At 34.0% G+C, this 144179-nt stretch overlaps 8 protein-coding genes, 1 long non-coding RNA gene and 2 pseudogenes across 12 annotated transcripts; 3 read left to right on the forward strand and 8 right to left on the reverse strand.

Moving 5' to 3' along the window:
- The first annotated feature begins 14499 nt into the window (after nucleotides 1-14499).
- Nucleotides 14500-18757, forward strand: LOC107416156 ((-)-germacrene D synthase-like). 2 transcript variants are annotated; one of them, XM_048472137.2, is made up of 7 exons: nucleotides 14500-14637; nucleotides 15207-15489; nucleotides 15840-16212; nucleotides 16446-16664; nucleotides 16867-17005; nucleotides 17248-17499; nucleotides 17989-18757. In XM_048472137.2, exons 1-7 carry the CDS (start codon nucleotides 14527-14529, stop codon nucleotides 18295-18297), a joined length of 1686 nt encoding a protein of 561 aa, XP_048328094.2. In that variant the 5' UTR covers nucleotides 14500-14526; the 3' UTR covers nucleotides 18298-18757. The 2 variants fall into 2 exon arrangements, with proteins under 2 accessions (XP_048328094.2, XP_060672223.1); XM_060816240.1 differs by lacking the exon at nucleotides 17248-17499.
- A 4466-nt stretch (nucleotides 18758-23223) lies between these two features.
- On the reverse strand, nucleotides 23224-60010 carry LOC107416149 (protein PIN-LIKES 2-like; annotated as a pseudogene).
- Nucleotides 60011-67013: 7003 nt separating this feature from the next.
- LOC107416155 (uncharacterized) lies at nucleotides 67014-67704 on the reverse strand. The gene has a single exon (XM_016024613.4). It carries the CDS (start codon nucleotides 67591-67593, stop codon nucleotides 67147-67149), a length of 447 nt encoding a protein of 148 aa, XP_015880099.3. The 5' UTR covers nucleotides 67594-67704; the 3' UTR covers nucleotides 67014-67146.
- A 2260-nt stretch (nucleotides 67705-69964) lies between these two features.
- LOC107416162 (uncharacterized) lies at nucleotides 69965-72261 on the reverse strand. The gene is made up of 2 exons (XM_016024618.4): nucleotides 71984-72261; nucleotides 69965-70430 (listed from the first exon to the last, which is right to left on the reverse strand). The coding sequence occupies exons 1-2, from the start codon at nucleotides 72258-72260 to the stop codon at nucleotides 70276-70278; spliced, it is 432 nt and encodes a 143-aa protein (XP_015880104.2). The 5' UTR covers nucleotide 72261; the 3' UTR covers nucleotides 69965-70275.
- Nucleotides 72262-73273: 1012 nt separating this feature from the next.
- Nucleotides 73274-76300, forward strand: LOC107416266 (E3 ubiquitin-protein ligase SINA-like 10). Of its 3 annotated transcripts, none has more exons than XM_048471830.2 (3): nucleotides 73274-73862; nucleotides 75326-75430; nucleotides 75508-76300. In XM_048471830.2, exons 1-3 carry the CDS (start codon nucleotides 73371-73373, stop codon nucleotides 76177-76179), a joined length of 1269 nt encoding a protein of 422 aa, XP_048327787.2. In that variant the 5' UTR covers nucleotides 73274-73370; the 3' UTR covers nucleotides 76180-76300. The 3 variants fall into 3 exon arrangements, with proteins under 3 accessions (XP_048327787.2, XP_048327790.2, XP_048327788.2); XM_048471833.2 differs by having other exon boundaries at nucleotides 73275-73862; nucleotides 75326-75411; nucleotides 75508-75757; XM_048471831.2 differs by lacking the exon at nucleotides 75326-75430 and having other exon boundaries at nucleotides 73279-73862.
- A 1726-nt stretch (nucleotides 76301-78026) lies between these two features.
- LOC107416151 (phospholipase A1-IIgamma) lies at nucleotides 78027-79928 on the reverse strand. Its single transcript, XM_048472574.2, has 2 exons — nucleotides 79359-79928; nucleotides 78027-78853 (listed from the first exon to the last, which is right to left on the reverse strand). Exons 1-2 carry the CDS (start codon nucleotides 79917-79919, stop codon nucleotides 78221-78223), a joined length of 1194 nt encoding a protein of 397 aa, XP_048328531.2. The 5' UTR covers nucleotides 79920-79928; the 3' UTR covers nucleotides 78027-78220.
- A 30395-nt stretch (nucleotides 79929-110323) lies between these two features.
- On the reverse strand, nucleotides 110324-111684 carry LOC107416160 (protein PIN-LIKES 2-like; annotated as a pseudogene).
- Nucleotides 111685-115677: 3993 nt separating this feature from the next.
- On the reverse strand, nucleotides 115678-116133 carry LOC107416152 (uncharacterized). The gene has a single exon (XM_016024611.3). The coding sequence runs from the start codon at nucleotides 116131-116133 to the stop codon at nucleotides 115678-115680; it is 456 nt and encodes a 151-aa protein (XP_015880097.2).
- A 13732-nt stretch (nucleotides 116134-129865) lies between these two features.
- On the reverse strand, nucleotides 129866-130634 carry LOC107416161 (uncharacterized). The gene has a single exon (XM_016024617.4). The coding sequence runs from the start codon at nucleotides 130511-130513 to the stop codon at nucleotides 130067-130069; it is 447 nt and encodes a 148-aa protein (XP_015880103.3). The 5' UTR covers nucleotides 130514-130634; the 3' UTR covers nucleotides 129866-130066.
- Nucleotides 130635-132019: 1385 nt separating this feature from the next.
- Nucleotides 132020-134844, reverse strand: LOC125420594 (uncharacterized). Its single transcript, XR_009638730.1, has 2 exons — nucleotides 134590-134844; nucleotides 132020-133068 (listed from the first exon to the last, which is right to left on the reverse strand). It is a non-coding gene; the product is annotated as an uncharacterized LOC125420594 (long non-coding RNA).
- Nucleotides 134845-136330: 1486 nt separating this feature from the next.
- On the forward strand, nucleotides 136331-137160 carry LOC107405131 (uncharacterized). Its single transcript, XM_060816698.1, has 2 exons — nucleotides 136331-136411; nucleotides 136804-137160. Exons 1-2 carry the CDS (start codon nucleotides 136331-136333, stop codon nucleotides 137158-137160), a joined length of 438 nt encoding a protein of 145 aa, XP_060672681.1.
- The last annotated feature ends 7019 nt before the right edge of the window (nucleotides 137161-144179 follow it).

Raw genomic sequence — 144179 nt, forward strand, 5'->3', positions numbered from 1 at the left:
ACTTGTTGAACTTAGCAAAACAATGTCAGGCAATATTACAAACAAAATATCCACAAAAGTAAGATTCAAAAAACCCAATAAACCTAACATGCAGTTAAAATGAAAAAAAAAAAAAAAACAACCCACCACATGTCTTCGCCAGTCACAAAGAAAAAAAAGACTCACCTAAACGATGGAGACTAAAAAAGAAGAAACCCAGCTAACCACGAGGGCAACACAGAGAAACCTAGTTTCTCGACGGCAACCTAGGCAAATGAAACCCGAAATATCCCATTCTTTAAGTCTCTATTAGATTGCTTCCAAGTCTAATATATATTAGGTAGTGTACTTGATGTAGTTTTAGAAAAGAAAAGGGATTCAAAGGCGCGCATAAAAATTTTAAAAAGCACCAAAAATTTTCAGAAACTGGCAAAAAAGCGACCCTTTTGAAGATTTTTTTTTCTTAAATTAAGAGAACATGTGATGCATTTACATGTTAAAGCGTCACTTGTTCCATCAATGTCATTATTTTTTTTTTGTTTTTTAATTAGTTTTTTATTCTTTATCTGAAAATAAATACTGAAAATATTTCTTATATATGTGAAATGAAATTACCAAAGCAGTAGTTTAATTATTTTGTTATCCAAGTACAGTTTATTTACTTTAAAATCTTGTAAATTTCTAATTTTTTTTTTTTAAGAAAGGGAATAAGCGACGCATTTACAATAGAAAGCATCGCCTGTTCTAAGTTTTATTATTTGTTCCTTAATTTGATAGAACATGAGACGCATAAAAAGCAAAAAGAGTCGCCATATACTTTTTATTTTTTCCTTTTTTAATAGTTATTAATTTGCTTTTGAAGTACAATTTATTTGCTTTTAAAAGTTACAAGTATTAAAATGTTTTTTTTTTTAATTAAGAGAACAAGCAACACATTTACAATTTAAAGCGTCGCCTTTTCTCTCAATTTCATTTTTTTTCTTTGATTAATTTTTTTATTTTTCATATACAAATAAACGCTGAAAATATTTCTTAAAAATGCGAAGCAAAATATTGAAAATTCCTGTTTATTTTTCTATTTTTCAAGTACACCTTTATTCTTTATAAAATTTACGTGTCTTTTAAATTTTTTATCTTTTTTAATTGAGAGAACAGGCGACGTATTTTCTTCATAAAAGGTTTCCTGTTCTTGAAATGTGGGATAAAACGACCTATTATGGTCGAAAAACGTTGCTTGTTCCATTTTTTATATTTTCTTTATAATCTTTAATTAGTTTTTTAATTGTTCATCTACAAATATATTCATGTAGCAATCCAATGAACATCAAATTCATTGATCTAAAAACAGAAAATAGTTTTGTCAATAATCTTCTCAATTATTCACATATATATGTATTCATGAAACATAAAATTTCTCAAGATCTAATTTGAGGGTATACCGAATGTAGAATTCTAATTCAACAAGGACTTATTGATCAATTTTTCTACAAAGTATGTTAAATGAGCTAAACTTTCAGGTGTTTGTGTTTCAATAATAGTTTATTTGCTTTTTAAAAATTTGCAAGCCTATTAAATAAATTTGTTTTTTTTTTATTTAATTTGAAGGACCAGGCGACGCATTTTGCAGGAAAAAGAGTCGCCATATCCTTTTTTTTTTTTCTTTAGTTAGTTAGTAATTTTTTTTTGTGTTTTCAAGTACAATTTATTTGCTTTCAAAATTTGCAAGTCTCATAAATACTTTTTAAAAAAAAATTAAGGGAACAAGCGACACCTTTACAATATAAAGCATTGCCGGTTCCTGTAATATCAACTATTTTTGTTCTTTAATTAGCTTTTAATTATTCATTTACAAATAAATACTAAAAATATTTCTTAAAAATGTGAAGTAAAATTACTAAGTTGGTCGTTTAATTTTTATGTTTTTCAAGTATAGCTTACATGTTTTTAAAATTTACAAGTCTTCTAATTTTATTTTTTTAAATTGAGGGTACATGTGATGTATTTCTAGCGAAAGGCGTTGCCTGTTCATAAATTTTTGGGCACAAGTGATGCATTTTGATAAAAAATATATATATATATATATATATATATCGTCTGTTCTGTGTTTTATATTTTCCTTTTTTCTTTAATTAGTTTTTTGAACTTTCATCTATAAATATATTCATGTAGCAATCCAATGAACATAAATTCTATTGATCTAAAAACAAAAAACAGTTTTGTCAATGCTCTTCTCAATTATTCACATATATGTGTATAGACGAGACACAAAATATCTGAAGACCTAATTTGAGATAGGATGCCGAATATAGAATTCTAATTCAATAAGGACTTATTGACCAATTTATCTACATAAGTATGTTAAATGAGTTTAAATTTCATGTGTTTGTGTTCAATGATAGCTTACTTGTTTTTAAAATTTGAATGTATATTAAATTGCTTTTTAAAAAAAAAAAAAAAATTGAAGGAACAAGTGTTAGGACCTTTCTAAAATTCCTCACCGGAACCCTAGACAAGTTTTGATCCCAGGGAAACCCTACTGAACCCTCCAATGGAAAATTCGGCAGAACCTCCCCTAAGGGTTGGACTTACCACAAACTTCCTGCACTGAAAACACACTTCTATATACACCACCTTATTTCTCCCACCTTACTACAATTTATTTCTACAAGTTTTCAGGACTCCAAATAAATAATAGTGAATCAATGCATAATTAATTAAGTAATACATCCAATGTAGTATACAGAGCATTGTTAAAATTCTAAGTATGATAGTTATTACAAACATAATAGAAAGAAGTATTACATAATAAGGAATGAAGAAAATGGGACTTCTTGGTCCTTCAGAAACGGTCAAACTGTCGAGCTCATCTTGATCGAACAATGTCTACCACCTGAGTCTAAGGGAACGAAATTTAAAAAAATATGAGATGCTAATCATCTCAGTGAGCGATCCGGTCTACTAACTAATAATAACTAAGTAATTTAGTAATAATAAGTAAATAAATAAATAAATAAATAATAATTAAATAAATAAATACATAAATGATTTAGTAATAATAATTGAAATTAATTTTTCTCTCAAAACCCTCATAGTCACTCAGTTGGAAATGCTCCATTTTTAAAACATTTTCACAAAATCCGATATTTGATGCCCCAAGATTCAGAAAATAATTAGTCATATAATTTACAAATAAAACACAACAATTTAAGAATCCAAAGTTAGAATGGAAATAATAATAGAACTGAAAATAACTTTTATAACAATTACTAAAAGATTAGCAACATATCATAAACAAATAAAGCAAAATTATCAATGAAACTCATATTAAGACAATTCAAGAAATAATTAATTAATTAGGATAAATCAATTAATTGAATAATTAAGTAAAGGAATAATTAAATTAAAATAAAATACCCATTTAAAATAAATGGTAAGAATAAAATAAAATGAAAGAAACCATAATATATTAGAATTGATCTCAAAATACCAAAACAATTTGAATAATAAATTCGTTAAAACATTTTCATAAAAATTGTGTAAACTTTTAAATTTAAATAAATAAATAATAAAACACCGTTAAATACAATTTATTAAAAATAAGATTTTAAAATATTTCATATTTGAATATCATATCGTGAAAATCATTTGATGCACCCATTATATACCAGTAACGCCAACGGTATCCAGCGTCCCGAGCACCGCCAGACAGGAGGTTAAAGAGAGAAATCGGCATATAGTTGTGTGGCGTCCCACCATGCCGCTGCAAACAGGCGTCTTGGCCATGGCGAGGGGTGGCTACAGCCGATATCAACTTGCCGATCCTCTGTCCGATGGCAATCACAGGACAACCTATAAATCATCTGTGCGCTACTCACACTCACCTGCGTTCTAATCATATCCATGTGCGCACTAATTATATCCACATATACAGAATACCAGTACGTGTGTGGTGCATCTAAAAACTCGTAAATCATAAAATCAATATTTGTATAAAATACCACCGGGTTTATTTTATCCATTTAAACCCATAAATTTTTCACGTTCCTTTTTTAAAATCATTATCATAAATCTATCGCATAAATTCCATCAATTTCACCATAAGTAAATCAATCCCAAAATATTCAATGCGTAAATATTTTCTTCAACATAATTTTAAAACAATAATTTAACCCTCAAGGTCCAAGATAAAGGGAAATTCCAATAAACCACATAAAAATTCAAATTTTCATAAATTCGTAGAAATATATTTTTATTAATTAAAATAAACTCACAAATAAATTCCACAATAATCAAATAATATTAAATTCACAATTCCTTTAAATATCAAATTTTCATAAAATCTAGATTTCCATAATTTGTAAAAAATCATACATTTCAAATTATTCAAATATTGGCATCAAAATTTAATTCACAATTTATTAAATAGTCAACATAGAATAAAAACATTCAAATATTAAAATATCCCAAAATATAATTAATTTATCATCTGAAAATAATTTTGAAGATGAGTCACTCACCTTGGGCACGTGTATCAATCAAGATCCTCCATAGGATCCATCTTTCGACCCACACGTGCACCGAATCGAAGCTTGTGAAGTGAGGATTATGGATCTGGTCTTACTATCCGGAGATCGGACTCATGGTGGTTGGAATCTCACCGAAAAGCTCTCGGGTTTGGGGCCTTCAATTTTCACAATTCATTAAGAATTGAGGAAAGTGGTCACTGGATTTGGGTTCAGGGGGTCGGAATTAATGGAAAAGGGTGGGCGATGTGACTGGGAACTTGCCGGAATTAGGTTTTCTAACAAACCACTATGGTCACCGGAAACTGTCACCCCCGGAGGCGCATCTGGTGGCCACTGGCCGTGATTTTTGGAGGAAAGGTAGATCGAAGAGCGGGTGAATGGATGGGACCGATCTTGAGGCAAACGGAGGCCGGTGGGGAAGAAATCGGGGTTGAAAGGAATCGACGTGGTCACTGGAAAATGCCTCGATCTGGGCGCGTTGGCGATCGGCTGGCCGGAAATAAGGAGACAGAGGTGGTGGGGTGGCATGTGTATGAAAAAGATGGCTGGAATGGAAGAAACAACAGTGGCCGGTGGTGTGGTCTCTTCTCTCTCTCTCTCTCTCCTCCCCTCTTTCTCTCTCTTCCCCCTGGCCCACATGTGTTTTGGCCAAAATAAAAGCCACCCGTGGGTGACACTGTTCACTCACGGGATTGGCTGAAAACACTACACGTGTAACACACTGTTCACTCAAGTCAAAATATATTAAAATATTACGATATTCAGAAAACTTTACAGGTTCATAACTTTCAAACCATATGTCCAAATCGGGCATTCCGCTAGTCTATGAACTCGTATCGACAAGTACTTCACAACCATGCATGATTCAAAGCTCAACTTTACATGAATAAAAAGTCAACTCTGGCATCCCTTTGACAGTTTGGACCTCAACTTGTCTTGCTTGTAACTTTCAAACGGTATCTCCGTTTTTTATGTGCTAACAATCTCATATCAATGTGTACTCTACAACGGTGCCTCAGACAACGCAAAATTCTATTTGAAACAAAAAGTCAAAATTTTGACCCACTCAATCAACAATCAACTTCGGTCAATGTGCAAAAATTCCGATATACTTCAGGATGGGGTGTTACAACAGGCGACGCAATTCCATCCAAAAGCATCGCCTATTCCATGTTTTATTTTTTATTTTTAATCTTTAATTAGTTTTTTGAATGCTTATCTACAAATTAAAAAAACCATATTTGCAAAATTAAAAAAAAAAATTTACTAAAAACAACTTTCAAAATAAAATAAAAAAAGTTAAAATTATATAAAAAAAAGTAAAAACTGATTGGGTGAAAAGGCGATGCATTTTTTGAAAAATGCATCACCTATTTGGTGACTCTTTTTTAAAAACATCGCTTGTTCCATGTTTCTTTTATTTTTTCTTTAATTATTTTTTTAATCTACTAATAAGCACTGAAAATATTTGTTGAAAAAGGTAAAAAAAAATGAAAAAATTAAAATTAAATAAAAAAAGGTAAAAATTGGTTAGGTGAAAAGGCGATGCATTTGTTGAAAAATGCTTCATCTATTCCTATATTTAGCGACTTTTTTTTAAAAGAATTGCCTGTTCCATGTTTTTTTTTCTTTAATTATTTTTTTATCTACAAATAAGTATTGAAAATATTTGTAGAAAAAGATAAATAAAAAAGATAAAAATTAAAATTAAATAAAAAAATGTAAAAATTTGTTGAGTGAAAAGGTGACGCAATTACTTCATTTAGCATTGCCTGTTCTATATTTATTAAGGGACTAGGCGACACAACATTTTCTTTCAGCGTCACCTGTTTTTTTTTTTTCTTTAAATAATTTTTTTTCAAATACATTTTATTTTCTGTTTAAACTTGCAAATCTATTAACTTGTATTTTCATTTTTTTTAAATTGTATTTGTAGATGAACAATCAAAGAACTAATAAAATAAAATTCATAAAGTACGAAACAAGCGACACATTTTGAGATTATTGCGTCGCCTATACACTAAATGGAAAAAAAAAAAAAACAATTCGAGAGACTTGAAAAGAAAATAAACTATACTTGAAAAAAAAAATTAACCAACCACTTTAGTAACTTTGCTCCACATTTTTAAGAAATATTTTTAGTATTTATTCGTAGATGAACAATCAAGGATCTAAATAAATAAATAAAAATAGATAACACGTCATATTTCTAATGCATCGCCTGTTCCTCAAGTTTATTGTAAAATAAAAATTTAAAAGAATTGCAAATTTTAACAACAAATAAGTTGCACTAGAGAAACAAGAAAATTAAATAACTAGCTTTGCCTAGATTGGACGTCCAATCCCCTGGACCTGTAGGCAACATAGTTATGAGGCTAGCTCTACATGGACCACATCGGATCATCGTCCCCATATGGTGTGGTATATACAACATAATATATTATAATATAACACACACACACACACACACACACACACATATATATATATATATATATATATATATATTTTTTTTTTTTATTTTGAAAATACTAAATTAATAAAATCAATTCATATCAAATATCATTATAACCACATAAAATGTTATATATAAGTAAATAAATGAGAATACTTTTGTTATGCATCATAACCTCAACAACAAAATTAACAGTAATTTTGCAACAATTGAAAACTACAATTTCCTTAATTTCGAAGATATAAATTAAATGCTATACATAACTTTGACACCATAATTTTAAAGAACAATTTTATTTAGGCATTACACACATTAATTACCATAACACAATATTTATATATATTTATCTACACATACATATGTATACACAAGCATATATATATGTATATATGCACATATAAATATCTTCAATGTATATATATATATATTCATTTATACTTGTTCATATACACATACACATTCTTTCAGCAATAAAATAAATGTATACACATGTTCATATACCTACAAAATATATGTGCATATAGTAATATATATATATATATATATATATATATATATATATATATTTATATAAATATCAAACTAGCACATACCATGGAATGCACCAACACTTATGCATCCGCATATGTATACATGAATGGAACACATATATATTTACAAAAATACGTATACATAAATATATATACACAAAACCCGATTAGCCTTAACTCAAAAGTTGGGGTTTTTCAACATCTTGAGGATTAATTTAATTTAATCATTCCTTTGGCCTCTAACAATCATTAGGAACTTAGCTGTAATGACAATTGACTAAAGACTTGTCAATTTTCTATCCAATTTCAATATAAACATAACTTAGCTTCATCAATGGCAACTTCCTAAATACTCAACTATAACTCACATTCTAACTACCAATTTGAAGCTTATGGTGAGAGCACCAAGAATATACCTTCAATTGCTTTAACCGACGCTGGAGGTGGCCAGAATCTCGCCGAGACCTTGTTGCCGAAATGGGTTTTGTCATATCTCCTAAACGAGTGAGTTTTGAGCCAATCCGAGCTTGGAAATGGACTTAGGGGTCTGAATTTGTGGGAAAGGACCTCCCATTCGACCTCATGCTCATCGGAAGACAGCGATCGAAAAATGCATCCCTCACCGATTTTCATGGCTTCTCGGCGAGTCTAGACCATTCTGTGGCATGATAAACATGGCTATGATTTCCTGGGAATTGGGTTTCAAGTTGGTATAAACATTTCTTGGTGGGTGTCCAAAATTGAGAGGAAATTTGTGATGGAAAATGGTTGCCGTGAATGAGCGGGGAAGGGAAGAGAGGGAGAGCTCCAGAGAATTCCAGAAAGAAGAAGAAGAAAAGGAAGAAGGAACGGGGGTCTCCCCCCTCTATTTTCCCACGTGGGGAAAAGGAAAGAAAAAGAAAAAGAAAAAGAAAAGGGAATAAATAAAATATAATAATATTAAAATAATAAAATAATGTAATATTTAATTATGGCTGATATGTGGCATTTTCTCATCATTACACACGGCACCAAATACTAAGTTACACGTGGCATATACTGTTCACACGTTAAAAAATAATATTAAAATAATACGATATTTGAAAAACTTTGCATGTCCATAACTTTAAAATCACATGTCCGAATCGGACGTACCACCAGTCTACGAACTTGTATTGATGAGTACTTCACAATCATGTATGAATCAAAGCTCAATTTCACAAAAATAAAAAAGTCAACTCAGGCCCCCCGGATAGTTCGGACATCAAGTTGTTTTGCTCATAACTTTCAAACTGTAGCTTCGTTTCGACGTGCTACTAGTCTACAGACTCATATGAATGCATACTTCATAATGGTGTCTTGGTCAACCTAGAATTCTTGCCAAGTTAAAAAAGTCAAAGTTTGATCCTTCTCGATCAACAGCAGTCAAACCTGGTCAACATGAGAAAATTCCAGCGTACTTCGAAACGGGGTGATACAAAGAAGGCCACCCTATTTGCACTAAACTAGTTTGCTTTAAAATACTCCTTCCCAATTTATTTTAAAAAAAAGGGCTGCCCTATTTGCACTAAACTAGGTGCAGAAAAACATTAAACCAACAATATATATATATATATATTTTTTTTTTCTGTTTTACTGGTCAAATTGACCTAATATATGATCAATTATATAAGTTTTGATTCCCTTTTAATTTTTAGTGTGAGGTTGGTAAAATTCATATTTAGAACCATAAGCTGAGATGAGATAATAATTTACCATTTGATGAACCCCTTAAAGGCTATAATGGTAAACTAACTGTTTCGGTAAATTTAATCACTGACAGTTATTTAAAATTTTTTAATTCATAATTGATAATCAAGGTGTCATGGAGGTTTTTAATGATACAGTTTTAGATAGGTGTCCCAATACTAATAATAGATAACTGTTACACTTGGTTATATGGCTAGGTGTCCCACTACCAATAATAGATAACTGTTGCACCTGGTTATATCTAGCCGTATCAGTATGTTAACCATTATGTATATCAGATAACCTTGCAGTACCGAAAGTCTAGTCCACATCATGTATTTATATCTTAACTATTCAAGTAATTAAAAACAGAAATAAAAAAGCACATCTTTCTCTTGTTCATACGTCTGTGCTTTCATGGTATCACAACAGTGATATACTCAAAATGAGTTTTTTGATCCACATGGTCAACTCTTCTTCTAATTCATCTACAGTAATGGATGCATCATCTTTTCCTTCTCTGTCAGAAGTTACTCTGCCCAACTATACATTTCCTTTTCAACTAGGTCAAAATAATTATATAATATGGAGATCACAAATTCTACTGGCAATTATTGGTTGTAACTTGGAAAGGTTCGTTGATGGTACCTTTCAGGCACCTTCTGTAATAGCCCAGCCTAGATCATCGGCATGCAGATATTGTTCTTTTTGGGCCTGGAGAATCCTCTTACAACCCAGCCCTCAAGGGTTTAAAACGAGTCTGTAAGGGAAAGGTATCCACACGCTTATAAGCCATGTTTCGTTCCCCTTTCCAACCAATGTGGAACTTGACAATCCTCCCCTCTTGGGGCTCAGTGTCCTTGCTGGCACACCGATCCGGGTACTAACTTTGATACCATCTGTAACAGCCCAGCCCAGACAACATGCATGCAGATATTGTCCTCTTTGGGCATGGGGAATCCTTTTACAACCCAGCCCTCAAGGGTTTAAAACGCGTCTACAAGGGAAAGGTATCCACACGCTTATAAGCCATGTTTCGTTCCCTTTTCCAACCAATGTGGGACTTGATACCTTCTCTCACTTCTGTCATCAACACAACCAGTGACGGTCAATTTGCAGGTATGATAGTTCCAAATCTGGCCTATCATCAATGGAGATGCCTTGATCAAGCTCTTGTCAACTGGATTCTTTCTTCCACCTCACCAACCATTCAAACACAGATCACCAAAGCTTCAAATCCAATCACTGCCTTTCAACTTTGGAGTGCTCTTGAACAATTATTTGGTAGCCAATCAAAGGATAAAATAATGCAGTTGAAGATACAGTTTCAGATCACAAAAAAAGAATCTCTGTTCATCAGCTTTTACTTTTCAACAATGAAAAAAATTGCTAATTCTTTAACAATAGCAGGTTTCTTTGTCTCAGATGAAGACTTCATAATACAGTTGCTTGCAGGTTTACCTTTGGAATATGATGCTGTCATAGCTAATATTCACGCTAGTCGCACCACCATGGCAGTGGAAGAAGTACAATCTCTCCTTTTGAGTCAAGAAGTGCAGATTCAACAAGCTACACCAAATGATATTATATCTGTAAATGTTGCAACTAAGCAGCCAAAACAGCCTGAACCTAGGTGTGGTTTCACTTCTAGTCGTGGCAACAACCAAAATTGTTTCTCGTCGTCAACAAATCAGTTACATGGCCGTGGGTCCTCCTTCAATAGGGGACGTGGTTGTAGCGGATCCAACAACAGGATTTACTGTCAAATTTGAAAAGTTCCTAGCCATAGTGTAGAGCATTGTTGGTACCGATTTGATGAAAACTATACAAGTCCACAAAATATCAATACCTTTTATGCTTCATCGGGTGTCACTACTAATTCTAAATGGTTACTTGATAGTGAAGCCACTAACTATGTCACTTCTTATCCCTTAATCAGTGCAAAACGAAGTGAATACTATGGTGATGATAAATTAATTGTTGGAAATGGTTAAGGTTTGCCTATATCTCATATTGGTTGCTCTTTTTTCTTATACAAGTTCAAGAACCATGAAGTTGAATAATATGTTACATGTTCCTCAGATTAAAAAAAAATATATTAAGTATTTTCAAGTTAACTGTTGATAAAAATGTTATTGTGCAATTTACTAATCAGTCTATTTTTATGAAGGACAAGGCTACAAAGAGGATTTTTCTCAGTTGGACTGCTTAAGGATGAGCTCTATCAAGTGCTGCTACCAAAAATGTTTTATGTTTCTCTTTGGACTTTTGTTTCTTGTTTGTCTAATGCTTCATATTCTTTATCATGTGTTAGTTCTAAATTTCCCCTACATATGCACTATTGCTTAGGACATCCTAGTTATGTTATTATGAATAAAGTAGCATCACAATGTAATATCTCCTTTTCAATTCCATCTTCTAGTGATTCTTCTTGCATTGCTTGCCAATTAGAGAAAAATAAACCTGCCAATTAGGCAAAATTAAACGCCTATTTACTTCACCATCTTCCACTGTTAGTCATGCACCATTAGAATTAATTTTTTCTAATGTGTGGGATCCAGCTCCAATTGACTCACTAGAAGGGTAGAACCAGTGAGGAAAATATCAACGATAATATCAGATTTCGATTATCATCGACATCGATAGAGGGGGAAAGAAATGTCTGTCTGAATTTTCGCAGAAATATCGGTGATGTCGATGAATATCGGCAAAAATCGGCAAAACCATAAAAAATATTGAAGGTATATCGGAATTTTTACAAGTTCGGCACCGATAGAGGGGCGACAGAAAAATATTTCTTGGTTTCCCCGATTTGTCAACGAGATACTTGAATAGTGGTCGATAGTTTCGATTTTATGGACATTTTGTCGAAATCTCAATCATTTTTTGAAGATGTCGTGATAAAATCTCATTGCTCTGCATATCCATGTAGGAAGCCGTGGAGGCAAGATAAAAAAGAAGGAGATGATCTTTGGTTTAAACCTAAAAACATTTTGTTGGGCTGTTGGAATTTGAGAATGGGTCAGACTACTGGGTTTTGATTCACTTAAAATAATAATTTTTGGATCCTTTTTAATTTAATGAAATAAATTTAAAAAAAGGATGAACAATGATAAACAAATGAATACTGAGTAATTTATTAATAAAAAAAAATGAATAATGAATAATAAAATTATGCACATAAATTAGCGAACCAAATAAATAATTAACCACTCAATAATATTTAATTAACCCCCATTATCTCAATTATATTGCAATACTTACTATTTATGTTTTAACATTTAGATACATTATAATTTAACAGAAAATATGATTTTATATCTATAGCTATTTTTTTTTTTAAAGTATCTATTAAATGTACTTGGTCATCTTTATCATCGATATTCCTATATATTATAAAGTTATCATTTTTTTGTTATTATATAAAGCTTATGTTCTAAATAATGTATTATTAATAGATTTAGTACTTTTAAAAAGGTTTCAATATTCCAAAATTTTAAACTATATAAATTAATTTGGTAACAAAAATATATAAATAAGTTTAAATATAATAAGTATATAAATAAGTATAAATATACCAATATCATTTTAAAAAATAATAAAATCAAATTAATAAATCAATATACCAATATCCCATGATATTAAGATAAGAAGTATTAACAATATTTTTGCATTGGTTGAAAATTTAACTCATAAAAGAATTAAAGTCTTTCAAGCAAACTGGAGTGGTGAATATCAATCCCTCAAAGCAATTTTACATAATTTTGGTATAATTTTTCAACATCTTTATCCTCAAAGTCATAATTAGAATAGAAAAGTGAAAAGAAAACACCATTATATTATTGAAACTACTCTAACTTTGCTTGCACAAAGCTTAATGCCTTTTACCCTATGTTGGAAAGCTTGCTCTATTGCTACTTTATTAATTTTAATTAATAAACTTCCCACTAAAATATTAAATTTTTAATCTCCTTTTCAAAAATTATTCAAAAAAATTTTAATTTTTTTTTAAAAGTTTTGGCTATGAGTGTTTTTCTTTTTTTAAACCTTATATAAATAAAATTTTAGTTTTCATTCTGAATAATATATTTTTATTGGATATAGTTTACCTCGTAAAAGATATAAATATTTAAGTTGAATCATGTGTAAAATTTATATCATTCCAAATGTAATTTTCAATCAAAATTGCTATCTTTATGCTGATTCAACCGGATCCCACATTTCAAAAAATATTAAATCTAATCACTTTAACTTTTAGAGGTGGCAATCCAGGTCATGATACGGCGATACGACTCAAAAACGATACGAAATAAATGTGTTTGGGTTTCTCATAAATGGATTCGGATCATAATCGGATCAATCCATTTAACACGATTATTAATCGTGTCATTTTCAAGTTGACCCGTTTAACTTGAAATTGATCCGCTATGACCCATTTACATTTAATTTTAAATTATAATTTTAGCCATAATATATTATTTAATAAGTAAAAAATATTATAAATTTAAAAACTTTATAAAAGTAATTTTTTTTATTAATTTTTTAAAGACAAATTTTTAAAAGTAATTTTTATTATTAATAAGTTAATTTGTAATAAATAGTTTAATTTTTAAATTAACAGATTAATATTCAGGTTAATAGATTATCAGGTCAATATGATCTGTTAAAGTAATCATGTTAAACAGATCCTATCAGGTTAATTTGTTTATAAACAGACCAGATTACTATTTTATATATTTAACACGATTAATAAATAAATCAAATTAAAATTAAATATTTTTTATACACGATTATTAAACAGAACACGAATCCAACAATAAACACAAATGGCCATCCCTACTAACCCTCGCTTCCTGTTCCATCAAATTTCTTCTCTGCACGCTAAGCCGTAATGGACCCAGTCCACATTTAGCTGTCTTTAGCAGCCTCTTCGAAGAGTACTCCTCCTCCCGTCTTGTCACATCACAACAACTACTCACTGTCTCACATATTACATGTCCCTCATTCTACAAGAAGTCCTCACGGGTCCCACATGCTACCCTCATTCTACAACAACTCCTCACAGGTCACATACTACGTGTCCCTCAATCTACAACAATTCCTCACCGCCGTGCTACCCTCATTCTACAACAACTCCACGGGTCCCACTTGGAATCATGCATGCACATGATATCGATCACACGCTAATTAAGCAGATAGGCAACTCAATTTCTACTTGGAGCCATGCATGCACTCAACTCCCTCTATAAAACCTTGAGCTAAATAAGCATTTTAATCACACGCAAATTAAGCAGATAGGCAACTCAATTTCCATATCGTTTAAAACAAAATGTCGATCCAAGCTTCAGCAGCTCCTGAAGCCTTTACCCAAAATAAAAACCGTCCCTCTGCAGAATTTCATCCCACCATTTGGGGTGATTATTTCCTCTCTCACTGTGTGGTATGCAACTGCTTTTTATTTATTATTTTTTTTTTTCTATTGTTAGTATACGTAGCTTATTGGATTCTATTAGTCGTTCAATTATATTCATAATTGTTATTTTTGGTCTTTAAATAAACTCTCTTTTTTTGACACTTTTGTTCCTAAATTTTATTGTTTTGTGCACCTTAATTCTTAAATTATTTTTAAAATTTAACTTTTAATAGTTTTGAAACATACTCTATATTTATTATGATAAAGAAATAACAAAATTACAAAATCAGATACTTCTACAAGACCCCATATATGTGTCGAAATTGTTAAAAAGTAGACCAAAAATTGTTAAAGGACCAGCAGTACATCAAAAATTAAAGTTTAAGACCAAAGTATCCAGAAAAAATTTCATGGGCTAAAAAAACATGTTTATATTATTTGATAGGTTGAAAAACTAATATAATCTAAATGTAAAAAAATTTTAAAAGAGATAAGTGCAACTCAACGTAAACCAATAAAATAATAATATATTATAAACAACTTAAACAGCTTGGTACCCATAATAATAATTAACCAATACGTACTTGCCCTTGCAGCAAAAGGAGCACATCGAAAAAATGCAGCAACATGTTGAAGAATTGAAGGAAGAAGTTAAAGGGTTGGTAATGAAATATTCTCAGAAAAAAACTTTGCAAAAGTTGGAGTTGATTGATGCAATCCAACGTTTAGGTGTGTCTTACCATTTTGAGAGGGAGATTAATGAAGTATTAGAAAAGATCTATAGCTCTTATGGCTTTCATGATGAAGAGGATGGTGATCTTTACGCTATTTCACTTTGGTTTCGTTTGCTTAGGCAACATGGTTATTATATTTCGTGCGGTAAGTTTCTGTCTCTATACACTTCAATTCATGTTTTTATTTTTTTATATGAGCTTAGATTTGTTATTGTTATCATCATCATTATTATTGTTTTTTTTTTTTTTGTGATAAGTAATTTTTTTTTTAATGGAGGATTAAAGCAATGATAAAAAGAAAAAAAAGGATAAAAAAAAAGATTTAGATAATAAAAAAAAACATAGACGAACTACCTATATATAATTAATTATATATTTTCACATAATCAAAACTACTGTTTTCTATTGAGCTTTTCAAAGTTTATATATAAATTGGTTTTGGTTGGTCTACCATCTTAAGATCAATTGGATTTTTGGTTGTTTATTTTGTAAAAGATGTATTTAACAAGTTCAAGGACGGAGATGGCAAGTTTAAGGCATCTTTAACTGTTGATATTCCTTCCATGCTAAGTCTGTATGAGGCAGCACACCTTCGCATGCATGGGGAAGAAATTCTTGATGAAGTCCTAGATTTCACCACCACTCATCTTCAGTCAAAGCTAGGTAATATGAACTCCGACCTCGCCGGAAAGGTCACCTTTGCTCTTAACCGGTCCATCCGTAAAAACATACCGAGGTTAGAGACAAGACATTACATCTCTTTCTATCTTAAAGAAAATTCCCACAGTGAAACTTTGTTGAAGTTGGCACAGTTGGATTTTAGTGTTTTACAAGCATTGCATCAAAAGGAAGTAGCCAACCTTTCAAGGTATGTCTAAAGCAACTTGAAAGTATCTCTAGTTTTTTGTTTATAAAATCCTTCAAATGTGATCATGACAATATTATAAAGAGATTGAGTTTTTAATGTTGCCACTTAATAAGTTGTGATGTTTCTTCCACACTTTAATTAGTATATTTAATTCAAAATAATTATTATATATTATAAATTTTTATGTTACTGAAAGTTATTATGGTTGTGTTATACATATGTGATTTATTTAGGTGGTGGAAAAACTTGGACTTTAAAAGGAAGTTGCCTTATGCAAGAGACAGACTGGTAGAATTATACTTTTGGATTTATGCAATGTTTTTGGAGCCTCAATATTCCCTTGCAAGAGTGTTAGTTACCAAAGTAGCAGTCATGGTATCCATCATAGATGATACCGTTGATGCTCATGGCACATATGAAGAAATCAAACTCTTTACGGAAGCAGTCATGAGGTAATATAATTATAATTAATTTATGCTTTTAGCTCATATATGAATTGGTTAGAATTTCGTTGATCTAGTGTTCTCTTCCCCCCCCCCCCCCCCCCCAACCTCTCTTTTAATCCATCATATTCAATTAATTTATTTATTATAGTAAAAATTGTGATCCTTAAATATGATAAGATGTTACTTTTTGTTAATTAATGATTCTCAGGTGGGATATTAGTGCCAAAGATGTTCTTCCAGATTACATGAAAATGATATATCAGGAAATTTTGGATATTTATAGTCAATTTGAGGAGCATATTGACAAGGAAGGAAGATCCTATGGTTTAGCTTATGCAAAACAAGCGGTGAGCCCAATTAATATTGAGTTTATCTTCTTTATTTTTTGTTTAAATTATTCAATAATCAAAATCTTCAAATGTAAAAGCGAGATTAAAGAAAAAAAAATATTCTTATAACTTCTTAGAGGGATAAAAATAAATCTTTGTTTATTTGAGCAGAATTTATTTGTTTATGATAATTTTCCTGATATGTTATGCTTATATACCACAAATGTTATTTTTTTTACTTTTTTTTTTTATGAGTTTAGATGAGAGAATTAGTCCAAGCCTATTTTGCTGAAGTTGATTGGTTTCATAATAAGAACACTCCAAGGCTGGAGGAATACATATCCAATGGGGAAGTAAGTGCTGCTTTTTATGCCTTAATAACGGCCTCGCTTCTATGCATGGGTGAGGGGAGTGCAACCGAAGAAACGTTCATTTGGGCCTCTAATAAACCAAAAATCATTAAAGCTGTTTCACTTATTGGCAGATTGCTGAATGACATTAAATCCCATAAGGTTGTTAAATATATATATATATTTATTTGATTGTTACTATCTAAATATATAATTAGACTAATATCATTTTACTCCCAAACTAAATTACTTTTTGTAGTTTACCTATCAACCAAACTGTGAAGATTTTCATACTGCCTTTTTATCTTTTTTTTTTTTTTTTTAAAGAAAAATCAGTTTTGTAAAATTATGCATTTCTTTATAATGAATTTGACAAAATTAGCCTTACACACTTACATAAATGAAAGTTTTTAAAACAAAATTACTAGCATGGTTCATCAAATTCATAAGACAACAAGAGTTTTTTTTTTTTTCATTTTTTTCTATGTGGTTTAGTTAATTAATTTCATTTCAAGTCATTTGAATTCCTTTATTATATTTTTACATTGCTCTTATATATATACAGATAGCAATGATATAATTATTTCATATTGTCTATGTCGTGTGCAACTATATATTTATTTGTGTTTTTTGTATCTTTTTAATTGGTAGTTCGAGCAGAAGAGAGAACATTGTGCATCGGCGGTTGAATGTTGCATGGAACAACATGGAGTTGAAGAAGAAGAGGCACATAAAATGTTGCACCAAGAAATTGAAAATGCTTGGAAAGATATAAACCAGGAGTTCATGAAGCCAACTGCTGTAGCAACCCCTGTTCTTGACTGCGTTCTAAATATTGCACGTGTGTCAGATGTTATTTATGAGGACGGTGATGGTTATACCAATTCTCATTTGATCAAAGACACCATTACTTTGCTGCTTGTCGATCCTATACCCATTCATGAGCATCTTCTTCCATAATATGTTATCCTAACTCTATAAATATATATATAATCATAATGATTTCCTATTAGAACATCAAAATGGATTTTCCATTAAATCTCTTATTATTAATTTTTGGATTGCTGTTAAAATTTAAAATTAGTGGATTATATGAGTTTGGCAAAATAATAAAACTCTAAAAAGCAAAATGAAATATATTTTTAAATCTCAAGTGTTGACCTTTAAAGCAATCCAAAAGTTGATAAGTAAGATTTTCATGGTTTTTCCATTACGTTGTACTGATAACGGAATTTCATTATATTATATTATATAATAATTATAAAATAAAGAAGGAGACTTAGTCCTTTGTATTTTCTCTTTCGATCTCCTGTTTGTTTGTTGAGTTTATTAAGAGTGTACTAATAAGTGAATTTAAATATTATATATATAGAATTATTATAAAATAAAGAGAAAGAATTAGTTCTCTAATTTTCTCTTATGATTTCCTGTTGGTTTCTTGACTATTTTATGGGTGCATTAATAAGTGAATTTGAATATTCATGTTTTTAAAGTGACTTATTTACTTTGTTATAATATATACTTTAATCATTGGTAAAATTTCATTTTTCATGTGATTTAATTAGTTCTTTCAAAAGGAATATTGTCAGGACCCGTCCAGAATTCCTTCCCCGGAACCCTAGACAAGCCCTGATCCCAGGAAAACCCTACCGGACCCTCCAACGGAAAATCCGACAGAGCCTCCCCTAAGGGATTTACTTACCACAAATTACCTGCACTGAAAACACACTTCTATACTCATCCCCTTATTCCTCCCGCAAACTACAAATTGTTCCACAAATTTCAGCACTTCTCAAAAACAACAACAGTCCAGTGCATAAATAAAACATAAGTATCCCAATAGTATACAGAGCTGTAAGAAATGCTAAACAACAGAAATACAACAAAGCTGAAAAGAATAATACACTGAAATGAAAGAGTACAAAGATACTTCTCAAAACACGACAGCAGTGGAAAACTTGGTTCGCTCCGGAAGAATGCCTACCACCACTTGCACCTAAGGGAACGGAATTTAAGAGTGTGAGATGCTAATCATCTCCGTGAGTGACCCTAACTACTGAACACCTTTAGTGATAATAAAATAATATTAATAGCAATTAAGGAATAGAACAAATACCAACAATTAATAAATAATAATAGTAACTGTTGGAAAATACTAATTTCCCTCAAAACTCTCACCAATCGCTCCGTTTGAAATGTTCCCTTTTTAAAACCTTTTCGCAAAACCCAATGTACATACCTCCCAAAACCAAGGGATTAAACCATTTAATAAACAATAATTAAATAAATACATACCCCAATATATAATTAAAATGTAATAAATTATAGTAAATAATTTTGAACACCTTTGGGGTTTAAAACATTATTTGCAATTTACACCGACGCACCACACCATATACCGGTGATGCCCTCCGATACCCAGCGTCCCGAGCACCCACTGGCGGGGGGGTTAAAGAGAGAAACCTGCAACGGTCACTTCGGCGTCCCGACAGTACCGCTGCTGAAACCATCACCCGGCCAAGGAGGGGGGCGGCTGTGCACAACAATAACCTTGCCTGCCCACGGTCCAATGGTAACTCACGGGTGAAGTAATAACCGCGCGCTACCACGTGTCCATACACCATACACCAGAACACCAATACTGTATGAGTGCGTCTAAAAATAAACATTATTAACCAACTGTACCGTTTTTTTTTTCTTTCCAAAATTACCGTGGGAAATATACCAAACGTTCACAAAATACCATCCCACATATTTTTATTTAACAACCCGGTACGAAATAGCAATAACAACAACCATAATTTTCTCGAAATACGAGATGCAACCATAAAAATACCGCGGGCATAATTTATAAATTTAAACCAATATTTTTGTAAAATATTTAACCCAATTATGCCCGAAAAATTAATACTGAAACCACGTACAAATACTACCGAAATACACTTTGCTCATGCATAACAAATAAATTAAATCAAAATAAAACCATAAATAAACCACACCACATGAGCATAATTTAAATATCAATTTAAATACCAATTAAACATAATTAATTGCCCAAAATAATTTTTTGAAGGTGGGTCACTCACCTTGAGCGCGTAAATCAACTAAGATCCTCCTCGGGATCAACTCCACCACTCGTACGCGCACCTACACAACCACAGTGTACCAACCAAAAATATTAATATTTTATTCGGGTAGTTCCCAAATGGGTACCTGGGGAGCGAACACCAAACGATATCTAAAGGTTACGAGTTATATACCGAATCGAAGCTCGTGTGATAAGGATCACGAATTCGGTCTTACTTTCCGGTGATTGGACCCGACGGGGTCGGAATTTTGCCGGAAATCTTTTCGGGTTTCGGCTCCGCAATTCTCCCAAACCGTCGCGAATTGGCGGAAACGGATGCCGGATTCAGGTTCAGGAGGTCGAACACAGTTGACTGGAGCCGGCCGGAAAACTGGGTACTCGCCGGAACAGTACTTTCCGGCGAGCCGCCGCGGTCACCGGCAACCGTCGCCGGAAAACGCTCCGATCCCGGTGCGTCGGTGGTCCGATGGCCGTGAAACTTGGTGGGTCGGCCGGACTTGAGGAGAGGATCAAGGGTGACTAGCGCGTGTGGCCGGAAAATGGCCCGGAAGTGGGTCGATCGGCGATGGCCGGCGGTGGAGGGAAAAACTGGCCGCCAATCTTCGGACGTCCGATCCGGGCGCGTCCAGCGGCCGATCGCCGTGAAACTTGGAGGTTTTGCCGGAAATGGGGAGGGGAAGCTTGCTGGCCGGTGCATGCACAGTAACTCGGCCGAAAAGTTTGAAAAATTCCGGCGGCCGGCGGACTCTCTCTCTTTTTCTCTCTCCTCTCTCTCTTTCTCTCTCTTCCCCTAGAATTTTATCCAATAAAAACCCCTGTGTGACACTGTTCATGCCACGTGGACCAATCAAAAGCTGACACGTGGTGTTTCACTGTTCACCGACTTAAAAACATTAAAATATTACGGTATCCGGCAAACTTCACACGTCCATAACTTTTTAACTGTATGTCCGTTTTGAGCGTGCCGCTAGTCTGTGAACTCGTATCGACGAGCACTTCACAACCACGCACGAGTCAAAGCTCATTTCCCCATAAATAAAAAGTCAATCCCGGCACCCCTTGGACAGTTTGGACCGCAACTTGTTTTGCCCATAACTTTCAAACCGTAGCTCCGTTTTCAACGTGCTACTAGTCTACGAACTCGTGGCATCATGCACTTCGCCACGGTACCCTGGTCAACTCGAAATTCCAACTAGAGCAAAAAGTCAACTTTTGACCCGCTCGGTCAACAGTCAACCTCGGTCAACGTGCACGGATTCCGGTGCGATTTGGGACGGGGTGTTACAAATATGCAGTATTTGTTTAACAACAAAATGGCATAATTAATTGCTTACATGCAATTATCCATATCCAAATTATTTTATTGATGACAGATAATTAGGTCTTTTAAATATAAATTATATCGTATATTATTAGTACTTCGATACTAGTTACAAAACCTCTTTATAGCTATACTATTTGGACAAAATTAATTTTATAACTATAAAAAGATTATAATTTACTGGAGTTACAGTGAAAAATATTTTGACTTCAATAAGAATAGTATCCATTTCGATGAGTTATATATCCTTGCAATTTTAGCAATATTATAATAACTTTAATGAATAAATCATTGTCTCAAGCGATTTTACATAAATATTTTATATTATCATGAATTTTTACTATAAGATACCATATATATTTTGCAATGAATAATTATCATTATGTAGAGATAAAATTCCTTAATATGAGACTTAAAAAAATTATAATTTATTATAATGTAGAGTTTATTCTTATTTATAACCAACTCAAATTAAGACTAAATTTTTTTATGACTAAATAGAGATTATTCCAATATATGATATTATTATAAAAAAAAAATTTACTGTGTTTAGCACTTAAATGTAATGCATACTAACTATTAATTAATTTTTTTATTTATTCATTAAAAAAAAAAAACTATACGATATATCAATGGTTGACAAAAAATTGATTGGCATGAATAAAGGAATTGTAAATTCCAAAAAACAAAAAGGTTAACTTTAAATCAGAAAGGAATATATATATTGTACAATTAAAGTATAAAAGCATCTTTCGTAGAGATGCGAATTATAAAAATAAACATACCGCATAAGCAATACGAAAAGTATTTTTAAAAAATTACTATTTCACTGTAATTTTTAAAATAAATATCAAAGTAATATGACCCAAATATTATCAAAATGAATATCTATTAGAGACCTGTTAGATATTTTAAAATTTTTTTAAAAGTAAAATTTTCCTTAAAATGTCAACTCCTTCAAAAGAAAATTTTAATAAAATATTTAATTAATTGATAGTTATAAATGACTTTTTTTATGCATTATCATTGAAAAATAATTTTATGTTTAATCATTCATTATACCACCTCTCAATTGGAGATGCTGTGTAACATTTGTGTCATGTGTTTTCCTTTATCTTTTGTTTTCTTTTCTTCCACTAGATGTAAATAATACTATTTCATTTATTAAGAGCACAATACGGCCATCACCACCTTATAAAGTCCATTTTCAGTATCTGGGTCTGAATTCTAACGAGCATAGTTGGATTGGATTTTAGGCTTGGGTAGGATCTAAACCATTTTTCCCCCTAAGAATGTAGACCATTTTCCCTATATATATATATATATATATATGAAAACTCTAAATGGTATTTGAAAACAGAGAGAGGAAACTAGAAAGATGGAGAGAAAGTGGAAGGGAAAAATAGAAGAATATAAGTATTCAGTAATCAAAGAAATTAAACAAGACAGAGAAGTTTGTCACTATCAAGCATATTCATTAAATATAAGCTGGCAACATTTTAAAGCAAAGAGTTATATACAATGAAAGAGAGAAAACAGCGAAAACATGCTGCTAGAAAAGCAGTGCTGAAGCTTCTATCACTACATAACCCCTCAGGTTTGCAATTGCTCCCAACAATAGAGAACTTGGTGTTGTGTATTGCAGCAAGAGAACATATTTATACAATTGGTCACCAGGTACCAACAAATTCAATCTGTCAGCCAAAAGTACCACTGCAATTCCAACCAAAGGAAGCACCAAAAGCCTTGCAACAATGATACCAATTGTTGTCATCCTTATTCCAAGATTAGATTCAGTTGGTCCCTCAGCAAGCATTCCTCCAAGAACAACCATAGCAGAAGGCACCATTGCATCTGCTAGAATCGCTAGACTATCCGTGATGAAAGAAAGCATAGCATCATCTCCAAAAACAAATGCTTTCAACCCAAGAAATACTCCGATGACAATGGCCAACAGAGAAACAATTATCAGAGGCTAAAGAATGTGACGGATTGGAGTGCTTTCTGCAACTATCCTTATCTTTCTCACAATCTTGGGCTCTGCCAAACATCTAATGGATTCAGTATTACAACCCGCATTTTTGTTGTTCAAGGATTCGAATTCCAGGTTATTCATATTCGGAACACCTGAGATGTTATTGAAAAGGCTGGCTATAATGTGAGATCCCACATCGGTTGGAAAGGAGAATGAAGCATGCCTTATAAGGCTGTGGATACATTTTCCTTGTAAGGCCTTTTAAAACAGTGCGAACAGGGCCCAAAGTGGACAATATCACGAGCAGGTGGATTTGGCTGTTACAGTTGATATCAGAGCCAGTACTTGGATAGGTGTGTCAGTAAGGACGCTGGGCCCCAAGGAGGGTGGATTGTGAGATCCCATATCTATTGGAAAGGGGAACGAAGCATGCCTATAAGGCTGTGGATACCTTTTCCTTGTGAGGCCTCTTAAAACCGTACGGGCGGGGCCCAAAAAGGACAATATCACATGCGGGTCGACTAGGCTGTTACAATAAGGGGTGTCTTGCAGTGTTCAGTTTCATTGTCTTCCATTCCATGCCATTCAGCTTCAACAAGGAGTTGTAACACCCCGTCCCAAATCGCACCGAAATCCGTGCACATTGACCGAGGTTGACTGTTGATCGTTGACCGAAGGGGTCAAAAGTTGACTTTTTGACTCGGTGGGAATTTCGAGTTGACCAGGGTACCATGGCGAAGTGCACGATGCCCCGAGTTCGTAGACTGGTAGCATGTCAAAAACGGAGCTACGGTTTGAAAGTTATGGACGAAACAAGTTGCAGTCGAAACTGTCCAGGGGGTGCCGGAGTTGACTTTTTGTTTATGGGGAATTGAGCTTTGACTCGTGCATGGTTGTGAAGTGCTCGTTGACACGAGTTCACAGACTAGCGGCACGCTCAAAACGGACATCCGGTTAAAAAGTTATGGACGTTTGAAGTTTACCGGATACGCCACGTGTCAGCTTCTGATTGGTCCACGTGGCATGAACAGTGTCACACAGGGGTTTTTATTTGTTAAAAGTCTCGTGGAAGAGAGAGAAAGAGAGAGAGGAGAGAGAAAGAGAGAGAGAGAGCCACCGCCGGCCATCGGAGTTTTCCACTGTTCCGGCCTATCTACAGTGCACGCACCGGCCAGCAAGCTTGCTCTCCTCATTTTCGGCAAAACCTCCAAATTTCACGGCGAACGGCCGCCGGACGCGCCCGGATCGGACCTCCGAAGTTCGGCGGCGAGTTTTACCCCTCCACCGCCGGCCACCGCGAATCGACACTGTTCCGGCCATTTTCCGGCCACACGCGCCTGACAGCCTTGATCCTCTCCCCAAGTCCGGCCGACCCACCAAAAATCACGGCCATCGGACCACCGACGCGCCGGGATCGGAGCGTTTTCTGGCGAGGGGCCGGAAATCTTCAAACGGCGATTTCTCCGCCGTCCGACCTCCGTTTTGCTCACCGCCGGTCCCGTTGGGTTGCTATCCTCAAGATCTACAAGTCTGCAAAATTTCACGACCAACGGCCACCGCACGCGCCGCCGCCGGCGACGGTTGCTGGTGACCGTGGCGGCTCGCCGGAAATTACTGTTCCGGCGAGGAGCCGGAAATTTCGGCCAGCTCCAGTCCGCAGTGTTCGACCTCCTGAACCCGAATCCGACTTCCGTTTTCGCCAATTCGCGACGGTTTGGGAGAATTGCGGAGCCGAAACTCGAAAAGCTTTCCGGTGAGATTCCGACCCCGTCGGGTCCGATCACCGGAAAGTAAGACCGAATCCGTGATCCTCATCACGCGAGCTTTGATTCGGTATATAACTCGTAACCCTTTAGTTATCGCTTGGTGTTCGCTCCCCGGGTATCCATTTGGGAATTACCCGAATAAAATATTAATATTTTTGGTTTGTGCACTGTGGTTGTTTAGGTGCACGCGCGAGTAGTGGAGTTGATCCCGAGGAGGATCTTAGTTGATTTGCACGCTTCAGGTGAGTGACCCATCTTCAAAAATTATTTTGGGCAATTAATTATATTTATTGGTATTTAAATTGATATTTAAATTATGCTCATGTGGTGTGGTTTATTTATGGTTATATTGTGGTTTAAATTATTATGCATGAGCAAAGTATATTTCGGTGGTATTTGTATGTGGTTTTCAGAATTAATTTTTCCGGGCATAATTGGGTTAAATATTTTACGAAAATATTTGGTTATATTTTATAAATTATGCCCACGGTATTTTTATGGTTGCATTTCGTATTTCGAGAAAATTTTGGTTTGTTGGTTATCAATGTTTCGTACCGGGTTATTAAATAAAAATATGTGGGATGGTGTTTTGTGAAAATTTGGTATACTTCCCACGGTGGTTTTTGGAAAAACGGTACGGTTGGTTGTTATTTTTTATTTTTAGACGCACTCATACAGTATTGGTGTTCTGGTGTATGGTGTATGGACACGTGGTAGTGCGCGGTTATTATCTGGTTTAGCGCACGGTTTTTACTTCACCCGTGAGTTGCCATTGGACCGTGGGCAGGCAAGTTGTTATTGGCCACAGCCGCCCCCCTCCTTGGCCGGGTGATGGTTTTTAGCAGTCGGTACTGTCGGGACGCCGAAGCGACCGCTGCAGGTTTCTCTCTTTAACCTCCCGCCAGTCGGTGCTCGGGACGCTGGGTATCGGAGGGCATCACCGGTATATGGTGTGGTGCGTCAGGTGTAATTGTCGGTGTGAATTGCAAATAATGGTTTAAACCCCAAAGGTGTTCAAAAATTATTTACCATAATTTATTACATTTTAATTATATTTGGGGTATTTATTTATTTAATTGTTGTTGTTAAATTATTTAATCCCTTGGTTTTTGGGAGGTATGTACATTGGGTTTTGCGAAAAGGTTTTAAAAAGGGAACATTTCAAACGGAGCGATTGGTGAGAGTTTTGAGGGGAAATTATTATTTTCCAACAGTAATTATTATTTATTTATTAATTGCTGGTATTTGTTCTATTCCTTAATTGCTATTACTATTATTTTTATTATCACAAAAAGGTGTTCAGTAGTTCGGGTTACTCACGGAGATGATTAGCATCTCACACTCTTAAATTCCGTTCCCTTAGGTGCAAGTGGTGGTAGACGTTCTTCCGGAGCGAACCAAGTTTTCCGCTGCTGTTGTGTTTCGAGAAGTTTCTTTGTACTCTTTCATTTCAGTGTATTATTTCTTTCAGCCTTGTTCTATTTCTGTTGTTTAGCACTTCTTAAAGCTCTGTATACTATTGGGATACTTCTGTTTTATTTATGCACTGGACTGTTGTTGCTTTTGAGAAGTGCTGAAATTTATGGAATCGGGTGTAGTTTGTGGGAGGAATAAGGGGATGAGTTTAGAAGTGTGTTTTCAGTGCAGGTAATTTGTGGTAAGTAAATCCCTTAGGGGAGGCTCTGTCGGATTTTCCGTTGGAGGGTCCGGTAGGGTTTCCCTGGGATTAGGGCTGTCTAGGGTTCCGGGGAAGGAATTCTGGACGGGTCCTGACAGAGTGGCCTGCTAAGTATGGGGTCCAGCCTATTATCTTTTAAAGCCCAAGCTCATTGAGGTTTCAACCCTAGAAACCCTAGAGAAAGCATTATAAATAGATGTTTAATTTCTCATTCTTGTATCACATAACACACAGTATAGGTAATACAAGTTTTGAAAGAGGCTGAGAGAAGTTTTTTTTATGTATAAGTTTCATAGTAAATAATACATCTTTTTCCTCTCAATTTTCATGCTTTTGTCTCTCTTTATTTTTTTGTATTAGTTTTGTATGTTTTTGGTGATCAAAGGATCACAACACTAAGATCATTGATAGGCAATTCCTCAATCTCAATCTAAGCCTCTTCTTGGTGATTTTGTAGTACTCCAATGGTGGCTCCATCATATGGTAAACAAGGGTGTAAACAAGGATAGCATAGGCCCATTGAGAGAAAGCAACATAAGCCACACCAGAGACATGGCATTTTGGACCAAATGGGTTGTCCTGGCTGTGGCACCAGATGTAACAATGGATAGAGGGAGATTACCTGTGTTCTTGAACGCCGTCATGATGACGGTGAACCGAAAATATTAAGGCAGCGGCAGGCAAATGATGGCCACTAGCAATCCCAATATGCAGCTAATGGCAGTGTTGAGGAGAACATTGACAGGGATGAACCACCAGAGGGTTAAATTCTGGAGAGTAATGGATGGACCGAGGTTCGTGAAAATGAGGCGGGGCAAAAACAGAGCAAAGACAAGTTTTCTTAAAAGCTTGAGAGTTGCTGTCAGGACCCGTCCAAAATTCCTCACCAGAACCCTGGACAAGCCCTGATCCCAGGGAAACCCTACCGGACCTTCCAATGGAAAATCCGGCAGAACCTCCCCTAAGGGTTGAACTTACCACATATTTTCTGCACTGAAAACACATTTCTATAAACGCCACCTTATTCCTCCCATCTTACTACAATTTATTTCCACAAATTTACAGCACTCCAAAATAATAATAGGGAATTAATGCAGTATTTAATAAAATGTGTTCAATACAGTATACAGAGCATTATACAAATAAATATGAAATTAATACAATATCAGATAAAGAAGCAATACAAGATGAAAATGAAAAAGGGAGGAAATGCTTCTTGGACTTTCGGCAATGAACTGAGACGTCAAGTTCGCCCCGGATGATTAACGTCTCCCAACCTGGACCTAGGGAAACGGAATTTAAAAATATGATATGCTAATCATCTCAGTGAGTAACCTAATCTACTATACAATAATAATAGCAATAATAATTATAGTACACTTGATTAATTAAGAATAAATAAATAATTAATTAATAATTAATTGGAAATAATATTTTCTCTCAAAACCCTCACCATTCACTCCGTTGGAAAAGTTTCCCTTTTAAAATATTTTTGCAAAACCTGTTATTTGTATTCCCTGAAAACCAAGGAATCAATTAGTCAACTAAATATCAAATAAAATATAATAAATCAAGCATCCAAAATTATAATGAAAATAAAATAGGAATATAAATAAAAATAATTTGGTAACAATTACTAAATGATTAATAAATGTCATAAACAAATAATACAAAAATATTAATGAAACTTCCATTAAGACAATTCAGGAAATAATAAAATAATTAGAATGAATCAATTAATTGAACAATTAAATAAATGAATAATTAAATCAAATTAAAACCTACATTTAAAATAATGGTAAGAACATAGTAAAATCGCTTTAAAATCAGCAAATCAATATAAATAGTAAAATAAATCATTTAATTAATAAAGAAATACTTAAATCAATTTAATCATCTATTTGAAGTAAATGATAAAACTATAAAAGAATTTATTTGAAAACACCAATCCATTTAAGTAGTAAAACAATCAAGGTAAAATGCATTTTAGAAACATTGATTAAATAAATTATAAAAATTCCATTAGATACATTTTATTTTAAATACTCTTTAAAAACATTATTATTTGGAAATAATATCAAAAGCTACTTGACGCACCACACTATATACCAGTGATGTCTCATGATACCTAGCGTCCCGAGCACCGTGTAACAGGAGGTTAAAGAGAGAAACTTGCATACGGTTACTTTAGCGTCCCAACAGCACCGCTGCTTGAACCGTCATCCTGGCCATGGAGGGGGCGGCTTATGGCCAATATCAAACTTACCTACCCTCGGTCCAATGGCAATTCACGGGAGACATTATAACTTGCGCGCTCATCCACATACACAGTACAGAACACCAGTACTATATGAGTGCGTCTAAAATAAATAACCAATTTTATTATTAAAATACATATTTTTTTCCAAAATTCAACATGGGAATTATACCATTTTTCAAACTCACATTCCCACATTTTTCTTTAATCCTCATCATAAATCCATCGGTACAATTATACAATTTTAAAATCCATCAACTTTCATTTCCATCAACTCAAATATACAATTTTCCAATGGCATAAATATTTTTGAAACATAATTCTTTAAAACAATATTTTTCTGCAATCCTCAAAATCCATTTAAATCAACATATCCTTAAAACCACATAAATTTATATATAATTTAATTCCACAAATCCTCAATACCATAAAATAATTTCCACAATGCATAAATTTATATAAATACATTTTTTATTAATTAAAATAAATTCACAAATAAATTCCATAATAAATCAAATAATATTACTTTTACAATTCCTTTAAATATCAAATTGTCATAAAATCTAGATTTCCATAATTTATCAAAAATCATACATTTCAATTTATTCAAATATGGGCATCAAAATTTAATTCACAATTTATCTAACAATTAACATAAAATAAAAACATTCAAATATTAAAATATCACAACGTAATTAATTTGACTCCCAAAATTAATTTCGAAGGTGGGTCACTCACCTTGAGCACGCAATTAACCCAAGATCCTCCATGGGATCAATTCCACGACGCACACGTGCTCCGGCCTCCATTGACCCCAATTCTGCCATTGATGGTCGGAATTTGCTCGGGAAGTACCGACCGAACTTCACCTCTTCATAACTCGTGAATCACTTTGAATTTAAACAATTGGAGACCATATTTGAACTCAAAGGACCCAAAATAGGGGGAAAAGGGTGGAAGATGAAACTGGGATGGCCGGAAATCGCGAGAATCACCGAAAAACTCAAACCACCATCGCCGACTTCACTGGCCCGATCTGGGCGCGTCCGGCGGCGTTTGGCAGGGAAATTTGGAGGGTAGTGTCACCGAGGAATGGGCTCCTTCCTGGCCAGCGGGTGTGGCCGTCCGGTGGCCGGAATTTAAGAAATGGCAAGGACCCGAAAGGAAGAAAAAAGGAAAGGAAAAGAAAGAAAAAGAAGGAAGAAGAAGAAGAAAGGCTCGGTGTCAGGACCCGTCCAAAATTCCTCACCGGAACCCTAGACAAGCCCTGATCCCAGAAAAACCCTACCGGACCCTCCAATGGAAAATCCGGCAAAACCTCCCCTAAGGGTTGGACTTACCACAAATTTCTTGCACTGAAAACACACTTCTATATTCATCTCCTTATTCCTCCCACAATACTACAAGTTGATTCCACAAATTTACAGCATTCCCAAAAGAATAACAGTAACTCCGGCCAACTACCACTTACACATGCCAACCAACTCGAAAGATCACTTGAAGGCGAGCTCAGCTGTAACACCCCGTCCCGAAGTACACCGGAAATTTTCCAACTTTGACTGAGGGTGATCGTTGACCGTTGACTTTGACCGTTGACCCAAGGGATCAAAAGTTGACTTTTTGACTCGGATGAAATTCTAGGTTGATTGAGGTACCGTTATGAAGTACACGTTGGCACGAGTTTGTAGACTAGTAGCACGTTGAAAACGGAGCTACGGTTTGAAAGATATGAGCAAAACAAGATTGGGGTCCAAACTATCCAAGGGTGCCGGAGTTGACTTTTTATTCATGCAAAGTTGAGCTTTAACTCATGCATGGTTGTGGAGTACTCGTCGATACGAGTTCATAGACTAGCGGCACGCTTAAATTGGATATCTGGTTAAAAAGTTATGGACCTGCAAAGTTTTAAAATACTGTATTATTTTAATATTATTTTTAAACGTGTAACGATGTGCCACATGTGACTTAATAAATGTGACCATGTGTCACCATGTTGAGATGCCACATGTCAACCATGCTTAATACCATATTATTTTATTATTGTTATTTTATATAATAATATTATTTTAATATTATTTAATTATTTTATTTTGTTTTATTTTCTTTTTCTTTCTTTTTCTTTTCTTTTTTTTTCTTTTTTTTCCTTTCCCCCACGTGGGAAAAAAGGCCACGGGCCCCTCTTTTCTTTCTTCTTCTTCTTCTTCCTTTTTCTCCTTCCCGCCGATATATCTCTCTCCCTGCTGCACATTTTCCGGCCACCACCTTGCTACACGCGCCGGCCAGAGAGGAGAGGGGGATGGAGGCGAGCTCGGTCGCAAACTTTCACGGCCACCAGTTGCCGGACGCGCCCAGATCGGGCCGGAGAAGCTGCCGGCCGAAAATTTTCTCTCTCCTCTTTTCTTGTGTTTTCCGGCCAACCCAGCTTGACCCATATCTCTATCCCACTATTTTCGACCCCTCTGAGTCCATTTCCGGGGTTATATTGCCCAAAATCTCCACCGTTTGAGAGATCTCTCAAGTTTAAACTCGGCCGAAGCTTTCCGGCCAAATTCCTGCCACCACCGGTTGAATTGAGCTCAATGGAGGTCGGTAATGTGATCCTCATCTCACAAGCTTTCCATAGACATATAATTTGTCAATTTTGGTTAACGTTTGTGTTAGACCCCCCTGGTACCGGGTATTATTTATCCGAATAAAATATTAATTTATTTGGGATGTGTAATGTTGTTGTTCTAGGAGCATGGGTGGGTCATGGAATTGATCCCATGGAGGATCTTAGGTTAACTGCGTGTTCCAGGTGAGTGACCCACCGTGAAAACTATTTTGGGTAATTAATTATATTTATGTGGTGTTAAATTGATATTTGGAATTATGCTCATGTGGTGGAATTTAAATGTAATTGTGTAAAAAATATTATTTTATATATATATATATATACCCATTGGTGCTAAACATAATTTTGGGTTATTAAGAAATCCCCGATTTATTTTTATTGTGATTTAATTGTATTTATTACACATGAGCAAGGTATTTTCGTAAATTAATTGTATCTGGATTTTTATATTATTTTGGGCATAATTTGATTTTAAATATTTCAAGGAAAATATTGGTTTAATTGGTGGTTTAAATTTTATAATTATGCCCGTGGAATATTAATTGTTGAACCTGGTATATGGTGTGGTACGTTAAGTATAAATTTTCGGATAGAAATTTCAAACCCCAAAGTGTTCAAAAATTATTTATTATATTTTATTACATTTTATTTATTTGGGGTATTTATCTATTATTTATTAAATTAATTGATCCCTTGGTTTTCGGGAAATGCGAATAATGGGTTTTGTGAAAATGTTTTAAAAGAGAAACTGTAACACCCCGTCCCAAATCGCACCGGAATCCGTGCACGTTGACCGAGGTTGATTGTTGACCGTTGACCGTTGACCGAAGGGGGGAATTTCGAGTTGACCAAGGTACCGTGGCGAAGTGCACGATGCCCCGAGTTCGTAGACTGGTAGCACGTCGAAAACGGAGCTACGGTTTGAAAGTTATGGACGAAACAAGTTGCGGTCCAAACTGTCCAAGGGGTGCCAGAGTTGACTTTTTGTTTATGGGGAAATGAGCTTTGACTCGTGCATGGTTGTGAAGTGCTCGTCGATACGAGTTCACAGACTAGCGGCACGCTCAAAACGGACATCCGGTTAAAAAGTTATGGATGTTTGAAGTTTACCGGATACCGTATTATTTTAATGTTTTTGGGTCGGTGAACAGTGAAACGCCACGTGTCAACTTCTGATTGGTCCACGTGGCATGAACAGTGTCACACAAGGGTTTTTATTTGTTAAAAGTCTCGGGGAAGGGAGAGAAAGAGAGAGAGGAGAGAGAAAGAGAGAGAGAGGACCGCCGGCCGCCGGACGTTTTCCACTGTTCCGGCCTATCGACAGTGCACGCGCTGGCCAGCAACGTTGCTCTCCTCATTTTCGGCAAAACCTCCAAATTTCACGGCGAACGGCCGCCAGACGCGCCCGGATCGGACCTCCGAAGATCGGCGGCGACTTTTTCCCCTCCGCCGCCGGCCACCGCGAATCGACCCTGTTCCGGCCGAGTTACTGTACACGCACCAGCTAGCCTTGCTCACCTCCGTTTTGAAAATCCGGCGAGGGGTTGGAAATCTTCAAACCGAGATTTCTCCGCCGTCTGACCTCCGTTTTGCTCACCGCCAGTCCCGTTGGGTTGCTCTCCTCAAGATCTACAAGTCTGCAAAATTTCACGACCAACGGCCACCGCACGCGCCGCCGCCGGCGACGGTTGCCAGTGACCGTAGCGGCTTGCCGGAAATTACTGTTCCGGCCAGTACCCGAAATTTCGGCCAGCTCCAGTCCGCAGTGTTCGACCTCCTAAACCCGAATCCGACTTCTGTTTCCGCCAATTCGCGACGGTTTGGGAGAATTGCGGAGCCGAAACTCGAAAAGCTTTCCGGCGAGATTCTGACCCCGTCGGGTCCGATCACCGGAAAGTAAGACCGAATCCGTGATCCTCATCACGCGAGCTTCGATTCGGTGCACGTGCGAGTAGTGGAGTTGATCCCGAGGAGGATCTTAGTTGATTTGCGCGCTCCAGATGAGTGACCCACCTTCAAAAATTATTTTGGGGCAATTAATTATATTTAATTGGTATTTAATTTAGTATTTAAATTATGCTCATGTGGTGTGGTTTAATTATGGTTTTAATGCGGTTTAATTTAATTTATTTGAGCAAGGTATGTTTCGGTATTAATTTTACGTGGTTTCAAATGTGATTTCTCGGGCATAAGTGGGTTAAATATTTTATGAAAATATTTGGTTAAATTTTATAAATTATGCCCGCGGTATTTTTATGGTTGCATCTCGTATTTCGAGGAAAATTGTGGTTTGTTGATTATCGCTGTTTCGTACCGGGTTGTTTAAATAAAAATATGTGGGATGGTGTTTTGTGAAAATTGGTATACTTCTCACGGTGGTTTTTGGAAAAACGGTACGGTTGGTTGTTATTGTTTATTTTTAGACGCACTCATACAGTATTGGTGTTCTGGTGTATGGTGTATGGACACGTGGTTTAGCACGCGGTTATTATATGGTTTAGCGTGCGGTTTTACTTCACCCGTGAGTTGCCATTGGACCGTGGGCAGACAAGTTGTTATTGGCCACAGCCGCCCCCCTCCTTAGCCGGGTGATGGTTTTTAGCAGTTGGTACTGTCGGGACGCCGAAGTGACCGCTGCAGGTTTCTCTCTTTAACCTCCCGCCAGTCGGTGCTCGGGACACTGGATATCGGAGGGCATCACCGGTATATGGTGTGGTGCGTCAGGTGTAATTGTCGGTGTAAATTGTAAATTTCAAATAATGGTTTAAACCCCAAAGGTGTTCAAAATTATTTACCATAATTTATTACATTTTAATTATATTTGGGGTATTTATTTATTTAATTGTTGTTGTTAAATTATTTAATCCCTTGGTTTTTGGGAGATATGCACATTGGGTTTTGTGAAAAGGTTTTAAAAAGGGAACATTTCAAACGGAGCGATTGGTGAGAGTTTTGAGGGAAATTATTATTTTCCAACAGTAATTATTATTTATTTATTAATTGCTGGTATTTGTTCTATTCCTTAATTGCTATTACTATTATTTTTATTATCACAAAAGGTGTTTAGTAGTTCGGATTACTCACGGAGATGATTAGCATCTCACACTCTTAAATTCCGTTCCCTTAGGTGCAAGTGGTGGTAGACGTTCTTCCGGAGCGAACCAAGTTTTCCGCTGCTGTTGTGTTTCGAGAAGTTTCTTTGTACTCTTTCATTTCAGTGTATTATTTCTTTCAGCCTTGTTGTATTTCTGTTGTTTAGCACTTCTTAAAGCTCTGTATACTATTGGGATGCTTTTGTTTTATTTATGCACTGGACTGTTGTTGCTTTTGAGAAGTGCTGAAATTTGTGGATTCAGTTGAAGTTTGTGGGAGGAATAAGGGGATGTGTTTAGAAGTGTGTTTTCAGTGCAGGTAGTTTGTGGTAAGTAAATCCCTTAGGGGAGGCTCTGTCGGATTTTCCGTTGGAGGGTCCGGTAAGGTTTCCCTGGGATCAGGGCTGTCTAGGATTTCGGGGAAGGAATTCTGGACGGGTCCTGACAGAAACATTTCCAACAGAGTGAATAGTGAGGGTTTTGAGAGAAAGTATTACTTTCAAATGTTTATTATTTATTATTTATCTAATTGTTGGTATTAATTAAATTTCTTTATTTGTTATATTATTAATATTAAAAATGTTCAGTAGATAGGGTCACTCACTGAGATGATTAGCATCTCATATTTTTAAATTTCGTTCCCCTAGATCCAGGTTAGGAGACATTGATTGTCTGGGGCGAGCCTGACATCTCAGTTCTTTGCCGCAAGTCCGAGAAGTATTTCTTCCCTTTTTCCTCTCCATCTTGTATTACTTCTTTATCTATCATCGTATTAATTTCACATTTATTTGTATAATGCTCTGTATACTGTATTGGACATTTATGTATTAATTATGCACTGGATTACTGTTATTCATTTGGAGTGCTATAAATTTGTGGAATCAATTTGTAGTAACGTGGGAGGAATAAGGGGATGTTTAAGGGGATGTTTATAGAAGTGTGTTTTCAGTACAGGAAATTTTGGTTAGTCCTACCCTTAGGGGAGGTGCTGCCGGATTTTCTGTTGGAAGGTTCGGTGGTATTTTCCTAGGATCAGGGCTTGTCTATGGTTCCGGGAAGGAATTTTGGACGGGTCCTGACATCAGCCGTGAAATTTCACGGTAAGAAATGGCCAAACGCGCCCAGATCGGGCCGGCGAAGTCCGCCGTGGCCGGCGAGGTGGGTCGCCAGATTTTCTCATTTCTTGGCCGTTTCAGGCCAACCCATACACCTTTTCCACTATGTTCGACCCCTCTCAACTCATTTTCGTGGTTATTTTGTCCAGATTTCTCACCGTTTGAAAGATCCGACAACGAGAAGTTCAGCCGATGCTTCAACAGTGTTTTCCGGCCACCGGAGGAAACTTTGGACCAAGGTGAGTATGCTGATGAGTTCCTTGTCTCTTGGGCTTTCTGTCAATATAAAGTTTGTGAATTTTGGAGGTCATTTGATAATTTTTTCATTTTTGGATCAATTAGTTAATTTTCGGATTGTCGGGGACTGTGTTTGGACAAAATTGGTCAAATTAGTTAAAATTGGAGTTGAATTAGTGAAATTGGATATTATTAGGACCCATTAGGTGGTTCGATTTCGAAATATTAGGCTTCGGGTGAGAATCCCCAATTTTGGGTACCGGGTCCTAAGGGCATGCGGTATAATTGGACTGTCCGGTGTCCAATTTATACAATTTTGTAGTATTGTAAATTATTTTGAGACATTTGGATTATACAAGTGTCTTTGGTTTAGTCGTTTGGAGCCTGAGGAATATTTTATTATATTACAGGCACTCGAGTTGAGCCTGGAGGCAATCCTGTAAAGGAGCAGACATGAGCATCTACAGTATTGTGAATGGTTATACCATTTTTAAATGTTTTGGATATATAGTATAATAGATATGTGGTTTAAATATTTTACATATATATCATTTGATTGAAATGTTGTTTTATGCATATATAAATATTTGCTTTCACATATATGTGTTATCATTTTATATGACTTTTGATAATATTTTAAGTAATTTCTAATTTTAATGGGTCCATAAATGGACTTGTGGTATTTAAATATTTTGGTAATTAAATTGAGGTTTTAAATCATTTTGGAACCTATTTGGTTTGAGAAACCAGATTGAAAATCATATAATTTTAAGCATGATAAAATATTTTATAATGTTATGTGCTTAAAATTGGTTTATGGTGAATATATTTCATTGTGGCATTTCTGGTTTTTGTATGAAATGATGTTTGAGAGTTTTGAAGTATTTAATTAAGCGGTGGAAGTTTAAATGTTAAATTATGATTTATGATACATTATCGTTTGGAAAAGTATATATATAATCTTACAAAATTGTTTCATGTATGCTATATTGGTTATTTTTAAATTGATGTACCATGTAATGCCAATACCTTAAATCAGTATTATATTATATTATATTACAACGCACTAGGTTTACCACGGTGCCGTGAGGTTGGTTTTATCCAACAGTTATCTATTATTACCATGGACTGTGAGGTCGGATTTATCCGACAGTTTATTATTATTACCACGGTGACATGAGGTTGGTATCATGCAACGGTTTGGACCGTGAGATTGGGTACGTCCCGATAGTTATTTATTATTTCCATGACACCATTCATATATTGAGGGTCGTGAGGTGGGTGTATCCCACGGTTTGCAGATTGGTACATCGTATGGTGCATTGTATATGTTTGTATATATTGTTGATTTACAAATATTGTGGTGATTTATGCATTTCCATATTTATTTGGTGGAACTATATTTATTATAGTTTATGCTCAAATGTTTATATCTTGATTTGAGACATTTCATAATATTACAATGATCGTTCATTCATATTTTTTGAGCATCGGTTTTTATTATATTAATTGGGGTACAAGTTTGGGTTTTGTGAAAGGATTTGTAAACGGAGAACTTTTCAAATGAGTGGAATGAGAGGTCTTGAGAGAAAGATTTTTCAGAAATAAATCATTATTTTTCTATTATGCTATGCCACTCACTGAGATTTCTTTATCTCACGTTTTATTGTTTTAAATTCGTTCTCCTAGGCCCAGGCAGCTAGTAGCAGTCTACCTTGCGCACAACTTATCGTTTTGTTCCTTCCATGACAGCAGCCGTATTTATCTTTTCTTGACCTATTGTTATCTTCTGGACTTATTTGTACTCATAGACTTTGTTGACACTCTTAGAATACTCTGATTTTAAATATGGTACTCAATAGAGATCATGGTACTCATGTGTGTAGTTATGGCCTGTAGTACAGTAGGTCGGTTGTGGACTTATTTATATATATATATATATATATATTGAGGTATTAATGTTAATGCTGGTGTTTGATTATCTACGTTTTAAGGTAAGGTTCTATTGGATATTTTCTAGGGATTGTCCAGGGGACCTCACTAGACGGTATCACCCGAGAGGTCCTAGGAGGGTTCCCGGGGCAGATCCTGTCAATATGCTGATAATATTTTTCAATATCTTGAGACATATTACACACACACACACACACACACGTATATATATATATATAGATATCTATATTGTTAAAAAAAAAGAAACCATGGTTCCCTCTGATTGGGTTCCTAGTTCAAATCTCCTCACTTTTTATATAAAAAACTGCTAATACTTCTTAATTGATGATAATAAGTTTTTACATTTAGGATAAACAAAACAATTAATTACAAGTACAAATATGTTTCACAATATTTGGAGATTTTTTCTGGTTATCTACCTAGATTTTTTAGCACTTAATTGTCATTAGTATATCATCGTATATGCATAGAGCTTTATATATATATATTGATCAACTACAATATTGCTTTAGTTCTTGCAAATGAGTTGCGGAAAAATTTGCTACTGCATAATATACGTATACTTTTTGTTTTTATGCCTATATATATATATATATTGAAAAAAAAATTCCGACAACATATATATAAATATATTTACGTATATATTTCTGATGCCATATACACTTAGTTATATGCTTTAATTTATATTAATTATTGTTGATTTTCATTGAAACAGGCTAATAGCAAGTAAACTACCATATAGAAAAAATGTTACAGAGAGTTGCAGCAACTGTAAATATAAGATCTATATCAAGCATGTATATTGTTACAAACGAAATGAAACTTTTTCCATCCTATTATTAATAATAAAAACGATATATATATATATATATATATATATTGAGCTTTTTATTATTTTATTTTATTTTTTGCTTTAAAACAATCTCTCTCCTTTTTATATGGATGGGCTTCATCTTTTCAGGTCCGGCACCCATCAAAACAGATACTCCTCAAGAGCAAAAAGTTGCATTATCCATATAAATTTTTGGCCTATAGCAGAATAATCTATCGAATGAAACAAAAATAAATAGAATATAAAGAAAAAAACACAGATATTAGAAAGGGAGTAAAAACTCAAATTGGGTACTAATTTGTTCTTAAAAAAATAGATTAATTGTCTTTTAGATGTACTTAATTTGTTTATAAAATTTTCGAGCTAGAATCACATATCAATCAAAACAAATGTTCTGTTTTAATGAACAATTTTCCCTATGTAATAGTCACTACTAGAATCGAGCTGATACACGACGCAAGTACTGCGTCGCACTAAATAAACAGCGACGCATTTGACTGAGTCGCCAAATGTCTTGTCGCGAAATATATAAGATAACAGGCGACGTATAATAACAGTCGCCTAATAATACATTTTAGCGACGCACATTATATTTTTAGCGACTCATACAGTGATGTACTTATAGCGACTAATAAAATAGCGACTCTTTATAATAAAGTCGCTAATAAATTTTTAGCGACAGTTGTGTGATTAGTCGCCAAATAATTATGTCGCTAAAAATTCTTCCTGAATAGCGACTCATTCATTTTTAGCGACACATTTTGTTTGTCGCCTATTTAGCGACGCTTTAGTTTTGGCGACACATTTTGTTTGTCGCCTATTTAGCGACTCTTTAGTTTTTGCGACACATTTTGTTTGTCGCCTATTTAGCGACACTTTATTTTTTGCGACATATTTTGTTTGTCGCCTATTTAGCGACACTTTAATTTTTGCGACGCATTATTTGAGTCTCTCTTTTAACGACGTTATATTTTTAGCGACTATTTTTTAGTGTCTCTAAAATAGCGTCTCATGAATTTTTAGCGACGCCGTTTTGCATCTATGTAGCGACGTATTAGGTTTAGCGACAAATTTTGTGGATCGGTTTTTTAACGACCCGTAACAATTAGCGAGGAGTTTTTAGTGTCGCCATATTAGCGACCGTTTATATTTTAGCGACATATTATAAGAGTCGCATATTTATTAATTTTTAGCGACTCTTTGACCTATTTAGCGACGTATACAACTATATATTTATGTCGCTAAAAATTATATGAGTCGCCAAATTGATCTTATTATATGTCGTTATATATTTTAGGCGACTTTTAGTTATATTCATAAACCGCCATTTCTTTTATTTTTTAGATTTATCTTCATAAAAATTTATTAAAATATAAAATTAATTATAATAGCAAAAAACCCAAACTAACTTCGTCCAAAATAATTAAAATATAAAATTTAAAATAAATACTTGTTCATAACAAAACAATAATCAATATAATTAAATATCATCTCATTGACATACATATGCATACTTATTGAGATGGAAGTTGATGTACTCTAGTTGACGATATTACGCCCTCATACTGCATATGGAAAAATAAAAAATTTTGTTAGCACTGACGCAAAATAAATTAATAAAAACTTAATCATAATTAATAAATTAAATTGTAATTTGGCAAACGAAAATTTAATGAATATTTACCTTCTTAAGGTTTGGCGTGGCACATATTCTCCTAATTAAAGTGGATAACACATAAGAAAAAAACACACAATGAATAAATAAATATTACTTAAAATATAATTATAAGTTAATAAATATACGTACCAATTTATTTAGAAGATATTGTTTATCCATATCCCCTCACAGTCATTACGAACATAGCCACTCTCACATTCATCCTCATTATCATTTTCATCAACACTTGGCAATTGTATGGCAAATGGATTGTGAGCCATTGTAGTATCGCCAAGAACATCTTCTTCAACCAATTCTTCTTCAACCAAAGTACAATGTCGTGGTGGAGTTAAAACAATAGACCATCTCGAGTCAAGTTGATCTTCAACATAAAATATTTGTTGAACTTGTGAAGCCATGATGAATGGGTCAGATTTATATCCAATTTTACTAAAGTTAACACATGTAAACCCCATCTCATCAACTTTCACACCACTGCTGTCAACCCAATCACACTTGAACACTGGAATTCGAAACATAGTGTAATCGACGTCCCAAATCTCTCTTATGATCCCATAGTATGTCATCTCGGCTAAAATTGGGTTATTATCCTTAGCACTAGCAAAATGCTCACTTTTGGCAATAACTTTGACACCACTATTCTGGGTGACCCTCTTATTATCCATATTTAGAGTGTTGAATCTAACCCCTCTAATGACATATCCTTCATGTTTCGTTACCACCCATTGCGGACCATGGGCTAACCATCGTAATGTTTCAGACACTGTGTGGTTAGGTTGACTTCGCTCTTGTGCAATCTAGTCAATAGAAAAATATGAAAATTTAAAGCTAAAACAATTATATTATATATTGAATATTTAACTTTCCCATACCTTATCACGTAACCAGTACGGAAATGTACGTTTGTGTTCGTCTTGAAACCATTTTGCTTTTTTTCCTCGATTTTTTTTGCTTGACTTCAAGACTTCAAAATGAATACTAAAACAAATAAAAGTTGTTGTAATTAATAAAAATATATCCAACATATGAACTTATCGATGCCTATTAATATATTCAAAATATCAACTAAATTATACATGTTGATATATATATATATATATATTAAAAATATATATCAACTATTTTATACATTAACATGTATATACGCACCTGACATACGGTTCCACTTCTGGTGTATTCAAAAGTATATATCTATGAACTTGCTCCCAAAGTTGTTGATCAATTGATTGATTTTTTCCACCTTTAAATGGGGCGCCAACATCATCCTTATCATTTAACTTTTGATATCTACCAATTGGGTTTCCAACTGCATCTAATCCTCTCTGAAATTCACTACAAAACTCAATCACTTCTTCACATATGTAACCCTCGGCAATACAACCTTCTGGTCGATTTTTGTTTCGAACATAACTTTTCAATACTTTCATGTACCTCTCAAACGGGTACATCCACCTGAAATGTACTGGTCCACACAATCTTACCTCTCGAACCAAATGTACAGTTAGATGAACCATTACATCAAAAAATGATGGTGGAAAGAATTTCTCTAAAAGGCACAAAGTTTCGACAAGATCATTTTGAATATTTTCCAATTCAGCAACAATGATAGACTTCTTGCAAATTGCATTGAAGAAAAAACAAAGTCTTGCAATTGCATGTCTCACATGTTTAGGAAGGATTGCACGAATTGCAAGAGGCAAGAGTTGTTGCATCAATGTATGACAATCATGAGATTTCAATCCTACCATCTTTAAGTCCTCCATTGAAACAAGATTCCTAAAGTTTGAAGAATAACCATCTGGAACCTTTAAGTCCGCTAAACACTTACAAAACAATTTCTTCTCATGCTTTGATAATGTATAGCAGGCCGGTGGTAGGAAAGTTCGATTACCTTGAGGCTTAGGGGCCAAGTCTTTCCGCAAACCCATTTCTTGTAAATCTAACCGAGCATTAACTCCGTCCTTCGTCTTACCAGGAATATTGAGCAATGTACCATATATGCTCTCACAAACATTTTTCTCAATATGCATGACATCTAAATTATGTCGCACATGGAGAAATTTCCAATATTCCAATTCAAAAAAAATGGACTTCCTCTTCCAACATTCTTCAGAATCAACAGTCCTTTTCCTCTTGTGTGAGTTATCAAATCTCATTGCATTAAGCTTATTTAATATTTCTTCTCCAGTCAACGGTTTTGGAGGCACTCCAAATTCTTGAAATCCATTGAAAGCCTTCTTTTGCCTTCTATATTGATGATTTGGAGGAAGAAATCTTCTATGCCCGGTAAAACTCATTTTTTTTCCATGCTTTAGCCTTGTAGCAAAAGTATTTTCACTGCAAATTGGACAAGCATAATATCCCTTCACCGCATGACCGGACAAGTTACCATAAGCTGGGAAATCATTTATTGTCCATAGCAACACTGCCTTCAACGTGAATTTCTCCTGACGGTAAGCATCGAAGACCGTAACACCCTCATTCCACAACCGCTGCAGGTCTTCAACTAACGGCTCCATGTATACATCAATTTGATTTCCTGGTTGCTTCGGTCCAGAAATTAGAAGACTTAACATCATAAATTTCCGCTTCATACACAACCAAGGAGGAAGATTATACACAACCGTCATCACAGGCCAACAACTATACCTACTACTCAACATATTATGTGGATTAACTCCATCGGCAGCGATCCCAAGTCTCAAATTCCTATCTTCGGATGCAAAGTTTGGCCATAAACGATCAACCAACTTCCAAGATGGAGAATCCGCAGGGTGTTGCATTTTCCCTGTCTTAACCTTTCTCCCATTGGCATGCCATGTCAAATTCTTAGCTGTTTCAACACTACGAAACATTCGTTTAAAACGCGGAATAATAGGAAAGTACCATAAAACTTTATTTGGAATATTGCTAGCAACTCCATTCTTATCAATTTTCCATCTAGCAGATCCACATTTAGGACATTCATTAAGGTCCACATATTCCTTCCTAAACAGAATACAACTTTTAGGACATGCATGAATCTTGATGTACTCCATTCCCAAAGCACTCAAAGTCTTCTTAACATTGTACATGGAGGTTGGCAACACATTGTCATTTGGCAACATCTGGGATAACAATTGCAACAGTACATCAAAGCTCTTATCAGAATATCCATATCTTACCTTTAAGTTGTATAATTTAACCAAAGCAGACAACTTGGTAAATTTGGTACAACCTAGGTACAAAGGTTTCTCCGCATCCTCCAATAAGGTAGCAAATTCATTAGGATCATTATCAAAAGTTTCTAATGCAGCACGGGTCATGTCTAAGCTATTGAAAGCCACGTCTTCCTTACTACTACTATCATTTTCATTATATTCTACATTAATATTCCCAAAATGAGAAGATGGTCTAATACCATCAGCACATGACTCACCATGCCAAATCCATCGCCGATAGTTGACATCAAACCCATTCCAATATATATGGCCTTTAATATCCCTAATAGTATGGATTTTCATATTCCCGCATTGCATGCAAGGACACCGTATGGCATTACAATCATTGGCATTCTCCATGCTAAATTTCAAAAATTCACTCAACCCCTTAGCAAAATCGCTTGAGGTTCTATCCTTCGTTATCCACGATTTATCCATTTCCCTACCAATCTAATTAAACAGAACAATATCAAACAATATCATAAAAAAAAATTGAGACAAAACAAGATTAAGAAAACCCATCGCAAACAAATTATCGACAAAAGCAAGATTAAGAAACCCATCGAAGCAAGATTAAGAAAACCCATTGCAAACAAATTATCGACAAAAGCAAGATTAAGAAAACCCATCTCAAACAAATTATCGACAAAAGCAAGATTAAGAAACCCATTGAAGCAAGATTAAAAAAACCCATCGCAAACAAATTATCCACAAAAGCGAGATTAAGAAAACTCATCGCAAACAAATTATTGACAAAAGCAAAATTAAGAAAACCCATCGAAAACAAATTATCCACAAAAACAAGATTAAGAAAACCCAACGAACCGAACCTTTGGGTATAATGAATAAATAAATAAAAAATAACCCAATCCACCACATGTCACCGCCAATCATAAAGCGAAAAGAAACTCACCGAAACCATGGAGACGAAGAAAGAATAATCCAAGCTAACCACGAGGGAGACGAAGAAAGAAGAATCCAAGCTAACCACGAGGTTGACGAAGAAAGAAGAATCCACGAAGAAAGAAATCCAACTTCCAGATAGCAATGCAAGCAAATGGAAAATTAAACACGAAATATCCCACTCTTCAAGTCTTTTTTAGATTGCTTCCAATTCTAACACCTATTATGAAGTGTACTAACCCATATTTTGTGAAAAGAAATGGTATTCAAAATCCCGAGTAAATTTTGAAAGCGCGCCAAAAATTTTAAGAAATTGGATAAACAGGCGACATATTCAGATAAACTGTGTCGCTAAAGGATAAACAGTTTCATAGACGCTCTTTTTTTAATTCGTTTAAAACAAATAAGTTTCTCCAAGTACTGTTTATTTACTTCTTAAACTTTTGGCAATAATTCTAAAATGGTAATTTTACATTTAAAAAGGCATATGATCTAGCGACTCATTGATCTAACTTTTAATTTTAGTAATAGGCGACACATAAGCAGTATTATGCGTCGCCTTATATCTCTTTTTTTTTTCATATATTTTTTTCAAACCTTCATTTTTAACAATTTGATTTTGTTGGAGCATCAAATAACCAGTGAAGATATTTAAACAAGATAAAAAGAGTTTTTTTTTCTAATTTTAGTAATAGGCGACGCATAATCATGCTTATGCGTCGCCTAATACCCTATTTTTTTTTTAACAATTGGATTTTAGTTGAGCATCAAATAACCAGTGAAGATATTTAAACAAGATCAAGAGAGTTTTTTTTTTTTTGTTTGAATTTTAGTAATAGGCGACGCATAACGATGCTTATGCGTCGCCTAATACCCTATATATATATATTTTTTAAACCTTCATTTTTAACAATTTGATTTTGTTGGAGCATCAAATAACCAGTGAAGATATTTAAACAAGATAAAGAGAGTTTTTTTTTTTTTTGAATTTTAGTAATAGGCGACGCATAATCATGCTTATGCGTCGCCTCATACCCTATTTTTTTTTTAAACCTTCATTTTTAACAATTGGATTTTAGTTGAGCATCAAATAACCAGTGAAGATATTTAAACAAGATCAAGAGAGTTTTTTTTTTTTGTTTGAATTTTAGTAATAGGCGACGCATAACCATGCTTATGCGTCGCCTAATACCCTATATATATTTTTTTTAAACCTTCATTTTTAACAATTTGATTTTGTTGGAGCATCAAATAACCAGTGAAGATATTTAAACAAGATAAAGAGAATTTTTTTTTTTTTTTGAATTTTAGTAATAGGCGACGTATAATCATGATTATGCATCGCCTAATACCCTATATATATATATATATATTTTTTTTTTTTAAACCTTCATTTTTAACAATTGGATTTTCTTCCAGCATCAAATAACCAGTGAAGATATTTAAACAAGATCAAGAGAGTTTTTTTTTTTTTTTGAATTTTAGTAATAGGCAACGCATAACCATGATTATGCGTCGCCTAATACCCTATATATATATTTTTTAAACCTTCATTTTTAACAATTGGATTTTAGCTGAGCATGAAATAACCAGTGAAGATATTGAAACAATATAAAGAGAGGTTTTTTTTTTTTTTTTTTTTTTTAATTTAGGGTTTAGGCGACGCATAATCAGTATTATGCGTCGCCTAATACCCCTTTTTTTTTTTTCTTCTTTCAAAAAATCCATGGTTTTTAACAATTTGATTTTCTTCCATCATTAAATAAGCAGTGAAAATATTTAAACAACATAAATGAGTTTTGTTTTTTTATTTTTTTAATCAATCTGATTTTATCCCTGCATCAAATAACCAGTTAAAAGATTTAAACTAGTTAGAGAAGGTGTTTTTCTTAAAATCTTCCTGTTTAATAATTTGATTTTCATCCAGCATCAAATGACCAGTGAAAATATTTAAAGATGATAAACAGAGTTTGTTTTTTTTTTTTTGAATTTTAGTAATAGGCGATGCATAACCATGATTATGCGTCGCCTAATACCATATATATATATATTTTTTAAACCTTCATTTTTAACAATTGGATTTTAGCTGAGCATGAAATAACCAGTGAAGATATTGAAACAATATAAAGAGACGTTTTTTTTTTTTTTTTTTTTTTTTTTTTTTTTTTTTTTTTTTAATTTAGGGTTTAGGCGACGCATAAGCAGCATTATGCGTCGCCTAAATACCTTTTTTTTTTTTTTTCTTCTTTCAAAAAAACCATGGTTTTTAACAATTTGATTTTCTTCCATCATCAAATAAGCAGTGAAAATATTTAAACAACATAAATGAGTTTTGTTTTTTTATTTTTTTAATCAATCTGATTTTATCCCTGCATCAAATAACCAGTTAAAAGATTTAAACTAGTTAGAGAAGGTGTTTTTTTTAAAATCTTCCTGTTTAACAATTTGATTTTCTTCCAGCATCAAATGACCAGTGAAAATATTTAAAGATGATAAACAGAGTTTGTTTTTTTTTTTTTGAATTTTAGTAATAGGCGACGCATAACCATGATTATGCGTCGCCTAATACCCTATATATATATATTTTTTAAACCTTCATTTTTAACAATTGGATTTTAGCTGAGCATGAAATAACCAGTGAAGATATTGAAACAATATAAAGAGAGGTTTTTTTTTTTTTTTTTTTTTTTTTTTTTAAATTTAGGTTTTAGGCGACGAATAATCAGTATTATGCGTCGCCTAATACCCTTTTTTTTTTTTTCTTCTTTCAAAAAAACCATGATTTTTAACAATTTGATTTTCTTCCATCATCAAATAAGCAGTGAAAATATTTAAACAACATAAATGAGTTTTGTTTTTTTATTTTTTTAATCAATCTGATGTTATCTCTGCATCAAATAACCAGTTAAAAGATTTAAACTAGTTAGAGAAGCTGGTTTTCTTAAAATCTTCCTGTTTAACAATTTGATTTTCTTCCAGCATCAAAACCAGTGAAAATATTTAAAGATGATAAACAGAGTTTGTTTTTTTTTTTTTTGAATTTTAGTAATAGGCGACGCATAACCATGATTATGCGTCGCCTAATACCCTATATATATATTTTTTAAACCTTCGTTTTTAAGAATTGGATTTTAGCTGAGCATGAAATAACCAGTGAAGATATTGAAACAATATAAAGAGAGGTTTTTTTTTTTTTTTTTTTTTTTTTTTTTTTTTTTTTTTAAATTTAGGGTTTAGGCGACGCATAATCAGTATTATGCGTCGCCTAATACCTTTTTTTTTTATTTTTCTTCTTTGAAAAAAACCATGGTTTTTAACAATTTGATTTTCTTCCATCATCAAATAAGCAGTGAAAATATTTAAACAACATAAATGAGTTTTGTTTTTTTATTTTTTTAATCAATCTGATGTTATCTGTGTATCAAATAACCAGTTAAAAGATTTAAACTAGTTAGAGAAGGTGTTTTTCTTAAAATCTTCCTGTTTAACAATTTGATTTTCTTCCAGCATCAAATGACCAGTGAAAATGTTTAAAGATGATAAACAGAGTTTGTTTTTTTTTTTTTGAATTTTAGTAATAGGCGACGCATAACCATGATTATGCGTCGCCTAATACCCTATATATATTTTTTTTAAACCTTCATTTTTAACAATTTGATTTTGTTGGAGCATTAAATAACCAGTGAAGATATTTAAACAAGATAAAGAGAGTTTTTTTTTTTTTTTGAATTTTAGTAATAGGCGACGCATAATCATGATTATGCGTCGCCTAATACCCTATCTATATATATTTTTTTTAAACCTTCGTTTTTAACAATTGGATTTTAGTTGAGCATGAAATAACCAGTGAAGATATTGAAACAATATAAAGAGTGTTTTTTTTTTTTTTTTTTTTTAAATTTAGGGTTTAGGCGACGCATAAGCAGTATTATGCGTCGCCTAATACCCCATTTTTTTTTTCTCTCAAAAAAATCATGGTTTTTAACAATTTGATTTTCTTCCATCATCAAATAAGCAGTGAAAATATTTATATTATTTTTAATTTGATTTTCAAAACTCTTAAAATTTATATTATTTTTAATTATTATAGGCGACGTATTTTATTCTTTATACGTCGCTTTGTCTGATTTATTTTTATTTATTTATTTTTTTTGTATTTCCATTTTTTCCTTTGTAAGTGTCTTTAAATATTTTTTTTGCCCCTAAAATATTTTTAATAACATTTTTTTTATTCCCCAATATTAATGAAATATTATAAATAAAATGGCACGTTAATCTATGGGCTTTCTGTTCAACCATTAACCATTAGTACGGGAACTAGAGAGTTGGAAGCAATCTAGAGGGTATGAGAAGATTTTGAAGGATCACTCTCATTATGCATTCTTGTTTCTTTCAAGGGTTTGAAGGATTTTGTGGGTTTCTTTCCTAAATACCCAAAGTTCCTTCTTCTTCCTTCTTGCCGGTGGTTGGGTTGCAAGAACTTCACCTTCTCTCCGTCGCCGTCGCCGTCGCCGTGGCACTGGGTGGCTGGGGTTTTTGCCGTCTCGTCGCCGGGATTTGGTTGCTGGGTTGCTGCCGTGCCGTCGCCGTCGCTGCTGTGGTGGCTTGAACTTCCTCTTGATTGCTGGATTTGTAAAGGTGTGCTGTTTTTGTGTGCTGTTTTTCATCCCTTTTGGGGTTCGGTGGTGTATGTGTGCTGTTTTTGTGTGCTGTTTTTCATCCCTTTTGGGGTTCGGTTGTGTATGTGTTTGCTGGAAAGAAAATTATGTTTGCTGGTGTTTTTGTTTTTTTTTTTTAAATATTTGTTCGTTACTGTAATTTTGGTGGGGTTTTATGTTGTCAAAATCATGGCTTGTTGTCGACAATGGGTTAGCTAAATTTTGTTTGGAAAAATAGCTATATTTATTAAGTGGGGTTCGATTGTATGTAAAGCAAAATTATATGCTATTATTTGTATTATGTGTTTATATGGTTAAATTTGCGTGGGAAATGTCAGAGGTGCTCTGTTTTGGGTCTTAAAACGACGTCGTTTGTGCGACTCAAAATCCATAGTGATTTAGTCGCCGGTTGCAAAGTTTGAAAATGTTAATGACTGTTAAAGAGGATAGATGTTAAGAGAAGATACTATTACTGCATCACTTGGTAAATAAATTACATGAATTTATCGTTTATTATTGTTATTATTGGTTTATTCATTATACTACACCCTATATTGTTAGTAATATTAATTTGTGTTTATGTTTTTTGTATGTAGAATTATGGATTCTTTTAATGAACATGTCCTCTCGGATGGGGATGGCGCTGGATCACCATCTAGTGATATGGAAAGGCCGAATACATCATCCCCAAGGCGTAGAAAACGAGGGGCCACAACAATGAAAGGCCTTAGGAAGCATTTGGCGGGAAACAAAAGCTTGGAACCTCAATATAATGAGGTTGGAGTTGCTATTAACTCTGAGGCCGTTCGACTAAACAATTTGGAGGGCTCGTTGGCTAGGAGCACAATACCAATTAATATACCTAATTGGAGAGATGTGTCCGATAGGTTAAAAGATAACCTATGGGCATCAATAAAGGTACGGAGTGCATTATTGTTAGATATTGTTTATTATAAATAATATTTAATTGATGGAGATTTTATAATTCTTTTTTTGCATTTGCAGCTTGTATATATGCATTTTACTTGCATTTCTAACTTACCGCATTTACTTGTCAATCAATGTTACTAAATATATATATATATATATATATATATATATATTTTAATTTTGCAGCAATATACGGGTAAGGATGATAGTTTTAGGAAGGCAACTTTAAAAGATTGTTGTGACAAATGGAGAAAATTCAAGAATTACTTGTATAGATCTTTTGTTCGACCATATATTGACACACCCGAAAAGTTGAAGCATCGACCCTCAATTTATGAATTCATAAGCCAAGAGGTGTGGGATGATTTTGTACAACAAAGGTTGTCGGATAAATTCCAGGTATAGTTTATTTAACGCACGGTACTGTTGTATTAAATTGCGCTGGCATTATTTATATAAACATTAAAATTTGTTATGGTGACTTATGTTATTTGGGTTTTCTAATATGTTTGTTTATAACTTTTGTAGGCATTAAGTCAAAAATATTCGGAAAAACGGCAATTAAACAAGTATCCGCATAGGATGGGTGCAATGGGCTACGCGAGATTAGAAAGAGCCATTGTATGCAATTTATTTTTATTTACATTTAACCATAATAATTTTGTCATTGTTACTTGATCAGTTGCATGCATTATTAAAATTAATTTATTTGTAATTTTGAAGCAACTTGAAAGAGGCACTGAAGATTATGTAGACCGAGATGACCTGTGGATACGGGCACGTATGGGGAAGGATGGAAAATATGCAAATGAAGAAACTGAACATGTAGCGGAAAAAATTGTGAGTATTGTATTTTATATGAATATTTGTTGCATATATTATTATTTAGTTCATTATTATATAAACTGATATATTCAATCATTTCAACAATATATTGTAGAATGACTTAAAGAAGAAGGCAACAGAAGGAGAAATTGGGCCTTCACCTCCTGTGGATATCCTAACACAAGCTTTGGGAAAAGAGGAGTATGGAGGTAGGCTTAGGGGTCGAGGCAAAGGATACACGGTGAATAACTTTTTCCATACTCCTAAGCCGAGTTCACAAAAAAAGACCAAGTCGGAGGGAAGTGGAAACAATTCAATGTATGAGACGCTGCTCAAAGGTCTAATGGCGATCGTCAGAAATTCAAGCAGCAGCAGCGCTGCCCAAGTTGATGCGCTCATATCGGCATGTGGTATTCAGATTCCGTCACTCGCTCATCTAGCCGATACTGTTGCTGCTCCTGGGACCCAAGTCGATGATGTTGCTGGTCTAGGGACCCCTCCAGCCGATGATGTTAATGCTCGTGGGACCCAAGTCGATGATGTTGCTGCTCATGGGACCCCCCCAGCCGATGATGTTGATGCTCCGGGCACCCAATTCGATGATGTTGCTGCTCATCGGACCCAATCTACATCTTGGATTGATGCTCCTCGGATCTATCCTGAGGTGATTATTGATTGATTTATTTATTTATTTATTTATTTATATATATTTATGTATGCATGTTTAAGTAGGTTATTACTATCTATATAGCTCCCATGGTTGAAGGGTCTTACCTACCGCCATGAGGTCATGGGATCGAGTCTTTAAGTTGAAGGAATATTGTCATGTGAACATATATATATTATTATTTTTTTTTTTTAACTTTGCAGGGTGTAAAATGCAATCTTGCACAAGGCAATGTTGGCCATATAGTAGCACGTGGCACTTTGGTACCTTCGCTGCCAACGGATATGTGCCATGGTGTGAAGCTAGGTGCAGCAAATTATAAGGTAACTGTTGATGATGTTATTGATGGATTTGCACCTTTGCCTATTCCGTCATTTGACATCATACGTGTCGGTGATGCTGAAGGTGCATTTGTTGCATGGCCAAGAGATCTTGTTATCTTGCCATCTGAGGAGGTATTGTTCGATGCAGCTATATATATTAATGAAGTTTAAAATAATTTCATTTTTGTTCTATTTTAAATGTTGTTTGTTGATATTTTGTAGGGAAGCTCGAACAGGTCAAATGTTGAGAATGATGAAGATGATAATGTTGATCCCTTAATCGTTACCCCAACGATCCGAGAGTTGCTACGTCGGATCAAGGACGTCGATAGCGATCATTTATGGTTTTTTAATATGAAAAAAGAGATCTTTGGGGAAGAACAACAGTTGGCCATAGCGAGTAGCGATATAAACGATTTTTGTTACATGCAAGAATTATCGTCCGAATGCATCTCATTCTACATAAGGTAAACTAAATTTGGATGTCTTTATAACTAATTCTTTAATTTAATTAATTAAACACTATAATTATTGGTAATCGGATTATGTAGGCATTTATGTGAGGGATTGACGGGCTCCTTCGAAGGGAAATATTGCTTTGTTCATCCGGATATTATTGCTTCGGTTGGTCATCAAAACCCTCATGAACGGATATCAAATATATTGAGTAGATGGCAAGATGCAAGAAATAATCAACTATGGTTATTTCCCTACTGTGCAAGGTAATATTGTGTTAGTTTTATTGAATTATGTTATGAAAATATTCATTTCGAGAAACATCATATTAACTAAAATATTTATTGGTGTTTTTAGGAATCATTGGATGCTATGTGTTGTTGATTTATACAAAGCAGTAGCATGGTTTTTTGATTCTTTGAAGACTCATAAGAATATAATTGATAAGGATCTAAAATCTTTGATCGACGAGTAAGTTAATTAATAACTCTAATATTTTTACTTAATTGTTCTTATATATATTGGATTTGTACTTTTGAAGCTATTGTATAATCGTATACAATATTTATATTTCTATATAGTTCCTTCGTTGCATGGAACCAAGGAAAGACATTTGAAAAGAAACTTCGGTGGCAAAATACTAAGGTAATTATTATATATAAAAACTTAGCATTATTAGTTGTTAGTTAATTTAAATACTTGTATATATTCGTATCTAATATTACACATAATTTACTGTTTGCAAATTTAGACACCGATGCAGCCCGGGAATACGGAATGCGGTTACTATATGATGATGATAATGCGAGATATCATTAGGCGCAAAGTTCCTCCCCGGGACTTAAGAGGAATGGTAAATTATTATTAATTTAATGATTTCATCATATTTCTATTATGTAATAATTAATATTTATGATTATTTTTATATGTATTAACATAAGTTTCTCATGTTCAGTACGAAGGTGTCACTTGGTTACAAGCTGAAAATGTCAACGAATTTAGAGATGAATGGGCAACAGCGATGATCACAAGTATCTCAAACCAATGAATATATATATATGCATGGTAGTGAAATAGCTAGATTTTGTTAATAGCTTTTGTTTGTACATATAAAATATCGTAGACAAATTTGTGAAAATCGCTCATAAGGTAGTATTTGTTTTGCATGAACTTTGGTTTCAAACATACCAATTTTACAAAATTTCAAACAATATTAAAAATAATTAAAATAAACGATGAACAGGCGACGCACAATATGCTTCAGAGTCGCCTGATACAAATAATGCAGAAAAAAAAAAAAAAAAACCATCACAGTTATGTGCTTCAATATTTTAACAGATTATATGATGCCAAAAGTAAAACAGATTGATAAATATTTTCACAAAACCAAAGGAAAAAAAATATTCACAATAATAGGCGACGCATAATGGTATTTATGCGTCGCCATAATTCAAAAAAAATTTTGCTAAAAATTTATTTAAAAAAACAAAAAAATAAAATCACTGTGAAGCAGCTATAACATTTTCACTTTTTATTTAAAGTTGAAACAAATCAGAAAAAACACAAAAACAAAATTTTCACAATAATAGGCGACGCATAATGGTATTTATGCGTCGCCATAAATCTATAACATATTTTCTAAAACTTTATTTGAAAAAACAAAAAAACAGCACTGTGAAGCAGCTATAACATTTTCACTTGTTATTTTAGTAATAGGCGACGCATAAGCATGATTATGCGTCGCCTAATACCCTATTTTTTTTTTAAACCTTCATTTTTAACAGTTGGATTTTAGTTGAGCATCAAATAACCAGTGAAGATATTTAAACAAGATCAAGAGAGTTTTTTTTTTTTGTTTGAATTTTAGTAATAGGCGACGTATAACCATGCTTATGCGTCGCCTAATACCCTATATATATTTTTTTTAAACCTTCATTTTTAACAATTTGATTTTGTTGGAGCATCAAATAACCAGTGAAGATATTTAAACAAGATAAAGAGAGTTTTTTTTTTTTTGAATTTTAGTAATAGGCGACGCATAATCATGATTATGCGTCGCCTAATACCCTATCTATATATATATTTTTTTAAACCTTCATTTTTAACAATTGGATTTTAGTTGAGCATGAAATAACCAGTGAATATATTGAAACAATATAAAGAGAGGTTTTTTTTTTTTAATTTAGGGTTTAGGCGACGCATAATCAGTATTATGCGTCGCCTAATACCCCATTTTTTTTTTCTTCTTTCAAAAAAACCATGGTTTTTAACAATTTGATTTTCTTCCATCATCAAATAAGCAGTGAAAATATTTAAACAACATAAATGAGCTTTGTTTTTTTATTTTTTTAATCAATCTGATTTTATCCCTGCATCAAATAACCAGTTAAAAGATTTAAACTAGTTAGAAAATGTGTTTTTTTTTAAATCTTCCTGTTTAGCAATTTGATTTTCTTCCAGCATCAAATGACCAGTGAAAATATTTAAAGATGATAAACAGAGTTTGTTTTTTTTTTTTGAATTTTAGTAATAGGCGACGCATAACCATTCTTATGCGTCGCCTAATACCCTATATATATTTTTTTTAAACCTTCATTTTTAACAATTTGATTTTGTTGGAGCATCAAATAACCAGTGAAGATATTTAAACAAGATAAAGAGAGTTTTTTTTTTTTTTGTATTTTAGTAATAGGCGACGCATAATCATGATTATGCGTCGCCTAATACCCTATCTATATATATTTTTTTTAAACCTTCATTTTTAACAATTGGATTTTAGTTGAGCATGAAATAATCAGTGAAGATATTGAAACAATATAAAGAGAGGTTTTTTTTTTTTTTTTTTTTTTTTTTTTTTTTTTTTTTATAAATTTAGGGTTTAGGCGACGCATAAGCAGTATTATGCGTCGCCTAATACCCCATTTTTTTTTCTTCTTTCAAAAAAACCATGGTTTTTAACAATTTGATTTTCTTCCATCATCAAATAAGCAGTGAAAATATTTAAACAACATAAATGAGTTTTGTTTTTTTATTTTTTTAATCAATCTGATTTTATCCCTGCATCAAATAACCAGTTAAAAGATTTAAACTAGTTAGAGAAGGTGTTTTTTTTTAAATCTTCCTGTTTAACAATTTGATTTTCTTCCAGCATCAAATGACCAGTGAAAATATTTAAAGATGATAAACAGAGTTTGTTTTTTTTTTTTTGAATTTTAGTAATAGGCGACGCATAACCATGATTATGCGTCGCCTAATACCCTATATATATATATTTTTTAAACCTTCATTTTTAACAATTGGATTTTAGCTGAGCATGAAATAACCAGTGAAGATATTGAAACAATATAAAGAGAGGTTTTTTTTTTTTTTTTTTTTTTTTTTTTTTTTTTTTTTTAAATTTAGGGTTTAGGCGACGCATAAGCAGTATTATGCGTCGCCTAATACCTTTTTTTTTTTTTTTTCTTCTTTCAAAAAAACCATGGTTTTTAACAATTTGATTTTCTTCCATCATCAAATAAGCAGTGAAAATATTTAAACAACATAAATGAGTTTTGTTTTTTTATTTTTTTAATCAATCTGATTTTATCCCTGCATCAAATAACGAGTTAAAAGATTTAAACTAGTTAGAGAAGGTGTTTTTTTTAAAATCTTCCTGTTTAACAATTTGATTTTCTTCCAGCATCAAATGACCAGTGAAAATATTTAAAGATGATAAACAGAGTTTGTTTTTTTTTTTTTTGAATTTTAGTAATAGGCGACGCATAACCATGATTATGCGTCGCCTAATACCCTATATATATATATTTTTTAAACCTTCATTTTTAACAATTGGATTTTAGCTGAGCATGAAATAACTAGTGAAGATATTGAAATAATATAAAGAGAGGTTTTTTTTTTTTTTTTTTTTTTTTTTTTTTTTTTTTTTTTAAATTTAGGGTTTAGGCGACGCATAAGCAGTATTATGCGTCGCCTAATACTCTTTTTTTTTTTTCTTTCAAAAAAACCACGGTTTTTAACGATTTGATTTTCTTACATCATCAAATAAGCAGTGAAAATATTTAAACAACATAAATGAGTTTTATTTTTTTATTTTTTTAATCAATCTGATTTTATCCCTGCATCAAATAACCAGTTAAAAGATTTAAACTAGTTAGAGAAGGTGTTTTTTTTAAAATCTTCCTGTTTCACAATACTAGACGTCGCCATATATCAAGAAACTTTTTGGTAAAAATTTATTAAAAAAATCAAAAAAATTAAATCACTGTGAAGCAGCTATAACATTTTCACTTTTTATTTAAAGTGGAAACAAATCAGAAAAACACCAAAAAAAAAGTTTTTCACAATATTAGGCGACGCATAATGGTATTTATACGTCGCCATATATAAATAAAATATTTGCTAAAAATTTATTTGACAAAACAAAAAAAAAATCACTGTGAAGCAGCTATAACATTTTCACTTTTTATTTAAAGTTGAAACAAATCAAAAAGACACAAAAAAAAAAAAATTTCACAATAATAGGCGACGCATAATGGTATTTATGCGTCGCCATAAATCAATAACATATTTTCTATAAATTTATTTGAAAAAACAAAAAAACAGCACTGTGAAGCAGCTATAACATTTTCACTTGTTATTTAAAGTTGAAAGAAATCAGAAAAACACCAAAAAAAAAAAAAATTCACCATAATAGGCGACGCATAATGGTATTTATGCGTCGCCATATATCAATAACATATTTGCTAAAAATGTATTTGAGAAAACAAAAAAAAAAAAAAATCACTGTGAAGCAGCTATAACATTTTCACTTGTTATTTAAAGTTGAAAGAAATCAACTGTTTAATACTTACTAAAAATTTCAAAAAAAATTTATGATAATAGACTAATAGGCGACCCGCAATTCTTCTTGTCTCCTGATATCATTAATAAATCTTTTAAAATATTTTTTTCAAAAAAAAAAATGTCATGCTGCTTAAACATTTTCACTTGTTATTTAAAGTTAAAAGAATATCAACTGTTTAATACTTAGAAAAAACAACAAAAAATATAAATTTTTTCCCTAATGGGCGACGCATAATAGTGTATACGTCGCCTTATATCAATAAAATATTTTCCCAAATATTTAAACATTTTCACTTGTTATTTAAATTTGAAAGAACATCAACTATTACATACTTAAAAAAACGCAAAACAAAAAAAAAAGAAAAAAACAATGTTACACTAATAGGCGACGCATAACTATGTTTATTCAGCGACTCTAAATATTATGCGTCGTGTGTGTTTGTTTCTCGCGACTTCTCGACGACACCTTTTTTTTTATGCGTCGTCGATTGGTCGAATTTTTACTGACGTATTAACCTCAGAGTCGCGGTATTATTTTTTTAGACGCATTTTTCTCGTAGCGTCGCTAATAATGTGTCGCTAGAGCTTATTTTTCACGTAGTGAGTAAAACTATTTCTAGCCATTCTCTAATTTATTATGTATATATAAAGTGTTGATTTTACGTATTTTCTTTTCCATTTGAGAATTGTAGAAGGTGGAAAGTTATATCAATCTTTTTTAGTTTCCAACAAAAGAAAGCAATAATTTTTTTTTATTTTTTGAAAAAGAAAGCAATTAATTAAGTATAAGGCTGATCGCAGATCTTTTATAGTGCTAATAGATCACTAACTCTGGCCATGTCTTAGAATAAGATTTCATATTTTTAAAGCTTCTAAAAGGACTGAGGATTTTATATCTGTGAATTGTACATAGGGGTTATTCTACTTGTGAAGTTCTCTTGTTAAACTTCTTCTTTTTTTTTTTTTTGGGGGGGGGGGGGGGGGGGGGGACGTTTTACCCCAGCCTTGAATTATCACCAAAAAAGATCACCAATTATACACTTAAATATAGTTAACTTTGCATCTCAAATTACAAGGAAAAATATAAATTTTGCTAAAGTTGTCAACAATATAAAATTAATTGTATGTATGTATGTATGCATATATATATATAGTTCTATTCTCTTGAGGATGGACCCCAAGATATCTTGGGTAAAACATGCCTATTCTTCGTTGAATATCCGCGCAAAACAATTTTAACATGTATCAGTACGTGTCTTTTGCTTAGGATGCTGAGGCACCATTCACGCAGGAGAAAATTTCCTTATTATACATAATAATAATTTCTACTTTTAAGGAAATAGAAGTGTTTCTTGAATCCAAAATCTCATGGGGTGAGGGCCTTACCACTTTACCATTAGTACAAATAGGCATAGCTTTCGAAGGTTTTATTATCAATAATCATCCCTTTATACCTGAACGTTTGGGTCATATAATATACTTAATTATAAGTAATTGGTATGTTTCTTTAATTTTTATTCTAGTTAATTAAAGGAGTGAAATAGATGAGCCATGCATGGGAAGTTGGATATTTATTGAACACATAATAAGATACCAATGCATGCATGCGTGTTTTGGATCCATGCCATGCCTAACTTTTAAACTAAATCGTACATATTATAAAAAAGAGAAAGCCTTAAGATATATGCACAAACTCAAAATTAGACTATATTATATATGTATACATGTTCATATATATATTGATGACAATATTATTTGATTAAATAGGTAATTTGAACCTTGTATGCAAAAAATATTTCTCAAAAAGTTAATAAAAGTATGAGCCTAAATGAAATCCAGACAACATTAATTTACTCAACTCCAACACCCGAAAAAAGACCAATCCAGAAGAAATAGGCAAACTCAAACTCACAAGTGCTACAAACCCTAAAGCCAAAGATGGCCTAACATTCATCAGCCAGTTTTGCAACAAACCTATTCCTTCATAAACATCCTCTTTGTAATGCTCAAAGTAGTCTTTTTCCCACTCCATCCAATCCGAAGGTGGTTGCTCATCACCCATCTCGAGCATCTTCATCTCCTGTATACGTATTCGAAGCTCTATCATGTTTTCATCCACAAGCTTGCCCTCATAATCTCTTCCATTTGTTCCCTTACTTGCAGCCACACTTAAACCACCGCACCGCCTTTTCAGGCAAGGCAGGGCAGGCTGCATAAATGGTCGGTTTGGGATCATGAAAGGGGATGCAAGTTTAGTTGCCATTGATCGATGAAAGAAGGTTAAAGGCTCAATTTCTCAAGAAAAATATACTTTGGAGAATGCTACTTAAATGCAAATGGTGGTTAATTAAGAGATTGGCTTATTTATAAGCGTACACGGAAGAGCTAATCAAGGTTCACTAAAAGCCATAAAGACTTAGAGACGAAGCATTAATTTTTGTGACGTAAAACGAGTAGAAAATAGAAGGAAAGCAACTTTCAAACGCGGATTAATTGCTGTTTCCTTTCTGAGTGGACGCGGACATGCCGTGTAGTGATTGAGTACAATGGGCTTAAAATTAAAGTGTGTGAAATTAAATTAACATAGTCTAGACCATTTGTAGGCCCCGACTTTGTTGAAATTAAAGAAATTTGCTTTATGCATAGAGGACAACATATTACAATTTATAGTCAAAGGAAAGATGAATTTTTATGCACGATCCAATGAATCAACGTGAATTATGCATAAAATATAGTTGAAAGGAATATATATAAATATATATATATACACACACATATAATATTATATATATTCCATGATCATATATAAGACCACCTAGTTTGTTTTTAAGTTACTTTTTTTTTAATTTAAATGAATATTGTTTTGCAGTTACTTAGAAGAGACCATTTTTCAAGTCAAAACAAAAAAGAAAGACTCAATGTAGATGATAATGTTGCCAACATTCTCATAATTATATATATATTTGTGCTTTTAATATTTTACCTCCTTTTGAAATTAAAATCAAATTAATAGTAGGAAATTTTGAAGAATATATATTGAAATTGGACTATGGATGATCGAAGTACAAGTTAAAAAATAAGATTATTTTTTTAATACAACTATTATTGTCAAGTTTTAAATTTTGGAATGCCGATCCATATATATATGTTAAAATGCGATATTAATGATTATTATAAAAATTCAATGAAACTCGTATCCTAAAAAAGATTAGAGTATCAAAATAGAAGGAAGATGTAACAATCCATCCTTGTAAATATCTAAATTTTTTTTAATTTTAACTGAGTTAATCGTGTTTGACCAATTGAATCTTATGTGACTCTTATATTTGACTTTTTATATTGCTAAAATTTTGCTTTGATCAATATATAATTGCATAGAGTTCATCAACAAAAATTACAGTTAAAAAATGATGGTTCTGAAAAATTTTAAATATTAATATTATATCAATATCCAAACTAGTTTATGTTTTTGTTTTTTAGTGTTCTAAAGACCTATATACATGTTCGAAGTGTATCTTACATTAAAGAAATTCCAAAATATCCAAAATGTCTCCAAAAATCGAAGAACAACAATAGATGTGCAGTGAGTCAATTTGACCTGCAATTCACCTCCGTTCACTTTCGGATTCAATGGAGTTATCATTTTTCTAACCAAGTTATACGTGTTAGATATTGACATTGCTTATCAAAAATCTAGCTGGCCATCGAAATTTCACAGTGAAATATCTCCTGACATGCCATCGTTAGCATTCATTACTAATTTTGAATGGTAATGCGAAACTTAGATTTGCCGATTCATTATTAATTTTGAATAGTAAATTATATGTAGCTTAATTCATGGCTGAAAAATAAATAACATGTGCATAAAAAGATAAGTGGAATCCAATTCAAACCATTAGTCTAGTTGCTAATTAAAGAGAGAAAATGGATGCTAAAGGGAGGAGAGAGAAAGGTAAGTAGGTTATAGTCTTATAGATTAGAAACAATTAAAATTAAGAAAGTAAATCAAATGAAAAATTAAAGCTTATGATGTTTTATATTCCTTATACACGCTGAGCAGATGGTTTTCATTGTCAAATGGAAGACTGATTTCTATTAGTTGAAAACCGCATATATAGTCGGCCATTACGATTTTCATTTATCTATTTATTATTATTATTATTTTTTTTTTTTTGATAACTTCAGCCATTATGTACCATTCTGATTATATATATATATATATATATATATATATATATGTATGTATGTATGTAGACTTTACCCATGTAATCTTTGACTTTTTTGGAGTTGGCAAATATGCTTCCTTTATTTTGAATTTTTTGTACTATATATATAAAATATAGAGTGACGTTATACTTACAAAATTTGTTTATTAAAATTTTAATAAATAATGACATGACAGTATATGAGTGTTCAATAAATCATTCATATTTTATAATTATCAGAGAAAAAACCAATTGTATTATATGTTACATTATTATCTACCAAAATTTTAATAAACGAATATTGTAAATGTAAAATTACTGATATATATATATATATATATATATCATTATAAACCACTTATATTTCATTTTTGTTTCATTTTGCCTTTTATATTTCATTTTTGTTTCATTTTAACCCATTTTAGTAGTTCAATATTTGAGTTAATTGATATTTTTAACCTTTTTACTTGTATATACATATATATACATATATGTACAAATTATTCATTTATATTATATTTTTATATTTTCTTCAGATAGTAATATATTTTTATTTATAATTATTTTTAGATGTAAATGTTTGAAAAAATTAATGAATATTTAATAACTAAAAAGAAATTGAATTGGTCTAGTTTTGGAGCTGCCTAGAAGGGACCATTTTTCAAGTCCAAGATTCTCAACTGTATGTGTTTATTTTTCACTATTTTACCCACTTTTGAAAGTAATATCGAATTTCTTAATAAAAGTATGAAACTTTTAGGAGTTTATCAGCTACCTTGTTAAAGTAATATATTATATAAGTTGAAGAAAGTAGTGGGAAATGACTTAATTGGAGCTTATAATGAAATTGAAGTCTGGAGGTTCAATGTTCATATCAACAAGTAAGAGTATTTTTTTTAATACAACTAGATTTACTGTATTATTACCAAATTTTTGAGTGATAAATTTATGTAGGATCGATGTGTAATGGCTGAAAAGTTAATAAAACATGTGTATAAAACATAAATGGAATCTAGTGCAATCGACTAGTCTACCTATTAACCGTGATATTTATGTGCTAATATAAGAAAGAGAAAATAAAAGCTTAGTTGGTAACGGGAGGAGAGAGAAAGGTAAACTTGATTTATGAATTATGAGAAATATTTTACTGGAAGAAGGAGTCCAGGATATGTTGAGCATTACTAGTGTATCGATGCCAATAAATTATCAATTGTATATAATCCATATGAAAGGTAAAAAAAAGAAAAAAAGCAGTTTATTGACTTTGAGAGAGTATATTCTCATCTAAGATATCCTGAGCACCTTCTCTCAATAAAACATAACCGTATCAATCATTACAAAATTTTTGAATGGTGATTTAACATAGATAGATGTTTAATGGTTTACAAATCAACATAGACTTATATAAAAAGCTACGTACAATCCAATACAAATCACCAGTCTAGCTAATTATAATATCTAAATACTAGTAAGAAAGAGAAAATGTAAGCGTAGTCGAAGCATAGAGAAGTGAGAAAGGTAAATAGATCATAGAATAAGAAAAGACTGAAAAAATAAGAAAGTCAATCAAATGAAATTTAGGTATTGACATTTTATAATCCACATGTTTAGCATAGTGTCAAATGGAAGACTGGTTTCTATTAGTTCAAAACTATATATATCACATAGTTAGCCATTAGGATTTTTTTTTTTTTTCCTGATAACTTCAGTCATTATGAATCATATTTTTTTAATATGTGGATGTCTATAAAAACGATAGTTTTGAAAATTTTGTAATTAATATTATTATGCAAAGACAACAATTTCTTCAAAAATTATCATTTTAATATAAATCTATATATTAAAAACAATATTAACATCCATATCAGAAAAGAAAACGATTATATATATATATATATATATATATATATATATATGTGTGTGTGTGTATATATAATTACTTTATACTTTACCCATGTATTTTGACTTCTTTTTAATTTGGCCAAATATCATTTTGGCTTATTTTTATTGAATTTTTTGCACAAATGCTTCCTTTTTAGAAAGAAAAAAAAAATCACTTTAAATCCCTTACATTTCATTTTCATTTCATTTTGTCCCCTCAATATTTCATGTTTTATTCATTTTTAACCCATTCTAGTAGTGAAACTATTAGTCAGCTTGTACATTTGACTTAACTGATATTTTTAACCTTTTTACTTTGTATGTACAAATTATACATTTACTTTTCTATTTTTAAATTTTCTTCAAATAATAATATACTTTTGTTTGTAATTTTTTTTAGACATAAATGTTGAAAAAAATAATGAATAGTTAATAACTAAAAAACAATTGCATTGGTATAGTTTTGGAGCTACCTAGAAGAGACCATCTTTCAAGTCCAAACAAAAAGGAAAGACTTGATATATATGATAGTGTTCAAGATTCTCAACTGTGTATATATATGCTTTTCACTATTTTAACCACTTTAGAAAGTAACATAACATCAATAAAAATAGGGACTTTTATATGAAATTGAACTCTGGAGGAGACATCGAAATAGACGATAAAAAATGAGATTCGTTTTTTTATTATTACTATTTTTGTCAATTCGTTTTTTAAATTTTGGACGGTGACTAATATGTCAAAATGCTATAGTGGTAAACAATTGATGAAATTTGTAGTTAAAAAGACAAAAGGAGTCCAATCATTGCCAATATTATCAGCTACTTTTCTTATGTAATATCATATGAATCAATGAAACTAGTAGGAATCTATTAATTGGAGTTTATAATGAAATTGAACTCTGGAGGTATTCAACGCTCATGCCACCAAATAAGATTATTTTTTGAATACAATTAAATTTACAATTATTACTAAATTTTTAATGACAAATTTATGTAGCTACGATGTGTGATGGCTGATTAATTAGTAAAATGTTCATAAAAAGATAAATGGAATCAAATACAACTGACTAGTCTACCTACTAGCCGTAGTATTTACGCGCTAGTAAAAAAGTAAATGAAGAGAAATTGGATGCTTATTAGTTGTAAAGGAAGGAAAGAGAAATGTAAACTAGATTTACCAATCATTATTAAATTTTTGAATAGTAACTTTATATAGCTATGTATTATGTGTAATGATTGAAAAATCAATACGACATACCTAAAAAGATAAGTGGAATATAATAAACGCCATTAATCTAACAATTAGCCGTAATAACTACATGCTAATAAGAAAGAGAAAAATGGATGCTTAGTCGGTAAAGCACGAAGAGACAAATTAAGAAAGTAAACCAAATGAAAATTGAAGTATACATTTTATCAAATATTTAATTTAAGCAATTAAGGAAAGAAAACATGTATGTAATAAAAAACGAGGGACATTGGAAGAAATAATAACTTGATTTTATGTGTCACACCTTTCATTTAATGTAATCAAAACAATGGACTTTGATATCGTTACTAAATTTTATGTAGCTACTATGTGTAATGGTTGAAAAATTAATAAAATGTGGGTAGAAAAGACAAATAAAATCTAACGCAATCGATTAGTTTACCTACTAACCATAATATTTATGTGCTAGCAAAGAAATGGAAAATGGATGCATAATTGATAAAATGGGGAGAAAGGTAAACTCGATTCACCAATCATTATTAAAGTTTTGAATGGTAATTTTATGTAGCTAATAATGTGTAATGGTTGAAAATTTTATAAGATGTAAGAAAAAAGATAAGTACAATCCAATACAAATTACTAGTCTAGTTATTAGCTGTCATAATTACATGCTAATAAGAAAAAAAAAAAAAAAGATGATTAATTGGTAAAGAAAGATGGGCAGAAGGTAAATAGGTCATAGAGTAAGAAAAGACTAAAATTAAAAAAGTAAATAAAATAAAAAATTGAAGTATATAATGTTTTATAATCGATATGATCAAATATATAAAAAAAAATAAAAAAAAATAGAATCCAATACAAATTAATAGTCTAGTTGTTAATCATACTAATTACATGCTAATAAGAAAAAGAAAATAAATGTTTAATTGGTAAAAAGAGATAAATATAATATAAATAGACCATAAAGTAAGAAAATGCTAAAATTAAGAAGTAAACAAAATGAAAAATTAAAGTATATGACGTTTTATAATCTATACAATCAAAAAAATGATTTATATTGTGAAATAATAGATTGTTGTTTATTATATCATAACTATATATGTATATGTATATATAATCCATTGGCAGAACATAATTTCGTTGCCAACACTGTTAATTCACATAAATATTAGAACTAACATTTCCAAATATATGTTTAGCCAAAAAAAAAAAAAATTCCAAATATTTAGTTAAAGCAATTAAGGGAAGAAAACTATCGATGTAATCAAAACAAGAAACTTTAGAAGAAACAATAACTTAACTTTATGTACCACACCATTCGTTGAGTGTATTAATCAGGTCTAATAATTTGCATCTGCATGCATCTATATATATATATATAGAATTTGTTTAATATGTATTCACTATTTGCTTTACCCATATAATCTTTATCTTTTTAGTTTTCAAGTAGTTTATATATAATTTCACCACAAAAAAAAAATAAAAAAAATATTGCAAATATAATTTACCCAAAAAAAAAAAAAAATACGGTGCGTATATACTAAAGACTCGGATTCAATGTGAAATTATCGCTTTCTGATCTGTTATTCTTTTTTAAAATATTCTTGTGTTCTCTCTCTCTATATATATATATATATATATTTGAATGGAAAGTTTGAATTATTTACATCATAATCTACCATAATTAAATCTATTTTTCATATTTTCGTTGATGGTAAAAAATCATTAATCCCGCGACATCAGATTAATTAGTTGTTTATTGAACAATTACAGATATAGTAGTCCGCAGTTTATAATTACTCTATAACCATGGCTGTTAAAAAGAAGTGAACGTACCCTCGAATGATTTTTTTTTTTTTTTTTTCCTCTTTTGGATCCTTTAGCACTAACACTACTTCTGAAAGCAACATCCATTACTCCATTATCATCTTCTAACTAAAGAACAAGGAAGCTAAAAAAGCAGAAATGGAAAGAATAACATCGATATAGAATTATATCTTATATCTATATATATATACATATATATACTGTCATATGCCAAGATTTACATTCATTGCATCTATAAAAAGGATTCATCAATACACCTTTTTTACACATAAACCTAGATGATGGCCCCATTACCCATCTCAATCAAACGTAGAACAATCATGACCGCTGACGCAGGAACACTCATGGTGATTAGGAGTAGCATACAAAGAGCCAAACTGGGCCTGGAATTCAGAAGAAATGACTGTAATACCCCTACAAGCTTACAAACATATTCATCATAATGACCATAGCACTGCTTCTCCCAACCCATCCATTCTTCAGGAGGCTCGTAGTTCCTCTCTAGCACTTTCATCTCATGTATGCGTCTCCTCAGTACTATCATGCTCTCGTCCACTTGTCTTCCTCCAGCAAATGCCTTCCCAGCATTACTTAGTGGTCTGATCTTTCTTTGCCCAATTGATATTCCAAAATTCTTCAGGCCTTGTGGTTTTCTTGGCAACAATGGTGGAGAAGGAAAAGAGCCTGGCTGTGGAGAACCAAGACAAGTAATTGCTTCCATTAATGGAGGTCGTTTAGGAAATTAATGCAAAATTAATAAAAAATAAAAGAAGAAAGAGTGTTTGTAGAAATGGTGTTTCTGAATTGAGGCCTACTTCCATCTTGCCTGGGGTTTCTTGTACTTATATATTAGACCAAGCAAACACATCGAGATCTAGCGGCTATGACAAAGGCCTGTTGGGTGTTTGACACGTGCCCTTTACGCGTATCTGAATAAAATACTGGGTTAGATCTGGTTTTTGACTGCCATGTGTCGGTTTGTGATTTGCTTTTTGCTTTGATTTTTTGGAAGCTTGCTACCGATTAGCATTAATTCATGGTCGGCACTATTATTTATTAAACAAATAATAACATTATTTTTAAATGAATAAAATATTTAAGATTCGATAATCAAGGTTTTGTACTTTATTGTAGTTTTCCGGATGTTCACGCTTGTAATTTTGTCGTGATGCATTTTGCACGGGAATTCTATATAAATACAGTGAAGCTAGCTTGTGTACAATTCTATTGCAATGATATATATGTTCCACGTGTCAAGTACGCAGAGGATCTCATATTCCAAAGTACAAATTTACTAAGGTTTCTCATCTGTTTTTTGCTGCTAGAAGTCCTGGTTTATAATAATCCCAAGAAAAAAAGTCCTGGTTTTCAAATAGAAGAGCCCCAAATCCATTTAGTCAATACACTGAACCCCTTTTTTGGGTTTTTTATTTATTTATTTATTTATTTATTTATTTATTTTTTTTAATATGGTAATGCATACATTAAATCCCTTGTTACATCTGTTTTTGGAATGCTTATTCAAAGAGCAATTATTCCAAACCATTATTTTGCTTTACCTTTTTTCTTATCAAATGGCTCTATAACTGTATAATCTTATTAAAAAAATAAATATTTATAATTTTTGCTAGAAGTGCTTCTAGAAATCTAAAAGCCTTTTAAAAAACTGTCCAAATATATTAAGAAATAATTTTTAAATCTTAAAAAACTATTATTAGTTTCTCAAAAATTATACTAAACAGAACTAATATTTCATGTTGAATTCTACTATCTATTTCCACAAGAAATCAAAATTACTTGTTCATATAATGCTTAATTTTTTTCTGATTCCAGAATTGTCCAAACATATTAAAAATTAATTTTTGAACCTTAAAAAACTATTATTAGCTTCTTAAAAATTATGCTAAACAGAACTAATACTCCATGTTGAATTCTACTATCTATTTCCACAAGAAATCAAAATTACTTATTCATATGATGCTTAATTTTCTTCTAATCCCAGAACTGTCCAAACATATTAAAAAGTAATTTTTGAACCTTAAAAAGCTATTATTAGCTTCTAAAAAATTATGCTAAATAGAACTAATACTCCATTTTGAATTCTACTATCTATTTCCACAAGAAATCAAAATTACTTGTTCATATGATGCTTAATTTTCTTTTGATTTCAGAATTGTCCGAACACATTAAAAAGTAATTTTTGAGCCTTAAAAAACTATTATTAGCTTCTCAATAATTATGCTAAACAGAATTAATACTCTATTTTGAATTCTACTATCTATTTCTACAAGAAATCAAAATTACTTGTTCATATGATGTTTAATTCTCTTCTAATCTCAGAAAGCATATGAAAATGGAACTTCGCCTACTTCTCAAGTCTTTATTTGATGATAGAAATGATTATGGTAGACGTTTAAAACTGTTCTTGGAGATTTATTTATTTATTTATTTATTTTCCCTTTTTGGTAAATAAAGTAGCGTTAAAGCATTAAAGAACCTACACAACGAGAAACTAAAAGATTGATACAATTCATTTACAAAAGCAAAGGGCAGAGCCCAACAGATGATTCATCAAAAGCAAAAGAGGAATTGGTTGCAAGGAGGTTTTGGCAACCAGGTCAGCTAATCGATTTGATTCACGAGCGGACCAACATAAATTTTGTATACTCTTCCCAAATCTGGAATGAAGAAGCATTAGATCATTCCAAGTTTCCCAGCCACTAGGATCCTCTTTTGAATAGATACCTTAACAATAGCTTGAGCATCTGATCCCATTAGACATTCCTCCATACGTGGGCTTCCACATACTCAGTAACCAAACAAGAGCTTTAATCTCTCTTTATTCCAGGGATAACTCTTCAAAAAGTTCAGAAGGGATTCAAGGAGACTGTAAACAGGATGATTGTAGGGAAAGCAATCGCTTTTAATTGTTTTCCCTTTTCCTTTTATGCTCATTTTAGATTTCACTTATTGTTAAGAGTGTTTGTAATGTTTTTCTTTTTGTTCCCCCAACCCCATATGGTAAAGAAAGCAAATCGAAGAAACTAGGATATAAAACCAACAGCTATACACAGAACAAATCAACGGAAAGGTAAATAAACTATAAAATCAATAGGGAAATGAATGCGAAATATCATATCACAATGCATGAACAACATATGTTTCTCACGATGTCAGAGTTAAGGCAGCAAATAAGTGAGGCAACAGTGTCAAATTGAGCCTAAATGTAGGCTTTACATGTATAAAACTCAAGTTTCATAACCCAATTTGATACAACTGCTTGTATATGTTAAATAGGAAAGAGTAATATACATACATCTAGAAACAAATTTTATCTTGGGAACCATCTGTTATCTCAGGTGCAGAGCCAAAAATGATTCCCCTGGGAAGACGACCAAATATATCAGTCATCATAGGAGGAGTGAGGAGCGGCAGTACATCCTGGGTCAAAGGGATCTTCAGACCCACAACAATGCCAATATTGGAAAACCTGGCCAGAGTCAGGAGAATCCATAGTGCCTCCAGTGTATACGCTCTCAAACTTCCTCTTTGTTTCTCCTAATGACATAAATGTATCCAAATTTATGCAAATAAGAGCCAAACTCAGCGAGTCATAAGAAGATAGAATAGAATGCACGGAAACATATTAACCAGTGAGACATCACAAACTTCACAGAAGTGAAAATTACAGCAAATTAAAGATGCGAAAATTAGCACTCCTTACCAAATTGGAGAGAAAAAGTATTCGACATATACATGTCAAAAACTCATGTTAAACCAAAATTAGAGCTCAATAAACCTTCATAGTAAAGCTTTGTCGAACATCCAATACCACACAGACCTACAGTACATTAACTCTGACCCGGTTGAAGTCATGATTTACTCTGTAGGAACTGTATAGTATATTGATATCATTCAATTTATTCTGTAGCTACAGGTAAGTTGCAGAACATAATCATATTTACCCATATGCTTTGCTTCGATCAAATACAGTAATTTCTTTTCTTTCATTTCTCATGTAAAGCTTTTAATGAACTTCTAAACAGAGAGTAAATGCCCCTTTACTGAATGATGATGTATAGGACCAAGCAATTTCTTGGTTCAGCATCCAACAATTTCAAAGATTAAGAACCAAGTAAGCATTTTCTATTTTACATCATAATGTGACAAATTAATTAACCAATTAAACTCTCCATTTCTCCTTTTTTTTTTTTTTTTTTTTTTTCTTTTTTTCTTTTTAAATTATATGTACTAAAAAAAACTTCTACGAGTAAAAGACCCTTACACAAGAAAATAAACTTCTCTGGTTTCAGTTTGCTATAAAGTTTGAGCATCCCACAATACTGGGGAATGTATACAATACACTTAAAACAAAAAGCCCAAGATTTTATCAAATTACAAAACACAGGGCAAGTTAATTAGCCCAAGATTTTATCAAATTACAAAACACAGGGCAAGTTAATTAGTAGTCTACAGGGGAAAATGAATTTGAATATTTTGACAATATAATTACCACCAGTACTTTCACCTTAAGCACTCTGGGGAAAAAAATCAAGATACACCCTGAAAGTCTCAGTTACAAAATAGACCCCAAAAACATTCTACGAGTTTAAACAAACTGGCCAAATTTAATGAAACCATAAAAAGTTCTAAAAGTCCTAACAGCCACAATCATTATCATCAATACTTTTGTAATTGATATCAGAGTTTCAAAACTTATAAAAACGAGAATTTAATGATAAGAAAGCTTTTAGAATGCAGCAAGTAATTGCAAACAGCATGTCCAAATTCAATTCGAAGTTTTAAATTGGAAACTAACGTTTAAGTTTCAACTTGATTCACTATTTATTCCCTATTAACTAAAAAAATGCTGTAGATTTTATTCTGAACTATGGCAATCAGTATCAACAAATAAAGACAAAAGAAAACACATTCAATACCCTTTTGGTTCTTGAAACTGTCCACAAATTGTAAACACTCAAAACAGCTGAATCCGCATAATTCAACATAAGCCAAGAACATAAAAATCCAACATAAACCATTCACTAAACACATAACAATATACGTACAGAAATACCCAAAAGCATTAAAATTGAAATGGAAAAAAGAACCTCCAAAATGAGCGGTGTGGAAGCGACAAGCCCGAGGGTGATTAAGAGAGGGGTCGAACTGGGTTTTGCAATTCTTGCAGGTTTTGAGGGTGGTTTTGAAATTGGGATTGGAGGAACATCGAAATGCAGGAAAACTGGATGTGGGTTTTCTTGTTTGGTTTTGAGTTTTACGAAGAGAAAGCGAGCGAGGCAGTAGCAGCGAATGATGAGGAAGTGTTAGAGCCATACCCACATAAAACAATGCTTTTGGCTCTCTGGGTCTCAGAAAATTAAGCATTAAACCGTGCTTTTCTATTTCCCTATAGAAAAAATAAAAAATAAAAATAAAAAGGAAAATTATATTTACCTCCTTTGTGATTTGCCAATATTATAATTTCCTCCCCCAGTTAAATGAAACTTATGTAAGGGTTTTTCCCCTTGATTCAAACATATTTTAGCATCTTAGTTTCTGATTTTTTTTTTTTTTTTTTGGCATATCGATTTTTCAAATTGAACTTCTCATGAAAAATAGTTCTTAAAATGCTAAAATATAATCAATTTAAATTATTTTGCAAGTGAAATTTAATTTAAAAATTATTTATACAAATAAAATTTAAAAATTAAAATGCTAAAAGCTCAAGTTTAAGTATTAAAATGTCAAAACACGTTAAATTCCCAAAAAAAAAAAAAAAAGGGCACCGATTACCCTACATGATCAAATTAAAAATAATTTTCATCTCCCTCTTTTTTTTTTTTTTTTTTTTTGAAAGTAAATGGTTTACTTGACCAACCCATTATAAAATGCCTGATTGTGAAGGTTTTTAAAAAGTAGTATAACTAATTTTATTTTTCAAATATTAAGATTTTAATTAAAATAAAGATAAAGTTTGGGTTGTGTATTCAATTAGCTTAAAAACCTTTCAGTTTTGGAAATGGCAAAAATAATAAATAAATAAAAAGAAAATGAAAAAAAATACAAAATTAAGTGATTTATTTGGTATAATTTATATTAAAAAACTTTTTGATTGTATAATTTCTTTTAGTAGAACTTATATAAAAAAAAAATTTTATTGAAAAACTAATGGATGTTTAATTACTTGTTTAGATTACTATTCATTTAATGCTCTTTTTAATTTTTCTATATTAAGTTAAAAATTAAAGTTTTTTTAAAAAATCTAAAATTAATTTTTTTTTTCACAAACAAACAATTGTCAACTTATGGTTATATAAATTTTTAAATAAAAATGTTTATAACAATCAAATAATTTTTTATTTTTATTTTTTTGTTCGGTTGCTAAAAAACTAAGAACATGCTAAATTAGCGATACTTTAATTTTAGTAGGTATTTGGATAGGAGGTAAAGGGGGCGAGAAGGGGGAGAGAGAGAGAGCGAGAGAGAGAGAGAGAGATGGCGAAATTCTCGTTAGTGGGTGATGAAGAAGATGGGGAAGGACCCAGTGATGCGCGACGCAAGAGACAGAGGACCTCGTTTGCATCTGCATCTGCATCTACCTCTACCTCCAATGGAGTCGGAATCACCTTTGAAGAGAACCAACCACCTCCTCAACCCTTGCCTTTAACTGTTGACCAACACGAACAAGAAGAGGAAGCGGAAAGCGAAGAAGAAGAAGAAGAAGAAGAACAACAACAACTGGAAGAAGAAGAAGGTGCGTATGGTGAACAAGAGGCAGAAGAACGAGATCCAGAAGAGGAAATTGAAGAGATTGATCAAGTACCCTTTTCCACACTCAGAGTCGTTACGCGAAGCAGATCTTCCTCTAAATCCATTGGATTATCTTCAGCTGCTGACCAGGAAGGCTCCATTTCCGTAAAATTGACCGACCCAGATGTCCTTGATTGCTCTATTTGCTACGAGCCTTTGGCAATTCCTGTCTTCCAGGTTCGTTAACCGCCCCCGATTTTTTTGTTTTTTTAATGGGTATTTTCTGATTGATTTTCGATTCATTTCGTTGTCCCCATGGGGTTTTGAATTCTGTTCTGTTTTCTGTTTGGAAGCTTTAGATATAAATTTAGAATTGTGAGAATTTGGTATTGTTTAATTCTAGTGCTAAGCTAGGCATACTAATTGTTTGTTTTAGTTTTGTGTTTGGAAGATGAGCCACAAAACAATTATTTAAAAAAAAAAAAAAAAAAAGGACTAAAAATTTTAATAACCACTGGCCTTCTTCGTACTAATGATAAAAACGAAAGGTTAGTGCAAATTATGCTTCCCAGGTCTGTTGCTAAGTTGATTGTTGGAAGAATGGATAAAGAATCTCCATGTTTATTGAAGAGTATGAATAGATTTCCCTTGTTGTGTGTCTCCTAGGGAAGAGAAGGAAACAATGTTAAAAAGGAGAAAAATTTAAAGAAAAAGCTTTTAAAGAATAGTTCTGAGGATTCATGATGCCAAGGATGTGAATCAGATATCTTGCAGCATCAATTTGATTAACAACTGAAGTGTGGAGTGATTTTTACCCACTTGATTAGGCTTTGCGGTTATTACTGTTTCAAAATTGATTCTAAGATTCTTGAGTCCTTTGATGGTGAATGTTCCTGATTTTCTCTCCATGTTTTAAACTTTTGAATGTAGGATTTCTCGATTGAATAGCAAGTGCAAATTCTGTAGATTGTTATGCTCCTAGACCATTTAGTTGTTTCTTGATATTTATTGAATTTTCTGTGGTTTTATGTTTAAATTACTAGTTTAGATGCATGTGCTTGTTTACTAGCTTCTAAAGCATTATCTTACAAAAATGTCTTCCCTTGAAGTTAAGCTAGCATATAATTAGGTACACAATGAGGGACGGGGAGGAGGGGGAAGTGGAGAGGAGGATTTCTTAGGACAATGTTATCTCTGCATCTAATTGAAGCTTTTGTAGCTATGAGATATTCTTTCCTCAAACTCTTTTGCTGCCTATGGGTGATAGTGAGGCATTTCTAAGAACTAGAAAGCTTGGTTAGATTCCAAAATACCCATTCAGCACGGAAATGGTATCAAAATTACTAAATGGGTAAACTTTTTTCAATTTGATGCACTTCTTCATGACTAAGCTCATCAAGGTTTAAGTGTTTCCTGCTATATTCCAGACAGATTGTAGCTCTTCTTGTGGTTTCAGATTGAGCTTGCTTTCTTTTATTGCAGTAACTAGGTGATAAATAGGTAGTTATGGTAAGGGGGAAAAAAAAAAAAAATTATTTTACGAAAAATCCATAGAAAAGTAAGGAGAGTGGATACATTGGAGTTTTTTAGGTGCTTAGCTTTTAAGCTTGATTGTTAAGCTGGAGAATTTATAATTTCAATTTTTATTTCTTAACCCCCTTATGAAAGCATATCTTATAGAGTTTTGTTGTGAAGCACAGCTGATGTTGGGCATGAGTTATGCTATGGCTGCTCATGGGCTACCTGACAAGTTTGTTGTGTGGCAACCCATGGACCACTGTAGCAGGTTTATGCATGCTGAATATGTACGTACATATGATATATTTATGTATATCTACAAATGTAGTCTGATAACTTTCTTTGTTGATGCATGGCTACTTAGTGTGAGAATGGACATGTGGCTTGCTCTTCTTGCTGCGGCAAGATTGAACATAAATGCCCTTCCTGCTCATGGCCTATTGGCTATAATCGTTGCCGAGCTATAGAAAAGGTTTTGGAAGCTGTTAGAATATCATGCTCAAACACAAAATATGGTTGCAAAGAATTAGTGAGGTACAGTGATAAAAAAAGCCATGAGAGTACATGCATACACTCGCCTTGTTCATGCCCCCATCCGGGTTGCAATGTTGTCTCCTCAGCTGGGAACTTATACCAGCACTTTCGCTGTAAACATTTGGATTGTGCTGTACGCTTCCAGTACAACCGCACTTTTAATGTGGCATTAGATGCTAATGAGAGATTTCAGATTCTTCAAGAACAGGATGAGGGTGTCATTTTCTTACTTAACAATAGCTCTGAACTTCTTGGGAATTTATTGACGGTTAGTTGTATATGGAACCGCTCATTCAGTGGGTTCTTCTATGATATTGTTGCAAAAAGCCAGGGAAACTCTCTTCGATTACAATCTTTCACAGAATGTACTAAGAGACGTTCAAATAGCATCCTGGTTACAACAGGGTTCCTTCTTGTACCTCAAAATTTTCGCAATTCTAGCAATGAGCTAAAGTTGGAACTCTGCATATGGAGTAAAGATTCATTTCCTACAAACTTCTAAGGAAGTATCAATGTTCTTTAACTTATCTCAGTAATATCTATGGTTAGAATTATACAGGAATGTGGCATCAAATTTTTATTATCTATTATGTTTATGATTAGAGCATTTATATTTGTAAGTATATCTGTAATGTCTTAATTATGTCAATTTGCCATGCAGACTTACAAGTGTACCTAGCTTAAAGTGTTTTTGATCAATCCATATTTCATGTTCTTAAAAGCTTGAGTAATAAGACAATTTTAAAAATTATTATTTCGTGCTTGGATAATTTCCTCAGTCGCACATATATAGTTTTCAATCCCCAATTTATTATATTCATGATCATGAACCAGGTCAATCATAAGTACATATGCCATAGAGCACAATACTCAAATATAAACAAAACTAAAATTTACCATCTAGTACTTAAAAAACATCTTTCCCCCCACTATGTTTTTGGTCTTTTACAATATTTTAAATTTACGACCTTTTTATATGTAGATGTGAGAGATTTACCAATTAAATTAATCTCACGTGAACACCATCTAATTTTATAATTAAGTCGATAAATATATATATATATATATATATGTACCTTGTACCACATATTAAGAACTTGATCTCCTTTTAAAAAGAAGAACATTAATAATTCCTCATGCAGCCACTGTAACAACCATCCATATGGTCCTTCACTTGTTCCAGATCTGTTGGAATGAAAATCCGTCGCCATTCAATCAAACAGTTTTATGAAATATTAATTATATTGATTTGAAATAAAGATAAATGCATTTACATCAATTTTCCATGTTCTCCCGAGGTCTTTCACCAAAAAAATTATATTTATATATATATATATATATATATATATATAAGTATATATTGATATATAATTGGTTTCTTTATAGATGCATCTAATAATATTATAAATATGTACAAGGAAATAAATAAAAAGAATAATGTTTGAGTTTTGTACCATATTCAAATTTTATGCTTATGAAGTGCTTTGTACAACCAAAAGTGCATTCGTAAATTGAAGTTGGATAAGCTTCTTCACACTTTTTACACGCCTGAGAAAGCAATTTTTTAAAACTTGAGGTCCATGTTGTGCTTCTTCTAGACCGCACTTTTCAACCACCCTTCCCATACTCAAATAAAAGTCTCTGTATTCAAGAAATTTGGGAAGCTTGAAATTATGATCCAATGAATTATATTTTTGAGAAAGAAGAAGATCTTGATTTGGAAGGGAAAGGAGAAAGGGAAGATTGCTTGCTTTGATTTCAATTGGAAGAAGCGGAATTGTAATTAAGTTCCATTATCATCATCACTATGTTTACATTTACACTAATATTATTGTTTTCCATATTGGAAATTTGTGAAACTGAATATAAACTTTAAAGAGTAATATATATATATATATATATTAAACATTTAAGTTTAGATACATGGAGGTGTTCCATATATATATATATATATATATACACACACATATCACAAATACACTCTATGGAGAGTTTGTGACTTTTTGTTGTAACATCAACATAATGGTTTTGGAGTAAAATTTATTTATTCATGAAATTTGTACCCGTTTATTTAGTGTCACATGATTTACTAAGTGTTATTAATTAGTAGCAGACTTATCTAAGTTTCATGGAGCTTTGGAATTTGTCTGACATTTCGCATGGTAGATCATATTGTAGTATAAACTTGCGGAATAAACAATTAATAAACAATGAAATATTAAAATTGCACCTTATAATGTATAAGAAGTTTTAATAGAGTAGACAAGTTCTTATTGAAAACAGACCACACATACATATTAAGTTACAGAAACATTACCCTATCTGCCGTAAACCCAAAGCAGAGGGCCAAACCTTATTGAAAATGCATATATAAGTTTCAGCAAATTAAATGGCATTGCCGAAACTTATTTTTATTTTAAATTGAGAGACAACCTAAGCCCCAAACCAAGCTAGCAGTGGCTTATTATTATTTTTTTATTATTCATACGACCAAGACGACCTAGAAGAAGTACGTAGTTCAAATGATCAAGGGCAATGATAGATTATATATAATCATCTTCTTCAGCTATATCAAGGTCCTTGAGCACCCACTTTCCATCATCCATTTGAACCATAGATTTGTTTTCCTTGACCCACCAATTAGCAACAACATTATTTTCATCTTTTAATTCATCTGTCGCTGTGTTCACCCATGCAATGTCCCTATCAACTACCAACACATTTTTTCCATCAACTACCTTTGGTCCTGCAACTCCATGCAAATAGATCTCCAACTCATGATGGGCCCTTAAATTTAAGAAACTGTTTTTCAAGAATGGCGATGTGGTAGTGTCGATGATCAACTCTTTTCCAACATGGACGTAAGGGGGCGGAGGAAGATCAGAGACAATGTCCTTTGTATTTCTAACTCTCAAGACGTGAAGGTTTTCGAGCTGGGAGAAAACCTTGGCGAAACCTTCGTCTCCCAAACGAGGACATGCTAGCACAATTGCTGTGACTGGATAGACCTTGTGTGCTGTGGTACTGGTGGGGTACTTGTTGAATCCATTGAACACAATATCAGTTGCAGTCAAAACTGCAAATGCGGCACCCATGCTGTGACCTGTCACGGTAATGCTGATATCTTCCTCCTTATTATAGTATTGCTTTATCAACTCGCCAATTGCCTCTTGAACCTTGATTAATTTATAAATTCAGAATATGCAAACCATTTCGTAATAAATGTGTGGTATATAAATAAATAAATAAATAAGACTTAAGATCTTGCTAGACATATGTATGTTCATTAAACTTTTATGATACCATTTGATGTAATATATTATTTCATTATTTTTTATTTTTTATTTTTTATTTTTTGTCTGCTGTAAAAAATGAGATGTCGTGGTAACATCATGGATTTTAGGCCAAATATAATTATTATTTCATCGGTTGATAATTTAGTAGATAGACAAGTGACTTTGATATTGATATGAATAAATAACATAATATCACACCATTAATAAGTGTAATATTATCGAAAAGTCAAATAGAACTAGATTATATATATATATATATATATATATTATGTAAGTGACAAAAGTTATATATATATATATATATATAATCGTTTTCAGAGAAAATAATTGTTTATAATCTCGGATAAAAGAATATATGTATATATATATATATATGCATATATACCTGGTCTCGAGAACTAGTTGAATTGTAGGTAGATCGAGATTCAGCTGTGGTATAATATGAATACCAACCATGGTGAATCTTAGCATTATTATCTGATCCAAATATATTTGGAGCTGACACTAAATCGATTTGTTTATCAATGGCCCGTTCTGCAAGTCGATAGGTTCCCCTCCACGAAATCAAAATATCCCTCCTTCCTAAAATCTCGCTTCCTTGATCAGTAGAAACCGCAACAAAACCGATATAGTTTGAATTCCCTGCAATTCCCATTGGGGTGTTCTCGGTTATCCCGGATGTTGATGCATAGTTGTATTTCTTAACAGTGTATTTGAATGGATTTCCTTGCTCCAAACCAACCTTGGAGAACAAAGTTGCCTTTGGATAGCGAGGTAGTCCAACATTCTTGGATGTCACCTCTCCAATGAAGCCGGCCCCTGCAGCTTCAGCTCTATCACCGTAATGAATGATGTATCGTCGAAGATCGTAGTCGAGAGGGTCTAAGGGACCCTCCCAGTCGTTCTCACCACTTAGAGCCCTCCATTTACCTGCTATGCTCTCCATTATATTAACTCTTTTCTCACTGAATTCAATAATATATATATTTTTTTTGACTCTCAAGTACTTTTTTGCCTTGTTCCCTTTCATTCTTTGGCTCTCCTGTTTATAGGCAAGAGATCGATTCCATTTTCTTTTGGTTAGTTAATTGATTAATTGTTTAATCATGGTCAAGAAACTTTGACACATCTTCCTATCTCAGTATTATCCCTTTTGCTACGTACATACATTATTTACAAATTAATTACTACAACGTGTTTTTATATTTACACGTTTATTCACCATGCAATACCTCCCACGATCCCATGTGGAAAAAAAAAATTATTTGCTGAGAGGGAACTAAAGTTATAAAAACTTGCAGTACCAACCAGGCCCAGCAGGAATTACTTGTTTTTCAAGACCTCTCTATAATGTTCTATTTATTTATACGGTCTAATTGTCAACTCATATTATACTAGATCTAGTCGCGTTAAATAAGGAAGCTTTAGCATTTATAGGATGTTGATTGTATTTAAAGTTTATCATTTATACAATTAAGATGGATCAATTGTGTTGACAACAAAGAAAAAAGTGTACCAAAAGGTTAACAACGAAAATGAAATAATGTTCTGCAATGGCTTTGCTTTATGAATAATATGATATTTCTACAATTCTACTTGGAATTTTGCTATTTGTGTGATGAGCACAAGTAGAACTCACACTCAAATGATAAATGGGATGCATTTAATCATTATTTAGTATTTTATATTAAAAATTTAATATGAAAACGTGAACATTTTAAATTGTCATATAATATATAAGTTTTATTGATGTTCTCTTACCAATAAATAGTTGGAGGATAGGATCTTACCGGTCATCTTTGTTATTATTATCATCATTTTAAAGCATCTTACTTTTTTATTATTATTATTTTAAAGCATATATCACTGCAACAAAACTTAGATTTAACAATATGGAATAACAACATTCAATATTGTTTGTTGTTTGATAACAATTTAAGACAATAGCTCTTGTAAGCTTGCTGTTAAAAGCTTTTAACCGTATTAATAACATGTTAAACGTTATTTTTGTTGTAGTACATATATAATTATTTTATATATATATATATATATATATACATAATTGGTACTTTTTAAATGAGATAATAGTCTATCATTAGTTGATAGAAATGGAGATACAAAAATAAGATAGAAAACTTGGATCACATTAAGCATCCACCCTAATTTAAAAAAAAAAAAAAACAAAAAAAAAAAAGAAGAAAACATAATAGAACACGTTATAGTCAAGCTCCAAAAGAATAACATATATAAATATATACAACCAGGCGCGGAGCCAAGATATTAATGGTGGGGACCAATAGTAAAAAAATAAATAAATAAATAAAAATTTTGCTAATTGAATACTGAAATCAATACTATAATAAAACGAACAAATAAAACTATTAAAACTAAGTTACATAATTTCCTAGAGTATTTTGAATTGCTCATTGTAGATTATACAGAGTGTCAATATGGCGAATATAGTTTATCTAAATTAGGCTAAAAGATTATAAAATTACAAGCTAATTAAAATAATATTTTATAATTAAGAAATTAATTAGGATTATACCTACAAGGAAATATAATAATAACCTAATAAAATAAATACTGATAATTTTAAAAGTTTCAAAATAGCAAAAAATGGGGACCAAAAAGAGAAATAAATCTTATTTTAGAGTGGCCACATAATATAAAATCAAAAAAAAAATTGTCTTTTCTATGATTAATAAACAATTACTTTATATAAATAATAATAATAATAATAATACCTAATAATGTTCTTGATTGTTGTTTATGAATCATCTTTTTTGTTTTTGGAAAATCAGGAAACTTCAATATGTGGCCGCCAGGTTGGCAAAATCTGTCTTCTGAAAAAATTTCATGCAATTATGTAACACCCCATACCAAAAAATATACATGATTAAACAAGTTTGATCAAATTGACTAAGTTTGATCAAGTTTGACCAAGTGAACAATATATGTGTTCAAGTTGACCTTTTCAATAGCCAATATTTTTGGTTTGACTAAGATATCATTGTGTAGATCTCGTTGATACGAGTTCATCGACTGGCTGCACGCCAAATTTTGAGTTACAGATAAAAAGTTATGGTTCTGAGAAGTTTTAAGCATAAGTTTTAAATCAGTGTCCAAGCCAGTCCCCAGTCTTTGTCTGTTGGTGACCCAAGGCTTTATATAAGTCTAGGTAAGCGTGTCAAACAGGAAACAAAGCCCAAAATACCCATTTCTTCCCCAAAACCTGAAAAATTCTCTCCTCAAACCCGTGGGTCCGAACTGGGTCGTTTCGACCCATTTACTATCGAACCGGGTCACCGCCGTTTGCCCATTTCTGGCCAAGCACCACTTACATGCACTGGCCAACTAGAAAGATCACATGAAGGTGAGCTCAGCTGTGAAATTTCACGGCAAGAAGTGGCCGGACGCGCTCAGATAGGGCCGGCGAAGTCCGCGGCGGCCGGTGAGGTGGGTTGCCGGATTTTCTCATTTTTTGGCCATTTCAAGCCAACCCATATACCTTTTCCACAAGTTTTGACCCCTTTGAGCTTATTTCCGTGGTTATTTTGTCCAGATTCCTCACCGTTTGAAAGATCCGACAACAGGAAGTTCGGCCGATGCTTCAACAGTATTTTTCGGCCACCAGAGGAAACTTTGGACCAAGGTGAGTATACTGATGAGTTCCTTATCTCTTGGGCTTTTCGTCAATATAAAGTGTGTGAATTTTGGAGGTCGTTTGATAATTGTTCCATTTTTGGATCAATTAGTTACTTTTCGGATAAATTGGGGACTGTATTTGGACAAAAAATTGGTCAATTAGTTAAAATTGGAGTTGAATTAGTGAAATTGGATATTATTAGGACCCATTAGGTGGTTCGATTTCGAAATATTAGGCTTTGGGTGAAAATTCCCAATTTTGGTTACCGGATCCTAAGGACACGCGGTATAATTGGACTGTCCGGTGTCCAATTTATGCAATTTTGTAGTACTGTAAATTATTTTGAGACATTTGGATTATACAAGTGTCTCTGGTTTAGTCGTTTGGAGCCTGAGGAATATTTTATTATATTACAGGCACTCGAGTTGAGCCTGGAGGCGATCCTGTAGAGAGGCAGATGTGAGTATCTACAGTACTGTGAGTGGTTATATCATTTTTAAATGTTTTGGGTATATAGTATAATATATATGTGGTTTAAATATTTTACATATATACCATTTGATTGAAGTGTTGTTTTATGCATATATAAATATTTGCTTTCACATATATGTATTATCATTTTATATGACTTTTGATAATATTTTAAGTGATTTCCAATTTTAATGGGTCCATAAATGAACTTATGGTATTTAAATATCTTGGTAATTAAATTGAGATTTTAAATCATTTTGGTAACTATTTGGTTTGAGAAACCAGATTGAAAATCATATGATTTTAAGCATGATAAAATATTTTATAACTTTATGTGCTTAAAATAGGTTTATGGTGAATATATTTCACTGTGGTATTTTTTTATTTTAGTATGAAATCATGATTTGAAGTTTTTTTTGTAATATTTAGACAAACGGTTGAGCGTGAATATTAAATTATGATTTATGGTACAGTAAGATACTGTATCGGTTATTTTAAATTGATGTACCGTATAGTACCAGAGTTTGGTTTAGTATTATATTACAGTGTGCTGGGTTTACCACGGTGCCATGAGGTTGGTTTCATCCAATGGTTATCTATTATTACCACGGACTGTGAGGTCAGATTTATCCGACGGTTTATTATTATTACCACGATACGTGAGGTTGGTATCATCCAACGGTTTATTATTACCACGGACCATGAGGTTGGGTACTTCCCAATGGTTAATTATTATTTCCACGACACGTTTCATATATTGAGGGTCGTGAGGTGGGTGTATCCCACGGTTTATAGATTGGTACATCATATGGTACATTGTGTTTGTTTGTATATATTGTTGATTTACAAATATTGTGGTGATTTCTGCATTTTTATATTTATTTGGTGGAACTGTATTTATTATAGTTTATGCTAAAATGTTTATATCTTGATTTGAGACACTTCATAACATTACAATGATCGTTCATTCATACTTTTGAGCATCGGTTTTTATGATATTAATTGGGGTACAAATTTGGGTTTTGTGAAATGATTTTTAAATGGGAAACTGTTCAAACGAGTGGAATGAGAAGTCTTGAGAGGGATTTTTCAGAAATAAATTATTATTTTTCTATTATACTGTGCCACTCACTGAGATTTCTTTATCTCACGTTTTATTGTTTTAAATTCGTTCCCCTAGGCCCAGGCAGCTAGTAGCAATCTACCTCACGCACAGCTTATCACTTGTTTCCTTCCACTACAGCAGCCGTATTTATCATTCCTTTACCTATTGTTATCTTCTGGACTTATTTATTACTTATTTGTACTCATAGACTCTGTTGACACTCTTAAAATGCTCTGATTTTAAATATGAGACTCAATAGAGACCATAGTGCTCATGTGTGTAGTTATGGCCTGTAGTACAGTAGGCCGGTTGTGGACTTATTTATATATATATATATATATATATATATTGAGGTATTAATGTTAATGCTTGTGTTTGATTATTTACGTTTTAAGGTGAGGTTCTGTTGGATATTTTCTAGAAATTGCCCAGTGGGAGGCGGGATCACCCAGGAGGTCCTGGAAGGGTTCCTGGGGCGGGTCCTGTCAGCTTGGTATTAGAGCTTTAGGTTCTAAATTCCTCAGGGTTGGGCATTGCTGTGCAACTCATCTTGTGTTTTGCATACTTTTCTAACCTATTTCTTGACGTTGATTTCATTTCTTTTATTCGTGAAAATAGTTCCATTTTTCCTTATGGCGCACAGAGGTAGACGTAGGTCTCAGCAGGCTTCAGCCGAAAGTATGGATGCACCCACTTATGAGGAGCATCTTGTCGAGTGTTTGGCTCGATCACTCGCGAGGAGTCAGTTTACTGGATATACTGTTGATCAGGCTCGTAGACTTGGAGCAGTGGGTTTTGATGGCTCCACGGACCCTATTGTAGCCCTATCTTGGCTAGATGATATGGAAAAAATCTTGGATGAGGGTATGGAGTGTCCGGATGAGGACACAGTCAGGATAGCTAGTTTTATGCTAGGAGGTAATGCAAGAAAATGGTGGGCATACGAGAGGATTAGGAGACGCCACACTTGGGTACAGTTTAAGACCGCTTTTCATACTGAGTTCTGCCCTCCAGCCTTTATTGAGACCAAGAGACTAGAGTTCGAGACACTCACTCAGGATAGCATGACAGTTTCTGAGTACGAGCGGAGGTTCAGAAAGCTATCAGAGTTTTGTCCCAATTTGGTTGCAGATGAGGTTAGCAAGAAGAGGAGGTTTCTTGATGGATTGAGTGAGCCCATAGCTTTGAGCATCTCAGGTGCTGTTCACCCCACATATCAGTCGATGAGAGATGCTGCCTTTGAGGTAAAGAGACAGGCTCTGATGAGCAAGACTAAGCACTGATCATATGATGGGTTATCTTTGGGAAGCCCCAACCAGGGATCATCGAAGAGGGGTAGTTTCAGTTCAAGATCTTTCGGGCAGCAGAGGATCTAGAGGGGGTAGGCATGATGCCAGTGGTAGCAGATTTCAGAGAGGTGGACATACCGAGGGTGCTGGATTTTGATCAGTGAGCAGTGGGAGCAGTCATTTTCAGAGGTCCGCAGGCCAAGGTGGTTTAGGTTCTGCATGTAGTCTTTGTGGTAAGTCTCATGATGGACCGTGCCAGTGGGATGGATCATGCTTTCAGTGCAGACAGTCAGGATATTTCAGGAGGGATTTCCCTTATCGAGGTCAAACCCAGTTTAGAGCCTCAGGATCAGGCTCTCAGTTTCAGCAGACCAGTGGGTATAGAGGACAGGATACTCACACGGGTCAGACTTCAGGCGGTTCTGCAAGCACTAGGCAGCAGTCGACAGCTGCAGCTAGAGGCAAAGGTCAGAGGGGATGACCACCTACTAGAGGCGGGGTGTATGTTATGACCAGGCAGGAGGCACAGGCGACCCCCGATGCTGTGAGAGGTACATTATCTATACTTGGTGATGATGCACGTGTACTCATTGACCCAGGGGCTACACATTCTTTTATTTCACGTGAGTATGTTGCACGAGTCGGGATGACTCCCATTCCTTTAGGATGTTGCTTGGAGATTGCCACACCCACAGGAGAGTCATTATGGCCTAGTCAAATGCTTAGAGGTAGCCTACTTTGTATTAAGGACCAAGTTATGGAGGCCGATTTGATCTTGTTAGATCTCCAAGGGTTGGATGTGATTCTCGGCATGGATTGGCTTGCTTCACATTATGCTTCAGTGGATTGTTTTCATAAGGAGGTGATATTTAGACGACTTGGTCTACCAGTAGTGGTCTTATATGGAGAGCGGAGGCAGACACCTTCAGGTTTGATTTCTGCTATCTATGCTAGACGTTTACTTCAGAAGGGTTGTAAGGGATATTTAGCTCACATAGTTGATACTCGAATTAGTGAGGTGAGGTTGGAGAATGTACCAGTGGTGAAGAATTTCTCAGATGTGTTCCCTGATGATCTTCCAGGTATACCTCTTGAGTGGGAGATAGACTTTTCCATTGAGTTAGTCCCTAGTACGACTCCTATTTCCTTACCACCTTATTGGATGGCACCAACTGAATTGAAAGAGTTAAAGGCTCAGCTGCAAGAGTTAGTAGATAGAAGATTCATTAGGCCTAGCGTTTCACCTTGGGGCGCGCCGGTGTTATTTATGAAGAAGAAGGATGGTACTCGAAGGTTGTGTGTAGATTATAGGCAGTTGAATAAGGCCACCATCCGTAACAAATACCCTTTGCCCCGGATTGATGATCTTTTTTATCAGCTTCAGGGTGCTAAAGTGATTTCCAAGAGTGACTTGAGGTCGGGATACCATCAGTTGAGGATTAGGGAATTGGACATTCCCAAAACTGCATTCAGGACAAGATACGGGCATTATGAGTTTTTGGTGATGTCTTTTGGACTCACCAATGCCCCTGCATTTTTTGATGGACTTAATGAATCGGGTTTTCCATCCATATTTAGACCGGTTCGTTATTGTTTTCATTGATGATATTTTGGTGTACTCGCGGAGTGAGATAAAGCATGAGATGCATTTGAGTTTAGTGTTGCAAACATTAAGGCAACACCAGTTGTATGCCAAGTTTAGTAAATGTGAGTTTTGGTTAAGTCGAGTGGGATTTCTTGGACATGTAGTTTCTGCTGATGGTATTTATGTAGATCCTCAGAAGGTAGAAGCAGTGTCGAATTGGGAGCAACCCACTACAGTGACTGAAGTATGGAGTTTCCTAGGTTTAGCGGGGTATTACCGCAGGTTCATCGAAGTTCTCCAAGATAGCAGGACCACTTCATTATTTGACCAGGTAAGAAGTTAAGTTCGAGTGGACTGATAAATGTGAGGAGAGCCTCCAAAAATTAAAGGAAAAGTTGATTTCAGCTCCTGTCCTGACATTGCCCGAGGACAATGATGGTTTTGAGGTTTACAATGATGCTTCACGTCAAGGTTTAGGTGGTGTTTTGATGCAGCATAAGAGAGTTCTTGCCTACACTTCTAGGCAGTTGAAGAAGCACGAGTTGAATTATCCCACTCATGACTTAGACCTTGCTGCGGTGATCTTTGCATTGAAGACTTGGAGGCACTACTTGTATAGAGCTACTTGTCAGATCTTTACTGACCATAAAAGTCTTAAATATTTGTTTACTCAGAAGGAATTAAACTTAAGGCAAAGGAGATGGATGGAGTTGCTCAAGGATTATGATTGCACTATTGATTACCATCTGGGCAAGGCAAATGTAGTAGCCGATGCATTAAGTAGGAAGTCTACAGGCTCATTAGCTTATATGCAGACAATACAACTTCCTTTGATGGTTGAGTTGAGAGAGTTAGGTGTCGATTTTCGGATGTGCAATTCTAGAGCACTTTTCGCTAGCTTCCAATTACGACCAGTACTTATAGATTGTGTTCTCGAGACCCAGCTTGAAGACCCTTATTTGATTAGTATGAGGAAGAAAGTTGAAGAAGGGGGACAATTAGACTTCGCTATTAGAGGTGATGGAGCCTTGGTAGTTGGTACTAGGCTCTGTGTTCCTACAAATGAAGAGCTGAAAAGGCAAATACTGGAAGAAGCCCATAGTTCTGCCTATGCTATGCACCCCGGAAGCACCAAGATGTACATTACCTTAAAAGAGTATTATTGGTGGGCAGGGATGAAAAGAGAAGTTGCTGAGTATGTATCCAAGTGTTTCATTTGCCAGCAAGTGAAGGCGGAAAGACAAAAGCCTTCTGGACCCCTACAGCCTTTACCCATCCCAGAATGCAAATGGGAGTGCATCACGATGGATTTTGTATTCAAGCTTCCCCCCACGGTTCAGAGGCATGACGGTATTTGGGTGATCGTGGATCGACTCACTAAGTCTACACATTTCCTACCCATTCATGAGAAGTTTTCTCCTCAGAAGTTAGCGAAACTCTTTATGAATCATATAGTGAGCTTGCATGGAGTGCCAATATTGATTATATCTGACAGAGATCCACGGTTCTCTTCGAGATTTTGGCGAAGATTAATGAATGAACTTGGTGTCAAGTTGAATTTGAGTACCGCTTTTCACCCTCAAACCGATGGACAATCTGAGAGGACTATTCAGACCTTAGAGGACATGTTGAGGTCATGTGTGCTACAGTTCAAGGGGAATTGGAATGAGTATCTAGCTTTAGCAGAGTTCACCTACAATAATAGCTATCACTCGAGCATTGAGATGTCACCTTATGAGGTGTTGTATGGGAGACAATGTCGGACTCCATTATGTTGGAATGAGACGGGTGAAAGGAAATTTCTAAGCCCTGAGATTGTACAGGCGACAGTGGACAAGGTCAATATTATACGGGCCAAGTTGAAAGCAGCACAAGACAGGCAAAAGAGCTATGCAGATGTGCGTAGGAAGGATCTCTAGTTCGAGGTTGGCGATCGAGTATTCTTGAAGCTCTCTCCTTGGAAAGGTGTAGTATGTTTTGGGAAACGAGGGAAGCTAAGTCCTCGCTACATTGGACCATATGAGATAGTAGAGAGGATAGGTCCAGTGGCTTACAGGATTGACTTGCCAGAGGAGCTTTCTCGAGTCCATGATGTTTTTCACATCTCCATGCTCTGTAAGTATATCTCAGACCCATCACATGTGTTGGAGACACCGGAGATTGAATTGAGGGATGACTTGTCTTATGAGGAGCAGCTAGTGCAGATTTTAGGAAGAGAAGAGAAAAGGCTTCGCAACAAGATTATAGCTTTGGTGAAGGTTCTTTGGAGAAACCACCCTGTCGAGGAGGCGACTTGGGAGCGAGAGGATCAAATGCGGAGTCAGTATCCTTACCTCTTCCAAAACTAAGGTACGAATTTCATGGACAAAATTTCTTTAAGGGGGGTAGGTTGTAACACCCTGTACCAAAAAATATACATGATTAAACAAGTTTGACCAAATTGACTAAGTTTGACCAAGTGAACAATATATGGGTTCAAGTTGACCTTTTCAATAGCCAATATTTTTTGTTTGACTAAGGTACCATTGTGTAGATCTCGTCGATACGAGTTCATCGACTGGCGGTACGCCAAATTCTGAATTACGGATAAAAAGTTATGGTTCTGAGAAGTTTTTAGCATAAGTTTTAAATCAGTATCCAAGCCAGTCCCCAATCTTTGTCTGTTAGTGACCCAAGGCTTTATATAAGCCTAGGTAAGCGTGTCAAACAGGAAACAAGGTCCAAAATACCCATTTCTTCCCCAAAACCCGAGAAATTCTCTCCTCAGACCCGTGGATCCGAACTAGGTCGTTTCGACCCGTTTACCGTCGTTTTGCCCATTTCCAGCCAACCACCACTTACACGCGCCAGCCAACTAGAAAGATCACTTTGAAGGCGAGCTCAGTCGTGAAATTTCATGGTAAGAAGTGGCCGGATGCGCCCAGATCGGGCCGGCGAAGTCCGCGGCAGCCGGTGAGGTGGGTCGTCGGATTTTCTCATTTTTTGGCCATTTCAGGCCAACCCATACACCTTTTCCACTATTTTCGACCCCTCTGAGCTCATTTTCGTGGTTATTTTGTCCACATTCCTTACCGTTTGAAAGATCCGACAACGGGAAGTTTGGCCAATGCTTCAAAAGTGTTTTCCGGCCACCGGAGGAAACTTTGGACCAAGGTGAGCATACTGATGAGTTCCTTATCTCTTGGGCTTTCCGTCAATATAAAGTGTGTGAATTTTGGAGGTCTTTTGATAATTTTTCCATTTTTGGATCAATTAGTTAATTTTCAGATAAGTTGGGGATTGTGTTTGGATAAAAAATTGGTCAATTAGTTAAAATTGGAGTTGAATTAGTGAAATTGGATATTATTAGGACCCATTAAGTGGTTCAAGTTCGAAATATTAGGCTTCGGGTGAAAATCTCCAATTTTGGGTACTGGATCCTAAGGACACGCGGTATAATTGGACTGTCCGGTGTCCAATTTATGCAATTTTGTAGTACTGTAAATTATTTTGAGACATTTGGATTATACAAGTGTCTCTGGTTTAGTCGTTTGGAACCTGAGAAATATTTTATTATATTACAGGCACTCGAGTTGAGCCTGGAGGCGATCCTGTAGAGAGGTAGACGTGAGCATCTACAGTACTGTGAGTGGTTATATCATTTTTAAATGTTTTGGGTATATAGTATAATATATATGTGGTTTAAATATTTTACATATATACCATTTGATTGAAGTGTTGTTTTATGCATATATAAATATTTGCTTTCACATATATGTGTTATCATTTTATATGACTTTTGATAATATTTTAAGTGATTTCCAATTTTAATGGGTCCATAAATGGACTTGTGGTATTTAAATATCTTGGTAATTAAATTGAGATTTTAAATCATTTTGGTAACTATTTGGTTTGAGAAACCAGATTGAAAATCATATGATTTTAAGCATGATCAAATATTTTATAATTTTATGTGCTTAAAATCGGTTTATGGTAAATATATTTCACTATGGTATTTTTTATTTTAGTAAAAAATCATGATTTGAAGTTTTTTTTGAAATATTTAGACAAGCGGTTGAGCGTGAATATTAAATTATGATTTATGATACAGTAAGATACTGTATCGGTTATTTTAAATTGATGTACCGTATAGTACCAGAGTTTGGTTTAGTATTATATTAAAGTGTGCTGGGTTTACCATGGTGCCGTAAGGTTGGTTTTATCCAACGGTTTATTATTGCCACGGACCGTGAGGTTGGGTACGTCCCAACAGTTAATTATTATTTCCATGACACCATTCATATATTGAGGGTCGTGAGGTGGGTGTATCCCACGGTTTGCTGATTGGTATATCATATGGTACATTGTATATATTTGTATATATTGTTGATTTACAAATATTGTGGTGATTTCTGCATTTTTATATTTATTTGGTAGAACTGTATTTATTATAGTTTATGCTCAAATGTTTATATCTTGATTTGAGACACTTCATAACATTACGATGATCGTTCATTCATACTTTTGAGCATCGATTTTTAGATATTAATTGGGGTACAAGTTTGGATTTTGTGAAATGATTTTTAAATGGAGAACTGTTCAAACGAGTGGAATGAGAGGTCTTGAGAGAAAGATTTTTCAGAAACAAATCATTATTTTTCTATTATACTATGCCACTCACTGAGATTTCTTTATCTCTCGTTTTATTGTTTTAAATTCGTTCCCCTAGGCCCAGGCAGCTAGTAGCAGTCTACCTCGCGCACAGCTTATCGCTTGTTCCCTTCCACTACAGCAGCCGTATTTATCATTTCTTTACCTATTATTATCTTTTGGACTTATTTATTACTTATTTGTACCCATAGACTTTGTTGACACTTTTAGAATGCTCTGATTTTAAATATGGGACACAATAGAGACCATAGTACTTATGTGTGTAGTTATGGCTTGTAGTACAGTAGACCGGTTGTAGACTTATTTATATATATATATATATTGAGGTATTAATGTTAATGCTGGTGTTTGATTATTTACGTTTTAAGGTGAGGTTCCATTGGATATTTTCTAGAGTTTGTCCAGTGGGACTTCACTAGGCGGGATCATCCGGGAGGTCTTGGGAGGGTTTCCGGGATGGGTCCTGTCAATTAGGCCTGGTAACGTATCATATTAAATCGTATTCGTATTGTATTATGTCGTGTTCATGTAGGATTAAGTTAACCTAAACAGTGTTCGTTAAGTTTTCGTGTGAAAATAAATAAATCTGAACCCATTCGATAAATTCTCGTATAATCCATCATCCAATCCGTTAATCCATTAATAATAAATATAAATTTGAAAATTTAAATTTCACTTAGTTTTGAAATAATAAAATAATATTTTTTAAAAAATTTACAAAAGTTATTGTTTGCTTTTAAATTTTTTAAAAATTAAACTGAAAAAGAATAAATTAATACATGTTTAACAATAAATTAAGAGGGTGTATTCAATTTAGAATTTGAAGGATTTTAAAAGTATTTAAAAGTTTAGAGGTATTCGATTCAGGTAGCATGTTAGAAGATGTCGTACGTACCTCCATTACGAGCGTGCACATTTCGTTTTATGCTTTGGATTTTAAGATATGATTTGATACATTTATTCATGTTTTTATTATTGTTCCAATGAGGAGTTTTAACAATTGTCTATGCAAGTTAAGGTATTTTAAACTAATTAAAATAATTTTCGTATTATTTATTATTTCATTGATTTAATAAGTAAATTTTATAAATTATATTTTGATTTTCGAAGAAGTTTGGAAATTTAAATTGGGTTGATGAATTGTATATATTTTATGTTAGTGGTATATTTGAAAAATATATTTTATTATTTGTTTTATATTATGGTTTTTCCAAGAACGACTTAAGGGTTAAGTATCGCCAATTGAGAATCCAAAGTAGGATATCGTTGAGTTCGAAAAGGAGATCCTAAAGGAAGCACGTGATTCAATGTATGCGATACACTCCAAAGGTGTGAAAATGTATCGAACGCTCACTAAGTATTATTGGTGGATTGGCACGATAAAGGAAGTTGCCGACAAGTGGAAGCGGTAAGTAGAAATGTTAGCACACCTTTTTACTGGTACGAGAGTGGTGTTCACGGAGGCAAGTCGGCCAAGCTGTTCGTAAAGCGTATTATGAGACTACACAGAGTATCAATCACCATCACGACTGTTGAGATTTGAACTTACTTCAAGACTATGATGAAGGTTAACAGATACATTTGGAGCGAGACTTAACGATTGCATCACCTTCCACCACAGGTCAATGGACAAACGAAGTGCAGAATTTATACTTCGGAAGTTATGCTGAGACCGTGCATTATGTAATGTCGCAAGGAGTAGGAATAAGCAATTGCCGTTGATAAGGTCCGTTGTAATATTAACTACCAAGCGAGTATTGAAATGTCTTCGTTCGAAGCTCTATATAAGAGACAACGCCGAACTCCACAGTGTTGAAGTGAAGTGGGTGAGGAGAAGCACCAATACGACGACCAACCTGAATTGGATGCGAACACCTACGGATGACTATGAATAAGGTGGAAGTCATCTGAGAGAGTTTGAAGACCGCTCAGGATCGATAAATGTGTTAAGTTGACGTGCATGGAAAAGATCTTGAATTCAAAGTCCGAGATTGAGTTTTATGAAATTATCTCCGTAGAAGAGAGTCGTACGCTTTAGCTGACAAAGAAAGTTAAGTTCTCATTATCTTGGTTTCTACAGCGTTATTGGAAGAATTGGTTTTGTGGCATGCAAGTTAGTATTTTCGGGGAAGCAGACATGGGTATGCAGCGTAATTCACGTATTGTTGCTACGAAAGGACATTGAAGACCTGTCATGTAAGGAGCGACTAGTGCAGATTTTTAAATCATGAAGAGTGCGTATGGGTCAATAAGACTATTTTCTCAGATCAAAAGTCTCATGGTGAATTAATCTAGTCGAGAAAGTGACGTGAGAGTTGTGTAAACCGCGACTGATATTTTTATGCGTTTCAGCGACGTAAGAAATTTCGAGGACGAAATTTTTGTAAGGGGGGAAGATTATAACACCCTATCCCAAAGTACAACGGAAATTTTCCAACTTTGACCGTTGATCGTTGACCGAAGGGGTCGAAAGTTGACTTTTGACTCGGATGGAATTCTAGGTTGACTGAGGTATCGTTACGAAGTACACGTTGGCACGAGTTCGTAGACTAGTAGCACGTTGAAAACGGAGCTACGGTTTGAAAGTTATGAGCAAAACAAGCTGGGGTCCAAACTGTCCAAGGGTATCGGAGTTGACTTTTTATTTATGGGGAGATGAGCTTTGACTCATACATGGTTGTGAAGTGCTCGTCAATATGAGTCCGTAGACTAGCGGCACGTCTGATTTGGACATGTGGTTTGAAAGTTATGGACCTGTAGAGTTTTTCAAACACCGTATTATTTTAATATTATTTTTACGTGTAACATTGTGCCACGTGTGACTTAATAAATGTGACCATGTGTCACTATGATGAGATGCCACATGTCAACCATGCTTAATACCATATTATTTTATTATTGTTATTTTATATAATAATATTATTTGTAATATTATTTAATTATTTTATTTTCTTTTCTTTTATTTCTTTTTCTTTTCTTTTTTCTTTTTTTTCTTTTCCCCCACGTGGGAAAACACCAGCCACCCCGAGCCTCTTCTTCTTCTTCTTCTTCTTTCTTTCCTTCTTTCTTCCTTCCCACCGGCCATCCCTCTCTCTCTCCCGTGTTCATCTTTGTCCGGCCACCACAAGCCACACGCGCCGGCCACCGTCCAAGACCACACGCCGGCGAGCTCACCAGCCAAATTTGGCGGCCGGCCGGCCGGCGACATGCCCAGATCGGGCCGGTGAAGTCGGCAGCGGCGAGTTTAAATTTTCCGGCGATTCCGCCGTATTCCGGCCAACCTAGTCCAAATTAAACCTCCTTTCCCTCTATTTTAGGTCTTATGATCCCAAATATGGCCTCCAATTTCAAAAAATTCGAAACGGTTTGCGAGATACGAGGAGTTGAATTTCGGCTGGCGCTTCACGGGTAAATTCCGGCCACCGCCGGTCAAAATGGGTCCGACGAAGGTTGGTTTCACGTTCCTCATCTCGTAAGCTTTCCATAGACATATAATTTGCGTATTTTGGATAACGTTTGTGTTAGGTCCCCGGGTACCAAGTATTAATTACCCGAATAAAATATTATTTTATTTGACTGTGTAAAATTGTTAATTTAGGAGCACGTGTGAATTGTGGAATCGATCCTATGGTGGATCGTAGTTTAATTGCGTACTCGAGGTGAGTGACCCACCTTTAAAATTATTTGGGGTGATTAATTATATTTATTTGGTGTTAATTTGATATCTGGAATTTTTGCTCATGTGGTGGAATTTAAAAATAATTGTGAGAAAAATATTATTTTATATGTATACACATGTTTATCGCTGCTAAACGAAAATTTGGGTTATTAATGAATTTCTGAATAGTTGTTGTGATTTAATTGTATTAACCACGCATGAGCAAGGTGTTTTCCTTAATTAGTGGTATTTGGATTTTAGTATTATTTTTGGGCATAATTTGATTTTTAAATATTTCAAGGAAAATATTTATTTAAGTTGGTGGTTTTAATTTTTATAATTATGCCCATGGAATATCATGTGATTTAATTTATTATATTTCAGAAATATTTATGCCATTGGAAAAAATTAAATATTTAAATTGATGGATTTAAGAGCTGGTGGATTTGAAAATTATGGAATTTATGCGATGAATTTATAACGATGATTATAAAGGAATTTTGGAAAAATTACGGGTTTAATTGGATGGGATAAACCCAGTATATTTATGGAAAATTTTAAAATTTTGAGATGTATTGATTTATGATTTTTAGATGCACCATACACGTACTAGTGTTCTGTTTATATGTGATATGGTTAATGTGCACACGGATGTGATTAGCGCGCGGGTGGGTGTGAGTAGCGCGCATGTGATTTTATGGGGTTGCCCTGTGTTTGCCATCGGATGAGGGTAACCGCCCCTCCATGGCCGGGACGCCTGTTTGCAGCGGCGCGGTGGGACGCCACGCGACCGTATGCCGGTTTCTCTCTATAACCTCCTGTCTGGCAGTACCTCGGGACGCTGGGTACTGTTGGCGCTACTGGTATATAGTGAGTGCATCAAGTGATTTTCAGAACTGGGATTTTAAAATAAATATTTTGAAATTGCATTGGAATTAAGAATATGATTAATACTGTTTTTATTATTTAATTGAATGGGGATTTTAAATTGATTTAATTTTCCCTTTACTTAATTATTCAATAAATTAATTTCTTTTTAATTATAAATTTGGAATGCTTGATTTATTATATTTTATTTGATATTTAGTTGAATAAATTGATTCCTTGGTTTTCGGGGATTATGAATAAAGGGTTTTATGAAAATGTTTTAAAAGGGGAACTTTTCCAACTGAGAGAATTGTAAGGCTTTTGAGAGAAAATATTATTTCCAATTAATTATTATTTATCTACTTAATTGTCGTGGTATTATAATTGTATAGTAGATATGGTCACTCACTGAGATGATTAGCATCTCATATTTTTAAATTTCGTTCCCCTAGGTCCAGGTTGGGTGACGTCGATCATCCGGGAGGAGCCCGACATCTCAGTTCATTGCCGAAAGTCCAAGGAGTATCTCCTTTCCTTTTTCCTCTCCATCCTGTATTACTTCTTTGTCGGTCCTTGTATTAATTTCATATTTATTTGTATAATGCTTTGTATACTGTATTGGACATTTATGTATTAATTATGCACTGGATTACTGTTATTAATTTGGAGTGTTGCAAATTTGTGGAATTACATTGTAGTAATGTGGGAGGAATAAGGGGATGAATATAGAAGTGTGTTTTCTGTGCAGGAAATTTATGGTAAATCCATCCCTTAGGGGAGGTTCTGCCGGATTTTCCATTGGAGGGTCCGGTAGGGTTTCCTTAGGATCAGGGCTTGTCTAGGGTTCCGGTGAGGAATTTTGGACGGGTCCTGACAGATACTTCTACAAGACCCATATATGTGTCGAAATTGTTAAAAAGTAGACCAAAAATTGTTAGAGGACCAAAAGTACATCAAAAATTAAAGTTTAAGACCAAAGTATCCAGAAAAAATTTCATGGGCTAAAAAAACATGTTTATATTATTTGATAGGTTGAAAAACTAATATAATCTAAATATAAATAAAAGTTAAAAGAGATAAGTGCAACTCAATATAAACCAATAAAATAATAATATGTTATAAACAAGTTAAACAGCTTGGTACCCATAATAATAATTAACCAATATGTATTTGCCCTTGCAGCAAAAGGAGCACATCGAAAAAATGCAGCAACAGGTTGAAGAATTGAAGGAAGAAGTTAAAGGGTTAGTAATTAATGAAATATTCTCAGAAAAAACCTTCGCAAAAGTTGGAGTTGATTGATGCAATCCAACGTTTAGGTGTGTCTTACCATTTTGAGAGGGAGATTAAGGAAGGATTAGAAAATATCTATAACTCTTATGGCTTTCATGATGAAGAGGATGATGACCTTTACACTATTTCACTTTTGTTTCATTTGCTTAGGCAACATGGTTGTCATATTTCGTGCGGTAAGTTTCCGTCTCTATACACTTCAATTCATGTTTTATTTTTTTATTTTTTTATATGTGCTTAGATTTATTATTGTTATTATCATTATTATTGTTATTTTTTTTGCATAAGTAATTTTTTTTATTTTTTTATGGAGGATTAAAGCAATGAAGAGGAACTACCTATATATAATTAATTAATTAATTATACATTTTCATATAATCAAAATAGTACTATTTTCTATTGAGCTTTTGAAAGTTTATATATAAATTGGTTTTGGTTGGTCTACTATCTTAAGATCAATTGGATTTTTGGTTGTCTATTTTGTGAAAGATGTATTTAACAAGTTCAAGGACATAGATGGTGAGTTTAAGACATCCTTATCTATTGATGTTCCTTCCATGCTAAGTTTGTATGAGGCAGCACACCTTCGCATGTAACACCCTGTCCCAAAGTACAACGGAAATTTTCCAACTTTGACCGAGGTTGACCGTTGACCATTGACTTTGACTGTTGACCGTTGACTGAAGGGGTCAAAAGTTGACTTTTTGACTCGGATGGAATTCTAGGTTGACTAAGATACCGTTACGAAGTACACGTTGGCACGAGTTCGTAGACTAGTAGCACGTCGAAAACGGAGCTACGGTTTGAACGTTATGGACAAAACAAGTCGAGATTCAAACTGTCCAAAATGTGCCGGGAGTTGACTTTTTATGGTTGTAGAATTTTGCTTTGAATTTTGTATGATTGTAAAGTGCTAGTCGATACAAGTTCATAGACTAGCGGTACGCTTAAATTGGACATCTGGTTAAGAAGTTATGGACATGTGAAGTTTTCCGAATACCGTAATATTTTAATATATCTGGCTTATGTGAACAGTGACTCCATGTGTCGACATCTGAGAGGTCCACATGGGTGAACAATGTCACCCACGGTGGCTTTTATTTTGGCAAAACGGGGAGGGAGGAGAGAGAAAGAGAGAGAGGAGAAAGAGAAAGAGAGAGAAAACCACCGGCCGCCGGAGTTGCAAACTTTTTCCGGCCTAATCTTACCACACGCGCTGGCCAGGCAGGAGCACCTTTCCATTCCTGGCCAACCCCCAAAATTTCACGGCCAACCGACCGGCGACGCGCTCGGATTGGGGCTTTTTCCGGCGGTGCCGATTTCTTCAACCGCCGAGATCTCCACATTCCGTCCTCCATTCTTGTCACCGCCGGTCCCGTTGAGACCCTCTCCCTTCAATCTACAAAAATCCAAAAAAATCTTGGCCACTAGCCACCGCACGCGCCGCCGGTTCAACGGTTGCCGGTGACCGCGACGGCTCGCCGAAGAAATCACTATTCCGGTGAGTACCCAGTTGCACCACCAGTCCCTCCCCACTAATTCCGACCTCCTGAATCCAAATCCGATGTCTTTTTCCTCCAATTCGCGATGGTTTGAGAGAATCGAAGAGTTGAATCCTGAAATCTTTCCGGCGAGATTCCGGCCACCTCGGGTCCGATTTCCAGGAAGTAAGATCGGATTCGTAATCCTCGTCACTCAAGCTTCGATTCGGTATATTACTCGTCAATTTTGGTTGTCGTTTGTGTTCGCTCCCCGGGTACCCATTTGGGAGTTACCTGATTAAAATATTAAAATAATTGGTTTGGTGTATTGTGGATGTTTTAGGTGCACGTGTGGGTAGTGGAGTTGATCCTGCGGAGGATCTTGATTGATATACGTGCTTAAGGTGAGTGACCCACCTTTAAAACTATTTTTTGGGTGATTAATTATATTTATTTGGTGCTAATTTGATATCTGGAATTATGCTCATGTGGTGGAATTTAAATATAATTGTGGAAAAAATATTATTTTATATATATACCTATTGATGCTAAACGAAATTTTGGGTTATTAAGAAATTCCTGATTATTATTATTGTGATTTAATTGTATTTATTATGCATGAACAAGGTATTTTCATTAATTAATTGTATCTGGATTTTAATATTATTTTTGGGCATGATTGGTTTAAATATTTCAAGGAAAATATTGGTTTAAATTGGTGGACCTTGTGATACGAGGAAAATTATTTGTATATTGTCATCGGTGGTTTTGTACCGAAAATGTTAAAGAAAAATGTGGGGGGTTGAATGTCAGGACCCGTCCAGAATTCCTTCCCCGGAACCCTAGTCAAGCCCTGATCCCAGGGAAACCCTACCGGACCCTCCAATGGAAAATCCGACAGAGCCTCCCCTAAGGGATTTACTTACCACAAATTACCTGCATTGAAAACACACTTCTATAATTGTCCCCTTATTCCTCCCACAATACTACAAATTGGTTCCACAAATTTCAGCACTTCAAAAAAAATAAAACAACAGCAGCAACCCAGTGCATAAATAAAAACAACACGTCCAATACAGTATACAGAGCATTATACGACAAATGTGGAATTTATAAAATGACAGATAAAGAAACAATACAAGATGGAGAGGAAAAGGGAAGAAAAACTTCTTGAACCTTCGGCAACGAACTGAGACGTTGGGCTCGCCCCGGACAATCAACGTCTCCAACCTGAACCTAGGGGAACGGAATTTAAGAGTGTGAGATGCTAATCATCTCAGTGAGTGACCCTATCTACTAAACAATATAATACTACAGTAATATAGTAGATAGATAATAATTAATTGGAAAATAATAATTTCTCTCAAAACCCTTACAATTCTCTCAGTTGGAAAAGTTCCCCTTTTTAAAACATTTTCACAAAACCCTTGTACGTACTTCCCAAAAACCACGGAACCAACAAATTAATAAACAAATAAATACCCCAAATATAAATAAACTGCAATAAATTATAATAAATAATTTTAGAACACCTTTGGAGTTTAAAACATTATTTGCAATTTACACCGACGCACCACACCATATACCGGTGATGCCCTCCGATACCCAGCGTCCTGAGCACCGACTGGCGGGGGGGTTAAAGAGAGAAACCTGCAACGGTCACTTCGGCGTCCCGACAGTACCGCTGCTAAAACCATCAACCTGGCCAAGGAGGGGGGCGGCTGTGCACAACAATAACCTTGCCTGCCCACGATCCAATGGCAACTCACGGGTGAAGTAATAACCGCACGCTAAACCACATAATAACCGCGTGCTATCACGTGTCCATACACCATACACCAGAACACCAATACTGTATGAGTGCGTCTAAAAATAAACAATAATAACCAACCGTACCGTTTTTCCAAAAACCACCGTGAGAAATACATTAAATTCTCACACTTACCATCCCACATATTTTTATTTAACAACCCGGTACGAAACAGCGATAACAACAAACCACAATTTCTTCGAAGTACGAGATGCAACCATAAAAATACCGCGGGCATAATTTATAAAATTTAAACAAATATTTTCATAAAATATTTAACCCAATTATGCCCGAAAAATAAATACTGAAAACCACATACAAATACCACCGAAATACACTTTGCTCATGCATAATAAATTAGTTAAACCACAATAAAACCATAACCAAATTGTACCACATGAGCATAATTTAAATACCAATTAAACATAATTAATTGCCCAAAAACGATATAAATTCCAGACACAATTAATTACTGAAAATACTTGCTCATGTGCAACAAATACCATTTAATCACAATAAAATAATAATCGGGAATTTTTTAATGATCCCAAAATTTCATTTAGCACCAATGGGTAAATATATGTAAAATAATATTTTTTCCCGATTGTATTTAAAATACGCCACATGAGCATAATTTACAGATATCAAATTACACCACATAAATACAATTAATTACCCCAAAAATATTTTTAAAGGTGGGTCACTCACCTGGAGCACGCAATTAACCTACGATCCACCACGGGATCAATTCTACGACTCACCGGTGCTCCTAGAACAAAATTCACAGACAGTCAAATAAATTAATATTTTAATCGGGTAAATAATACACGGTACCCGGGGGGTCAAACACAAACTTTAACCAAAATGGTCGAATAATATACCGAATCGAAGCTCGTGGGACGAGGATTACAAATCCGATCTCCATCGACCCCAATTCCGCCGGAGGTGGCCGGAATTTGGTCGGGAAGCTTTGGCCGGTTTTCAACTTGAGGGATCTTTCAAACGGTGGGGATTTTGGGCAAACTAACCCCGGAAATGGACTCAGAGGGGTCGAAAATAGTGCGATAGAGGTATGGGACGGGCTGGGTTGGTCGGAAACGGCGAGAATCGCCGAAAATATTTCACCTCATCGCCGTGACTTCGCCGGCCCGATCTGGGCGCGTCCGGCGGCGGCTGGCCGGGAAACTTGGTGGCCGAGGTTGCGAGGTGGCGGGCTACACCGGTGGCCGGCGCATGTAGCATTCCGGGGACTGAAATCCGGCCAAACACCGGTCAAACAGAGAGGGTGAGAGAGTCAAAGGAGAGAGAAAGAGAGAGAAAAAGCTGCGTGTGTGTTTTTGGTCTCTCGGGTTCGGGGAAGAAGAAGAAGGAAAGGGAAAGGAAAAAAAAAAGAAAAAAAAGAAAGTGTTTTCCCACGTGGGGAAAAGAAAAGAAAAAGAAAAAGAAAAGGGAAAATAAAACAAATAAATTGAAATTAATTAAATAAAAATATTATTATTTAAAATAATAATAAAAATAATTTGATTTTACACATGGTTGACATGTGGCATTTCACCATGGTGACACATGGTCACCTTCAGTAAGTCACACGTGGCACATCGTTACACATGTAAAAATAATATTAAAATAATACAGTATTTGAAAAACTTTACAGGTCCATAACTTTCAAACCACATGTCCAAATCGGACATGCCACGAGTCTATGGACTCGTATCGATGAGCACTTCACAATCATGCATGAGTCAAAGCTCAACCTTGCATGAATAAAAAGTCAACTCCGGCACCCCTTGGACAGTTTGGACCTCAACTTGTTTTGCTCAACACTTTCAAACCGTAGCTCCGTTTTCAACGTGCTACCAGTCTACGAACTCGTGCCAACGTGTACTCCCTAACGGTACCTCAGTCAACCTAGAATTCCAACCGGTTCAAAAAGTCAACTTTTTACCCTTTCGGTCAACGGTCAACAGTCAACCTCGATCAACGTGCATAAATTCCGACATGGTTCAGGACGGGGTGTTACATTGAATTTGAAAATGGTATAATTCCCACGGTAAATTTTTGAAAATTTTGGTTATTTATTTTAGATGCACTTATACAGTATTGGTGTTCTGGACTGTATATGTGGATTAACGCGAAAGTTATAATGTCTCCCGTGAGTTGCCATTGGACCAAGGGCAGGCAAGTTTGATATTGGCCATAGCCGCCCCCCTCCGTGGCCTGGATGACGGTTTCAGCAGCGGCGCTGTCAGGACGCTGAAGTGACCGTATGCAAGTTTCTCTCTTTAACCCCTCGCCAGTCGGTGCTCGGGACGCTGGGTATTGGAGGGCATCACTGGTATATGGTGTGGTACGTCAAGTATAAATTTTCAGATAGAAATTTCAAACCCTAAAGTGTTCTAAAATTATTTATTATATTTTATTACATTTTATTTATATTTGGATTATTTAATTATTATTTATTAAATTAACGATTCCTTGGTTTTGGGGCATACAAATAACGGGTTTTGCGAAAATGTTTTAAAAGGGGAACTTTTCCAACCGATTGAATGGTGAGAGTTTTCAGAGAAATATTATCTTCAATTAATTATTATTTATTTATTCTTAATTAATCAAGTGTACAATAATTATTATTATTGTTATAATTGTACAGTCGATAGGGTCACTCACTGAGATAATTAACATCTCATATTTTTTTAAATTCCGTTCCTCTAGGTCCAGGTTGGGAGACGTTGATCGTCCGGGGCGAACTCGACGTCTCAGTTCATTGCCGAAAGTCCAAGAAGCATTTCCTTCCATTTTCCTCTCCATCCTGTATTAGTTCTTTATCTGTCATCGTATTAATTTCATATTTACTGGCATAATGCTTTGTATACTGTATTGGACATTTAGTTATTAATTATGCACTGATTCCTGTTATTTATTTGAAGTGCTGAAAATTTGTGGATACAAATTGTAGTAAGGTGGGAGGAATAAGGAGATATTATTGGAATGTGTTTTCTGTGCAGGAAAATTTTGGTTAGTCCTATCCTTAGGGGAGGTGCTGCTGGATTTTCCGTTAGAAGGTTCGGTGGTATTTCCCTGGGATCAGGGCTTGTCTAGGGTTCCGGGAAGGAATTTTGGACGGGTCCTGACATCGCATGCATGGGGAAGAAATTCTTGATGAAACCCTAGATTTCACCACCACTCATCTTCAATCAGAGCTAAGTAATATGAACTCCGACCTCGTCGGAAAGGTCACCTTCACTCTTAATCGATCCATACGTAAAAACATACCGAGGTCAGAGACAAGATGTAACACCCCGTCCCAAATCACACCGGAATTCGTGCACGTTGACCGAGGTTGACCGTTGACCGAGCGGGTCAAAAGTTGACTTTTTGTCCCAGTTGGAATTGCTAGTTGACCAGGGTACCGTGGCGAAGTGCATGATGCCCCGAGTTCGTAGACTAGTAGCACGTCAAAAACGGAGCTACGGTTTGAAAGTTATGGGCAAAACAAGTTGAGGTGCAAATAGTCCAAAAGGTGCTGGGAATTGACTTTTTCTTGTGGTGTAATTTTGTTTTGACTCTTGTATGGTTGTAAAGTACTCGTCGATACGAGTTCATAGACTAGCGGCACGCTTAAATCGGACATTTGGTTAAAAAGTTATGGACGTTTGAAGTTCACCGGATACCGTAATATTTTATTATATCTGGCTTAAGTGCACAGTGATGCCACGTGTCATCACCTGATTGGTCCACGTGGAATGAACAGTGTCACCACGGTGGCTTTTATTTGACAAAAATCTCGGGGAAGAGAGAGAAAGAGAGAGAGGAGAGAGAGAGAGAGAGAGAGAGAAACCGACCGGCCGCCGGAATCTTCAAATTTTCCGGTCGATTCACGTTACACGTGTCGGCCAGACGGACGCCTCTTCCCATTTCCGGCCAAACCCTGAAATTTCACGGCCGTTGGTCGCCGGACGCACCGGGATCGAGGCGGCGAAGTTCGGCACCCGTTTGCCCTGTTTCCGGCCATTTTTAGGCCACACGCCCCAGCCACCCCTCACCACCTCCTCAAGTCCGGCCTACCCACCAAATTTCACGGCCACCGGACCTCCGACGCGCCGGGATCAGAGCGTTTTCCGGCGAGGGGCCAAAAATCTTCAAACCCCGATTTCTCCGCCGTCCAGCCTCCGTTTGCCTCACCGCCAGTCCCGTTGGATTCCTCTCCCCTCGATCTACAAATCTGCCAAAAATCTCAGCCAACGGCCACCGCCGGCGATGGTTGCCGATGACTGCGGCGGCTCGCCGGAAGTTACTGTTCCGGCGAGTACCCAGTCGAACCGCCGGTCCTTGTCCACTGTGTTCGACCTCCTGAACCCGAATCTGGCATCCTTTTCTGCCAATTCGCGATGGTTTGGGAGAATTGAGGAGTCGAAACCCGAAAGCTTTCCGGCGAGATTCCGGCCACCTCGGGTCCGATCACCAGAAAGTAAGACCGAATCCGTGATCCTCATCACTCGACTTCGATTCGGTATATAACTCGTAACTTTTAGTTGTCGTTGTGTTCGCTCCCCGGGTACCCATTTGGGAATTATCCAATTAAAATATTAATATATTTGGTTGGTATACTGTGGATGTTTTAGGTGCGCGTACGAGTAGTGGAGTTGATCCTGCGGAGGATCTTAGCTGATTTACGCGCTTAAGGTGAGTGACCCACCTTTAAAAATATTTTGGGCAATTAATTATGTTTAATTGGTATTTAAATTATGCTCATGTGGTACAATATAGTTATGGTTTTATTGTGATTTAATTTATTTATTATGCATGAGCAAAGTATATTTCGGTAATAGTCGTACGTGGTTTTAAGTATTATTTTTCGGGCATAATTGGGTTAAATATTTTATGAAAATATTTATTTAAATTGGTGGTTTAATTTTATAAATTATGCCCGCGGTATGTTAATTGTTGAACCTCGTATTACGAGAAAATTATGGTTTTATTTGTTATCGTTGTTTTCGTACCGGTTTGTTAAATAAAAATATGTGGGATGGTAAGTGTGAAATTTTGATATATTTTTCACGGTAATTTTGGAAAACGGTACAGTTGGTTTAATAATTATTTTAGACTCATTCATACAGTATTGGTGTTCTGGTATATGTATATGTGGTTCAGCGCGCAAGTATTATTATTTCTCCCGTGAGTTGCCATTGGACCGTGGGCAGGCAAGTTTGTTATTGGCCACAGCCGCCCCCCTCCTTGGCCGGGATGATGGTTTCAGCAGTGGTACTGTCGGGATGCCGAAGTGCCGTTTGCAAGTTTCTCTCTTTAATCTCCCCGCCAGTCGATGCTCAGGACGCTGGGTATCGGAGGGCATCACCGGTATATGGTGTGGTGTGTCAAGTGTAATTTTTTCAGATAAAGTTTCAAACCCCAAAGGTGTTCAAAAATTATTTATTATAATTTATTACATTTTAATTATATATTGGGGTATTTATTTATTTATTGTTTATCAAATGTTTGATCCCTTGGTTTTCGGGAAGTACGAATATCGGGTTTTGTGAAATTATTTTAAAAAGGGAACATTTCCAACGGAGTGATTAGTGAGAGTTTTGAGGGAAAAATTATTATTCCAACTGTTATTATTATTATTCATTTATTAATTGTTGGTATTAATTCGATTCCCTTATTTATTATTATTATTATTATTATTATAAAAGTGTTCAGTAGTTAGGGTCACTCATTGAGATGATTAGCATCTCACGTTTTTAAGTTCCGTTCCCTTAGGTGCAAGGGGTGATAGACGTTCTTCCGGAGCGAACCAATTCTCCGTTGCTATCGTGTTTTGAGAAGTACTTTCGTACTCATTCCTTTCAGTTGTATTATTTCTTCCATCTTTGTTGTATTTCTGTTGAATAGCACTTCATAAAGCTCTGTATATTATTTGGACACTTATGTTTTATTTATGCACTGGTTTACCGTTATTGTTATGAAGTGCTGTAAATTTGTGGATCCAATTTGTAGTTTTGCGGGAGGAATAAGGGGATGAGTATAGAAGTGTGTTTTCAGTGCAGGTAATTTTTGGTAAGTCCTACCCTTAGGGGAGGTGCTGCCGGATTTTCCGTTGGAGGGTTCGGTGGTATTTACCTGGGATCAGGGCTTGTCTAGGGTTCCGGGAAGGAATTCTGGACGGGTCCTGACACAAGACATTACATCTTAAACAAAATTCCCACAGCGAAACTTTGTTGAAGTTGGCACAATTGGATTTTAGTGTTTTACAAGCATTGCATCAAAAGGAAGTAGCCAACCTTTCAAGGTATGTCTAAAGCAACTTGAAAGTATCTCTAGTATTTTGTTTACAAAATCCTTCAAATGTGATCATGACAATATTATAGAGAGACTGAGTTTTTGGGCCTCTAATAAACCAAAAATCATTAAAGCTGTTTCACTTATTGGCAGACTGCTGAATGACATTAAATCCCATACGGTTGTTATATATATATATATATATAATTGTTACTATCTAAAAATATAATTAGACTAATATCATTTTACTTCCATACTAAATTACTTTTTGTATTTTACCTATCAACCAAACTGCGAAGATTTTCATGCTGCCTTTTTATGTTTCTTTTTTTTTAAAAAAAAAAAAAAAGAAAAACCAGTTTTGTAAAATTATGCATTTCTTTATAATGAATTTGACAAAATTCGCCTTACACACTTACATAAATGAAAGTTTTCAAAACAAAATTACTAGCATGGTTCATCAAATTCATAAGACAACAAGAGGTTTTTTTTTTTCTTTTTTTTTTAATTTTTTTTCTATGTGGTTTAGTTAATTAATTTCATTTCAAGTCATTTGAATTCCTTTATTACATTTTTACTTCGCTCTTATACATATACAAATAGCAATGATATAATTATTTCATATTGTCTATGCTGTTTGCAACTATATATTTATTTGTGTTTTTTGTATCTTTTTAATTGGCAGTTCGAGCAGAGGAGAGAACATTGTGCCTCGGCAGTTGAATGTTGCATGGAACAACATGGAGTTGAAGAAGAAAAGGCACATAAAATGTTGCACCAAGAAATTGAAAATGCTTGGAGAGATATAAACCAGTAGTTCATGAAGCCAGCTGCTGTAGCAACCCCTGTTCTTGACTGCGTTCTAAATCTTGCATGCGTGTCAAATGTTATTTATGAGGACAGTGATGGTTATACCAATTCTCATTTGATCAAAGACACCATTACTTTGCTGCTTGTCAATCTTATACCAATTCACGAGCATCTTCTTCTGTAATATGTTATCCTAGTTCTCTCTCTATATATATATAATCATAATGATTTCCTATTAGAACATCAAAATGGATTTTCCAGTAAATCTTTTATTATTAATTTTTGGATTGCTGTTAAAATTTAAAATTAGTGGATTATATGAGTTCGATAAAATAATAAAACTCTAAAAAGCAAAATGAAATATATTTTTAAATCTCAAGTATTGACCTTTAAAGCAATCCAAAAGTTGATAAGTAAGATTTTCATGGTTTTTCCATTACGTTGTACTAATAACGGAATTCCATTATATTATATTATATATATATAATAATTATAAAATAAAGAAGGAGAATTAGTCCTTTGTATTTTCTCTTTCGATCTCCTGTTTGTTTGTTGAGTTTATTAAGAGTTCATTAATAAGTGAGTTTAAATATTATATATATAGAATTATTATAAAATAAAGAGAGAGAATTAGTTCTCTGATTTTCTATTATGATTTCCAGTTGGTTTCTTGACTATTTTATGGGTGCATTAATAAGTGAATTTGAATATTCATGTTTTTAAAGCGACTTATATACTTTGTTGTAATATATACTTTAATCATTAGTAAAATATCACTTTGCATGTGAGTCAATTAGTTCTTTCAAAAAGAATATGCAATATTTGTTTAACAACAAAATGGCATAATTTATTGCTTACATGCAATTATTCATATCCAAATTATTTTATTAATGACAGATAATTAGGTCTTTTAAATATAAATTATATCATATATTATTAGTACTTCGACACTAGTTACAAAACCTCTTTATAGTTATACTATTTGGACAAAATTAATTTTATAACTATAAAAAGATTATAATTTACTAGAGTTACAGTGAAAAATATTTTGACTTCAATAAGAATAGTATCCATTTCGATGAGTTATTATATCCTTGCAATTTTATCAATATTATAATAACTTTAATGAATAAATCATTGTCTCAAGCGATTTTACATAAATATTTTATATCATGAATTTTTACTATAAGATACCATATATATTTTGCAATGAATAATTATCATTATGTAGAGATAAAATTCCTTAATATGAGACTTAAAAAAATTATAATTTATTATAATGTAGAGTTTATTCTTATTTATAACCAACTCAAATTAAGACTAAAATTTTTTATGACTAAATAGAGATTATTCCAATATATGATATTACTATAAAAAAAAATTTACTGTGTTTAGAACTTAAATGTAATGCATACTAACTATTAATTAATTTTTGTTATTTATTCATTAAAAAAAAACTATATGATATGCATCAATGGTTTACAAAAAATTGACTGGCATGAATAAAGGAATTGTAAATTCCAAAAAACAAAGAGGTTAACTTTAAATCAGAAAGGAATATATATATATATATATATATATATATATTGTATAATTAAAGTATAAAAGCATCTTTCGTAGAGATGCGAATTACAAAAATAAACATACCGCATAAACAAAGCAATACGAAGAGTATTTTTAAAAAAAATTACTATTTCATTGTAATTTTTAAAATAAATATCAAAATATTATGATCCAACTATTATCAAAATAAATATATATTAGAGATCTGTTAGATATTTTAAAATTTTTTAAAAAGCAAAATTTTTCTTAAAATGTCAACTCCTTCAAAAGAAAATTTTAATAAAATATTTAATTAATTGATAGTTATAAATGACTTTTTTTATGCATTGTCATTGAAAAATAATTTTATGTTTAATCATTCATTATACCACCTCTCAATTGGAGATGCTGTGTGACATTTGTGTCATGTGTTTTCCTTTATATTTTGTTTTCATGTGTTTTCCTTTATATTTTGTTTTCTTTTCTTCCACTAGATGTAAATAATATTATTTCATTTATTCAGAACGCAGTATGGGCATCACCACCTTATAAAGTCCATTTTTAGTATTTGGGTCTGAATTCTAACGAGCATAGTTGGATTGGATTTCAGGCTTGGGTAGGATCTAAACCATTTTGATTTCCCCCCCACAAAGAATGTAGACCATTTTCCCTATATATGTTTATATATATATATATATATATATATATCTATGGAAACTCTAAATAGTATTTGTAAACAGAGAGAGGAAACTAGAAAGATGGAGAAAAAATGGAAGGGAAAAAATAGAAGAATATAAGTATTCAGTAATCAAAGAAATTAAACAACACAGAGAAGTTTGTCACTATAAAGCATATCCATTAAATATAAGCTGGCAACATTTTAAAGTAAAGAGTTATATACAATGAAAGAGAGAAAACAGCAAAAACAAGCTGCCAGAAACGCAGTGCTGAAGCTTCTCTCACTGCATAACCCCTCAGGCTTGCAATTGCTCCCTACAATATAGCACTTGGTGTTGTGTATTGCGGCAAAAGAACAAATTTATACAATTGGTCACCAGGTACCAATAAATTCAATCTGCCAGCCAAAAGTACCACTGCAAATCGAACCAAAGGAAGCACCAAAAGCCTTGCAACAATGATACCGATTGTTGTCCTTTTTCCAATATTAGATTCATTTGGTCCTCAGCAAGCATTCCTCCAAGAACGATCATAGCACAAGGCACCATTGCATCTGCTAGATACGCTAGACTATCCGTGATGAAAGAAAGCACTGCATCATCTCCGAAAACAAATGCTTTCAACCCGGGAAATACTCCAATGACAATGGCCAACAGAGAAACAATCATCGGAGGCTGAAGAATGTGGCAGATTGGAGTGCTTCCCGCAACTATCCTTATCTTTCTCACCATCTTGGGCTTTGCCAAACATCTAATGGATTCAGTATTACAACCGGGATTTTCGTCGTCCGTAAATTCGAATTCCGGGTTATTCATATCCGGAACATCTGATATGTTATTGAAAAGCCTCGCTATAATAAGTGTCTTGCAGTGTTCAGTTACGTTGTCTTCCATTCTAGGCCATTCAGCTTCAACAAGGAGCGGCCTGCCAAGATCATTGACAGGCAATTCCTCAATCTCAATCTGAGCCTCAGCCTCTTCCTCGATTATTTCGTAGTACTCCAATGGCGGCTCCATCATATGGTAAACAAGGGTGTAAGCAAGGATAGCAGAGGCCCATTGAGAGAAAGCAACATAAGCCACACCAGAGACATGGCATTTTGGACCAAATGCGTTGTCCTGGCTGTGGCACATAGATGTAACAATGGATAGAGGGACGTCACCCGTGTTCCCGAACGCCGTCATGATGATGGTGAACAGGAAATATTGAGGCAGCGGCCGGGAAATGATGGCCACCAGCAATCCCAATATGCAGCCAATGGCAGTGCTGAGGAGAACAATGACGGGGATGAACCACCAGAGGGTAAAATTCTTCAGAGTAATGGATGGACCAAGGTAGGCAAGGCAAAAACATAGCAAAGACAAGTTTGCTTAGAGCTTGAGAGCTGCTTTTGGGACAAGTTGGATTTTTGGGTGGGCAATAAGCAAGCCAATCACAGCAAGAGAAAGGAGCTTTAACAATGGAAGTACTGCATCAAGCACATCTCTACCTTCAGATTTTATATCTCCTTGCTTCATAACGGCAAGGATGTTGAACTCCATTTGTTCCTTTTTTTTTTTTTTTTTTTCCCTCCTCGTGTTCTTGATCTATTTTCTGAAATTCCAAAGATGAAACTCCTTCTTGCTGCAATTGCTCTCAAAATCTCCTTTTCTGACTGAAATAATTGGATCAGGCTTAGAGGCTGACTGAAATAATGGGTTGGGTTTGTTCGTACGGACTTTTTTAATGTAGTAACAAGTTGATGAGTATCTACCTTGAGAGAATGGGCCGCGCTGAGCAAATACAACCTACATAAATTATGCCTGCAACATAACAAATACGTCAACCCCCTTTATGGGAACCAAAATTATGTATATAATGAAATCCTATGATGTTTAGAAAGAGACATGGACACTTAATTATTACAAAAAGAAAGAAGTAATCCACTAATCGTCTAATTGTAAAGCCATTATGCTTCATCAAAGGTCTTCATCCTTCAAAACCTATGTACAATTAGACATTAAAATATATTGCAAATTTAGTTAATTAAAAAAAAAAATATTTAAATATGAGATTCTTGTAATATAACTTGTACATGAGCAAATACATCTTAGCTAGTGTCAGCTCTCTTTATATATAAGTTATGGTTTTTCGTACCTTAAAATACTGAAAAATATTAATTTTGAGCAGAAAAAGAAAAAGAGTTTAATTATAAACTTTGAGGTAGCATTGCTTTCATGAAGATAAGATTTTGTGCAATAATAATTAATAATGCGATTATTGATTCGTAATGCACTATATCTCGTTTGTAGTACGTGCAAACTCTCGACCTTCTCAAGTAGTTTTTTGCTTCATGATCTTCTTCCTTGACGTTGCAATAATCCAATATTTGACGTTAAAATAATTTCCTTCTAATATCGAGAAACTATTAGGTGCTGTAGGAACGTTGCTAAGCGCATGGAAGAATATTGCAGCAATGGTGGTTTTGTCCTCTTTCTTGACGATCATTAATTGCTATGAGAGGGATATCGAAGTATTGCTCCAAGCTTTTTCCAAAGCCATAAAGCCAGTAATATATACACTATTGGTTGTAAGGTATATATGATATGCATATTTGCGTATATTCACCAAAAAATTGCGTATGGTATAAAAATTCTTAACCTATATATTAATTTGTTTTTATTACTTTAAACTCGTAAAATTATAAGTTGCATATGCATGTATAAATCTTTTCCATATAGTAATTAGTGTAAAAACAATAATTAAGTAGAAATCGTATAGTGGGGGGGGGGGGGGGGGGGGGGGGGGGGGGGGGGGTGGGTGGGGTTTGGGGTTGTGTTTGTGTGGTGGGAGGAGAGAGGGGAACTGAGAGATTGAATTCATATAAATAAATTTTCATAATCAATTAGTATCAGTAAAGTGCAATCAAGTAGTTTTTTCTGAGCAAAATTCTAGTCATATACTGATAATATTTTTCAATATTTTGAGACATATTACATATATATATATATATATTTTTTATATAAGATACTAAAATTTGATTATCTATTATGATATATTCATTTTTTTCTACATTATTGTTAATGCTATTATATATATATATATATATATATTAAAAAAAAAAAAAAAGAAACCATGGTTCCTTCTATTAGATTCCTAGTTCAAATCTCCTCACCTTTTATTTAAAAAAAATGCTAATACTTCTTAATTGATGATAATAAATTTTCACATTTAGGATAAACGAAACAACTAATTACAAATACAAATATGTTCATAATATTTGGAGTTTTTTTTTTTTTTTTTTTTGTGGGTCATCTTCCCAGATTTTTTTATGTTTCATAATATTTGGAGATTTTTTTTTGGGTCATCTATCTAGATTTTTGAGCACTTAATAGTCATTAGTATATCATCCTATATGCATAGAGCTTTATATATATATATATATATATATGTATGTATATATATATTTTTGATCAACTACAATATTGTTTTAGTCCTTGCAAATGAGTTGCGGAAAAATTTATATGTATACATATATACATATATACATATATACTTACTTTTTGTTTTTATGACAATATATATATATATATATATATTGAAATAAAAATTCGGACAACAAATATATATATATATATATATATATTCCTGATGCTATATACACTTTGTAATATTCTTTAATTTATATTAATTATTGTTGATTTTCATTGGAACAGGCTAATAGCAAGTAAACTACCATATGGAAAAATGTTACAGAGAGTTGCAGCAACTGTAAATATAAGTTCTATATCACGTATGTATATTGTTAAAAATGAAATGAAACTTTTTCCATCCTATTATTAATAATAAAAAGGAGACATATCACATATGTATATTGTTAAAAATGAAATGAAACTTTTTCCATTCTATTATTCATAATAAAAAGGAGACACACACACACACATATATATATATATATATATATTGAGCTTTTTATTATTTTATTTTATATTTTGCTTTACATCAGCCTCTCTCCCTTTTATATGGATGGGCTTCTCTTTTTCAGCTCCGGCGCCCATCAAACCAGACACTTGTCAAGAGCATAAAGTTGCATTACCCATATTAATTTTGGGCCCATATCAAACCACACTTGTCAGAATAATCTAACGAATGAAAAAACAAAAATAAATAGAATATAAAGAACAAAACACAGATATTAGAAAGCGAGTAAACACTCAAATTGGGTACTAATTTGTTCTTAAAAAACAAAAAAGATTAATTTTCCTTTTGATATACTTAATTTGTTTATAAAATTTTCAAGCTAGAATCACATATTAATCAAAACAGATGTTCTGTTTTAATGAACAATTTTCCCTATGTAATAGTAAAACTATTTCTAGCCATTCTCTAATTTATTATGTATATGTAAAGTGTTAATTGTACGTATTTCTTTCCATTTGAGAATTGAAGAAGTTGGAAAGTTATATCAATCTTTGTTAGTTTCCAACCAAAGAAAGCAATTATTTTATTTTATTTTATTTTATTTTTTTGTTGAAAAAGAAATCAATTAATTAAGTATAAGGCTGATCGCAGATCTTTTATAGTACTAATAGATCACTAACTTTGGCCGTGTCTTAGAATAAGATTTCAGTTTTTTAAAGCTCCTAAAACGGCTAAGGATTTTATATATGTGAATTGTATATAAGGGTTATTCTACTTGTGAAGTTCTCTTGTTAAAAAGTTTTTCTTTTTTTCTTTTTTATTCTTTTTTGGGTTTTAACCCCGCCTTGAATTATCACCAAAAAAGATCACTAATTATACACTTAAATATAGTTAACTTTGCATCTCAAATTACAAGGAAAAATATAAATTTTGCTAAAGTTGTCAACAATATAAAATTAATTGTATGTATGTATGTATGCATGTATATATATAGTTCTATTCTCTTGGGGGATGGACCCCAAGATATCTTGAGTAAAACATGCCTATTCTTCGTTGCATATGCGTGTGAAACAATTTTAACATGTATCAATACATGTCTTTTGCTTAGGATGTCTTGGGCACCATTGCAGGAGAAAATTTCCTTATTATATATAATGATAATTTCTACTTTAAGGAAATAGAAGTGTGTCTTGAATCCAAAATCTCATGGGGTGAGGGGCTTACGACTTTACCATTAGTGCAAATAGGTATAGATTTCGAAGGTTTTAGTATCAATAACCATCCCTTTATACCTGAACGTTTGGGTCATATAATATACTTTAAGTAATTGGTATCTTTAATTTTTATTCTAGTTAATTAAAGAAGTGAAATAGATTAGCCATGCATGGGAAGTTGGATATTTATTGAACACATAGTAAGATACCAATGCATGCATGCGTGTTTTGGATCCATGCCATGCCTAACTTTCAAACTAAAGTGTACATATTATAAAAAAGAGAAAGCCTTAAGATATATGAACAAACTCAAAATTAGACTATATCATATATGTATACATGTTTATATATATTGATGACAATATTATTTGATTAAATAGGTAATTTGAACCTTGTATTCTAAAAATATTTCTCAAAAAATTAATACAAGTATGAGCCTAAATGAAATCCAGACAACATTAATTTACTCAACTCCAACACCCAAAAAAAGACCAATCCAGAAGAAATAGGCAAACTCAAACTCACAAGTGCTACAAACCCTAGGGCCAAAGATGGCCTAACATTCATCAGCCAGTTTTGCAACAAACCTATTCCTTCATAAACATCCTCTTTGTAATGCTCAAAGTAGTCTTTTTCCCACTCCATCCAATCCGAAGGTGGTTGCTCATCACCCATCTCGAGCATCTTCATCTCCTGTATACGTATTCGAAGCTCTATCATGTTTTCATCCACAAGCTTCCCCTCATAATCTCTTCCATTTGTTCCCTTACTTGCAGCCACACTTAAACCACCGCCCCGCCTTTTCAGGCAAGGCAGGGCAGGCTGCATAAATGGTCGGTTTGGGATCATGAAAGGGGATGCAAGTTTAGTTGCCATTGATCGATGAAAGAAGGTTAAAGGCTCAATTTCTGAAGAAAAATATACATTGGAGATACTACTTAAATGCAAATGGGGGTTAATTAAGAGATTGGCTTATTTATAAGCGTACACGGAAGAGCTAATCAAGGTTCACTAAAAGCCATAAAGACTTAGAGACTAAGCATTAATTTTTGTGACGTAAAACGAGTAGAAAATAGAAGGAAAGCAACTTTCAAACGCGGATTAATTGCTGTTTCCTTTCTGAGTGGACGCGGACATGCCGTGTAGTGATTGAGTACAATGGGCTTAAAATTAAAGTGTGTGAAATTAAATTAACATAGTCTAGTCCATTTGTAGGCCCCGACTTTGTTGAAATTAAAGAAATTTGCTTTATGCATAGAGGACAACATAGTACAATTAATAGTTAAAGGAAAGATGAATTTTTATGCTCGATCCAATGAATCAACGTGAATTATGCATAAAATATAGTTGAAAGGAATATATATACATATATATATATATACACACACACACATATAATAGTATATATATTCCATGATCATATATAAGACCAGCTAGTTTGTTTTTAAGTTACTTTTTTTTTTTTTTTTTAATGAATATTGTTTTGCAGTTACTTAGAAGAGACCATTTTTCAAGTCAAAACAAAAAAGAAAGACTTCACGTAGATGATAATGTTGCCAACATTCTCATAATTATATATATATATATATATATAAATATATGTGCTTTTGATATTTTACCTCCTTTTGAAATTAAAATCGAATTAATAGTAGGAATTTTTGAAGAATATATATTGAAATTGGCCAACGGAGGATCGAAGTACAAGTTAAAAAATAAGATTATTTTTTTAATACAACTATTATTGTCAATTTTTAAATTTTGGAATGCCGATCCATATATATGTTAAAATACGATATTAATGGTTATTATAAAAATTCAATGAAACTCGTTTCCTAAAAAAGATTAGAGTATCAAAATAGAAGGAAGATGTAACAATCCGTCCTGGTAAATATCTAAAAAAATTTCAATTTTAACCGAGTTAATCGTGTTTGACCAACTGAATCTTATGTGACTCTTATATTTGACTTTTTATATTGCTAAAATTTTGTTTTGATTAGTATATAATTGCATAGAGTTCGTTAACAAAAATTACAGTTAAAAAATGATAGTTCTGAAAAATTTTAAATATTAATATTATATCAATATCCAAACTAGTTTATGTTTTTCTCTTTTAGTGATCTAAAGGCCTATATATATGTTGGGAGTGTATCTAACATTAAAGAAATTCCAAAATATCCAAAATGTCTCCAAAAATCCAAGAACAACAATAGATGTGCAGTGAGTCGATTTGACCTGCAATTCACCTCCTTTCACTTTTGGATTCAACAGAGTTGATCATTTTTCTAACCAAGTTATGCGTGTTAGATATTGACATTGCTTATCAAAAATCTGGCTGGCCATCGAAATTTCACAATGAAACGTCTCCTGACAGGCCATCGTTAGCGTTCGTTACTAATTTTGAATGGTAATGCGAAACTTAGATTTGTAGATTCATTACTAATTTTGAATAGTAAATTATATGTAGCTTAATTCATGGCTGAAAAATAAATAACATGTGCATAAAAAGATAAGTGGAATCCAATTCAAACCATTAGTCTAGCTGCTAATTAAAGAGAGAAAATGGATGCCTGGACGGTAAAGGGAGGAGAGAGAAAGGTAAGCAGGTTATACTCTTATAGATTAGAAACGATTAAAATTAAGAAAGTGAATCAAATGAAAAATTAAAGTTTATGACATTTTATATTCCTTATGCATGCTGAGCAGATGGTTTTCATTGTCAAATGGAAGACTGATTTCTATTAGTTTAAAACCGCATATATAGCCGGCCATTATGATTTTCATTTATCTATTTATTTATTTATTTTGATAACTTCAGCCATTATGTACCATTATGATTATATAGAGATATATATATATATATATTGATGAAACTCAAGATTAACAATAATATTTAAGAAATAATGTCTTATAAGAATTGCTCTGTTTTCACGTTAGTCAAACAGAGGTCATACAATACATATATATATATATATATATATGAATAGTAAACAGCTACGTACTACGTAATACATATGATAAGTATACATAACCATAATTATCCCCTAATCCCTTTATCCTTATCTCTACACAATCTCATATCCTTTAGGATATCTTCACCTTTATCACATAGGTGGCCACACGGGTTGTCAGGACCCGTCCAGAATTCCTCCTCCGGAACCCTAGACAGCCCTGATCCCAGGGAAACCCTACCGGACCCTCCAACAGAAAATCCGACAGAGCCTCCCCTAAGGGATTTACTTACCACAAATTACCTGCACTGAAAACACACTTCTAAAAACATCCCCTTATTCCTCCCACAAACTACAAACTGATTCCACAAATTCCAGCACTTCTCAAAGCAACAACAGTCCAGTGCATAAATAAAACAGAAGTATTCCAATAGTATACAGAGCTTTAAGAAGTGCTAAACAACAGAAATACAACAAGGCTGAAAAGAAATAATACACTGAAATGAAAGAATACAAAGAAACTTCTCGAAACACAACAGCAGCGGAAAACTTGGTTCGCTTCGGAAGAACGTCTACCACCACTTGCACCTAAGGGAACGGAATTTAAGAGTGTGAGATGCTAATCATCTCCGTGAGTAACCCGAACTACTGAACACCTTTTAATAATAATAATAAAATAATAACAATTAAGGAGTGGAACAAATACCAACAATTAATAATAAATAATAATAACCTTTGGAAAATAATGATTTCCCTCAAAACTCTCACCAATCGCTCCGTTTGAAATGTTCCCTTTTTAAAACCTTTTCGCAAAACCCAATGTGCATACCTCCCAAAAACCAAGGGATTAAATAATTTAACAACAACAATTAAATAAATACATACCCCAAATATATAATAAAAATATAATAAATTATAATAAATAAATTTTGAACACCTTTGGGGTTTAAACCATTATTTGCAATTACACCGACAATTACACCTGACGCACCACACCATATACCGGTGATGCCCTCCGATACCCAGCGTCCCGAGCACCGACTGGCGGGAGGTTAAAGAGAGAAACCTGCAGTGGTCACTTCGGCGTCCCGACAGTACCGACTGCTAAAAAACCATCACCCGGCCAAGGAGGGGGGCGGCTGTGCGCAACAATAACCTTGCCTGCCCACGGTCCAATGGCAACTCACGGGTGAAGTAATAACCGCACGCTAAACCATATAATAACCGCGTGCTAAACCACGTGTCCATACACCATACACCAGAACACCAATACTGTATGAGTGCGTCTAAAAATAAACATAAACAACCAACCGTACCGTTTTTCCAAAAACCACCGTGGGAAGTATACCAAAATTTCACAAAACACCATCCCACATATTTTATCCAATCACCCGGTACGAAACAGCGATAACAACAAACCACAATTTCTCGAAATACGAAATGCAACCATAAAAATACCGCGGGCATAATTTATAAAATTTAACCAAATATTTTCATAAAATATTTAACCTAATTATGCCCGAGAAATCACATTTGAAACCACGTAAAATTAATACCGAAACATACCTTGCTCATGCATAACAAATAAATTAAATTAAACCGCATTAAAACCATAATTAAACCACACCACATGAGCGTAATTAAATACTAAATTAAATACCAATTAAATTTAATTAATTGCCCAAAATAATTTTTGAAGGTGGGTCACTCACCTGGAGAGCGCAAATCAACTAAGATCCTCCTCGGGATCCACTCCACTACTCGCGCGTGCACCTAAACAACCACAGTGCACAAACCAAAAATATTAATATTTTATTCGGGTAATTCCCAAATGGATACCCGGGGAGCGAACACCAAGCGACATCTAAGGGTTACGAGTTATATACCGAATCGAAGCTCGCGTGATAAGGATCACGGATTCGGTCTTACTTTCCGGTGATCGAACCCGACGGGGTCGGAATCTCGCCGGAAAGCTTTTCGAGTTTCGGCTCCGCAATTCTCCCAAACCGTCGCGAATTGGCGGAAACGGAAGTCGGATTTGGGTTCAGGAGGTCGAACACTGCGGACTGGAGCTGGCCGGAATTTTTCGGGTACTCGTCGGAACAGTATTTTCCGGCGGACCGCCACGTCACCGGCAACCGTCACCGGAACAGTATTTTCCGGCGGGCCGCCACGTCACCGGCAAACGTCATGCCACGTGGACCAATCAGAAACTGACACGTGGCATTTCACTGTTCACCGACCCAAAAAAAATAAAAAAATATTAAAATAATACGGTATCCGGTAAACTTCAAACGTCCATAACTTTTTAACCGGATGTCCGTTTTGAGCGTGCCGCTAGTCTGTGAATTCGTATCGACGAGCACTTCACAACCATGCACAAGTCAAAGCTCAATTCCCCATAAACAAAAAGTCAACCTCAGCACTCCTTGGACAGTTTGGACCGCAACTTGTTTCGTCCATAACTTCCAAACCGTAGCTCCGTTTTCGACGTGCTACCAGTCTACGAACTCGTGGCATCGTGCACTTCGCCACGGTACCCTAGTCAACTCAAAAGTCTCACCGAGTCAAAAAGTCAACTTTTGACCCCTTTGGTCAACGGTCAACAGTCAACCTCGGTCAACGTGCACGGATTCCGGTGCGATTTGGGACGGGGTGTTACACGGGTTGTCATCATCTTTTGGGTGGTTGATATTCTTTGTTATTCTGGCAGTATCTGTTGTGTGAGGTTTATCATCCCCCCTCAAGTTGGCGAGGGGAATTTTATGGACTCCCAACTTGAACCGAAAACGAGTGAAGAGGTCTTTGGACAGAGGCTTTGTAAAAATGTCTGCAATTTGAGATGAGGAGGGAAGATATCGTGTAACCAAGGAACCGTCAGCAACCTTCTCACGCACGAAATGATAATCAAGAGAGATATGTTTGGTTCGGTGGTGAAACACGGGATTAATAGACATATGTAAGGCACTCATATTATCAGAGAACAGCTGGAGGGGCTGAGAGGAGTGAAGACCCAGTTCATGCAGAAGGTAAGAAATCCACGTAAGTTCAGCAGTTGCAGAGGCCATGGCTCTGTATTCTGCTTCAGCGCTTGAACGAGACACTGTTGTCTGCTTCTTGGACGACCAGGAAATGCAGTTGGCACCAAAGAACACACAATAGCCTAACGTGCTCCTTCGGGTGAGAGGACATCCGGCCCAGTCAGCATCCGAACACCCATTTACAGTTCTAGTACTTTGAGCAAGAAATCTTAAACCATACAGCATCGTGCCTTTTAAATAACGAAGTATTCGCTTGACCATCTTGAGATGTAGCATGGTTGGTTTCTGAAAAAATTGACAAACCCGATTGACTGCAAATTGGATGTCAGGCCGAGTAAACGTTAAATATTGAAGCGCTCCAACTAATTGACGGTATGCTGTGGCATCCACGGGATCATCATCAGTGAAGGATGGAGTAACTTTCACAGATAGTGGAGTGGAGATGGGTGTAGCTTCAAGCATGTTTGCTCTTTGAAGAAGATCACGTGTATATTTAGTCTGAGAAAGGAACAAACCACCATCAAACATGTTAACTTCAAGACCGAGGAAATAATGAAGGTTACCGAGGTCTTTCAAGGCAAAAGCTGTGCCCAAACGTTGAATGCATTTGGAGATGATAGCAGAACTGGTTCCTGTGATTAAGACATCATCCACATAGATTAACAAAATAATGAGATGATCAGCAGTTTTGTACACAAACATAGAGGGATCAGCACGACTACAAACAAATCCCATATGAAATAAGTATGTAGACAATTTATCAAACCAGGCCCGTGGTGCCTGTTTGAGGCCATATAGGGATTTGTGTAGACGGCAAACATGTGTAGGTTTGTGTGGATCACGGAACCCTGGTGGTTGCTCCATGTAAAATGTCTCTTTGAGATCACCATGCAAAAAAGCATTCCTAACATCCAATTGCTTCAAAGGCCATCCAGATGACACGGCTAGAGACATGATTAAACGAATAGTCGTAGGTTTAACTACAGGACTGAAAGTTTCATCGTAGTCCAAACCAGCAACTTGAGTATATCCTCGTGCCACTAAACGGGCTTTATATTTATCTAAACAACCATCCTCTTTTAATTTTGTTTTAAAGACCCACTTCGATCCAACAATGTTACCATGAGTAGGCCATGGCACCAATGACCAGGTGTGATTTTTGTGGAGGGCATCTAACTCGTCAAGCATAGCTTGGGTCCATTCTGGTGACTTGAGAGCTTGTTTAACCGATGTGGGTTCTGAAAGAGTGGTAAAAGAGGAGTGATAGGAAGCCACGTGGGAGGCAGGTTGTAATTCAGAATGACGATCAGGATGTTTTCGTAACTGATTTCGTGTGAGCATAGGATGGGTATGAGTGGTGTTTGGCGATTGTGGTTGTGGAATGGGAAGGTCAATAAAAAGCCCGCTGGAAATATCTGGAAGTTGAGAATGGGTAGAGATGGAGTCATAGGAGGAGTCTATTTGTGGAGAGATAACTGGAGATGTTGGAGGAGAGGAAGAATGATGTGGAACGGATAAAGTAGAAAGTGGAGTGGGTTGATCAATAAGGTGTGGTTCACGTGAAAGAGGTTGAAGGGGAGTAGACTCCTCATCCATACAGCAATCTTGATGACTATGGATCGGTTGGGAAGAAGTGTTTGAGTGGTGCATGGTCTCTTGTGGCTGTGGTTTATTTGGTTGGTGCCACTCATCTACTTCTGGATACACTGTTAAAGGAAGTTGATCCTGTGAAACATTATCAAAAGAAGATTTATAAGGAAAAACAGTCTCATCAAAAACCACATGTCTAGATATAAAGATTTTATTTGTGGTTGGATTCAAACATCTGTAACCTTTATGCATGGGACTATATCCTATGAATACACACGGATAGGATTTTTTTCTGAATTTTGTATCTCCTTGATTTCGTATGTAAGGAAAACACCGGCAACCAAGAACTTTAAGCCCAGTATAGTCTGGATTCCTACCATATAACTGATAATATGGTGTCTTCATGGCTAAAACAGAGGAAGGAAGCCGATTAATTAAATATACAGCAGTTAAAAACACATCAACCCAATATTTCAGAGGGATATTAGCATGAAAAACCATAGTTAATCCTGTTTCAACAATATGCCGATGTTTTCGTTCGGCAATTCCATTTTGTTGGGGTGTTCCTGGACAAGATAGTTGGTGTATGATGCCACACATATCCAAATGAGATTTGAGAACTCTTGAAATAAATTCTCCACCACCATCACTTTGAAAAACTTTAATTTTCCTATCAAATTGATTTTCTACCAGCCGTTGAAATTTCAAGAAACAATCATAAAATTCAGATTTTTTCTTTAAAGGAAATCTACTAAAATCATCCACAAAAATAGCATAGAATAAGAAACCTTGATTTGAGGCAATTGGAGCTGGACCCCATAAATCACAGTGTATTTTATCTAATGGAAAATCACAGAAAGATTCAGATTCCTTAAAAGCAAGCTTACATCTCTTGCCCATTTGGCAACTATCACAAAGTTTATAATTATTCATCCAACTAGAGATAGACAAATCCTTATTTTTATTTAAAACTTGTAAAACTTTAGAATGTGGATGTCCTAGGCGTTGGTGCCAAATTCCTGAAGATGCTTGACCTCCTTTGATGGCATTCAAAACTGTTAGGTATCCATTATCCAAAGCATAAAGTCCTTCTTTCTTATGCCCCTTCGCTATTGTCTTCTGATTTTTGTCCTTAATCACAAAACCAGAGGATGTAAATTCAACAGTGCATGAGTTATCATGAGTAAGCTTGCTAATTGAAAGCAAATTTTTGGTTAAGTTAGGTACAACCAAAACATCATTCAAAGATAATTTGTGATTTCCATTTATAATTGTAGTGCTACCTGTGTGAGAAATAGGTAAAGCTTGTCCATTCCCAAAATGTATCATATCATTGCCTATGTAAGGTTTCTTAAGAGACAGGATACCTGGGCTATTAATCATATGAGCATTTGCTCCACTGTCAGCATAAAATTGACTGCTACCAGCATCTTTGAAGGAAGTATGAGCTTCTACCCGTGGTTCATCTTTGTCCAAATAATCATACCTATACCAACACTTGGAAGCAGTATGGTATGGCATCTCACAAATTTGACATATAATAGGAGAGTTAGCACTAGAATGATTACCATTTTTGCCACTCCTTTGTATCTGCTGGTTTTGAATTCTTTATGGTCCCCGGATCCATCGATTTTCCTCCTGTTGAGTTTGCCGATTCCATCTACTATCGTCATAATTACGATGTGGTGCAAATCGGTTTGCAGGAGCAAAACCTCGTCCCCGTGAGGAGAAACGGCCACCTCCACGATTTCCACGTCCTCTACTACGCTGACCAATAAAGGCTTGATTGAGATCAATTTGTTTAACTTCTTCCTGATCTAGCAGCATCTGTTCATGACTTCTCAAGGCTAAGACGAATTGTGTGAAGGTCGGGTAAGGTTGTTTCGAGAGCATTGCCAATCTAAAGTCTTGATATTTTTGTCCTAATCCCCGAGATAAGTGAAAACACTTATCTAAATCTTCAACCGGTTTCCCGATGGCTGCCAAATTATCACACAGAGTGTTGAAACATTTGATAAACTCATCGATTGAGGAATTACCTTTTCGCAATCCCATGAGACTATCAGTTAAGAATATCTCCTTCTCTTTGGTAGCAGGTAACAAATGCTCTTCTATTTTGCTCCACACAAGATATGCAGTATCTAATCCAAAAGTGAAACTCAGAATATCAATGGACATTGTTCCCAACAGCCATGTAATTAAAAGGCCATCGTTACTCATCCACAACATATGATTAGGATTTATGACCTGTCTGGTTTCATCGCTCGAATCGGAAAGCTTAGCCAATGGAATGGTATCATCAAGGATATGATGATAGATTCCTAAGCTTCGGATGAGAGGAATAATCTGTGCCCGCCATAAAAGATAGTTTGTTGAATCTAACTTGATTGAGATAAGACTAGAGCATTGATGAAAAGATTGAATTGTCAATCTCGGTTCCACCTCAGTGATAACATTCAGATTGATCTTTGAGTGCTCTGATACCATGATGAAACTCAAGATTAACAATAATATTTAAGAAATAATGTCTTATAAGAATTGCTCTGTTTTCACGTTAGTCAAACAGAGGTCATACAATACATATATATATATGAATAGTAAACAGCTACGTACTACGTAATACATATGATAAGTATACATAACCATAATTATCCCCTAATCCCTTTATCCTTATCTCTACACAATCTCATATCCTTTAGGATATCTTCACCTTTATCACATAGGTGGCCACACGGGTTGTCATCATCTTTTGGATGGTTGATATTCTTTGTTATTCTGGCAGTATCTGTTGTGTGAGGTTTATCATATATATGTATGTATGTATGTATGTAGACTTTACCCATGTAATCTTTGACTTTTTTGGTGTTGGCAAATATGCTTCCTTTATTTTGAATTTTTTGTACTTTTCGTACTATATATATAAAATATAGAGTGATGTTATACTTACCAAATTTGTTTATTAAAATTTTAATAAATAATGACATAACAGTATATGAGTGTTCAATAAATCATTCATATTTTATAATTATCAGAGAAAAAACCAATTGTATTATATGTTACATTATTTTTACCAAAATTTTAATAAACAAATACTGTAAATGTAAAATTACTGATATATATATATATATATATATCATTATAAACCACTTATATTTCATTTTTGTTTCATTTTAACCCATTTTAGTAGTTCAATATTTGAGTTAATTGATAATTTTAACCTTTTTACTTGTACATACATATATATATATATATATATATATATATATATATATATATATGTATGTACAAATTATTCATTTATATTATATTTTTATATTTTCTTCAGATAGTAATATACTTTTATTTATAATTATTTTTAGATGTAAATGTTTGAAAAAATTAATGAATATTTAATAACTAAAAAGAAATTGAATTGGTCTAGTTTTGGAGCTGCCTAGAACGGTCCATTTTTCAAGTCCAAGATTCTTAACTGTATGTATATATTTTTCACTATTTTACCCACTTTTGAAAGTAATATCAAATTTCTTAATAAAAGTATGAAACTTTTAGGAGTTTATCAGCTACCTTGTTAAAGTAAACGACTTAATTGGAGCTTCTAATGAAATTGAATTCTAGAGGTTCAATGTTCATATCAACAAGTAAGAGTATTTTTTTTTTAATACAACTAGATTTACTGAATTATTACCAAATTTTTGAGTGATAAATTTATGTAGGATCGATGTGTAATGGATGAAAAGTTAATAAAACGTATGTATAAAACATAAATGGAATCCAGTGCAATCGACTAGTCTACCTATTAGCCGTAATATTTATGTGCTAATATAAGAAAGAGAAAATAAAAGCTTAGTTGGTAACGGGAGGAGAGAGAAAGGTAAACTAGATTTATGAATTATTAGAAATATTTTACTGGAAGAAGGAGTCCAAGATATGTTGAGCATTACTAGCGTATCGATGCCAATAAATTATCAATTGTATATAATCTATATGAAAGGCAAAAAAAAAAGAAAAAAGCAGTTTATTGACTTTGAGAGAGTACATTCTCGTCTAAGATATCCTGAGCACCTTCTCTCAATAAAACATAACCATATCAATCATTACAAAATTTTTGAATGGTGGTTTAACATAGATAGACGTTTGATGGTTTAAAAATCAATATAGACTTATGTAAAAAGATAAGTGGAATCCAATACAAATCACCAGTCTAACTAATCATAATATCTAAATACTAGTAAGAAAGAGAAAATGTAAGCTTAGTCGGAGCATAGAGAAGTGAGAAAGGTAAATAGATCATAGAATAAGAAAAGACTAAAAAAATAAGAAAGTCAATCAAATGAAATTTAGGTTTTGACATTTTATAGTCCACATGTTTAGCAGACTGTCAAATGGAAGACTGGTTTCTATTAGTTCAAAATTATCACATGGTTAGCCATTAGGATTTATTTATTTTTCCTTGATAACTTCAGCTATGAATAATATTTTTTTAGTGTGTGGATGTCTATAATAATAATAATTTTGAAAAATTTGTAATTAATATTACTATGAAAAGATAACGATTTCTTCAAAATAATTATCGTTTGTATAGAAATCTATATATTAAAAAAATAATGACATCCGTATCAGAAAAGCAAATGATTATATATATGTGTATATATATTTACTTTATACTTTACCCATGTACTTTGACTTCTTTTTAATTTGGCCAAATATCATTTTGGCTTATTTTTGTTGAATTTTTTGCACAAATGCCACCTTTTTAGAAAGAAAAAAAATTCACTTTAAATCCCTTACATTTCATGTTTGTTTCATTTTGCCTCCTCAATATTTCATTTTTGATTCATTTTTAACCCATTCTAGTAGTGAAACTAGTAGTCAGCTTGTACATTTGACTTAATTGATATTTTTAACCTTTTTACTTTGTGTGTACAAATTAAACATTTACTTTTCTATTTTTATATTTTCTTCAAATAATAATATACTTCTGTTTATAATGTTTTTAGACATAAACGTTGAAAAAAATAATGAATAGTTAATATCTAAAAAACAATTGCATTGTTATAGTTTTGGAGCTACCTAGAAGAGACCATCTTTCAAGTCCAAACAAAAAGGAAAGACTTGATATATATGATAGCGTTGCCAAGATTCTCAACTGTGTATATATATATGCTTTTCACTATTTTAACCACTTTAGAAAGTAACATAACATCAATAAAAATAGGGACTTTTATATGAAATTGAACTCTGGAGGACACATCGAAGTAGACGGTAAAAAATAAGATTCGTTTTTTTATTATTACTATTTTTGTCAATTCATTTTTTAAATTTTGGATGGCGCCTAATATGTCAAAATGCTATAGCGGTAAACAATTGATGAAACTTGTAGTTAAAAAGACAAAAGCAGTCCAATCATTGCCAACATTATCAGCTACTTTTCTTAAGTAATATCATATGAATCGATGAAACTAGTAGGAAATCTACTAATTGGAGTTTATAATGAAATTGAACTCTGGAAGTATTCAACGCTCATGCCACCAAATAAGATTATTTTTTGAATGCAACTAGATTTACAATTATTACTAAATTTTGGATGATAAGTTTATGTAGCTACTATGTGTGATGATTGTTAATTCATAAAAAGATAAATGGAATCAAATACAACTGACTAGTCTACCTACTAACCGTTGTAATTACGCGCTAGCAAAAAAGTAAATGAAGAGAAATTGAATGCTTAGCTGGTAAAGGAAGGAAAGAGAAATGTAAACTAGTATTAAATTTTTGAATGGTAACTTCATATAGCTATGTATTATGTGTAATGATTGAAAAATCAATAAGACATACCTCTAAAAAGATAAGTGGAATCTAATAAACACCATTAATCTAACAATTGGCCGTAATAACTACATGCTAATAAGAAAGAGAAAAATATATGCTTAGTCGGTAAAGAGCTAAGAGACAAATTAAGAAAGTAAACCAAATGAAAATTGAAGTATACATTTTATCAAATATGTGATTAAAGCAATTAAGGAAAGAAAACATGCATGTAATAAAAAACGAGAGACATTGGAAGAATTAATAACTTGATTTTATGTACCACACCTTTCATTTAATGTAATCAAAACAACGGACTTTGACATCATTACTAAATTTTGAATGATAAATTTATATAGCTGCGATGTGTAATTGTTGAAAAATTAATAAAACGTGGGTAGAAAAGACAAATAAAATCGAACGCAACCAATTAGTTTACCGACTAGTTGCAATATTTATGTGCTAGCAAAGAAATGGAAAATGGATGTTTAATCGGTAAAATGGGAAGAAAGAAATGTAAACTCGATTCGTCAATCATTATTAAAGTTTTGAATGGTAATTTTATGAAGCTAATGATGTGTAACGGTTGAAAAATTTATAAAATGTAAGAAAAAAGATAAGTAGAATTCAATACAAATTACTAGTCTAGTTATTAGCTATCATAATTACATGCTAACAAGAAAAAGAAAATAGATATTTAATTGGTAAAGAAAGATCAGCAGAAGATAAATAGGTCATAGAGTAAGAAAAGACAAATTATAAGAAAAGATTAAAATTAAGAAAGTAAATAAAATAAAAAATTGAACTGTATAATGTTTTATAATCTTTATGATCAGAAATATAAAAAAAAATATAAATAGAATCCAATACAAATTACTAGTCTAGTTGTTTACCGTACTAACTACATGCTAATAATGAAAAGAAAATAGATGTTTAATTGGTAAAGAAATATCAGCATAATATAAATAGACCATAAAGTAAGAAAATACTAAAATAAGAAGTAAACAAAATGAAAAATTAAAGTATATGACGTTTTATAATTTATATAATAAAAAAGATGGTTTATATTATGAGTAATGTCAATATTCTATTATAAGTAATGTTCTCATACATTATATATCAAGATAATAATAAAAAATACCAAAACAGAAAAACAAACAATATAATCAATAATAAGATGAGTAGTAAAAAAAATCAAAACCAATATCTCTCCACTAACACTACTTCTGAAAGCAACATCCATTACTCCATTATCATCTTCTAACTCAAGAACAAGGAAGCTAAAAAAGCAGAAACGGAAAGAATAACATCGATATAGAATTATATCTTATATCTATACATATATATATACTGTCAAATGCCAAGATTTACATTCATTGCATCTATAAAAAGGATTCATCAAAACACCTTTTTTTACACATAATCCTAGATGATGGCCCCATTACCCATCTCAATCAAACATAGAACAATCATGACCGCTGACGCAGGAACACTCATGGTGACTCGGAGTAGCATACAAAGAGCCAAACTGGGCCTGGAATTCAGAAGAAATGACTGTAATACCCCTACAAACTTACAAACATATTCATCATAATGACCATAGCACTGCTTCTCCCAACCCATCCATTCTGCAGGAGGCTCGTAGTTCCTTTCTATCACTTTCATCTCATGTATGCGTCTCCTCAGTACTATCATGCTCTCGTCCACTTGTCTTCCTCCAGCAAATGCCTTCGCAGCATTACTTAGTGGTCTGATCTTTCTTTGCCCAATTGATGCTCCAAAATTCTTCAGGCCTTGTGATTTTCTTGGCAACAATGGTGGAGAAGGAAAAGAGCCTGGCAGTGGAGAACAAAGACAAGTAATTGTTTCCATTAATGGAGGTCTTTTAGGGAATTAACGCAAAAGAAAAAATAAAAAATAAAAAAAAATAAAAGAAGAAAGAGTGTTTATAGAAATGGTGTTTCTGAATTGAGGCCTACTTCCATCTTTTCCAGGGGTTTCTTGTACTTATATACTAGACACCAAGCAAACACATCGATATCTAGCGGCTATGACAAGGGCCTGTTGGGTGTTTGACACGTGCCCTTTACTCGTATCTGAATAAAATACTGGGTTAGATCTGGATTTGGACTGCCATGTGTCGGTTTGTGATTTGCTTTTTGCTTTGATTTTTTGGAAGCTTGCTGCCGATTAGCATTAATTCATGGTCGGCACTGTTATTTATTAAACAAATAATAGCATTATTTGTAAATGAATAAAATATTTAAGATTCGATAATCAAGGTTTTGTGCTGTATTGTAGTTTTCCGGATGTTCACACTTGTAATTTTGTCGTGTTGCATTTTGCGCGGGAATTCTACATAAATACAATGAAGCTAGCTTGTGTACAATTCTATTGCAATGATATCTGTGTTCCACGTGTCAAGTACACAGAGGATCTCATATTTCGAAGTACAAATTTACTAACGGTTTCTTATTCTTTTTTGCTGCTAGAAGTGCTGGAAGTCCTGGAAGTCCTGGTTTGTAATAATCCGAAGAAAAAAAGTCCTGGTTTTCAAATAGAAGAGCCCCAAATCCATTTAGTCAATACACTGAATCCCCTCTTTCTTTCTTTTTTGTTTTTTGTTTTTTTTGTTTTTGTTTTTTTGGGGTAATACATACATTGAATCCCTTGTTACATCTGTTTTTGGAATGCTTATTCAAAGAGCAATTATTCCAAACCATTATCTGCTTTACTTTTTTTTTTCTAATCAAATGGCTCTATAACTGTATAATATAATATTTACTTCTGTTTCTCCACACAAATGCTTATTAAAAAAATAATTCCTTATAATTTTTGCAAGAAGTGCTTTTAGAAATTTAAAATTGTTTTAAAAAACTGTCCAAACATATTAAAAAGTAATTTTTAAACCTTAAAAAGCTATTATTAGTTTCTCAAAAATGATGCCAAAAAGAACTAATATTTTATTTTGAATTCTACTATCTATTCTCCTAAAAAAATTTTAATTTCTTATTCATATGATGTTTAATTTTTTTCTGATCCCAGAACTGTCCAAACACATTAAAAAGTAATTTTTGAACCTTAAAAAACTATTATTAGCTTCTCAAAAATTATACTAAATAGAACTAATACTCCATTTTGAATTCTACAATTTATTTCCACAAAAAATCAAAATTACTTGTTCATATGATGCTTAATTCTCTTCTGATCCAGAAAGCATATGAAAATGGAACTTTGCCTACTTCTCAAGTCTTTATTTGATGATAGAAAGGATTATGGTAGACGTTTAAAACTGTTCTTGGAGGTTTTTTTTTTTTTTTTTTGGCCTTTTTGGTAAATAAAGTAGCGTTAAAGCATTAAAGAACCTACACAACGAGAAATTAAAAGATTGATACAATTCATCCTGCAGCAGCAGGTTTACAAAAGCAAAGGGCAGAGCCCAACAGATGATTCATCAAAAGCAAAAGAGGAATTGGTTGGCAAGGAGGTTTTGGCAACCAGGTCAAATAATCGATTTGACTCACGAGCGGACCAACATAAATTTTGTATATTCTTCCCAAATCTGGAATGAAGAAGCATTAGATCATTCCAAGTTTCCCAGCCACTAGGATCCTCTTTTGAATAGATACCTGAACAACAGCTTGAGCAGCTGATCCCCATTACACATTCCTCCATCCTCAAGCTTCCACATACTCAGCAACCAAACAAGAGCTTTAATCTCTCTTGATTCCAGGGATAACTCTTCAAAAAGTTTAGAAGGGATTCTAGGAGGCCGTAAACAGGATGATTGAAGGGAAAACAATCGCTTTCAATTGTTTTCCCTTTTTCTTTTATGCTCATTTCAGATTTCAATTATTGTCAGAGTGTTGGTAATGTTTTTGTTTTTGTTTTTGTTCCCCCAACCCCATATGGTAAAGAAAGCAAATCAAAGAAACTAGGATATAAAACCAACAGCTATACACAGAAAAAAACAACGGAAAGGTAAATAAACATGCGCTATATCATATCACAATGCATGCAACTACATATGTTTCTCACGATGTCAGAATTAAGGTAGCAAATAAGTGAGGCAACAGTGTCAAATTGAGCCTAAATGTAGGCTTTACATGTATAAAACTCAAGTTTCATAACCCAATTTGATACAACTGCTTGTATATGTTAAATAGGAAAGAGTAATATACATACATCTAGAAACAAATTTTATCTTGGGAACCATCTGTTATCTCAGGTGCAGAGCCAAAAATGCATCCCCTGGGAAGACGACCAAATATATCAGTCATCATAGGAGGAGTGAGGAGCGGCAGTACATCCTGGGTCAAAGGGATCTTCAGACCCACAACAATGCCAATATTGGAAAACCTGGCCAGAGTCGGGAGAATCCATAGTGCCTCCAGTGTATACGCTCTCAAACTTCCTCTTTGTTTCTCCTAATGACATAAACGTATCCAAATTTATGCAAATAAGAGCCAAACTCAGCGAGTCATAGGAAGATAGAATAGAAAGCAAGGAAACATATTAACCAATGGGACATCACAAACTTCACAGAAGTGAAAATTACAGCAAATTAAAGATGCGAAAATTAGCACTTCTTACCAAATTGGAGAGAAAAAAGTATTTTACATATAACATGTCAAAAACTCATGTTAAACCAAAATTAGAGCTCAATAAACCTTCATAGTAAAGCTTTGTTGAACATCCAATACCACACAGATCTACAGTACATTAACTCTGACCCGGTTGAAGTCATGATTTACGCTGTAGGAACTGTCTAGTACATTGATATCATTCAATTTATTCTGTAGCTACAGGCAAGTTGCAGAACATAATCATATTTACTCAAATGCTTTGCTTCGATCAAAGTACAGTAATTTCTTTTGTTCCATTTCTGATGTAAAGCTTTTAATGTACTTCTAAACAGAGCGTAAATGCCCCTTAACTGAATGATGATGTATAGGACCAAGCAATTTCTTGGTTCAGCATCCAACAATTTCAAAGATTAAGAACCAAGTAAGCATTTTCTATCTTACATAATAATGTGACAAATTAATTAACCACTTAAACTCTCCATTTCTCCTCTTCTTTTTTTTTTTTTTTTTTTTTTTTTTTTTTTTTTAATAAATTTATTTATTATATGCACTAAAAAAAAACTTCTATGAGTAAAAGATGAGTCAAGAAAATAAACTTCTCTGGTTTCAGTTTGCTATAAAATTTGAGCATCCCACAATATTGGGGAATGTATACAAAACACCTAAAACAAAAAGCCGCCCAAGATTTTACCAAATTACAAAACAGAGGGCAAGTTAATTCGTGGTCTACAGGGGAAAATGAATTTGAATATTTTGACAATATAATTACCACCTGTACTTTCACTTGAAACAATCTAGGGACAAGATACAAGATACACCCTGAAAGTCTCAGTTACAAAATAGACCCCAAAAACATTTTACGAGTTTAAACAAACTGGCCAACCAGTATTAATGAAACCATAAAAAGTCCTAACACCCACAATCATGATCATCAATACTTATGTAATTGATATCAGAGTTTCAAAACTTATAAAAACGAGAATTTAATGATAAGAAAGCCTTTAGAATGCAGCAAGTATTTGCAAACAGCATGTCCAAATTCAATTTGAAGTTTTAAATTTGAAACTAACGTTTAAGTTTCAACTTGATTCACTATTTATCCCCTATTAACTAAAAAAATGTTGTAGATTTTATTCTGAACTATGGCAATCAGTATCAACAAATAAAGACAAAAGAAAACACATTCAATACCCTTCTGGTTCTTAACACTCTCCACAAATTGTAACCACTCAAAACAGCTGAATCCGTATAATTCAACATAAACCAAGAACATAAAAATCCAACATAAACCATTCACTAAACACATAATAATATATGTAAAGAAATACCCAAAAGCATTAGAATTGAAATGGAAAAAAGAACCTCCAAAATGAGCGGTGTGGAAGCGACAAGCCCGAGGGTGATTAAGAGAGGGGTCGAACTGGGTTTTGCAATTCTTGCAGGTTTAGAGGGTGGTTTTGAAATTGGGATTGGAGGAACATCGAAATGCAGGAAAACTGGATGTGGGTTTTCTTGTTTGGTTTTGAATTTTACGAAGAGAAAGCGAGCGAGGCAGTAGAAGCGAATGATGAGGAAGTGTTAGACCCATACCCACATAAAGCAATGCTTTTGGCTCTCCGGGTCTCAGAAAATTAAGCATTAACCGTGCTTTTGTTCTGATTGATTTTCGATTCATTTCGTTGTCCCCATGGGGTTTTGAATTCTGTTCTGTTTTCTGTTTGGAAGCTTTAGATATCAAATTTAGAATTGTGAGAATTTGGTATTGTTTAATTCTAGTGCTAAGCTAGGCATATTAATTGTTTGTTTTAGTTTTGTGTTTGGAAGATGAGCCACAAAACAATTATTAAAAAAAAAAAAAAAAAGACTAAAAATTTCATTAACCACTGGCCTTCTTCGTACTAATGATAAAAACGAAAGGTTAGAGCAAATTATGCTTCCCAGTCTGTTGCTAAGTTGATTGTTGGAAGAATGGATAAAGAATCTCCATGTTTATTGAAGAGTGTGAATAGATTTCCCTTGTTGTGTGTCTCCCAGGGAAGAGAAGGAAACAATGTTAAAAAGGAGAAAAATTTAAAGAAAAAGCTTTTAAAGAATAGTTCTGAGGATTCATGATGCCAAGGATGTGAATCAGATATTTTGCAGCATCAATTTGATTAACAACTGAAGTGTGGAGTGATTTTTACCCACTTGATTAGGCTTTGCGGTTATTACTGTTTCTAAATTGATTCTAAGATTCTTGAGTCCTTTGATGGTGAATGTTCCTGATTTTCTCTCCATGTTTTAAACTTTTGAATGTAGGATTTCTCGATTGAATAGCAAGTGCAAATTCTGTAGATTGTTATGCTCCTAGACCATTTAGTTGTTTCTTGATATTTATTGAATTTTCTGTGGTTTTATGTATTTAAATTACTAGTTTAGATGCATGTGCTTGTTTACTAGTTTCTAAAGCATTATCTTACAAAAATGTCTTCCGTTGAAGTTAAGCTAGCATATAATTAGGTACACAATGAGGGACGGGGAGGAGGGGGAAGTGGAGAGGAGGATTTCTTAGGACAATGTTATCTCTGCATCTAATTGAAGCTTTTGTAGCTATGAGATATTCTTTCCTCAAACTCTTTTGCTGCCTATGGGTGATAATGAGGCATTTCTAAGAACTAGAAAGCTTGGTTAGATTCCAAAATACCCATTTCAGCACGAAAATGGTATCAAAATTACTAAATGGGTAAACTTTTTTCAATTTGATGCACTTCTTCATGACTAACCTCATCAAGGTTTAAGTGTTTCCTGCTATATTCCAGACAGATTGTAGCTCTTCTTGTGGTTTCAGATTGAGCTTGCTTTCTTTTATTGCAGTAACTAGGTGATAAATAGGTAGTTATGGTAAGGGAAAAAAAAAAAAAAAAAACAAAATTTATTTTACGAAAAATCCATAGAAAAGTAAGGAGAGTGGATACATTGGAGTTTTTTAGGTGCTTAGCTTTTAAGCTTGATTGTTAAGCTGGAGAATTTATAATTTCAATTTTTATTTCTTAACCCCCTTATGAAAGCATATCTTATAGAGTTTTGTTGTGAAGCACAGCTGATGTTGGGCATGAGTTATGCTATGGCTGCTCATGGGCTACCTGACAAGTTTGTTGTGTGGCAACCCATGGACCACTGTAGCCGGTTTATGCATGCTGAATATGTACGTACATATGATATATTTATGTATATCTACAAATGTAGTCTGATAACTTTCTTTGTTGATGCATGGCTACTTAGTGTGAGAATGGACATGTGGCTTGCTCTTCTTGCTGCGGCAAGATTGAACATAAATGCCCTTCCTGCTCATGGCCTATTGGCTATAATCGTTGCCGAGCTATATAAAAGGTTTTGGAATCTGTTAGAATATCATGCTCAAACACAAAATATGGTTGCAAAGAATTAGTGAGGTACAGTGATAAAAAAAGCCATGAGAGTACATGCATACACTCGCCTTGTTCATGCCCCCATCCGGGTTGCAATGTTGTCTCCTCAGCTGGGAACTTATACCAGCACTTTCGCTGTAAACATTTGGATTGTGCTGTACGCGTCCAGTACAACCGCACTTTTAATGTGGCATTAGATGCTAATGAGAGATTTCAGATTCTTCAAGAACAGGATGAGGGTGTCATTTTCTTACTTAACAATAGCTCTGAACTTCTTGGGAATTTATTGACGGTTAGTTGTATATGGCACCGCTCATTCAGTGGGTTCTTCTATGATATTGTTGCAAAAAGCCAGGGAAACTCTCTTCGATTACAATCTTTCACAGAATGTACTAAGAGACGTTCAAATAGCATCCTGGTTACAACAGGGTTCCTTCTTGTACCTCAAAATTTTCGCAATTCTAGCAATGAGCTAAAGTTGGAACTCTGCATATGGAGTAAAGATTCATTTCCTACAAACTTCTAAGGAAGTATCAATGTTCTTTAACTTATCTCAGTAATATCTATGGTTAGAATTATACAGGAATGTGGCATCAAATTTTTATTATCTATTATGTTTATGATTAGAGCATTTATATTTGTAAGTATATCTTTAATGTCTTAATTATGTCAATTTGCCATGCATAGACTTACAAGTGTACCTAGCTTAAAGTGTTTTTGATCAATCCATATTTCATGGTCTTAAAAGCTTGAGTAACAAGACAATTTTAAAAATTATTATTTCATGCTAGGATAATTTCCTCAGTTGCACATATATAGTTTTCAATCCCCAATTTATTATATTCATGATTATGAACCAGGTCAATCATAAGTACATATGCCATAGAGCACAATACTCAAATATAAACAAAACTAAATTTTACCATCTAGTACTTAAAAAACATCTTTACCCCCACTATGTTTTTGGTCTTCTACAATATTTTAAATTTACGACCTTTTTATATGTAGATGTGAGAGATTTACCAATTAAATTAATCTCACCTGATCACCATCTAATTTTATAATTAAGTCGATAAATAGATATATATATATATATATATGTACCTCGTACATCATATTAAGAACTTGATCTCCTTTTAAAAAGAAAAACATTAATAATTCCTCATGCAGCCACTGTAACAAGCATCCATATGGTCCTTCACTTGATCCAGATCTGTTGGAATGAAAATCCGTCGCCATTCAATCAAACAGTTTTATGAAATATTAATTATATTGATTTGAAATAAAGATAAATGCATTTACATCAATTTTCCATGTTCTCCTGAGGTCTTTCACCAAAAAATTATATATATATATATATATATATATATATATATATATATATATATGTATGTATATAGAGTATATATTGATATATAATTGGTTTCTTTATAGATGCATCTAATAATATTATAAATATGTACAGGGAAATAAATAAAAAGAATAATGTTTGAGTTTTGTACCATATTCAAATTTTATGCTTATGAAGTGCTTTGTACAACCAAAAGCGCATTCGTAAATTGAAGTTGGATAAGCTTCTTCACACTTTTTGCACGCCTGAGAAAGCAAATACAACCGACTAGTCTACCTACTAGCCGTAGTATTTACGCGCTAGTAAAAAAGTAAATGAAGGGAAATTGAATGCTTAGCTGGTAAAGGAAGGAAAGAGAAATGTAAACTAGATTTACCAATCATTATTAAATTTTTGAATGGTAACTTAATTTATATAGCTATGTATTATGTGTAATGATTGAAAAATCAATAAGACATACCTAAAAAGATAAGTGGAATCTAATAAACGCCATTAATCTAACAATTGGCCGTAATAACCACATGCTAATAAGAAAGAGAAAAATGGATGCTTAGTCGGTAAAGAGTTAAGAGACAAATTAAGAAAGTAAACCAAATGAAAATTGAAGTATACATTTTATCAAATATTTAATTAAAGCAATTAAGGAAAGACAACATGTATGTAATAAAAAACGAGAGACATTGGAAGAAATAATAACTTGATTTTATGTACCACACCTTTCATTTAATGTAATCAAAACAACGGACTTTGATATCATTATTAAATTTTGAATGATAAATTTATGTAGCTACGATGTGTAATGGTTGAAAATTTAATAAAACGTGGGTAGAAAAGACAAATAAAATCGAATGCAACCAATTAGTTTACCGACTAGCTGCAATATTTATGTGCTAGCAAAGAAATGGAAAATGGAAGCTTAATTGGTAAAATAGGAAGAAAGAAAGGTAAACTCGATTCGTCAATCATTGTTAAAGTCTTAAATGGTAATTTTATGAAGCTAATGATGTGTAATGGTTGAAAATTTTATAAGATGTAAGAAAAAAGATAAGTAGAATCCAATACAAATTACTAGTCTAGTTATTAGCTGTCATAATTACATGCTAACAAGAAAAAGAAAATAGATATTTAATTGGTAAAGAAAGATCAGCAGAAGATAAATAGGTCATAGAGTAAGAAAAGACAAATTATAAGAAAAGACTAAAATTAAGAAAGTAAATAAAATAAAAAATTGAAGTATATAATGTTTTATAATCTTTATGATCAGAAATATAAAAAAAATATAAATAGAATCCAATACAAATTACTAGTCTAGTTGTTAACCGTACTAATTACATGCTAATAATGAAAGAAAACAGATGTTTAATTGGTAAAGAGATATCAGCATAGTATAAATAAACCATAAAGTAAGAAAAACTAAAATTAAGAAGTAAACAAAATGAAAAATTAAAGTATATGACATTTTATAATTTATATAATCAAAAAGATGGTTTATATTGTGAAATAATATATTGTTTTTTATTATATCATAGCCATATATATATATATATATATATATGTATGTATATATAATCCATTGGCAGAACATAATTTCGTTGCCAACACTATTAATTCACATAAATAGTAGAACTAACATTTCCAAATATTTCTGGCTCACCTTGGTCCAAAGATCCCTTCGGTGGCCGGAAAACACAGTTGAAGCATCGGCCAAATTTTCCATCGTTGTATCTCCTAAACGGTGAGGAATCTGGAAAAAATAACCATGGAAATGAGTTCAGAGGGTCCAAAAATAGTGGAAAAGATCTATGGGTTGGCTTGAAACAGTCAAAAATGCAAAAATCTGGTGACCCACCTCGCAGGCTGTCGCCGTCTTCTCCAGCCATATCCGGGCGCGTCCGGCTACTTTTTGGCATGAAATTTCACGGGCAAGCTCACCTTGATGTGATATTTCTCCTTGGGTGGTGCGTGTACAACTTTGGTTCTTAGAATGAGCAAAAACGACAATGACTCGGTTCGTCGTTAAACGGGTTAAAACGACCCAGTTTGAACCCACGAATCTAGGGGAGAATTTCTCGAGTTTTGGGGATGAAATAGGTATTTTGGAAATTGGTTTTCTGTTTGGCATATATAGAGCCTTGGGTCACTAACAGATAAAAAGTGGGGACTGGTTTGGATACTGATATAAAACTTATGCTTAAAACTTCTCAGAACCATAACACTTTATCCGTAACTTGAAATTTGGCGTATCACCAGTCTATAATGTCAGGACCCGTCCAGAATTCTTTCCCAGAACCCTAGACAAACCCTGATCCCAGGGAAATACCACCGAACTTTCCAACGGAAAATCCGGCAGCACCTCCCCTAAGGGTAGGACTTACCAAGAATTACCTGCACTGAAAACCACTTCTATATTCATCCCCTTATTCCTCCCACAAAACTACAAATTGATTCCACAAATTTTACAGCACTTCACAAGAATAATAGCAATCCAGTACATAAATAAAACATAAGTGTCCAGAATAGTATACAGAGCTTCATGAAGTGCTATTCAATAGAAAATACAACAAAGATGTAACACCCCGTCCCAAATCGCACCGGAATCCGTGCACATTGACCGAGGTTGACCATTGACCGTTGAGCGAAGAGGTCAAACGTTGACTTTTTGACTCGGTGAGAATTTCGAGTTGACCAGGATACCGTGGCGAAGTGCACGATGCCACGAGTTCGTAGACTGGTAGCACGTCGAAAACGGAGCTACGGTTTGGAAGTTATGGACGAAACAAGTTGCAGTCCAAACTGTCCAGGGGTGTCGGAGTTGACTTTTTGTTTATGGGGAATTGAGCTTTGACTCGTGTGTGGTTGTGAAGTGCTCGTCGATACGAGTTCACAGACTAGCGGCACGCTCAAAACAGACATCCGGTTAAAAAGTTATGGACGTTTGAAGTTTACCGGATACCGTATTATTTTAATGTTTTTGGGTCGGTGAACAGTGAAATGCCACGTGTCAGCTTCTGATTGGTCCGAAGTTTGGCGGCGATTTTTCCCCCTCCACCGCCGGCCACCGCGAATTGGCACTATTCCGGCCGATCTACAGTACACGCGCCGTACACCCATCATCCTCTCCTCAAGTCCGGCCTACCCACCAAAAATCACGGCCATCGGACCACCGACGCACCGGGATCGGAGCGTTTTCCGGCGAGGGGTCGGAAATCTTCAACCGGTGATTTCTCCGCCGTCCGACCTCCGTTTTGCTCACCGCCGGTCCCGTTGGGTTGCTCTCCTCAAGATTTACAAGACTGCAAAATTTCACAGCCAACGGCCACCGCACGCGCCGCCGCCGGCGACGGTTGCCGGTGACCGTGGCGGCCCGCCGGAAATTACTGTTCCGGCGAGTACCCGAAATTCCGGCCAGCTCCAGTCCGCTGTGTTCGACCTCCTGAACCTGAATCCGGCATCCGTTTCCGCCAATTCGCGACGGTTTGGGAGAATTGCGGAGCCGAAACCCGAAAAGCTTCCCGACGAAATTCCGACCCCGTCGGGTATGATCCTTGGAAATTGAGACCGAATCTGTGATCAGCATCACTCGAGCTTCAATTCGGTATATAACTCGTAAATTCTAGATATCGTTTGTGTTTTGACCCCCCCCGGGTACCGGGTATTATTTACCCGAATAAAATATTAATTTATTTGACTGTCTGTGAATTTTGTTCTAGGAGCACCGGTGAGTCGTAGAATTGATCCCGTAGTGGATCGTGGGTTAATTGCGTGCTCCAGGTGAGTGACCTACCTTCAAATTGATTTTGGGAATTTAATTGGTGAATATAATATGTGTGTGATTTAAATATTTGGAATTTAAATTCTATGTGCCAAATATTTATTCAATTTATTATGGAATTATTTATGAATTTATTGGATTTAAGAAAATGTGCATTTTATAAAAGTATGCCATGTGAAATTATTTTATGGATTTGAGGATTTTGAAATTGGTGTGGTTTTAATAGTAAAATGGGCACGATTTGATTTTCAAATATTTCAAGGAAAATATTTGGTTATATTGGTGATTTCAATTTTTATAAAATATGCCCATGAAATATGATGAGATTTGATTATGATATTTTGAGCATTATTTATGCTATTGGGAAAATGTGGATATTTGAATTGATGGATTTGAAAGTTGGTGGATTTGAAAATCATGGAATTTATGGCATTGATTACAAAGAAATTGTGGAAAAATTCCCGGTTCAAGCGGATGGATTATGCCCGCTATGTTTATGAAAAATGTGAAATTTGTTTTATAATTTAAATTGTGGATTTTATGATTTTTAGATGCACTGTGCACGTACTGGTGTTCTGATTATGTGATATGGTATATGTGATATGGATATTGTGCACACGGATATGATTAGCGCGCAGGTGGGTGTGAGTAGCGCGCAGGTGATATTATGAGGGTGTCCTGTGGATGCCATCGGAGAGGGTGGCCACCCCCCTTTGGCCGGGACACCAGGTTAGCAGCGGCGCAGTGGGACGCCACGCGACCGTATGCCGGTTTCTCTCTATAACCTCCTGTCTGGCAGTACCTCGGGACGCTGGATACTCTGGCGCCACTGGTATATAGTGGGTGCATCAAATGATTTTCAGAACTGTGTTTTAAAAATAAAATGTTTGGAAACTGTATTGGAATTAAAAATATAATTATTACTGTTCGGATATTTATTTGATGTCTTGGTTTTCGGGGAATATGAATAAAGGGTTTTGTGAAAATGTTTTAAAAGGGGAACCTTTCCAACTGAGAGAATTGTAAGGGTTTTGAGAGAAATTATTATTTCCAAATAATTATTATTTATACTTATTACTGTGATATTATATGGTATAGTAGTAGGGTCGCTCACTGAGATGATTAGCATCTCACACTCTTAAATTCCGTTCCTCTAGGTACCAGGTTGTCGGTGTTCATCCAGAGCGGACTTGATCTTCATCGCTGTTTTAGTTCGTGCTGTACCCTGTTTTTCCTTTATTGCAGTTGTAATATTTCTTTCATTCTTGTTGTATTTATTATGCACTGGATTACTGTATTTATTTTGAAGTGCTGCAATTTGTGGAATCAATTTGTAGTATTGTGGGAGGAATAAGGGGATATTTTTAGAAGTGTGTTTTCAGTGCAGGTAGTTTGTGGTAAGTAAATCCCTTAGGGGAGGCTCTGCCGAATTTTCCGTTGGAGAGTTCGGTAGGGTTTCCCTGGGATCAGGGCTGTCTAGGGTTCCGGGGAAGGAATTCTGGACGGGTCCTGACAAAAGATGAAAAAAATATTACAACTGAATTGAACGAGTACAAAAGTACTTCTCGAACACGATAGCGGCGGAGAATTGATTCGCTCCGGAAAAACGTCTACCACCCCTTGCACCTAAGGGAACGGAATTTAAAAACATGAGATGCTAATCATCTCAGTGAGCGACCCTAGCTACTGAACACTTTTAATAATAATAATATAACAAATGAGGGAATTTAATTAATACCGGCAATTAAATAGGTAAATAAATAATAACAGTTAAAAATAATAATTTCTCTCAAAACTCTCACTAACCACTTCGTTGGAAATGTTCCCTTTTTAAATCATTTTCACAAAACCCGATATTAGTATTTCCCGAAAACCAAGGGATCAAACAATTTAATAAACAATAAATAAATAAATACCCCCAATGTCATTAAAATGTAAATAATTATAATAAAGAAATTTTTGAACACTTTGGGGTTTGAAATTTCTTCTGAAAATTTACACTTGACGCACCACATTATATACCAGTGATGCCCTCCGATACCCAGCGTCTTGAGCACCGACTGGCGGGGAGATTAAAGAGAGAAACTTGCAAACGGCACTTCGGCGTCCCGACAGTACCGCTGCTGAAACCGTCATCCCGGGCAAGGAGGGGGGCGGCTGTGGCCATTATCAAACTTGCCTGCCCACGGTCCAATGGCAACTCACGGGAGACATAATACTTGGCGCTAAACCACATATACATACACCAGAACACCAATACTGTATGAATGCATCTAAAATAATTATTAAATTAATTATAACCGTATCGTTTTTTTCAAAATTATAGTGGAAAATATACCAATTTGCACAATTACCATCCCACATACTTTCCTTTAACAACCCTGTACGAAAACATCGATAACAGTAAAATAATAATTTTTCT

The sequence above is a fragment of the Ziziphus jujuba genome, chromosome 4 (genome assembly GCF_031755915.1).
Source record: "Ziziphus jujuba cultivar Dongzao chromosome 4, ASM3175591v1".
NCBI lineage: Eukaryota > Viridiplantae > Streptophyta > Magnoliopsida > Rosales > Rhamnaceae > Ziziphus > Ziziphus jujuba.

Bases quoted from the DNA above. Each gene is read 5' to 3' on its own strand.
- LOC107416156 (XM_048472137.2), top strand. From the start codon at position 14,527: ATGTCGATCCAAGCTTCAGCAGCTCCTGAAGCCTTTACCCAAAATAAA. The intron at 15,490-15,839 runs GTAAGTTTCTGT...ATTTTGTAAAAG, and splicing joins TGGTTATTATATTTCGTGCG to ATGTATTTAACAAGTTCAAG. The intron at 17,006-17,247 runs GTGAGCCCAATT...TTATGAGTTTAG, and splicing joins TAGCTTATGCAAAACAAGCG to ATGAGAGAATTAGTCCAAGC.
- LOC107416155 (XM_016024613.4), bottom strand. From the start codon at position 67,593: ATGGAAGCAATTACTTGTCTTGGTTCTCCACAGCCAGGCTCTTTTCCT.
- LOC107416162 (XM_016024618.4), bottom strand. From the start codon at position 72,260: ATGCTTAATTTTCTGAGACCCAGAGAGCCAAAAGCATTGTTTTATGTG. The intron at 70,431-71,983 runs GTTCTTTTTTCC...TTATGTCATTAG, and splicing joins CCACACCGCTCATTTTGGAG to GAGAAACAAAGAGGAAGTTT.
- LOC107416266 (XM_048471830.2), top strand. From the start codon at position 73,371: ATGGCGAAATTCTCGTTAGTGGGTGATGAAGAAGATGGGGAAGGACCC. The intron at 73,863-75,325 runs GTTCGTTAACCG...TGTGAAGCACAG, and splicing joins TGGCAATTCCTGTCTTCCAG to CTGATGTTGGGCATGAGTTA. The intron at 75,431-75,507 runs GTACGTACATAT...ATGGCTACTTAG, and splicing joins GGTTTATGCATGCTGAATAT to TGTGAGAATGGACATGTGGC.
- LOC107416151 (XM_048472574.2), bottom strand. From the start codon at position 79,919: ATGGAGAGCATAGCAGGTAAATGGAGGGCTCTAAGTGGTGAGAACGAC. The intron at 78,854-79,358 runs GTATATATGCAT...AAATTAATCAAG, and splicing joins CAACTAGTTCTCGAGACCAG to GTTCAAGAGGCAATTGGCGA.
- LOC107416152 (XM_016024611.3), bottom strand. From the start codon at position 116,133: ATGGCAACTAAACTTGCATCCCCTTTCATGATCCCAAACCGACCATTT.
- LOC107416161 (XM_016024617.4), bottom strand. From the start codon at position 130,513: ATGGAAACAATTACTTGTCTTTGTTCTCCACTGCCAGGCTCTTTTCCT.
- LOC107405131 (XM_060816698.1), top strand. From the start codon at position 136,331: ATGGCTGCTCATGGGCTACCTGACAAGTTTGTTGTGTGGCAACCCATG. The intron at 136,412-136,803 runs GTACGTACATAT...GTACGCGTCCAG, and splicing joins GGTTTATGCATGCTGAATAT to TACAACCGCACTTTTAATGT.